At 40.3% G+C, this 144,179-nt stretch overlaps 9 protein-coding genes across 9 annotated transcripts in view; all 9 read left to right on the forward strand.

Moving 5' to 3' along the window:
- The window catches only part of LOC124290575 (organic cation transporter protein-like), a 20,215-nt gene extending 12,198 nt beyond the window's left edge, over window positions 1-8,017 (forward strand). The window contains exons 5-10 of the mRNA XM_046727323.1: window positions 4,229-4,370; window positions 5,022-5,240; window positions 5,665-5,891; window positions 6,145-6,320; window positions 6,611-6,762; window positions 7,912-8,017. Of these exons, the coding sequence (XP_046583279.1) occupies window positions 4,229-4,370; window positions 5,022-5,240; window positions 5,665-5,891; window positions 6,145-6,320; window positions 6,611-6,762; window positions 7,912-8,017 (1,022 nt within the window). The remainder of the gene's footprint in view (window positions 1-4,228; window positions 4,371-5,021; window positions 5,241-5,664; window positions 5,892-6,144; window positions 6,321-6,610; window positions 6,763-7,911) is intronic.
- Window positions 8,018-20,981: 12,964 nt separating this feature from the next.
- On the forward strand, window positions 20,982-31,935 carry LOC124290576 (organic cation transporter protein-like). The gene is made up of 7 exons (XM_046727324.1): window positions 20,982-21,181; window positions 21,965-22,181; window positions 22,930-23,152; window positions 23,863-24,044; window positions 25,754-25,905; window positions 26,407-26,477; window positions 30,529-31,935. Exons 1-7 carry the CDS (start codon window positions 20,982-20,984, stop codon window positions 30,645-30,647), a joined length of 1,164 nt encoding a protein of 387 aa, XP_046583280.1. The 3' UTR covers window positions 30,648-31,935.
- A 2,119-nt stretch (window positions 31,936-34,054) lies between these two features.
- On the forward strand, window positions 34,055-58,785 carry LOC124290609 (organic cation transporter protein-like). The gene is made up of 10 exons (XM_046727375.1): window positions 34,055-34,474; window positions 37,793-38,015; window positions 38,722-38,825; window positions 39,126-39,280; window positions 49,842-50,010; window positions 51,972-52,184; window positions 53,693-53,913; window positions 54,745-54,926; window positions 56,635-56,786; window positions 57,390-58,785. The coding sequence occupies exons 1-10, from the start codon at window positions 34,332-34,334 to the stop codon at window positions 57,484-57,486; spliced, it is 1,659 nt and encodes a 552-aa protein (XP_046583331.1). The 5' UTR covers window positions 34,055-34,331; the 3' UTR covers window positions 57,487-58,785.
- A 6,530-nt stretch (window positions 58,786-65,315) lies between these two features.
- LOC124290663 (cytochrome P450 2J6-like) lies at window positions 65,316-70,271 on the forward strand. Its single transcript, XM_046727455.1, has 4 exons — window positions 65,316-65,702; window positions 66,833-67,357; window positions 67,811-68,251; window positions 69,074-70,271. Exons 1-4 carry the CDS (start codon window positions 65,366-65,368, stop codon window positions 69,280-69,282), a joined length of 1,512 nt encoding a protein of 503 aa, XP_046583411.1. The 5' UTR covers window positions 65,316-65,365; the 3' UTR covers window positions 69,283-70,271.
- Window positions 70,272-70,899: 628 nt separating this feature from the next.
- Window positions 70,900-77,153, forward strand: LOC124290622 (cytochrome P450 2J4-like). Its single transcript, XM_046727388.1, has 4 exons — window positions 70,900-71,303; window positions 71,913-72,437; window positions 73,959-74,399; window positions 74,573-77,153. The coding sequence occupies exons 1-4, from the start codon at window positions 70,973-70,975 to the stop codon at window positions 74,749-74,751; spliced, it is 1,476 nt and encodes a 491-aa protein (XP_046583344.1). The 5' UTR covers window positions 70,900-70,972; the 3' UTR covers window positions 74,752-77,153.
- Window positions 77,154-81,970: 4,817 nt separating this feature from the next.
- On the forward strand, window positions 81,971-86,175 carry LOC124290577 (putative inactive cytochrome P450 2G1). Its single transcript, XM_046727325.1, has 3 exons — window positions 81,971-82,127; window positions 85,611-85,949; window positions 86,072-86,175. The coding sequence occupies exons 1-3, from the start codon at window positions 81,971-81,973 to the stop codon at window positions 86,173-86,175; spliced, it is 600 nt and encodes a 199-aa protein (XP_046583281.1).
- A 9,937-nt stretch (window positions 86,176-96,112) lies between these two features.
- On the forward strand, window positions 96,113-103,732 carry LOC124290578 (cytochrome P450 2G1-like). The gene is made up of 4 exons (XM_046727326.1): window positions 96,113-96,492; window positions 97,756-97,877; window positions 98,657-99,098; window positions 103,680-103,732. The coding sequence occupies exons 1-4, from the start codon at window positions 96,222-96,224 to the stop codon at window positions 103,730-103,732; spliced, it is 888 nt and encodes a 295-aa protein (XP_046583282.1). The 5' UTR covers window positions 96,113-96,221.
- On the forward strand, window positions 103,586-108,266 carry LOC124290621 (cytochrome P450 2J6-like). The gene is made up of 5 exons (XM_046727387.1): window positions 103,586-104,214; window positions 105,973-106,497; window positions 107,020-107,460; window positions 107,736-107,944; window positions 108,028-108,266. Exons 1-4 carry the CDS (start codon window positions 103,884-103,886, stop codon window positions 107,912-107,914), a joined length of 1,476 nt encoding a protein of 491 aa, XP_046583343.1. The 5' UTR covers window positions 103,586-103,883; the 3' UTR covers window positions 107,915-107,944; window positions 108,028-108,266.
- An 8,806-nt stretch (window positions 108,267-117,072) lies between these two features.
- On the forward strand, window positions 117,073-122,991 carry LOC124290619 (cytochrome P450 2U1-like). Its single transcript, XM_046727386.1, is given in 5 exon segments — window positions 117,073-117,280; window positions 117,282-117,504; window positions 120,549-121,073; window positions 121,856-122,296; window positions 122,650-122,991. Coding segments are annotated over 5 exon segments (1,476 nt in total). The 5' UTR covers window positions 117,073-117,172; the 3' UTR covers window positions 122,829-122,991.
- The last annotated feature ends 21,188 nt before the right edge of the window (window positions 122,992-144,179 follow it).

Consider the following 144,179-nt stretch of genomic DNA (forward strand, 5'->3'; position numbering starts at 1 on the left):
CTGTTGCAGGGCATATGACGCACAACTTGCAGAGGATACAGCTCCGAACAGATGGACTAGCATTCTGTACATCTTCGCCTCCTTGTTATAGTCGCGTCCGGCCACCAGTAGAATCTCAAGAAGTCGCAATCTGTAGGTGGGACCTTCACTCTGTAGTACATGGATTCGATATCTGCGATGACAGCTACCGACTCCTCTCGAAATCGAAGTAGGATACTGATGAGACTTGTGGTGAGATATTGGCCTTGCAGGAGAGCGCTGTTCAACGACACGCCTTAATATGTCACAGCACAGTCAAATACCACCCGGATTTTGTCTGGTTTCTTAGGGTGATACACCGCATGATGGGGAATGTACCACTGCTTTACAGCCTTTCCACCTTGTTCATTATAGGGTACTTCTTCTGCGTAGTCTTTAGAGATGATATCATTCATGAATGTCTTGTAATCATTATGATAATGTTCATCTTGTTTGAACGTTTTCTTTAGACTTGTGAGTCGCCTGAGGGCTTGACTTTGGTTGTTCGGCATTACATTATCATGCTTGAAGGGGAGTCTGATATGGTAATGTCCGTCTTGGAGATATATAGAGTGTGAGACTATCTGCAGGAACCTTCTGTCATCTTGAGATAGCTCTTGCTTGTCATCAATTCCCTTTTCTGGGAAGTCATACTTAATGGATTCCTTAACTAACTTGTTCAACGTCTGGATTTCTTCTACTTCACTTATAGCCTTGATCCTTGTCCGAAAGAACGGGTAGGTTGGTTCTTCTTGCATGGTACGCATTACGTTCCAGAGAATCCACCCCAGACTTGTTCTTGTGGCATGAGGACTGCCCTTGGGGCCTGTCCTCACTTCGAGCGGAGAGTACGCTTCAGGGACGTTACAACCAATCAGGGGATCAATGTCAGATACTATCTGAGGGATATGCAGGTCGGATAAGTGAGACCACTGTTACACGTCTTTGCTTGTAGGAATATGTCTTGAGGTAACGGGAAGAATATCTTTAGAGTAGAGCGTGGGAAGGGAGATTGTGTTATTACAGCTAAGGTTATGAACTTGCAGTCCGTTGACAGCTTGAACAGTTGACGTGTGAGGTTCACCCATAGTGTCGATTGTAATCTCAACTTTCTTGCCGCAGCAACCCAGCTTACTTAGTAGAGCTTGGGAACAGAAGGATACCGTGCTCCCAGGATCCAGGAATGCGTAGGCAGTACACACTTTCAGACCATCTTTTCTTGAGACGCACACTGGGATAATGGCTAAAGTACTTTCAGCTTCTCTGGCCTCCATTAGATCACCACTCTCATCAAGCTCAGTATGCGCACTGATTTCTTTCTTCGTAGTGTCACTCAGCATGTGTAGAATGGTCTGATGATTGCCTTGGCACTTGTTGCATTTCACATTTAGAGTACATACTTTACTTGAGTGACCAGGGGAAAAACATCTGAAACACAGGCTGCTGTTCCGTATGAAGATAAGCCTGTCCATGTGGGGCTTCGCCATCAGATCTTGACAATTATTCACCTCATGTCCTTGCTTGTGACAATAGATGCAAACCTTGACGTTATCTTGAAATGGCTTTCTGGATCTTGGCTGTGGAATCTTGCATGTGTTTTGAAATTGAGAGTTATGGCTTGCTTGAGTAGCACTGGTGCTGAACGAACTATTAAGATTTCTTTTAAAACCTGTGCTGTTTCTCTGTCCGGCAACTGGCTTGGTTGGGACTTGAAGAGCATCTTGACCATATATGGGATCTGTGGCTTTCTTCGCTTCTTTCCTGACAAACTTGACAAAGTGACTAAACCTGACGTGCCTACCACTTTCTTTGACTTGTGAGACGACATTTCTCCATCTTTCATGATAATGGCGAGGAAGTTTCATCACGAGCTTGCGCAGATTGTCAGGGTACTCTAGTATCTTCTCCGCTGGAATCGCCTTCACTGCATTTTCACATTCAGAGAGAAAAATTCAATACTCATCAAGCATCTTTGCATTGTCAACTTTAATATCAGGCCACTTTAACGCACGTCCCATTAGAGCAGTCGCAAGTGATTCGTCAATTCTTCCATAGCAGCCCTAAAACCTCTCCGTGCTGGTAGAAAACTGTATCCAACAACTATTCTTCGTGCTTCACCAATGGTAAATTGCTCCAGATAGCTCATGCATTCGTCGTCAGAGTCCGTATTAGCAATAACCTTTGTCTTGAATTGTCTTAAGAATTTTGGGAACTCTAAAGGGTCGCCACTAAACTTTTGAATGTCAGCTGCTGTTTTTCTCAATTGTTTAATGGCAGAGTTGAAGACATTGGAAACTTCTGTGTTTACTCGAGGGGGTTGACTAACATGATCTTCCAACTCGCTGTATTCACTAACTACAGACCCTCTTCTCACTGTCACTCTTCTTCTCGACCCTCTTTCTACTGAGTGCCTTTTTACTGACTCTCTTTCTACTGAGTGCCTTCCTTCTGATTCTCTTCCTACTGACTCTTGCTCTTCAAACTCATTCAAAACTTTCGACTTTTCCTCAGAAATATTTAATTGTGTTTGTATCTCAAACTCTTCTTCTTTCATCTTCACTTTTAACTTCTCAATTTCCAGCCTCTCTCTTTCTTTAAGTGTTTTTGCCTTAGCTTGTAATTCTATTTGCTTTTGTTTTTCTTGAATTTGAGCCGACAGAACAGATGTACAAGATTTCTGACTTGCTTTAGAACTGGCCTGTTTCTTACCCTGGGAGGAAGTTTTTTAATTACATGATTCACTTCTTTGAATTTTCCCAAACTGTATGAAGTAGTCTTCTACCAAAGTTTTGAATTCTATCAATACAGTGTCTTGACTGTCACATCCTTTCTCAAAGTTGGTAATTTCAGGCTCAGCAAGTAATTTGGCATACTCTTCCCTTGCTCTGTATAACTTGTCATACTTCACTCACCATTGGCTATACTTCACTCTCACAGCTTCTATTTGTTCTTTCGAAACAGCTCCCTGAACAAGTTCACCCTTTATGTTTTCTATTTCACTTATTAGGAACCTGAATATAGTTCGCACATTCTTAGACTTCACTTCCATACAATACATCAACCCCCTTTCAGGGAGCTTTCTTTCTCTACATTCTTTGTCTTTTTCTTCAGTCATCTTTCAGAGAAAGTAATGTTAATGCTGTAGGACCAACAAACTTCACTTAAACTTAATATTGACTTTTATTCTCTTCTTTTCTCCCTTAGTCAGAACTAGCAGATTAACTGCAATACAATAAAATGAAACTATCATAAAAAGTGACTGACAAAATACAAAATAGTAAAATAGCAAACATAATACTTATGACATAAAACCCTATTTCAGCGTAATATCAAAAGTTACTTCCAAGAAATGCAAACAGAGGAACAGTTTAATATACATACCTAAAAATACCCTAGCAAATTATTATACATAAAATGATAAATTACAAAATAAATAGAAATAGCTCACCATTACTGTATTCCCATAAAGATAACTTTAACTTCAACTTCAACTTGACAAACTTCATGGACATTGACAAAAAGTCATGTGCACCCTGCCATGTGCTCTGTCATATGTGATATGAGAAATAACCAGGGTTCCCAGAACTAAGAGCAAGGGCTAAAATAGAATCCACCCTGAATTACCTCCCTTAATAATTGAATACTTAAAATTAATGAAATGATGCGAGTGAGTGAGTATGGTTTTACGCCGCTTTAAGCAATTTTACAGCAATATCACGGCGGGGGACACCAGAAATGGGCTTCACGCATTGTGTCCATGTGGGGAATCGAACCCGGGTGTTCGGCGTGACGAGCGGACGCTTTAACCACCAGGCTACCCCACCGCCTCGAAATGATAGGAAATTATCTCCCTTTAACTGATAACTTTAAGGAACAAATGCACAAACCTATTCAAGCTTAAAATGAAATAGAAAAATATTAATATCTTAAGATGAAGAATGAATAAATATTCTTATATGAACTTATAATGTAAAAAGTTACTTTACTGGAAAAATTAACTTGCTGAAGAACCTGAAGACTTAATAAAGATACAACTAAATGAAAATAGAAGAAAAATCCCATTTTTGCCCTTACACCCTTCTTAAGTGCGGCAAGAGATGGACATAACCTCAGTCATGGAGCTAGCGAGTATATCTATCGACCACTAGATTAAATGTATTATCTGATAAAGGACATATACAGATAAACAAGGTATATTTTTCTCTTTGAGTGATGGAACTGACAGGACCTTCCAGGAGAGTGTTTGTGGGAGTCGTCGTGGAGATATTTTGGTGCTTCAGTCAGTTTACCTTGGGTCTTATTGCCTACTTTGTCCGCAATTGGCAAACTCTCCAGCTCATCACAGCTTTTCCGTTAGTTCTCAGCATTCTTTGTTATTGGTATGTATTGCATCCAAACTGACCTCATGCTATGACAGTATTTCCTCCAATCAATTCACAGTTAGTTATACGTGTTTCACGCTTAAAATATAAATGCATTCTGGGGAAAACTTACTTCAGACCTTAGGCATGCTCGGTTAAATTCATAAAAGGAGATAAACCATCACTGACACTATTTTTGTCATGAATAAATCAACACGGATCAACGAGACATCTGATTTCCCATTAACGAATCTGTCCGGAACTGTACACAATACGTTATTATTTCCAGTACAAATGCAACAGTTAGGCACCTTCAGGTATAGTGATATAGTTGAAATGATTTTGTGACTTTGTGGCGATGACATGTATTGGATACTGTGACCTACTCTGACTATAAATCCCCACAGGGTCATTTTTATGTAACTCAAGTATCATTCTATTCACTGTAAAACACTAGATCCACGTCGAATCGTTATATTTAGACAAACAATGATTAGAAAAGGAATGACTGATGTTGACGAAGTCTGCTGGAAACACGTTGCTTCTTCTAGGTATCTTAGGTTTTAACACCTTAGGTTTAATATGTAATCCCTTTTCGACATCTTCTCTGTTCGGCTTTTATAAACATGTGATACATGCCAGGTTAGTTCCGGAATCCCCTCGATGGCTGATAGCACGTGGTCGCATACCGGAGGCTCAAACAACAATACAGAAGATGGCTTCTGTGAATGGTGTCGAATTTACTGAAGAGATGGCGGAGAACATTACAGTTGTCAACGAGAAGCAGAAGACCGTGAGGGTGACGCAGATGTTCAGCACGCCGTACTTGCTGTTCATCACGCTCATCATCTTCTTCAACTGGTGATAACCCATGAATCATGGTCAAATTCAAATTAAGGCATAAGCAAAGTGGGTGTGATGATAGCGGCATTTCCTCAATTGCTATGCTTGAAACGATAACAAAGCAAGTGATGAATTGATCAGTGTAAATTAGGATGATTTCAAGTGTTTTCAAATTTGATATCAAAAGAAGGACGCTTTAGTGATAGAAAAAAGATATGTTTCTTTTGATGATTTGCAGTTTGCTCTGAAACTATTGTGTAAATAACACATCAAATCGTTGTCTTTAATCAATTGTGTAGTTATCGTAACAATATATAACGGCAGTTAAGGTAATGGGTATTGTTTGAAAAGACTGGTATTTTATTTGTTTACTGATGGGCAGGACGGTTACAATGTTTCGTAAATTGAAGATCCTTTCAGTCTGCATATTCACTTCCTAAAGGTTTGTGGCAAGTCTGGCTTACTATGGTTTGAACCTGAACGTCCAAAACCTCAGTGGCAACATCTACCTCAACTTCACCATTTCCAATACTGTTGAGTTGGTGTCGTATATTACATGTATGTTGCTGCTGGACCGACTTGGAAGGAAGTTCGTACAGAGTGGCTGTCTTCTCCTCGGCGGAATAGCTTGTGTATGTACAATGTTCCCAGTCATCTATGGAAACTCGGGTAAGAAGAAGACAGAGAGAGAAATGTTAAGTTAAGTAACACAGGAAGTGTGTGTGTGTGTGTGTGTGTGTGTGTGTGTGTGTGTGTGTGTGTGTGTGTTTCTTTCATTTTTCATATGTATATCAACACTTAGAAATCAGTCTGCTCTTTTTATGCTTTCATCTTTGGAAATTCTTGCGAGTTACAACATTGTGTTCAGGTGGTAGTTCACCCCATGTAAATTCATTGACTTGATATATTTTTCCAGCTACAGACTGGATGACAGTCGTACTAGCCATGATCGGTAAGTTGGGTGCATCGGGAATATTTGCTACTGTGTACGTTTACACAACGGAGTTGTTCCCTACTGTGATAAGAAACTCGGGTCTGGGAGTCAGCTCCTTCTTTGCCAGGATCGGTGGGATGGTCTCCCCTTATATTGCAGATCTGGTAAGAATATATATGTGTCTGTGAATATATGAACTCATGTAATGATTACTGAATATTATTATCAAGATCCTTAGGATCTGTTTTAGGGATTTATATTACTCTATAATATTCCATCTGTAAGTGTATCTAGATTAGTTTCTCATCGTCAGTGTGGAAATTTCTAAGGTCTAATTATTTGGAAATGTATTGAATACAAGAGAGATCCCTGTGCCAACAATGTTTGTCCTTGTTGCGTCATACTTGATTATTGAAACATGTTTGTGATTTTGGCTGTTCATATGATTCTTCAGGGTGTATTACTTGGCGGTGACATGAAGGTGGCGCTGCCTCTCATCGTTTTCGGAGGTCTGTCAATTGCCGCGGGTCTGTTGACACTGTTCCTACCAGAGACATTGAAAAGGAGGCTTCCTGAAACTATAGAGGACGCCAAGAATATGCGAAAGTGAGTTGAAAGTATGCATAAGATAATTTTATTAAAATATAATTCAAAACGTCAACTCCAGAGACCCAAAGAGATTCCAATAGTAGGGGAAAATTGTTAAAATGTATCACTGAAAATCAGTAAGGATACAAGGTGTTTCGAACAAGGTAAGCGTGTCCTACTCAATTAATTCTCAGAAATATGAAAGTGCATATTGCCAATCGCCGCACCCCGCAGTACTCCTGCCTAAATCTGGTTTGGTCTGTAAATAATCGAGTCTGGACCAAACAATTCAGTGATCAACATCATCAGCATCGACGTACACAACTGGGATAGGATGACATGTGTCAACCAAGTCAACCAGCCTGACCACCCGATCCCGTTAGTCGCCTCTGCTGACAAGCATGGGTTGCTCTAAAGACCACATTTTACCCGGATCTTCACGGGTGGCCTGAATCAGAACTAGACAATCCAGTAATCCGTACCCCCGAGTATTCGAACACATCGTTGTGGTACAACGCCACGCTGCCAACCAAGCCACCCATAAATGTAAGTGCCAGTGTATAAGGAAGGATGAACTCCCTGGAAAAGGTCACAGTATCGCCAAATATGCTGACAAGCAATTTCGCTTTATGTCATTCAGCTCAGCTCAATGAGTCTGTCCTTTAATTTGAATTACCAAGTAGGAACTTAGTCTGACGTCGAGTGACCAGACACGCAACTCCAAGCGGTCATGGATCTTCTGTTGTATGTAAGCAGCAAGCTGGTACGTCAAGGTTTTCGTACATAAATGTCCATGAGGATGAAAGTCCAAACAGATGATTTCAAGAACAAATCCAGACTGTAAGTCCTAAACTGCCAACCTGTCACCGTATCCCGCTGTAGGAAATGGAAACCCGGTACATGAAAGCACGTTTACATCACCTCGTGCATATCGGCCCCATGACTGTGCCCTTGGGGAATTGTGCACTGTGATATGTCAGTTCTGCATCTAATACAACTTTATCCTTAGCACACTGAGTCTGGTAGAGTGCTTGTATATTTCAACACAAATATTGGTAATTATATTAGGTGTTTATACATTGGATTATGCCATAATATGATACAACCCTGATGGCGTTTTATGTGCTAGTTGTTACTTTTCCTAATGTTACGTTTTTCTGTTCTCAGGAAATGTACTAAGACGAAGAGTGAGCGGCATGATAAAACCACGGATGTCGAAATGGAGAGCTTCCAACGTATGACATGTCGTCTGGAACCATCCGAAGAAATCTAAGATATTCCATAGATTGAAGAGAACCAAAAACACTGTGTATTGTGACCATTTGTGTATTACCTATATCAGGTTGTGCTGAAATTTCTCTATTCTGTTCCTAATATACTCACATGGAAACGAATAAGGGAACACCTGAAAGTACAAGTATTCCTTTATTTTTTTCCAGGTTTCTTCACAAGCTTTGTATTGAAATTCTGGAAAAGAATAAAGGTACTTTCACGTGCTCCTTATTTGTTTCCATGAACATACGTTCTAAAGGCTGAGAAACACTATGTTCATAACATTTTATCTGACCTCATCTTAACTCATTTCATCACTAAAGGCTGCCCAAGTTTGATAAATCAGTGGTTGTGGTGCATATGTTGATCGGCAGGAGGAGGATATCATGATTTGGGTGGAATATCTTTCCGGGATACTCCCTGGATTGTGACCTCGCACTAATTAGGTCTAATTAGCAACCATCCATTTCACTATCAACCATTGTCCAATTTTTGACAAAGTTATATACATCGGTACAAAAACATGGCATCGAAAGAATAAAGAAATTGATGTCGAGAAGTCTTCGTCATCCATGGTTTCTTCATAGACAATATAGACAACAAGATAGCTATATCGTAAAGCATGTGTAAACTGCCTTTCTCAAACTCTAAGCATAGCTGTCATAGTGTGGAGTATTTTATACTTTACTTCCAAAGTCACAACCCACAGTGATTTGCAACATACAATGTGTATGAGCACCGATAAAAAACGAAATAGGAAACAATATGCAATTTTAGTTGTTACTGGGTGTATCTTGTTTCCAGACCTTTAATCGTCAACGTTTCCTCTTTGAGGTGAAGAATAAAACTGACAAAATTATTTCCACAATGATAAGCAATCGTTGGATTTTTGTGCACTGTACGATTTCAAATATATAACTAGAATGTTCAGGGAATTGTCCATTCAAACGAAACCTACTATTTCAATGGAGGTTTTCATAATTATAGGTTAATTTGATCAATATAAATATTCAAAATAGAAACAGTCATGTATTTGTTTCTATTAAAGAATACTTAATTACAATACTGCAGTAATGAAATCTGATCTGAAACATCCTCGTAAATGATGACGTCGAAATTTGGTACAATGTAATTGTCATGATTGTATGATACCGCAAAGCGTGGCGCCAATTGTTTGGCTGTTCAAAATATGCATAGAGATGTTCCCTAGTACATATGGAGGGCACCTATCACGTGCACCCATGCCACATCAACATGCCCATCTCCCCGGGGACAGGTGCTCTCCTCCTGTGTCATGTACCAATACGCTGAAAATGACACCTACTCCAATAACCTGTCAACTCCGTGCAGCTCATGGATGTTTGATTGGTCAAATCTGACAGGGAGATCAATGCTTTGTATACTCAACAAAATTAGAACTTTGACACCTTTATTTATCGTATTAATTGCGAAATTATAATTCTGCTTAGTATTTTTCCTGTGCCATACACACGGCAATGGCATGCAGGCCGTTTGAACAGCTTGAAAAATGCGTCAAGCACAACAATCACAAGCAGCAAGTCAAGTAATCATCTTCATCTTATATTGGTATACAACCACATTACTGAACAGCTAAAGTTGCCAGTTTAATCAAAGAGCCAGGAAGTCACAAATCAGCAACGTGGGCGTGCCACGGATAGGCCCAAAGCTTGACAGCAGTTCAATGAGACGTGGGCTGTGGTCGTCAGGCAATACACGGTCTGAATACCCGTGTGCGACTGTCACCATGCAGATCACCACAGGTCTGTGACGTCACACTAAGATCACGTACAAATAAGGTTACGTCATCGCCTCAACATATTTATGACCACAAACTTCATAAGAAGACAGTTGTTCAGAGGTACAGTGTCAGCACAGACCATCAGGGTAGATTTGGGACCGCGCTTATCCTAGCTTGACGACGAAAGGCAGGACCTATCTTCACGCAGTTTCAACGTTTGCGATTGGTCCGCAGAAATGACAGAGGCAGTGGAACAGGATTGTCTTTAGTGACGAGTCACACATTGCGCTTTGCAATGACAGGGGACAGGTGTGTCATAAGACGCACACGTGTATGTGTGAGGTTCACCGATTTGTGGTAGTGTGGAGCAGGGAGGGGAGAGAACGTAATGCTTTGGGGAGCATTTTGTGCCAACGGTCGATCTCAGTTGATTGAAGTTCAGGGGAATCGTACCGCCATAAAGTATCGGTATTTTTATCCCACTCTGCCATTAATGCAGTTGCATGATTAGATAGCACAATTCACCGTCCGTGTGAATTATAACAAATGACATGTTACAGTAAATGACCGACATGATGTGTGCTAGGCAGTTTTGATAGAGGGCAGCCAGTATCCTGCCTCTTCACCAACAGGACAACATGTGCCAGGATGCATCTGGCAGAAAACAGGTAAGGGCCTGTTCAAGCCAACTTCAGGGAACGTGCTGGAAAGTATGGTGAAACGTTGGGGACCTAAAACAGATTAACAACATACGTTTTGCCTGTGGCATAGTGCACCTGCAGACAATGTAATAACGACGTGAGTGTACTGCAACCAATGTACTGTTAGCCACCAAGTACACATACTCTACCCTAGCATGGGCTGTATTGGGTATCTTGTTTCAGGATTTGTATGACTGACTAGACATATATAATTTACCATAGATGGACCATGGCTCTCCATTTCGTATATGTCCTATTTACGACTATTCGTATTTCTGTATTTTTGTTTCTTTTTATTTGTTTTTTTTATTGGAGGGATTATATATATACATATTTATATATGTATATATATATGTGTGTTTGTATATATATATATATAAAATATGAGTCCAGATATTTCTTCTTGTCAAATCTCCTTTACATCTGCACAAGATCTTTCGCCGTTCAACGGCTCTTCAGGTGTACAATGAAAGCTGAGTGTCGTCATAGGCGACACATAACGGTAATAGCTATGTCGTCATCATGCGTATGACATTAAGCAGTTAGTGACAATAGCGGGAGACGTAAAACGAAGTCATGGGTGACAGTAAGGTTACGTTTGTGACGTCATCGTGTTTTTGACGTCATAGTTAGAAACAATAGTGGTGGACGTGTATGCATTATGGTTTCAGTGCACATTTGTATACTGAGTTACATTGAGAAAGTTACAAATTTATACTTTTGTATTAAGCTTAGGTTTAAACAGCCTTATGAACATTTGTTCTTTTTTCCATCCGTAATTGTTTCTGATTGTTAAACAATTGATAAAACGGAAAGATAGTAAACAGGCCATTCCCGCACTCATCAATGTGTTTGCTTACATTTATACATCGCACATTAGGATCTCGAATTTGTTGTCTGTGTACAGTGACTCGGTCCTTTAGTTGCATTCCAGTTTCTCCAATATAATGCTCACCACATCCCGCACATGTTAAAACATATATCACATTTTTGCTGCGGCAGTTCTTAGTTTTGATAGTAAATAGTTTGTCTTCACAAAATGTAAATTCACAGTCTTCAGTTATGATTGAACAAGTTCCACATCGAGGTGTGTGACATTTTGTTACACTGACAGCGTTTGTATCTTGTGAATATTTAAATGGACAAAGGATTGGTTTTAGATTTTTAGGCTGCCTAGTGCTTCGTATACTATTTAGTCTTGGTTAAACCTTTTTTCATCGTTTCACTTTTATGCAAAATTGGAAGATTTGCTTTTATAATGGGCATACTTGTACAGTTATTAGGATTGTAGGTACAAACAAATGGAAGAATGTCCACCTCTGTATTTGTTTCTTTTGTGTTCATAAGTGTTTCTCTTGGAACTTTTACTGCTTGATGAACGGCATTTTCAACTACCCCACGTGGATATCCTTGTAGTTGAAGATACGTCTTCAATTTTTCTAATCTTGCACTTCTTGTGTCCACATCCGAAACAATAGTACATACTCTTCTTGCCATTGCATATGGAATATTTATTTTAGTGTGCCGTGGGTGACACGAAGTGAATTGCAGGTATTGATGCGTGTCTGTCGGCTTGTAGTAAATATCCGTTTTCAGTTGGTTTCCTTGCTTCATAATTTTTACATCCAAAAATGAAATCTCATTATGGTCGAATTCCATGGTGAATGAAATCAAAGGATGGATCGAATCAAGAATATTCCAAAAATAATTTAATTCTTCCACAGTTGAAATCCAAATAAGAAAGCAGTCGTCCAGATATCTTCTCCATGTTTCACGAAAAGTCAAGGTTACCAGAACAGCATTCGTAGGTATGACTTCGGGCAGGTGACTTAAAAAGTCTATGTCATCTCGAAGAAAACTTGGAACCTTCTTTGTGAGTGGTTTCAAAATGATATCTTAAACGTTGTGTAGGGCTATTCGGGCCTCCAACGATAGGTCTAAATGAAAGGTCTTTGGGGTTCCTTATTTCCACATATTCACAATTCTGTTCCATTATTGCTGAATTAATTTCTTGACTTTTGTGTATTTTGTGTATACTGTTCAAAACTAAAATGAACTGCCGCAGCAAAAATGTGATATATGTTTTAACATGTGCGGGATGTGGTGAGCATTATATTGGAGAAACTGGAATGCAACTAAAGGACCGAGTCACTGTACACAGACAACAAATTCGAGATCCTAATGTGCGATGTATAAATGTAAGCAAACACATTGATGAGTGCGGGAATGGCCAGTTTACTATCTTTCCGTTTTATCAATTATTTAACAATGATAAACAATTACGGATGGAAAAAAGAACAAATGTTCATAAGGCTGTTTAAACCTAAGCTTAATACAAAAGTATAAATTTGTAACTTTCTCAATTTAACTCAGTATACAATTGTGCACTGAAACCATAATGCATACACGTCCACCACTATTGTTTCTAACTATGACGTCAAAAACACGTAACCTTACTGTCACCGATGACTACGTTTTACGTCTCCCGCTATTGCCACTAACTGCTTAATGTCATACGCATGATGACGACATAGCTATTACCGTTATGTGTCAGCTTTCATTGTACACCTGAAGAGCCGTTGAACGGCGAAAGATCATGTGCAGATATAAAGGAGATTTGACAAGAAGAAATATCTGGACTCATATTTTATATATTTATTGCTTATACACCTGCAGAAATCACGTCTTTTTTAGTGTGTGTGTATGTGTGTGTGTTCAAAGACTGTTCTCTTCTCTCAGGCTTTCCCTTGCTAAGCGATCAGGGTATAGGACTGTGAATGATGCGCTATAGGCATTCATGAATAATTTATATATACAACCGGTTTCCTTAGTGTGTATAATGACTGAGTTTTTCGGTCATATTTCAGTCCTTACGCGGTTATTTTTGTGTTTGACAAATTTCGTGCAGCCACTGTGATGTTGCTGTGCTCACTCTAGTGTTATGGATACGGACAATGTCATATCTACAGAGGTCAATACGTGTTGCTTATTCTATACCTCGGCCCGGACATTTGAGACACAAAGGCACTGTTTAATTAATATTGTTTGGATCATCTTGAAATTTCGACAAGGAGATTGGGTTTTGAGGTACTTGGGTGTCAAATGTTCCCTGAATGCCATTAAACCCGATATATTCACTCATTTTATTATTGTTAATCAAAGTGCAGAAACAAAATGCAAGGATATTGCTAATAGTATCAAAGTGACATCTGGGACGCGTGGTTGATACATGTCTTCTGTTTACTGCTCGCATGTGTCTTTCATGTACAATGATTGTTCAAGTTCTTGAACGTTATCAGTGACCTGGACGTCGTGTGTCGAGACCCTGAGAACAAGCATTAGGTCACGTAAGATCAGATGTGTTCCCTTATGCAGATCAGCTGTGTGGATTGAGGGAAACATCTCTACACCCACAGACGGTGGATTACAATAACTATAGCTCTTATCCCACTTTGGAGACGGTTCATCTGATCAACTGAGGACGGTTATTTGATCTGTCTGATCTGAAGATGAAGTTCGATGATATCCTGACCCACGTCGGGGAGTTTGGACCGTACCAGAGGCGTATGTACGTCCTCGTGTGCGTTCCCGCCATATTTGCTGCTATTCAGGGTATGGTTCCAATTTTCCTCCTGGATATTCCAAAACACAGGTACTCTCTTTATTATGCCGCATTTCTGTTTCTATATTTTGACGAGATTACTCAACATTGCGCAAATTAATATATTTTCAGTGCACACTTTGCTTTTAATATGAAATAAGTAATGCTACAAAGTTGCATATGCTGCAGTGGAAGCAAATATAAATTATGAATTATAAATAAATAAATAAATCACAATTGTTGTTTATTGCTTTATATTATATATAGGAAATTCATTGCCATCTCATCTTCTCGACTTATATATAACTCTTAATTTTATCTTAACATAATAATTATCTTTACATAGGAGCATCACGTAAACGTACCAAAAGAATGTTTACGTAAGAAAATAATACACATGTAAGCTGAAGAAGCAGCATAGATCACACTACAACAAAGCATCAGTCATTTTAAAGAAAACGTTACAAATGCTCCGGTAGAAACAATCATAAATTATGAATTATAAATAAATAAGTGAGCCGCAATTGTAGTTTATTGCTTTATATAATATATAGGAAATCCATTGCCATCTCATGCTATAACTTTTAATTTTCTTTTCTGTACATAGGAGCATCACGTAGTCATACCAAAATAATGTACTTAAGAACCAAATACACATGGAATGCTGTAGAAGCATCATAAATCACACTGCAACAAAACATCTATCGCTTTAAAGATAAATAGTATATATACTTTGTTAAAACTGAGTAAAAGTAAGTGACACCCTGATATTCCGTTACCCAAGTTGTGAATATCCATCCTTGGCCTGCTTTGGAAGCTCGTACATTGTTGCTGCTGATTAGTCTCCGACCTTGTGGCTGTTATCATTGCCACTGCAGGGCTGTTCCAATATCAGAATTGCACTGTCCTTGGACGTAGCAGTGCCACCACATTATGCACTATTATTGTATTTACTTTGTAGTAACTTGCATTCATTTGTGAACCGAGTTATTGTATAATATAATTGTTAATTGTAAGACAACGTTTCGTGTTTGTTGGTGTCACACCGAATTAAGTTAGTGTTTCAACTTTGAACATATCTGCGGCAACAAATTTCACTGGACTTAACGGCTAAATATCAAATGTGATGTCATATGAATGGATCACTGCTTTAACGTTGATGGTCGATCAAGGAAAGTTTTTCTGACCTCACTACAGATGTGCTATCACCCCGAACGATACATTCCACAGCCAGGGAGAGAGTCACTCGAGGCTTGTGAACCAGTCAATTCCTTACGAGAAAGAAGACGGTAAATTCACTCTTTCATCATGCCTCCTATACAAGACTCCCATGAATGACAGTGGCGATAGCAACGACACTGAGACGTGCAGCAGATGGGTGTACGACACTTCAGATATCCAGGAGAATATTATAACGGAGGTACCTAGTAAATGGCATTCCTTTTATGTCGATCTTCCCGTCGCTTTCCTTCACATTAAGGGGTTATTTGCTATCCATGGGTCAAATGTACAATGTATATGCTCTTGGTACAATGTACATGCTTTGGGTAGTCACGTTGGGAAGAGGCGTGCAAGCATACCGTTGCTAACAGGAGGCAGTCCCATTACTTACAAGTGTGCAAACATACAGTTGCTAACAGGAGGCAGTCTCATTACTTACAAGTGTGCAAGCATACAATTGCTAACAGGAGGCAGTCCCATTACTTACAAGTGTGCAAGCATACAGTTGCTAACAGGAGGCAGTCCCATTACTTACAAGTGTGCAAGCATACAATTGCTAACAGGAGGCAGTCCCATTACTTACAAGTGTGCAAGCATACAGTTGCTAACAGGAGGCAGTCTCATTACTTACAAGTGTGCAAGCATGCACTAACAACTTGGGGACTTCCCATTAAGTATAAACGTGCAAACAAGCAAAATTCATTATCCTTACTCCAGATTGGCACATGCGTGCAAACTTGCAAGACTTATAGGGGGAGCTCTCGCTAGGTAAACGCGTGGAAATAGCACTATTTAGTATACATATTTCTGATAGGCAGATGCGTGTACCAATGCAATAGTTGTAATGGAACGGACATCTTATTGGGATAGTCCCTTTAATACATGTGTGCTTGCAAGCAGGTGTTATAAGCCTACAACCCATCCCCTCCCCATGTTAGTCTGTTCGATCTGTTAGGTATATATATCGATCATTTTACCTTGGCAAGGTTCTGTTGCACGTCTTATGCGAAGAAAAGTGAGACATTGTGTTGCCCAGTTAAACACCTGGATGACCGCTTTAGCCAAGTTAAAAATAGATAATTGGTGTAGACGAATACCTGTCATTCTATTTTCAGAATAGGCCCCTAGTAACAGAATATATTTAGGAATGACTCTATTAATAGTTAAATGATTCAGATAAATAGTACTTGAGTCATATCTAAAAAGAGCACTTGAGTCATATCTAAATATAGAATGTTACTCGGAGCTGTTCTAAAAATAGAATGACAGGTATTCAACTAGGTCAATTATCTGTTTTTAACTTGGCTAAAGTGTTAAAGTGGGTCAACTAATGTCTGACGTTCTTCTCAATACCTCCCCCTATTACAGTTGAGAAATTAGATGGATAACTTTGGAATTTGTATCTATATTTCAGTTCAATATCGTCTGTGACAGACGTATCCTTCGAGCGCATTCCAACATGGCAGTGTATGCTGGAAGTCTGGTTGGCGCATTTGTTATGGGTTTCGTGTCAGATCTGTGAGTTTCCATTTTCTTCTCATGTCGTCCCATGAAGATCCTGGACAGAGGAGGTCTCCAGCAACCCATGCTTGTTGTAACACACGACTAACCGCATCAAGTGTTCATTGAGTTGATGCAATTCGCCATTCACTCTTTACCACACCCATGATTATAAAGGGTTACAATTGGTCTCCAGCAAACCATGTGTGAGGCGACCAACGGATTCGGGTGGTCAGGCTTACTGACTAGGTTGACACATGTCATCGTATGCCAATAACGTAGATCATGATTTGCTCATGCAGCTCATCACTGGATTGTCTGGTCCAGTCTCGATTATTTACAAACTGCCGCCATATAGCTGTAATATTGCTGAGCGCGGCGTTAAACAGCAATCAAACAACACAAGCACGCTTCACCATTGTAAAAGATTTCTTTTCTTTCAGTATTGGACGTAAAATAACATTTTTCATCAGCGTCGGGCTGCAGGCGATCTCCGCCATTGTGACGTCGTTCAGTCCCAACATTTACGTGTTCATCGTCATCCGTTTTATCAACGCCCTCTCCTCCATGTCTCTGTTCATGATCGCATTCGTGCTCGGTAAGTGGCGAGTAGGTGAACGTTGCTCAATGCTGCAATCGGTGTAATTCTAACTATACCGACGGAAATGAAATTATGCATCTTCGAAAACATATTAGTGGAGACATCTAATCGGCTAAAGGTTATGATTCTTGCAAGGCGTTACATTTAGATACATAAGTGATTGGGAACATGATACTCACAGACGTTTTTCAATGTGGGCAACACACAATAAAAACACTTTTTTTCTCTTAAAATAACATTTACACAATGTAGAGCTTGCCTTGGCTAAGCTGTATGGACGCACATTACCGCCACAGTCTAAAAACATCATCCTCTACCATATATCAGTCCCTCAGAAGAAATCATGAGCTTGCGTTCAAAAAGACATCTTCGAGAGAACCAGCGTTTCTTAAACGAGTGGTCACGGAAGTAGTTGGAGCACTACCAATGTCAGTAGGCACTATTTGCTGTGCAATGATCAGAGAGATACGTGGAAGTAAAAATAGTTCAAATATTTCTGCCTGTACAACTGTTTAAGGCGACATCGGATACAATTTGCACGAATGAAGTCAGTGATTCAATGTATGTTCGGCAAACAGCGCAACACTGTCTATCAAGAACAACACTTTCCCCGTGGTTAGAAACCAGTAGAATTTACGTTTCGATTACCAATATTGTAGTATGTTGAACGTATTCATTATGACGTTTTTTCGTATTATTGCATGAAACGATGTAAAATCTTCAGTCCGTTATCAAACTTAACTGAAACAGTTAAATGGACTGTTCTTCATCCCAGTTTCAAGTTGTACTTCGTGTGTGATACTCATATTTACTGACTGTTTGCTTATAAATTATTCACTTTCACCGGTAGTCTAATCAAATCTTTGAAGGGCATTAGAAGTGGAATGCATGGAGAAAAATGCAAGATTTATGGATGTCAACTTTTACATCAAATAACTACGACAAATTGTGAAAGTGTTTAAATATACTGAACATCATTGAAAACGCACCACAAGTTCAGATTATTAAAAGCGTGTAAGGAATTGATATTTTTTGAGTGGATAATAACAGATGGACGACTGACAAATACAACACAGAAAAGACGCTCATTCATTGAAATGTTCCACAGTCAGAAAGGATCAAACACACGTGGGGTCAAATCGAAAGGTCAATATCGCGTGTGACCGCCATTTGCATTGACACATGCAGTTCAACGTCTCCTCATTGAGTCAATAAGCGTCCGAATAGAGTTCTTGATGATGGCATTCCACTTCTGCAGTAGTGCAGCCTCAAGTTCCCGGATGTTTCGCATCTGTTGTAGCCGCGAAAGCCTTGACCAATTTCGTCCCACAAGTGCTCCATGGGGGATACATCTGGCGACTGTGCTGGCCAATGAATAACCTGGATGTGTTGCTGGGCCAGATACTGCATGGAAAGTCTCGTTGTGTGTGCCCGTGCGTTGTCCTGTTGAAAAGTATGGACATATTGGTGGTGATTGAAGACAGATACGATGTGATTCTGAAGAATCTGCTCACGGTAATAAAGGGCATTAACTCTCCCTTGACAGACATGAAGGCAGTCCTGTGATTGTAATTTATTCCACCCCAGACCATGAAACTCCCACTACCCAAAGGTCTGTCTGAACCACACACTCATCAGCATAAAATTCACCACGTCTACGTCAAACACGTAATCGGCCGTCAGCATTACGTAGTTGAAGACGTGACTCGTCAGTGACTACCACACCATGCCATTGTTGTAACCTTTACTGAAAATGCCTGCTAGCCCATTGTATACGCTCATTACGGTATCTGTCAGTCAGAATTGGTCCAACGTAAGGACGTCGAGCATGCAGCCCTGTAGCGTTTAGACGGCATCGCATGGAGTCAGCACTGATGACCCCCACGTCAACCTTGAACTAGTGCAGCAGTCCTGGCAGTCGGCAGTGTTCAATCACTGATATGGACAAGGTCAATATGGCGATCCTGATGGAGCGTCGTAACACGTTGTTGCCAAGGTCATTGAAGGTCACGGGTGTTGGCTATCTACTGATGTCGTCTATGAAGCCTAACGATGGTGGAGTGGCCAAGTCCAAGTTGTCGAGCAATATCCCTGCTGCTGGTGCCAACCTGAATCATGCCTAGTGCACGTTCTCTTTCGTGAGGTGTTAACCTCGGCATCTCTGTCCTCGTTTCACAATCGTCAGTGAAGCAATGAGAATCGGTTCTCATACACCTGCTTTTAATGTCACAGTCAGTATGATTTCAGAATGAAATTCGCGCTTTTTTCATGTCGTGGCTGCATGTTGATGCATTTTTGAATCAAGAGTCATACTGTGGACAGGAATTTGTTTCTGAAGCATTTTTTCAACTGGACATGCCCTTCGACTTCATGTTAGTTATATTCATTAATCATTGTCATTCTGAAATCCATCTTGATGAAAATATGGACAATTTTAGACTGGTGCTTTTTCAATGATGTTCAATATATTTTCCTGACATGAATAATCTATCTGATGTTTTTTGTACAGAAAATAATTCCAAATATTGGACAGATTCATTATTTAATGTAATTATGTCAGAGGTTTTTTCATCTATATATACTGGATAGTGAATTCGAAGATAATGTGAATCATGGTCAAGGAATTACTTGATGAACATTATCTTCAAAATCACACAGACTTTTTTAACATTTCATATTCGCAGCTTGTATACTGGGATAGTAGAAAAGAGCAGTGTATTATTAGTTACACGGCCTCGGGAAATGCGGATTCAAACAGTCAGTAACATCCCATACTACCTGGCAAATGGCCGTGTAACGAATTCATGATCCTTTAGATCTTTAAGCTGGATAATTTTACTGTATGTCAGACGGTTTAATTCGTTTCCTTCTATTTCCGCCGCGGTATGGCACGGAAAATGTTTCGCCATTATTGTTGTTGCGGGCGATTTGACTCAAGTAGGCTTGAATACTATACATGTATATATATGTCTTAATGGACTTGCTATTTCAAGTAATACCACCGTTTATGATATATCTTAAGTCCAATCGTTTAGCACTTCATAGATAAAAATAAAAAATAAAAGATGTGAGCTGGATTTCAACGTCAAAGGTGGCAAACTGTCAAGGTCGTCCATACAACCCGCTGGTACAGGGTGAGATGGATTCACACTCCACGTGCCACTTTCGAGTAAGGTTTCATATGCATTGGCCAACATTTCATAATTACAGATTGTATAAAGGGGCAGTACTAAGAGCTTTTGTTGTTTATACAGTGTAACTATAACTATGATGTGACAACATTTGAAGTTTGAGTTGAAGTGTAATGACTTTCAGTGAGAACGTTCTGAATACCAATTCTTCTCAGCACGGTCGGTGTGTCCAAACGTTGTGCGTCTCCAACATTTAAAGCCAACACCAATCGGTGTCCTCTTTTTTCTTCCTACTGCTCCTGCATGTTTACGAAAATAGAACAAAAACATGCATGGGTTTATTCATATATGTACAAAATTTAGGCTGCGGACAGGTCTTGTGGAAACAGTTTGTTAACAAACTAAGACAACCAGAAGCGCATTAACACGGGGATATGTGACGTTATTCGAGATGATATGCCAGCACTCTCTCCTGCTTTCAGGCCTTGAGATGGTTGGTCCATCTAAGCGAGTGTTGGCTGGGGTAGGCGTCCAGCTGTTCTGGAGTGTGGGCATGTTCATCCTGGGGGCGGTTGCCTACGCCCTCCGCTACTGGAAGACATTACAGCTCGTCATCTCAGTGCCTTCCGCTCTCCTGTTTGGATTGTGGTGGTACGTTACCTTCTGATGAATTTTTTTCCGAAGTCAGGCCAAATCCAACTTCACATAAACGGACGGAACGACCTTCACCAAACGCTGAAGTACTTAAACATTATCTCAAATTTTGTTAATAGACACTGTCAGTAGGAATATATATGTCACATAACGTACAGTTAAAGAGGACAATACTATGTAATCTGTTATTTCAGAGCATGACATATCTACATATCTCCATTGTGCTCATTATGTTCATTTGAACAGTTATACGCAGATACTATCAACGGCACAAAACATGTGGTCAGTGTGTCAAGTTTTGTGTAGTGCATAGTTCATCAAGTCTATGAGGCGGGTTCTGACCAACACATACTCTATGTATAATAATACCTAAAATACAAGAATCACGTCCGTATTTTCGACACTTTCATTCTTGAAATAGATTAACAGTACAATCGCTGAAATGATTGTGTAAATCGAACTAAGGTCCATGCAGGAAGCAAAGGTACTGTAAGTCCCCATGGTCCTAACCATGGAGTTCTCCCTTCAGTTATTGGCGATCTATAGCCTGTTTATATATTGTATGTAGTTTGAGCTCAACATGCTAGTTTTACATATATGTCAGTGATATTCTAGTTGGTTCTATTGTCCTGAATGTGTTCCGAATGTATTACTTGTAACATACGTTACAAATGTATTACTTGTTTTAGTCAAGATATGACTGAAATAATGCCGATGTGACTAAATATCGTAACTCACACACACACTAGACATCAGCTACGCTTAATGTTACTTCTTAAGGCTGATTCCAGAGTCCTCAAGGTGGTTGTTGTCACGTGGTCGCAAAGCGGAAGCGGAAGTCATCATTCAGAAAGCGGCAAAGAAAAACGGAGTAGAACTTCCAGCCTCAATGTTGGCTGAGCTGACCGTTGATGAGGGAGACCGAGGGAAGTTTACTCAACTGTTCACCTCAAGGATCATCAGAAACAGAACCCTAATCATCTTCTTCAACTGGCATGTAGTATACGATATAGTTATTATTAGAAGCTCTTGCTGTTTGTATAATGCAGTGTGAAAAAATCAAATAACAATGTCCTTTTTGATCAAATAATCATCTAAAACCCCAATATGCTTTAATTGGTAGTAAGTTTAGAACTACCAGTTTCCACAAAACATTCGCGATATCCTTGTAAGAAATGTGAATATTGTTAGGTTTCCTCTATACCTTGCCATAAATGCTGCCCTGTGTTCCGATCCACAAACTGGTTGTAACATTACGACCTGCCGTAGGCATACGAATGTCGTAGCGCTACGAATGTTTTGTAGATCGGGGCCCTGAACTATTACTGCCCGCAAACGTGGCTTCCAAAGAACATGAAAATCATTTTGTTGAAATCATGTCATTTAAAAGTCTTAGATTAAAAAACACGTTATCGCACGAACTGCCGCGCAAAAAGAGAAATATACGCCCACTGTAGATCGTTTCATCGTGCACGATAATGAGCAAAGTGATTTGTCAATTGTAAAATGTGAATTCTTTTTGTCCGGCACATCAGTTTAAATACCTATAGCTTACTTGTCACCGCGCCTTTTTGTATTTAATCCTTACAGTTCTTAAACATCTAAAATGTATAATTATGATCCTCTTTCACAGTCTTTCAGTTTGGGTCACGCTCGTACACACGCACACACTTTCCCAAACTGCCTGTTGTCGTCTTTGAGTCTTTTCACGTAGATAATCGCTCCTTCTGGTTGTTTTCTATTTCAGGTTTGTTGTGAACATAGCGTACTACGGTCTTGGACTTAATGTACAGAACCTGAGCGGCGACATTTACCTCAACTACACCATCGCCAGCATCGCGGAGACGGCGTCATACGTGGCGTGTATACTGCTGATGGACAAAGTTGGAAGGAAGCTGCTCCACTGCAGCAGTATGTTAGTGGGAGGGTTGGCGTGTGTGGCAGTGCTGTTCCCTGTTATATATGAAGGTTCGTGACAACCCCATCCCCTGACATTGCAGCCTCAAACGTTACCGCACAGCACCAGATTGCTCATGTAACCTTTCATGCATAAGGGTTCCATCTCTCCCTCGTGTCCCTCAAGGCATCCAGATTACTACTAACTTTGTCTTGGTATCCAGTTTTAAAAAGTTCGAATCATACCCGTGTACACCCCTACTACGAGTGTATTTAATACAGAATGAATTGTCATGTGTGCTCTTAACGAGAAAGAGGATATATATATATATATATATATATATATATATATATGTCAACATTGAAATATTGCCATCAGCGAGGTCATTAAACATTCCATGGCATCCAGCGTATTGTGCTGCTGCAGCGACTGCACCGATCTTCCTCCACATCTACAAAGCATTGTGAAAACATAATGAAGTTGACTTAACGTTTTAAGCTGCTTTAATTTTTTCATGGATGTTTAAGTACTAAAGTTTTACTTTATGAAACAGTGGATAACATAAAGGAACCTGTTTTCGTCATTTGAAAACTTTCAAAATGTGTTATTATATACACTAATCGGGTTGTGTGATGAATCTCAGGTATCCAGATGGTGTGAGTCTGTATATGAAATATGGTTTACACAGTTGTAACATCAGTAATTATATCTAATAACGCTTGAAAACAATGTCAGTCAGTCAATCAATCAACACTAACGACTGCGGTCAATATTGTCCCAGCACCCTCGTGGGTCACCATCCTACTCTCAATGATCGGGAAGCTCGGAGTGTCAGCTGCCTTCGCCATCATATACGTCTTTTCTGCCGAACTCATGCCCACCGTTGTACGCAACTCTGGCGTGGGAGCCAGCTCTACTTGTGGAAAGATAGGCGGAATGACCTCGCCCTATATTGCTGATCTGGTAAGTGAAGTGAAATTATACTTGGTTTTACTTCTTACCATCTTGTGATTAAATATTTTACTAGTGCTTATGTTTCTGACACATTTAAGGAGAGTTCAATGGTCACTATATAAACGTGGAAATAAGTATCGCAACATCCCATATTTTTCATATGTTAATGTGTTACCATTAGCCATAGCAAAGGGCACCTCGATTTAACTTACTATTCGGATAAATTGACAATCGCGGAATAATGAAATGGCAAATCTAAACGCAATAAACAAAACACTGTAATGTAATCCGAGAAGCAAACATGGCAACAAATTAATCAGATTGTAGTGCTGGTTAATATGACGTTAACAATCCAGAAGAGATCATCTGAGTATCAATAACCGAGCACAATGTCAATATCTAGTGTAATCTCGGCCAAATGCATTATAATCCCTTACCCTCTTCATTTACTGCATCAGACGTTGAATTTAGACGTTGAGGTGCTGTTCCATTCTTGATGGAGGGTTATATAACACATACCGGGTCCCTGGAGTATTCTGCGACCATAATGACTCAGCTGTTCTGTGGGATTGAGTTCAGGACTCTTGGTGGGCCAAGATAGCTATAGAGTTGTTTAGAAATTACCAACGGCATGATGTGCCCAAGAATTGTCATCCATGAAGACTGACCTTCTGACCAGAGGATGGTCATGGAATTGTGGTACAACAACCTTGTCTAGGATGTCAGTTGCCCATTTAAATTTTGCCTTGTCGGCACAAGATCAAGTTTACAGTCATGTACACCATCAGTAAACCATCAATAAACGGTGCCTTCTGCAACATGTTCCGCTGTGCATATGCACCAAACACGAGACGTGGTCTCCGTCATGAGCAAAAGACATTGACTTTCGCCCGATCAGTGGACTCTTCCGCATGATCTCACATTCCAGAAACAATGTATAGTGTAAAATCAATGTATGGTGCATCCGAAGGGACAAAATAATAATTCAAACAAACATAAGTATGATAGTAATATAAATGGCTCTGTGGGGGTTACAAATCATAGGTGTTGCGATACTTTGTCCATGAGTATATTCAAATTTACAACTTCGGGATTTAATCGTTCGTAAAACTCCAGGTTAATTTATGTTCAAACATTTTAAGTATTCACTGAACATAGATGAACCATGGTCAACATCACTTTGAACGTTCGTGCAACATGTCAAGGCGGGCGGGATGACTGGATAGTGGACAGTTCGCTACAATAAATGGCGCATGGCACCACCAACTAATATCACAGTTATAGGCTGTTCGGTATCTCACATTGTTGTCGAGTTACATCGTTTTCTTTATATTCTTAATAATCTATGTATTTTACCTTTTAATTGTTCAGGTGACTGAACCTCGTAATTCTTTTTATTATATTCTTAAGGGTGAAATACTGTAAATAAATAAACATGGTATTTTCACTGAGTAAAATAACATGTTATTTCACTGAGCAGAATATCACTTTTGTCTGGAACTACTTTCTGATTAAAGAGTTATGCAGACTTACTCGAACGATGTCTCGATCATTTATAAACAATGATCAAAATATAATAAATAGAATGTTTTGATAATGTTGTCAAATTTCATCTGCGCCACTCGTGAACATATCAACTTTGACAGACCACTCGATGCAATATACATGTTATTTGACAACATTAACAAAATATTCTATACATGTATTCTGTGTTTCAGGGTCTTCTCGTTGGCGGCGACCTGAAGGTGGCGCTGCCACTCATTGTGTTCGGCGTGTTATGTATGGCGGCCGGGGGTCTCTCCCTTTTACTTCCGGAAACCCTAAACACAACGCTACCCGAAAACATTCAAGATGCCAAAACCTTCGGAAAGTAGGTGTTTTCTTAATCTACTATTGGAGTGTTACAGGAGATGCTTCATGTAGTTGTCTATATGAGTGTATACTGACGTATACTTTGACTTTGAAATGTTATTAATTATCTTGTTATTGGTAAACAAATCGGTTTCATATCACTTTATATTGATAAAACAAACAGTGCATTTTAAGCAATTTTCACAGTGGAAAGTGAATGAAGGTAGAATATGTCAAAAGCCATATTCTCCGTCTTTGTTCCAAAGTAAATTTTTGTCAATCTGTGACCAAGATATTTTGTCTTCAAAGGAAAAAAAACATTCGTGGTATGTTTTCAATATATAGCTAGTGAGCTTTATTTTAATATCTGCGTCTTGCAATATAAGCAGCATAAACACAGGACGGATAGATATAAGGAAATGCGTTTGCACCAACTTTGCGCAGGCAAACTACATTTGATTGAGCTGACAGTGAGACGTCACCACGATGAATAATAAATATAACTCTTCATTCCTTTCAGGTCAACCTCTAGCACCAAATACAACCTGACGTCAAAAAGCAAGATAGCATCTGGAGATGTAAAGTTGAATGGTATTCAGAAAAACACACGTGTGAACATTGTATGCAACATGGATGTTTAACATTGTCAACAACACACGTGTGTAACATTGTATACAACACAGTTGTTTAACATTATCAACAACACACGTGTAACATTGTCAACAACACACGTGTGTAACATTGTATACAACACAGTTGTTTAACATTATCAACAACACACGTGTAACATTGCCAACAACACACGTGTAACATTGTCAACATATTCTACCGTTTATAGTTCAAGTTCTTTATTTCTAGGCCAAAGGCCAAAACAAAACAAAGCATAATATTTCAAATCACAATTGTGGGTGGTGTGTAGGTTCACATATTTCAATAGCCTAAGCACATTAATAGTTGACTCAACAAGTTACATTTTGTTTATATACACTCATGATGTGGTACACACACTTTGATAAACTTCAAATAACATTTGAGCACGGGTTATTCATCAAATGGACATATTTCACCATACTAGGAGGTGAATAATTATAGGTTGACAACTAACGTTTACGATATTTGACAAGGATAGGGCATACTAATAACACATGGTATTCGTCTTCAACATCACTACCACTATAATGGCAAAGTCGCCTATGGGGAAGTTTCATATTACTCCATCGTCCTATTTCTATCATAGACATGTGTAAACTTAATCTAAAGCGGGACAGCGCAAGTCTATATGTAGTAATATTAACAACAGTTAGGTATTTTTCGAAATACAGAGACTCCTTAAAGGTCACATATACTCTAGGGGGTACAAATACATAAATCACTAAGTGGCATCGTTATAAATGAAACCCCGCCATTAAAACTATTCATTCCGATCTTTAATGAACTTAAATCGACCTTTTTGACAACAGTGCCCAATTCTCACCCGCGAACGAAATTTCAACCAATCAGAGCGGCGCGTCTTTGTGACGTCATATGAGGAGTGAGTGAGTGAGTTAATATTTATCGTCACATCGGCAATATTTCAGCCATATCGTGACGAGAACAGTTTATAATTATATTATAGATCAATAAAGTAGGACATTAAAAAACCTGTTAATGAAGAACAGTAAAACTACTAGTGTACCACAGATATCCATTTAAAACTGGCAATTAAATCTAAAATATTGGAACTATAAATAACAATACAATATAAAAACAGGCTATAGATTGCCAACAACTGAAGGTGGATCACCACACTAGGGACCATGGGGACTTTTGCTTCCTGCATGGGCCCTAGCTGGATTTACATCATCCCCTCAGCTGTTAGCAATTGAGATATATCTAGCCATACATTAAAATTACACATATTCTACGATTAAAAAACGGAAAGTTGAAGTTTACTTTGAATGTTTTGGGACTTACGTACCCTCTCAGGAGGACAATCATTTTACAGTACTTTAACCCCTCTCGAGGATACAGCCACTAACAATCTGTGTTACTAATTCAAACTTCCAATCCTAAAATATTTAGCTATCTACAAATCTGTTAACAAATTTAATTCTTTTTAACAAGCAATAATTAAATGAGGACTTATATTAGTAAAAAGATCCTTCATAGTTCGGGATTTGAAATAGATATCCCTTTTGAGTCATATGAGGAATAGATATGAGGGCCGATGAAGAATTCATGTACATTTCAGGGGGTAGATTATCTTGTTTACAGGTTTGTATAAACCTGAAATCGTGACAACAGTTGTGAAAAATGAAACTATATGTTCTCACAATCTACTGTCATTTAATTTTGTCACCTGCTTTGCCTAGTTTCCGAGTTAAAACTTGTTTTCATAGACGATTCTGTCAAAATCGCTTGGTGTCGCTAGGCCTTATTTGTTCAAGCCAGAAAGCGATGATAGTGAAAACGATGGTCAGTCTCGCTCATCACGGTTCGGTTAATTTCTTCAACCTAAACAGTGCGACATTAAGATGGGTGGATACCCATCAGATGTCGTTATTTGAAAATATCCCCGGTAGCTCTTGTCTGATTGTAATAAAGTATCAGGGCAGTGTGGGCTTTTTCAGATTTTCTTATGCCTGGATGGTATAATGACTGAACCAAATTGATCCCATCTCGGTTTTTTTACCTCGATATTTAATCATGTCATGTAAAAATATGACGTCTATTACGTATGATATTAAAAATTGACATTTGATGTATTTGAATCCGTAAACTAAACAACCCTACTTTGCCATTGCTAGAAGAATCTGAAAATTTGCTTAGGTAAATAGGTACATACAGCTTTAGCAGACAGCAAATGCTTATACGTATTTCTTATGCAACAATTAAGTTCTGTTTGTATTCTCAAAACAGTGTCGGCCCATAAGATCTGGTTTCACTAAGACTGGAGAGGTTTGATTTCCACATTTGTAAAATATTATGAATATCAGTTATTCTTTGGCTAAATTCGGATATAAATCTAAATATATCCGATACATACTGTGAGAGGCACACATGGCCAAATCCGTATTCAAAAAGCAATTTTTTAACTAAACGAACCCAATATTCAAATATATAGGGTGTGCATTTGAGATTTTTAATAACATTCTGTAAATAATAGGTACATATCTGTCTTCTTTGCAAGATATTACTTTCAGCCAGTATTTTACAATTCGTATCAATCTTTCAGATAACAACGGTAATACACCCAACTCGCCGTAGACCTATGTTTATATGATATGATATGATATGATATGATATTGTATGATATGTATGATATGATATATGATATGATATGATATGATATGATATGATATTATATTATATGATATTATATGATATTATATGATATTATATTATATTATATTATATTATATTATATATTATATTCATCATTAGGATGACCCTCTTTCGCCACTGTGTAATCAGAGACCATATAATAGATATTATATTATATGGTCTCTGGTGTAATATACGAAGCGGGTCCTGAAATAACATATAGATTATTCAAATCGATGGTGCCCACAAAACGTTTGAGCTGAAAACCAACGTCTTTGCGCGTATCATTGTTCCAGATGAATGCCGTATCGGCGTATTGTACGCATAAAAAGTAGTCAAATGCTGACGACTTGCAAACTGCAACCTTATTAAATATGTGGGGAAATCATTCTTTTCGCTTTCATGACTAATTGTTAACAGACGTCGTCTCATTTAAAAAACTTTCTTCAATATAGTTTGAACTAATTTCAGGGAGTGGCTCTTTGTCTCCTTTTCTCTGGTACGGGTTGTGTCAGAGAAATTGTTATGGTAAATCATTGAACAATAACGTATGGAGCACGTGAGGATAGTTACATCTCGATTTTCAACGGTTCATGGCAGTTCGATATGCAAGGAAATGTCACCCCACCCCCACAATATGTTATCTACCATGTTTACACACTGCCAGTAATAATTAACTTTCACTGAGCTAATGTGCGTTGATTAAAAAACTGTTATTATATACTGAAAGGCAAAGTTATTGTAACTGACTTGAAGTTAGATATGTGAATTAACAACTGATACTTTTATGATAAGACTACACTAGGATTGCAAATGGCACCGATGACTTCAAGAACGCGTACAGACTGTAATTCTTATACAGGATCCTGTCACCGTATCGCGTTGTAATACATGGAAATAAATGAGATTCTTCCTAGCAGTGTGGGATAAACCGAAAGAAAGGTAACTCTGCTGAGTATTGAAATGTACAGGCATACCATCAGATTCAAAGTTTGCTAAGGAGCAACATCCAGAACACCTCCAACAACAAGGAGATTGAAACATCTAAAGTTTTAAACTTCTGCAATTTGTAACTTCAAGTAGAACTTTTGAATTTTTCAAGGTTGACTTTCACATGTGCAATTGCAATTCATATTCAAATAAAAACTGGTCCTAATGTATTAAGAAGGGGAGTGCAAATACTGCCAGTAGGGATGTCTTCTTTTAGTAAACATGTCATTGTAGTACATTTATGTTATTCATATTCATGCATTGGATCATGCCGTAGAATTATACAATCCTGACTGCATAATATTTGTTAGTTGTTACTTTTCCTTATGTTACGTTTTTCTGTTCTCAGGAAATGTGCTAAAACGGAGTGCTTGGTTCCCAAGAGCGCGGCATGATAAAACCACGGATGTCGAAATGGAGAATTGCCAACGTACGGCATGCCTTCTGGAACCGACGGAAGAAACTTAAGATATTTTATAGATAGAGAACCAAAACATTGTGTATAGGGCCCGTGACAAGTGTATATTCAAGAACCAGTTATGGTTCCAAATTGAATTGCGCGACAGCCAAATATGACTTTACTAGACCGGACAAAGTGTATACCCATGCTTGGCTGTTACATCTGTTGACAGTCGTAATAGTTGGTTAATTTGGGGATGATTAGATCGGACATTTGTTATTCCTGCAAGGATTATCGGTCCTTACTGTCAACTGACAACCACCTACTGTGACCATTTGTGCATTACATGTATTAAGTTGTGCTGAAATTACTCTGTTCTGTTCCTAAGACAGCCCTTTGCCTGACCTGATCTGAACTAATTCAATCGTGGCTGTGGTGCATATGTTGATCGGCAGGAGGAGGATCTCATGATTTGGGTGGAATATCTTTCCGGGATTGTGACCTCTTACTGATTAGGCCTAAGCGATCATCCTTTTCACTATTAACCATCGTCCAATTGTTTCACAGATTTGTACACATCTGTACAGAAACATGGCATGGATAGAATATAGAAATTGTCCCACACAAAGGGGATACAATCAAACAAAAACGATTCTTGTTGTCTGTTAAAGAATGCTTGATTATAACACTGCAAGAATGAAATCTGATCCAAAACACCATTTTATATGATGACGTAATTGTCATCATATGACATATGGCAATTTGTAATTGTCATGTTGTGTGACACGGCAAACCGGGGCGCCAGTTGTTAGACTATTAAAATAATATAAATAAGAATAAGAGTATGTATTATTTCCACCCCTCCACTAAATAGTATGCCCACTTACTCCCGTTTTATACTAGTAGTACATACAAAAGGCAGCGTATAACATTGTTCTCTCTTGTTCAAATATTGCTACAAAGAACAAAGGAAGAAACATTTACATGATTTCCCGACAGATTATTGTTGCATCTCACAACTTGTGTGTGTATGCACGCTAAAATGGTCCTTGTATGAGTCACGGGTGAGAAACGCCAAGGGATAGATGTGGGCTAATTGCAATGGAGGACTACTATACACATCTTACTTGCCATGTAAAATATTAAATAGAAACAATTTGAAATATGTCCATTCTTAAAGCAGAGTACATAATACGATTTCCATTATATCATAAGCATGTGTTTATGAATCGCCATCAGTATCAGATAGTGTCATATTTGTATCATCTTTTGTCATCGGTAAGTATTTCATCGGTAGCCTGACCATATGTATCTTGAAAAGCGAAGCATCGTTCAATGCAATAAACATGAAGTCGTTATTCATAAAGTCTCGTGCTTCATTAGCGATATTTAGCCCGGATTTTATATGGAACTGTCAAAAAGTCACTACGTTTTACTGTTATATACTAGTGATAATACACCTCCTGGTGTAACTTGAATTTTCTTGACCGTGTGCTTCTTAATGGAAGAGTAGTTTCAATGGTTCCCAATAGGAACTGGCAGCCTTCTGGACTTCAGTAGAGATTTTGATGATCACCCCATGCAGCTATATATATTGTACAGGTGCTCCCTGGCTCTAAAGGAGGACACCTGTCAGGTGCACCCATGCCTCATCAATATGTCCATCTCCCCGGTAACAGGTGCTCTCCTCATGTACCATGGCCCTATACGCGCACAATGGCTGCTACTCCGATAGCCTGACAAGTTCCATTCAGCTCATCTGGGAGCGGTATAGTGATAGTTACACACTGGAGTTTGAAAAACCATGCATTGTATACTCAACAAAATTAGAACATACCCACATTATTGGTAGTAATTGTGAGAAGGGTAATTCTGCTTAGTTTCTTGTTGTGCCATACACCAGGCAAAGACATACAGGCCATTTGGTCAAAAATGTGGTCCTAAAGCTCGAAACATGCGTGAAGCACATCAATCACAAGCAGCAAGTCACGTAATTTTCATAGCGACCGCGTGTGAATTAGTTTACAAGCACATTACTAAACACAGTGTATTAAAAAAGCCCAAAACCCAGCCAGACATCAGGGCTGGTAACTTCAAAATGTTACCAGCCCAAAATGGATTTAGCCAGACCAGACACCAAGATATGGTGAATGTATGTATGGAACATCTAAACTTTTCACCCGACCATCGACCTAGCTAGCTGTAAATTATAGACCGTCCGTCAGAAATCTAGAACGTCTCTGCGGTTGGAAGCGTATTTCATACACTGCTAAACAGCTAAAAGTTGTCAGATTAATGAGGAAAAAGCTAGTAAATCACAAATCAGCAGCATGGGTGTGCCACATGTAGGCCCAACCCTGGATATCAGTTGCATGAACCGTGGACTGTAGTCGTCAGACAATACACAGTCTCATTGTCCGTGTACGACTGTCACTGTGCAGATCACCCAAGGTCTGTGACGTCACACCAAGATAACATACCTATAAGTCAGGTTACGTAATCACAGCAACATATTTGTCACCGCAAACTTCACTAGAAGACAGTTGGTCAGAGGTACAATGTCAACACAGACCATCAGGGTAGATTTGGTACCGCAGGTATCCCAGCTAGACGACCAAACGCAGGAACTTCACGCAGTTTCAACGATTGCGATTGGTATGCTGAAATGCCAGATTCAGCCAGAGGCAATGGAACAGGATTGTTTTCAGTGACGAGTCACACATTGCGCTTTGCCGGTGGTAGGGTACAGGTGTGTCACAGGACGGGGGAAAGTCACGCATGTGTATGTGTGAGGTTCGCCGATTTGTGGTAGTTTTGGAGCAGGGAGGGGAGAGACCGTAATGCTTTTGGGAGCATTTTGTGCCAACGGTCGATCTCAGTTGATTGTCATTCAGGGGAATCGTACCGCCATAAAGTATCGGTATTTTAACCCCAGTCAGCCACTGATGCAGATGCATGATTGGATAACACAATCCAGCGTTTGGTCAACATTCACCATCCGTGTGAATTATAACAAATGACATGTTACAGTAAATGTCCGACATGGTGTATGCTGGGCACCATGCAGTTTTGATAGAGGGCAGCCAGTAGCCTGCCTCTTCACCAACAGGACACAATGTGCCAGGATGCATTTAGCAGACAACAGGTAAGGTGGGCTGTTTAAGCTAACATCAGAGAAAGTGCTGGAAAGTACGGTGAAACGTTGGTGACCTAACAACAATGTAAAAATGACGTCCACAACATCAGTGTACTGCAACCAATGTACTGTAAGACACCAACTACACATATACTAGACTGGCATGGGCTGTATTGGATATTTTGTTTCAGGATTTGTATGTGACTAACTAGGCATATATATTTTGGATGTCAAATGTTTCACAACTGCCAATAAGTCCGATATATTCACTCATTTTATTCTTGTTAGTCAAAGCGCTGAATCAAGGATGTTCCTAATAATATCAAACTGACATCTGGGACGCGTGGGTGATAAATGGTTTCTCGCGTGTGACCTACATGTACAATGATTGTTCACATACTTGAACGTTATCAGTGATTTGACCTGGACATCGTGTGTGCCGACCCTGATAACAAACCTTGGGTCACGTAAGATCAAATGTGTTTCCATATCCAGAACAGGTGTGTGGATTGAGGGAATCATCTGTACACCCACTGACGGTGGATTACCCCTGCTTGGAGACTAATTAGGTCCTCTGATCAACTGAGAAAGGTTATTTGATCTGTCTGATCTGAAGATGAAATTCGATGATATCCTGACCCACGTGGGGGAGTTCGGACCGTACCAGAGGCGTATGTACGTCCTCGTGTGCGTTCCCGCCATCTTTTCTGCTATTCAGGCTATGCTTCCACTTTTTCTCCTGGATATTCCAAAACACAGGTACTCCCTTTACTTTGCCGCATTTCTGTATCTATATTTTGACAAGATTACTCAACATTGTGCGATTAATATGTGTTTTAGTGTTTTAAAATGAAATAACATGCTACAACGTTACAAATGCTCCGGTAGAAACAAGTATAAATTATAAATAAATACATGAGCCACAATTGTTGTTTTTTGCTTTATATAATATATAGGAAATTCACAGTCATCTTATGTTATCGTCTTATATATAACTCATAATTTCCTTATGGGAATTAGTTTTTACATAAGAGCATCACGTAACCAAACCAAAATAATATTTACATAAGAACTAAATACACATGGAATGCTGTAGAAACATCATAGATCACACCACAACACAACATCTATCGCTTTAAAGAAAAAATATCATAAATGCTTTGTTAAAACTGACTGAAAGTAAGTGACACCCTGATATTGCTATACCCAAGTTTTGAATATCCATCCTTGGCCTGTTTGGAAGCTCGCACAATGTTGTTGCTATATTGTCTCTGACCTTGTGGCTGTTATCATTGCCACTGCAGGGCTGTTCCAATATCGAAATTGCACTGTCCTTGGAGTGTCACTCCACACAGTGTCACGACATTCTGCACTATTATTGTATCTTTCATTCATTCATTTTTCATTCAGTTTATTCCGTATACATACCACGAGGCCAACAGTACAACATGTATAAAATATGAGTGAACATAACAAAATGTATTTGAATTTTACGTAATATAGGTTATTTCTTATTATTTAAACACCTTATCAATGAAAATACAAAGGTTAAATAGCTTATCGTTATCACCATTGGTGAACAAGTAGATCAGTTCATACATATTTGGGTGGTGATAATAATAGGCTGGAATGTATTTGATACGCAAATCGTTACAAGCTGGGCATACCAGAATGATGGCATGGAGTTCATCTTCCATCTGTGCTTTACAATAAGAACACGACGTATCTAATTTTCATGATATCTATAAGAATTCATATTGACACCATGTATATTACAACGTAGCTTTGTCAGGCTACATCTCCGTGAACCGGCATTATTGATATGTTAAAACGCGAGTGTTGGGGAATTAGCTCGCTTGGCAAGAGGTATGACTATACCAACCCACACACAACACAACACCTGAGTAAATAAACAAGGAGTTTATTACACAGCAGTCACAGGATCATTCACATAATCAACCAATAATGGTATGGTTTATAATTAATTATTAGAACATGTTAACACTGTAATCACCTATCAAAGTACATAAACATCACACTTGGATTCGTTACACATACTACATTAATCATGATATACATTCAAAAGTATACAACGTAATGTGATTGTTCAATACTCTACACACCAACCCAGTGGGCGTTCATACCGCACAAAACAGCATATTGCTCATAACGCAATGTACTAGTTAGGATACACACTCTATACACTCTAGACATCACCCCAGTGGGCGTTCATACAATGTACATTCTACAACAGTCAATAAACAACATCGTGTTTGCACGTAATGCAATAGTTAGGATACCCGACACACTCTATACATTCTGTAATAGTCACAAACAGCTTAGTGCTAATCAGTATTAAATATACAATCCTACACTGTAATACAGAAGATATGAGACACATACTAAGGGATGCCTCGTTCCACATAAACCTGAAGGGACTGCCAAGGGTGGTAACTTATAGTTAAGGTATTTACAATAGATTAAAGTTAACATAGAATAGCAATGGTAAAGATTTATCGAACTTGAAGAAAGTAAAGTTACATACCTGAGTGGATTTACTAGACAGCCACCCCCTGATTTGTGACTGTCATCCGTAATATATATCTAGTCTAGCTATCGCAAATAATCGCGTTTACAGATAAAACTTACGATAACGTTGTTATTGTGAACGTGAGATTATGTCATTTAGTTGGACCGAAGCAACGATGGCCAGTCGCGAGGATGCCACGAAGGTATATGTGGCACGCACGTGATTTGACCAACGTGGAATACAAACAGCCGTAAAGACAGATAAACGTAATGCACCTTGGTTCTGTTAGCTTTAGAGATACTGGTCCCGGATTTAGTCTGATCCTCGTTATCAATGTGACCCTTGGCAGGTTAAGATTGAGGAACGTGGTCGGTTAGTCTGTAATATTTCCAGGTTTCAATAACGCATATCGTTATAAATATTGGTAAAACTTTGTCTAGTTTTTCCGTGTTAATAGATAGATAAATATTTAGTAGTAGTCTTGTTTAATCATGGAATAAAATTTAAGACTTTGAGAGTTTACTATGAAATCGTTTCTCCACTCTTGGAAATATGCGTCTTTACATCGTTGCTGAAACATTTGTCTCGAAAGTAGCTTTTGTTACATATTTGATATATCCCAAAACTTCCACATCCCAAAACTTTCCGTATACGTACTTTCGAAACCCGTTTTCGTCGCCAGATTCGTCAAATCTTTTTAACATTTCATGACGCTTCTTGGTATATAAGTTACGATGGTTGGTGGAGAAGCCTGATCAAAATGTCAGTATTTGAACGCTGGCGTGCAAACTTAACGGATATCTGCCGCACTCAGCTAAAATTGCTTTGTTTGGTGATCTAGAGCCAACTTGTAAAACATTTTTACAAAAGCTTGTGTTGACCTTTTCAATAGGTTTTCGGGTTACCCAACCCCATAACCCTGCGGACTATAACAGAATCGGTTTAATTTTCCCTTCAAATAGCTTGAATGCCGCATTCAGAGGCAAGCTTTTGAATTTATTCATGAAACGGTTGATTGGGAATAATGCTTTTTCAGCCTGTTGGGAGGGTAACCGTTGCGATAATGTCTCACATGCTTCAGTAAACATGTTCATGCAGGAAAAGACAATGCCTGGATATTTATAATAAGACGTTAATAAAGACTTCTAATTTTTCGCCCTTAAAAAAACCATTTTACCTTTTTTAAAACTACAAATTTCGTTTACTTAGGATTTATTACTAATTCCCATTTCTCACAGTATGTTATTAGAATATCAATTTTCTTGTATAATACAATTGTTAATTGTAAGACAACGTTTCGTGTTTGTTGGTGTTGCACCGAATTTCACGTAGAGAATTCTGGTTAAGTTAGTGTTTCACCTTTGAACATATCTGCGGTAAATATATATCAAAAGGCTAAATATATAATTATCATATCACAGCACATCACATCACATCACATCAAATCAAATCATATCGCATCATATCTCATATGTGATGTCATATGAATGGATTACTGCTTCAACACCGATGGTGGTCCAATGAAGGTTTTTCTGACCTCCTTACAGATGTGCTATCTCCCCGAACGATACATTCCACAGCCAGGGAGAGAGTCACTCGAGGCTTGTGAACCAGTCAATCCCTTACGTGAAAGAAGACGGTAAATTAACTCTTTCATCATGCCTCCTATACAAGACTCCCATGAACGACAGTGGCGATAGCAACGAAACTGAGACGTGCAGCAGATGGGTGTACGACACTTCAGATATCCAGGAGAATATTATAACGGAGGTACACAGTAAATACCATTCCTTGTATGTCCCGTCGCTTTCCTTCCCATGAAGAGATTATTTGCTATCCATTGGTCAAAGGGGATGCAATATACAAAATGTATTTGCTTTGGGTTGGGGACAAGCTTGCAAACACACAATTGCTAACAGGAGGCAGTCCTGTTGCTTACAAGTGTGCAAGCGTGCAACAGCAACTAGAACTCCCGCTAGGTATAAGCGTGCAAACGAGCACCATTTGTTATTCTTACTTCTGGACCAAGATTTTCGAAGATCTCTTAGCGCTAAGATAGCCGTAAGTTAATGTTAATGAATGGAACTTACGACTATCTTAGCGATAAGAGAGCTTCGAAAATCTTGGCCCTGATTGGTACATGAGTGCGAATATGCAGTGGTCATAGGGAACTCCCGCTAGGTATAAGCATGCAAACGAACACTATTTAGCAAACTTATTTCTAATAGGCACAGGCGTGCAGGCATGCAGTAGTTTTAATGGTACGGACATGTTATTAGGGATAGTCCCTTTAATACATGTGTGCATGCAGAAGTTATAAGGGCACAGCCCACCCCAAACCCCATGTTAGTCTTTTCGACCTGTTAGGTACATCTATCAGTCATTTTACCGTGATAGATTATGTTACACGTCTTTACGACGGTGATAGGATGAAAAATTAGATCGGTAACTTTGGAATTTTTTATCTATATTTCAGTTCAATATCGTCTGTGACAAACGTATCCTTCGAGCGCATTCCAACATGGCGGTGTTTGCTGGAAGTCTGGTTGGCGCATTTGTTATGGGACTCGTGTCAGATCTGTGAGTTTCCATTTTCTCGTCATGTCGTCCCATGAACATCCTGGACAGAGAAGGTCTCCAGCGATTCATGCTTGTTGTAACACACGACTAACGGGATCTGGTGGTCAGGCTCGCCGACTAGTTCATCTTATGCCAATAATGTAGATCATGCTATGCTCATGCTGTTGATCACTGGATTCTCTGATACTCGATAATTTACAGATCGCCGCCATACAGCTGGAATATTGCTGAGTGCGGCGTAAAAAGCAAACAAACAACATAGACACTCTTCACCATTATAAAAGATTTGTTTTCTTTCAGTATTGGACGTAAAATAACATTTTTCATCAGCGTCGGGCTGCAGGCGATCTCGGCCATTGTGACGTCATTCAGTCCCAACATCTACGTGTTCATCGTCATCCGTGTCATCAACGCCCTCTCCTCCACGGCTTTGTTCATGATTGCATTCGTGCTCGGTAAGTGGCGAGTAAGTGAACGTCGCTTAAAGATCACATACTCTAGGGGGTACAAATACATAAATCACTTCTTGGCATCGTTATAAATGAAACCCCGTAATGTGAGGAATACATTTGAGGGCCGATGTAGAATTCATGTACATTTCAGGGGGTAAATTATCTTGTTTACAGGTTTGTATAAACCTGAAATCGTGAAAATTGTGTGACAAATTAAAGCTATATGTTCTCACAATCTACTGCCATTTAATTTTGTCACCTGCTTTGCCTAGCTTCCGAGTTACAACTTGTTTTCATTGACGATTCTGTCAAAATCGCTTGGTGTCGCTAGGCCTTATTTGTTCGAGGCAGAACGCGATGATCAGCCTCGCTCATCACGGTTACGGTTAATTTCTTCAACCTAAACAGTGCGACATAAGGAAGGGTGAATGCCCATCAGATGCTTTTATTTGAAAATATCCCCGGTAGTTCTTGTCTGATTGTAATAAAGTATCAAAGCAGTGTGTGCTTTTTCAGGTTTTCTAATGCCTGGATGGTATAATGACTGATCCAAAGTGATCTAATATCTGTGGGTTTTTTTACCTCGATATTTAATCATGTCATGTAAACATATGACGTCTATTACGTATGATATTAAAAATTGACATTTGATTTATTTGAATCCGTAAACTAAGCAACCCCACTTTGCTATTGCTAGAAGAATCTGAAAATTTGCATAGGTAAATAGGTACATACAGTTTTAGCAGACAGCAAATGTTTATATGTATTTCTTATGCAACAATGAAGTTCTGTTCGTATTCTCAAAACAGTGTCGTCCCATAAGCAATTAATTAATTGCCCATAATACAGCAATTAATACTCCCTTGTTGCAACCCGTGTTAGGTGGTATAAACCTAGAATCCAGGACAAAATCCACCCGGACAAAATCCACCCCAAAATTGCAACCTAGGACAAAATCCACCCCTAATAAATTCCACCCTAAGAAAAAAAATACATGTTTACACAGAAATGTTTTATTCATAGTCACATTCATAATCGATAAAAAAAACAACCAAAATATTAGACCTAGGGATTGTATCTTACGCCACGTACTTTGGGTGAGGTGATAGAAACACCCATGAACATTTACATGGGAACCTAACACAACAGATACAGCATTGATGGCAGCCAACTCAAAGTCTGTTACAATAACAGAAGGATCTGGTTCGAAACCGAGTTCGTTACATTTATCTACAACTGCTTGAAGTACTTCTTGGTAGCTAGTTTGAGTTATGAATTTTGGGAAAATATTGTTTAAACAATATATAAAGTACAACTCATCTTCAATTTTCAAGTCGGCAAGTGTTGTAGGATTACATGTAGCAGGAAACTGCTTGGCTCTGTGACGTCGGAGATCACGTTTTACGGAATCACTTTCACCTAAAGCTGCTCTAACTTCTACTGGATTGGAAGTAGCGGAGTCTAGAAGAACCTGGTTTGGTGTCTCTCGGGATGTACTGGCCTTCTGCTTCATCTCTGACCGCAACTTGAGGGCCGCGGAAGCGCTGGGATCTGGGGTGTGGCAGTGGTCGGTTGTCCGTACTTCCTTCTTCACTTCCATGTCTGTGGTCACTGAACCCTTGCAAGACACTCCCACCTAATTGTTGACTTGCTCTTTTTCTTCTTTATGTACGAATAACCTTGATATAGCAGCTTCGAACCACCCTTGTTGTTCCGTATCACTTCCATGATGTATGGTGAATTTGCATTTTTGACACAAACTATATATATACTATAGAAGCCTGGTACCTTAACTAGATGATCTCAAACCCATTTAAAATAAACAGGATGATCTCGAACTCATTAAAAAGTATGTTCTATCAAAACATGAGTATAAATGGCTCCAATCAGGCTTTCAAAAACATCTTAATTCTTTAATTATACATGAAAGGGAATTAAGTAATGATCAAAGTGTGAGACTACTTAATGATACATGAAAGGGGATTAAGTAGTGATCAAAATGTGAGAAATGGAGAAACCTTTAATGTTTGAAACAACATCTAGGAACAACAGCCAATTAGGAAAACGTAAATGCTATCAAACCAGTGCTTGCAATGCTTGAGAAAAACATCTTGATCAAAGATCAGGACACACTAAAACTTTTAACTACAGCAATTTGAAAAGGGTGGATTTTGTCCATTTTCTGTTAAGAAGAGGTGGATTTTGTCCGGGGTGGCAATTTTGGGGTGGATTTTGTCCGGTTACCATAAACCTACACGTTATTGGTCATCATTCAATTGATGGTCAGTTAATGAATTTATTACAGGTATAATTAGTGGTAAAACCACTTAGATTACCCGACAAAGGATCCCATTTGGCATTTCTTGTGTCTGGAGTACATACTCAACATTATAAATAAAGTTCTGATATGGAAAATGAATTACATGTTATGTAACATGCGCATGCGCATCAGCCGAGTCGATCAAAGGCAAACATCGATCAAAGGATTAACCAATAACACGCCGATTGATAAATTACTTTTATCTTGCACAGCGGATTTGTCAAAAGATAGTGTTTATGTATGTAGATTTACTAATCTATACTGAATACACTCTGTCTTAAAGTGTCTGTATAAAAACAACGTCCTTCTTTCAAAGGATTAACCGCCAATACATCGATTGATTGCTCATTATTGGCTAACTAAATTACTTTTTTTAAGAATGGCGGACATTATGCAATTAGTTGCCAGGTGTGCTATCTTGGGTGACCAATGAGACTATACACCAATGTGAAAATCCTGAAACGATATATCACTTTTTCGCATATTAGACTGTTAATAGACACATCATTTGCCGATGAATGGCATGTCACTCGTTTATGTGGATATTGATGGATACATTCCTCGAACAAGGCAATAGCCTGACATGGTTCCTATAACTTTAATCAGTTTTAATGTTAATATTTGCATTTTGTTTTTATTCATTTGTCGTAGCATTCAACAGAATCATTGTTTTCGCCGTGAAGTGTAATGAGACAGACAACATACACTAGGGCGTGTGTGCGAATTATGATTGACATTGAAAATGTCTAGATATTACAGTCCTGTTATAAATTCACTATAAGTATCAGCAGATGGCCTGCTTTTTATTAAGTTTATAAATGCATACACGTATGATTAGAAACTAATTAGGATTATAAGACCAAATATAAAGATGTACATTGACTAGTATCTACATACTGCTGAGTGGACGTTGGTGTTTGTAAAAGCAGTCCTTGGAAAAAAGTACCCGTCCGGTTAAAAAGTACAAAATTTGCCAAGGAAAAAAGTCCGACTTTTAATTTTTTGTAACAAATGTCAAGAAAAAACTTAAGATCTGCGGGGTTTTAAAGGTCAAATAAACCCTAGGGGGTACAAATACATAAATCACTAACTGGCATCGTTATAAATGAAACCCCGTCATTAAAACTACTCATTTCGACCTTTAATTGACTTAAATCGACCTTTTTGACAACAGTGCACAATTCTCACCCGCGAACGAAATTTCAACCAATCACAGCGGCGCGCCTCTGTGACGTCATATGAGGAATAGCTTTGAGGGCCGATGCAGAATTCATCTACATTTTAGGGGTTAAATTATCTTGTTTACAGGCTTGTATAAACCTGAAATCGTGACAATTGTTGTGGAAAATGAAAGCTATATGTTCTCACAATCTACTTTCATTTAATGTTGTCTCCTGCTTTGCCTAGTTTCCGAGTTGCAACTTGTTTTCATAGACGATTCTGTCAAAATCGATTGGTGTCGTTAGGCCCTATTTGTATAATGACTGATCCAAATTGATCCCATTTCTGTGTTTTTTTACCTCGATATTTAATCATGTCATGTAAAAATCTGTTTGTATTCTCAAAACAGTGTCGGCCCATAAGTTTTCACATGCAATACAGCAATTAATACTCCCTTGTTGTAACCCGTGTTAGGTGGTATAAACCTACACATGTTATTTGTCATCATTTACTTGATGGTCAGTTAAAGAATTTATACCTGGTATAATTAGTGGTAACACACTTAGATTACCCGACAAAGGTTCCCATTTGGCATTTCTTGTGTCTGGAGTAAATATTCAACATTATAAACATCGATCAAAGGATTAACCGATAACACGCTGATTGATTAATTACTTTTATCTTACACAGCGGAATTGTCAAAAGGTAGTGTTTATGTATGTAGATTTACTAATCTATACTGAATACACTCTGTCGTGTCAGTGTCTGCGTAAAAACAACGTCCTTCTTTCAAAGGATTAACCGGCAATACATTGATTGATTGCCCATTATTGGCTAACTAAATGACTGTTTTTAAGGAAAGGCGGACATTATGCAATTAGTTGCCAGGTGTGCTATCTTGGGTGACCAATGAGACTATACACCAATATCTGAAAAGATTTATCACTTTTTCGTATATTAAACTGTTAAAAGACACATCATTTGGAACAGTTTTGTGGATATTGATGGATACATTCCTCGAACAAGGTAATGGCCTGATATTGTTCCTATAACTTTAATCTGTTTTAATTTTATTCACATACAACAATGTCAATTGACAAAAAATTTCATCTGTACTGATACATTTACAAGAATTTGTCGTAGATTCGTAGATCAAGAAGCTTTCGGGAGCATCTCCGAAAGTCCACCTGAACTCTTCTGGGATCTCACTAAGATCTCTGATACCACCTTCGCATAGATTTGCCCTGGTTTGTCTGTTGTCTGAGCTGCTCTTCTTTTCATTGACAGACGGAGTTTGGTTAGCATACCTGACCATCATCAGGAGAGTGGTTATGAGACTTGGTCACCTCTGGGTTTTTATTTTGCAAGCTAGTCCAAACTTTGCCCTGGCAGGTACTACTTGACTAACGGCTGCACTTCCAAACAATCTTTGATTTGCGAGTTGCATGTTTAGTGTACATGTGACCATCTAGCACCAGCTTCAAGCCACCCGGGCGGTGGGGTAGCCTAATGGTTAAAGCGTTGGCTCGTCACGCCGAAGACCCGGGTTCGAATCCCCATATGGGCACAATGTGTGAAGCCCATTTCTGGTGTCCCCGCCGTGATGATGTTGGAATATTGCTAAAAGCGGCGTAAAACCAAAACTCAGTCAGTCAGTTCAAGCCACCCTTGTTGGTCAGAATGACTTCCATGATGAAATGGTTACTAAGGAATACATCTATATACCACCAGAAGCCAGTTTGTTTTTTAAAAACAATCTTGTTGTGAACACTAATTATTCTTTGATTCATTCAGCTAAAATCGCATTATAATTGTCGAGTTCTTTGATTCAATCAGCTAAACTCACATTTTATTCGACAAACAGTACTCAAGCTCAATCCTAGATTAGATCTGCACCGTTAAAATATCATTGTTCTTTGTTAACTAAATTATTTAATCCATGTCTTTTAAAGTCTTTATACACAAGCACTTTATGTTTTTCTTTACAATAACTTTGATGTCAACATCAGTTCAATCTGTTTTCACAATAATAGGACTTTTTTCTGGAGGATTTTGTTTTCGCTACTTTTTTACCAAGGACTTTTTTCCCTATAATCTCGACGTTAAGCACGTGAATTTAGCAAGAACTTTATCGCGCAGTATTATCACGTCGACCCCCACCTCGCTTCCGTGGAAGAAATCGTTATGTTACAAGTTGTGGCTTGGAAAATCCTTTTGGTCATGATTCAATTACATATTTAACTACGAGTAGAAAGTAGTTTTGATTTTCTAACTTGATGAAAACAAACCATAATCTCATTGATTCTTTAGCAGACTTTAACCCGTGACATCCCGATTTTTTAAAATGGCGGCGCCCTGTCGCGAACATCCGCCAGTCTGAGAATAAATGCTATTTAGGTTTGTTTTCACCGCACTCACAAACATAACCCATTTAGCACGAACTACGGAAATCAGTGCATGGTCACACCATCCCCCGACCCCTGGGATAAATTGACGGCAACGCAACGATTCGGCATGTCTTCGTTGACGTCAAGAAATCAGAAAAATGACGAGCTTGTTACACACTTTATATACAACGAACTGAAAATCCTTCCTCACATAACGTCACTTCCCGTTCGCTGTGCTCTGGCAACAGAGTTATGTAACCCTCTCTATGGTTTCGTTGGCGGGCGAGAGTGAAGCAGGCGACTTTTTGCAACTTTTAATCGCTCGGTATTAATTAACCACAATTTTTTTTAAGAACGAATTTGAAGTTTCGCTTAAAGGTCACATGCAACGAAAAAATCAAACATAATTAAAACACAATTATCACTTCTTCATGACATATAATATGCATTGCTGATTATGAAAAAACAAATAAACAAAATTATAAGCGTATAATCGCAAATCAAAAGTGCAATATTTTGTACTTGGGTTTACCTCCCTCGAAACGAAGCAGCCGGGATACCGAACCCAGTCAGAGCGGGTGGGTGTGCACTCAAGTGTAACGGCTGGTTCATTAGCAGATGCCGCCTTCACGGCTCATTGTGTGTGTATATATAGAGATGTTGGGTTTTGTAAATACTAGTACATGCTCATTTTTTGTGTATAACATTTTGCAATCAACAGACATCATAACATGTCATGTGTTCAAGTATCACACCTGCCTGTCTGTGTACTTACATAATGTGACAGAGACCGAACTCGGGCCATAAATCAATGCGTTTTGTTTATGGTGTATAGCCTGATTGGTGTTAAGTTCAAATTGCATGTGGTCAGTGATCGCAGTTGTGTATTGAATATTGTCATTAGCAGACAGGCAGGCAGACACACAGGTGTCAATAAAACAAGACATTGAGTTTTGTCTGTGACAGCGACATATCTATATCACAGTTAGAAATTCTGTCAACGCTAAATAATGACATTGCTTTTAAGTATCGAACTGAGAAAGTGACTCGGTAAGAAGAACGTGTGGTGAAATAGACAAATGAAATTATATTAACAGTTTATTTACTGTCATAACATATAAAAAGCTCGCGCCTGTGAGATATCAACAAAACATTACGAAAATAGCTCACACCAAAGCCTTCACCGAGTATTCACCAGACAGCCCGCTTCCAAGTTGCGCGAACCTATTTCACTGCGCACGTGCTATGAGCGCAGCCCAGCTGTTGAAACCCGTATTCCCCAGAAAAGTCTGGGGAAAATTAGTGAAACGTTTGAACTCCGATTTCGCGCGTTTTTTTTCATCGCGTTATTTTTCAACTTTATAAGTTGAATTTGCATTTTTGACGCTTTGTTTCGGTAAGTCCATACCGAAAGGTATCAGAATCTGCAAAGTTGTGTTTTACGTTGCATGTGACCTTTAAGACTAGCCACAAGTCTGTCATATGTAATGGTTAAAAGAGTACAAAAAAACAAAAGTTTATTTTTTCTTTAATGCCGCAGTTGGACACACAGACATATAGATAGATAGACTGCAGTGTACAGTACATTGCATATGACTGTACTGGAACTTGCTTTGAGCATACATGTATTTATAAGGTTTGAACTGCATTGGCGTACTTCCCAATTCGGCCCTTTCCATAATCAGTCATTCGGCGTTTCCCGGAATGACACAAGTGATCCTTATTGTCCCCAATGTACTCGATCACAGTGGTAAATGGAAATTAAAACATTTCAAATATTTCTTCAATGCACAACTGTTTAAGACGACAAGAGATACCCCGTGGGTGTCTCCTGAATAGTATTAATTTGGCTTGGTCGTCAGCAAGCGTGCATCCATATGCACGAATTAACAGCCTCTTATTCAGTGCATATCCAGCAAACAGCACAGCACGTGTCCGGTTTTTAATACCCGGTAAATCGGTCATGCTTGCATGTATTTAATATAATGGTCGATCAACCCACAAGCTTAAATTGTAAACGCAATGGAAAGAAAGTTGACGGGTTTCTATTTAAAATATGATAAAATCAGTCGCGATTTAGTGACATTAGGAAACTGTTTGGACTCATTCCAAGGCGGCATAATGACAACGTCTTTCATAGACATTACGGGTCTTTCGATTAAAAGGGTTTGTATGATACTGAAGATTGTAGTTAGACGCCTGTAAATACACGTTCATAGAACTGTTGAAACGATAGCATACACTATGACAAGAATAGTATTACTTACCTTTCTAGACTTTGATTTCTTGATATTTTTGTGATCATGCAGAATTTAAGCTTCGAATACCAATATTGTTGAAGTATTTTGAACGCATTCATTATGACTCGTTTTTCGCAATATTGCATGAAGCGAGGTAAAATCTTCATCAATTATCAATATAAGGGACCGTTCATGATTTATGGCTTGAGGGGGTTGATGAAGATGACTTTTATGGAGAAGCATGTACAATGTGAATAATACCTCCCCCACCAACGCCACCCCCACACACACCCACCCCCAAGATTTCTGTACAAAGTGAGTGGCCCTTCCCCTTGCATGTACAAAATCAATACACGTGTACAAAATTAAATTCACCACCACCACACACACACCTCCCCAGAACAAAATGGGCGCTCCCCTTTAAAATCATCACCCCTAGCCATAAATAATGAACGGTCCATAAACTTAAAAAGTTCAATGAACTGTACTTTATTCAGGTTTTATGTTTGTATTATATACCCCGTGTCTGATAATCAGGCACATGAATACTGGTATATGCTCAGTGACTGTTTACTTATTTACCATCACCGAAAGTCCAGTGTTTTTCTTGATCCCCTGTAAACGCTGTAAAATGTTTGACAATCTTGTCACACTTCAGTCAGTTAATCCACGTTTACAGTTTCATGGCAAATAATCTGTAGATGATGTTATGCTACAATGGTGAATAAGTGCCAGAGCGTTTTCATCTATTTATCTTCTATTTCCGCCGCGGTATAGGACGATAAACTATGATTGTTGTGTCAGGCAATATTCAAAGGGACATTAGTCTTGTAGGTTTAGAAACTATGTTTTGAGGGACGTGTCATTTCAAATAATGCCACCGTTTAGGATATGTTAGAATCCATTCTATTTCCACTTCGTAGATAAAAGCAAATAGGCCAGCATATTCTCTCAAAAATGGTAAAACAACTTTTGTGATGATAAGGGCTGAACTGGATCCAAATGATTTGGATTTCAATGTCAAAGGTCACAAACTGTCAAGGTCGTCCATATAACCCCGATTCATACTACACGTGACACTTTTGAGTAGTGTTTTAAAATGCATTGGCTACTATTTCCTATTTACAGATTGTATATAGACTATACACGGGCAGTACTAAGAGCTTCTGTTAATACAGTGTAACTATAACTATGATGTAACTGTACATTTCAAACATGAGTTGAAGTGTAACGCCTTTCAGTGGGAACGTTCTGAACTCAGCAGGGTCAGTGGGTCTTGTAAAAATATTCCAAACTTTGCGCGTCGCCAACATTTCATACCATTATCAGTCGGGAAATAGAGAAATTGAACTTCTTTTTCTCTTCCTACTGGTCCAATATGTTTTCGAAAATGAAACAAAAACTTGCATGAGTTTATTCACATCTGTCAATAGCATTTAGACTACTGACAGGTTTTGAGGACATAGTTTATTAACAAACTAATACAAACAGAAGCATTAAGACGGGAATACACTAAACGCCTAAAGAAACGTTACTCTCCTTCTTTATTGACGGAGGTACACCTATCTTCAGCTGGCGTTGTGATGCGTGGACTTCCACTTCTTGGTCTGTCTACGGTGACCCCAGTCTGTCTGTAGCGCTGAATAAGTCTTATAACCGTGATACGGTGGCATCTGTGGGGGTTGGCAACAGCATTGCATGTCGACCCCATCTGCACCGTCCCAATGGCTCTTTCTCTCTCTTCGACTGTTAATCGTGGCATATTTCTCGTGCTTGTGTATCATATCATACATTCTAGGCTCTCTTTATACCCTATAGAATCGTTCTACACGTGAAATTGATGCAAATACTGCTTGAATATTGCTACGTTTTGGCGATTGATATTGATATGTGTAAACCGAAAATGGAAAAAGGTTTTGCAAGCCAAAATGTTAACAAACATATTTTTAGATGTTCCTAAACACTTTTTCACAAGATCAAAGACTCGTTTTACACCAATGCAAATAAGCAGAAAATGTTTTAAAAGACTGAAATCTCATGAATTATTCTTTTACAATTTTACACACTCTACAACAGTTGTTGCTTGTTTTAATAGTTGAAAAATCGTGACTTTAAATAAATGTTTAATCTTTGTCTCAAAAGAGAACTTTCTTTTCCAACTTTTCTTTTGGACATCTAAATCACTGTTATTGGTTTATTTCGGCATGGTCGCAAATAGGACTATTTTAACTCTTCTGAAAAGGATGCATTTCACCTAAATATGAATGCATCTGAGAAATTATTTTCGTGATTTGCATAAAGCTGTGTTGTTAAGCTTTCTTGTGAACTAATACCCTCTAACATATCGTTGATAGTTTTTAAGTAATTCATAAAGTTAGGAGGGTAACGTTTCTTTTTGGCGTTTAGTGTATGCAATATTATACAAGATAATATGCTACGCTCTCTCATTCTTTAAGGTCTGGAGATGGTTGGTCCATCTAAGCGAGTGTTGGCTGGGGTAGGCGTCCAGCTGTTCTGGAGTGTGGGCATGTTCATCCTGGGGGCGGTTGCCTACGCCCTCCGCTACTGGAAGACATTACAGCTCGTCATCTCAGTGCCTTCCGCTCTCCTGTTTGGATTTTGGTGGTTCGTTTTCTTCTGATGAGTTCATTTTTTTCCGAAGCAGGGCAAATCCAAACTTACAGAAACGGACGGAACTACCTTCATTCTCGGATTTAACAATCAACAAAGGCTGAAGTACTTAAAAAGATTATCTTCAGTTCTCTGTAATGTGTATTTCACCAAGTTTATGAGACGGTTTTTATGCCAGAATCTTAAGCTTGATTGGCATAATGGGGATTTTGATATTCTAGGAATAAGGCTGAATCCTAATTTAAATAACCTTTGGGTAATTAATACAAGAAAAAGACTAGAAATTATTGATAGAACTCTAGGGAATTTGAGGAAGCACATATTTACAGATCTGGCATAGCACACAGTAAAATACCAAACATCCTAATACTATCATATATACACATACATACACAACACATACATGATTAAAGCTTCATAAACTTATAAATCAAAATACTCATTCAAATACCTGCCTATCCAGGAGATTTTGCCATTTACTAAACCTCTCTCAAATGTACAAATTACCTTATTTAGCATACATAACATAATGTTTATATAACCTTATTTATGAAAAGATATACACATATATGTTTATGTATTTAATTAAACAAACATACCTTGACAGTAGTGAAGTAACTGATATATATATAAATTGCTGCAGTCTGTTGGTGACTTCTCTGTCCAGTGACTGAGGTGCAAGTGAGGGTTAAAAGCTTGCAAGCTAAGAACAATAGGGTCAGCCACTCAACCAGAACATTTGCCCTGGTTTAAACAAAGGAAGTGATAGGTAAGTGACTGACCCAAGCATATCCAAGTTAAAATATTTAAGGTGTAGTATCACCTCTTAATTAAAATCCTTCACACCCGTAATGCTAACTAATATCAATAGCTACTAACTAATAACTAAAACTAATAACTAATGCCAATACCAATACTATATTCACTATATACTAATAACTAGTACTAATACTAACGCAAATACTAATGTCACTATTAATACTAATACTAATTACAGTGGTGTACAGTGTATGGTTTATTTGACAGTAACACAAATATATGTGACTGCCACATTAGTAGATGAAGAAATTTGCTCCTTCATTTTGTAATTTAATGTCAGAAAATTTGATACATGTTTATTGGGAATGTGAATGTGTGAAAACGTTCTGGTTGAAACTGAAAGAATATATTGAAGATAAATCATCAGAAAATTTTACCCTGACAAAATATACAGTCTTAAGGTGCGGAAATAATAACGACCTTATGAACCACATACTCCTTGCCAGTAAAACATGCATCAATGTATCAAGTATTTAAAAAAATAAGTTATCACTGGATACATTTGTAAAAATATTGAGTGATATTTTCAAGACAGAAAAGTTTATTGCCAATAAGAATCAAAACATATTTTCAATTTGACCGAAAATGGCACACATTGCCAGCTTAATGAAGATTCCAATATGTGTAATGCCAACCCATATGAATTTCTGTTTTATTGTGCACAAGTTCTGTTGCATCATGTACTTTGTATATTTGTATCTACTGATTTTGAATGAATAAAAAAAAAGTCTGTGAGACGGATTCAGACCAACACATATCATATGTATAATTTCTAAGATATAAGAATTACGTCAGTATTATCGACACTTCCATTCTTGAAATAGATTAACAGCACAATCGCTGAAATGACTGTGTAAATCTAGCTAAAGTCCATGCAGGTAGCAGTTGTCGGCGATCTATAGCCTGTTTATATATTGCATGTAGTTTGAGCTCAACGTGCTAGTTTTACATCTATATCAGTGATATTCTAGTTGTTTTTATTGTCATGAATGTATCATGAATGTATTACTTATAACTTATGTTACAAATATATTACTTGTTTTAGTCAAGATATGGCTGAAATACTGCCGATGTGATTAAATATCATAACTCACACACACACTAGACATCAGCTACGCTTAATGTTATTTCTTAAGGCTGATTCCAGAATCCCCAAGGTGGCTGTTGTCTCGTGGTCGCAAAGCGGAAGCGGAAGCTATCATTCAGAAAGCGGCAAAGATAAACAGAGTAGAACTTCCGGCCTCAATGTTGGCTGAGCTGACCGTTGATGAGGGAGACCGAGGGAAGTTTACTCAACTGTTCACCTCAAGGATCATCAGAAACAGAACCCTAATCATCTTCTTCAACTGGCATGTAGTATACGATATAATTACATTATGTGTTGTTTGTATAAGGAAAGTCAAATAACAATGCTCTTTTGATAAAATAATCATCTCAAACCCCCATATGTTTCATTTGGTAGTAAGTTGAGAAATACCCGTTCCCACAAAACATTCACGATATCCTTGTAAAAAATGTGAATATTGTTAGGTTTCCTCTATACCTTGCCATAAATGCTGCCCCATGTTCCGATCCACAAAGCGTTCTTAACATTTACGACCTGTCGTAGGCTTACGAATGTCGTAGTGCTACGAATGTTTTGTAGATCGGGGCCCTGAACTATTACTGCCCGCAAACGTAGCTGCCAAAGAACAAGAAAATCATTTTGTTGAAATCATGTCATTTGAAAGCCTTAGATTAAACCACGTTATCGCACGAACTGCCGCGCAAAAAGAGAAGTATAGACCCACTGTAGATAAATATGAAATAAACAAGAAATGTTTATTCCACTGTGATGTATTTGATGCGGTGTCAAGGCATCCCATAAAGCATTATCATGAGTATTTCACAACAGGTGACGTGGGCACGACGTCAGAAGCAACATGGGAATTTCACGGTGCATAGTAATAAGCAAACTGAAGTGTCAGTTTTAACATGTGATTTTTGTTTGTGCCGGCACATTAGTTTAAATACCTCTACCTTACTTGTCACCGCGCCTCTTTGTATTTAATGTATTTACATCCAACATGTATAATTATAATCCTCTCTCACAGTCGTTCAGTCAACAATTTTACTTGCACATTTTTTTGATAGCTTCTAACGTATAACAGTTACATCATATATAGACAAATTCTTACTTTCTCCAGAGTGGCAATTCTGAACACTGAATTTTGTATTGTATTAAACTTGTAGCGCCTCACAGGCAGCTTGGGTCATCCGGATAATAATAATGTGATTTCAGCGGTATATCATTATCATCAGTATCAATCATACAGATCAGAAATGTGTGAATACATAATCTATTTACATATGAAAATCAAATAGAAACATTGCTTGTTACTATTTGATGAAGTCGTGTCAGCGTTTGTATTGATATGATATACGCTTTGTATTTTGGACTGCTGTATTCAGTCCAAAAACGTACACAACACCCTGTCTTGTCTGAAAGCATTTACAATTTAGCGCCAGTTTCCTCAAGTCTTGCAATATGGTTTCACAAAGCAGTATAAATTTAGAAATAATATTGCGTGAGGACCTGTTTGTTTTAACATCAAATATGTCTACCCGAGTCAACTGAAGTAACGTTCATCCACAAGTGTTGATATTTGGAATTTCAAAAGACACAAAAGTGTGACTCTCCATATATCAAAAAACATATTCCCCAAATATCCACTTTATAAATAGTAATCCGCAGTGTCGTAATACACACACGCTCGCACGCATGCACACACGCACGCACACGCACACACTGTCACTCACACACTTCCCCAAAGTGTTTTTTCATGTCGATAATCCTTCTGATTGTTTTCTGTTTTAGGTTTGTTGTGAACATAGCGTACTACGGTCTTGGGCTGAATGTACAGAACCTGAGCGGCGACATTTACCTCAACTACACCATCTCCAGCATCGTGGAGACGGCGTCATACGTGGCGTGTATACTGCTGATGGACAAGGTTGGAAGGAAGCTGCTCCACTGCAGCAGTATGTTAGTGGGAGGGTTGGCGTGTGTGGTAGTGCTGTTCCCTGTTATATATGCAGGTAGGTTACACCCTTGTACAACCCCAGTATGTAGAATCAAGACAATATGTAAAAACTAGCGCAATATGTAATAACTTAACGCAAAACGTTTTGCGTTAACATATGTTATATTTGGGATTACACTTTCTTAGTATAGTACAGATTCTAGTACTTTTGGGGGTTGTGTCCCATCCGGGATTCGGATCCACACCCTCAGAGTCAGGCGCCTAATCGCCAGCACACAAAGTCTGCCACCTAACCCGCTCAGCCACCGCGACTTCCACAAAAATGGATGTCGGACAACCGGAAGTCGGATTGTGTAATCATCGTTTTGCGTTAAGTTTTTACATATTGCGTTAGTTTTTACACATTGTCTCGATTTTATACATTGGGGTTGTACACCCCTACACCCTGATACTGAAACATTGAAATGACATCCGCGAACTCATTAAACATTCCATAGCATCCAGCGTATTGTGCTGCTGCAGCTGCAACGACTTAACAAGGCTCGCCTTCAGGCATACCTATAGAGTAATGTGAAAACAAATTGAAGTTGACTTTACGTTTTATTCTTTTAATGGATGTTTAGGTACTAAAGTTTTACTTTTTGAAACAGTGGATAGCAGAAAGAAACCTGTTTTCGTCATTTAAAAACTTTCAAAAAGTGTTATTATATACACTAATCGGGTTGTGTGATGAATCTCCAGATATGAGGTATCCAGATGGTGTGAGTTCGAATATATAATATGTTTTACACAGTTGTAACATCAGTAATATATTAAATAACGCTTGAAAACAATGTCAGTCAGTCAATCAATCAACACTAACGACTGCGGTCAAATATTGTCCCAGCACCCTCGTGGGTCACCATCCTACTCTCAATGATCGGAAAGTTCGGAGTGTCAGCTGCGTTCGCCATTATCTATGTCTTTTCTGCCGAACTCTTGCCCACTGTTGTGCGCAACTCCGGCGTGGGCGCCAGCTCTACTTGTGGGAAGATAGGCGGAATGACCTCGCCCTATATTGCAGATCTGGTAAGTAAAATGAAATTATACTTGGTTTTACTTCTCAACAAATTATGGTTAAATATTTGACTAGTTCTATTGTTTATGACACAATTAATGGGAGTTCAATGATCCCTGTATTTACACGTGGATAAAAGTATCGCAACATCCCATAGTTTCATTGTGTTAATATCTTAATTTAATAAACAAATTAAATTAAACTAATAACCCATAGCAAAGGAAACCTCGATTTAACTGGATAAAAGTATCGCAACATCCCATAGTTTCATTATGTTAATATCTTAATTTAATAAACAAATTAAATTAAACTAATAACCCATAGCGAAGGAAACCTCGATTTAACTTACAAAAAGAACAAAACACTGTAATTATCCAAAGAAGCAAACGTGACAAACAACTGCTCATATAGTAGTGCCGATATCTATGGTCATGTGACGTTAACAAGTGAGGTCATGTTTAAGTGTCTGGCATACAATCCAGAAGAAATCACGTTAATATCAATATCCAATGCCAACATCTAGTGTAGTAGTGTAATCTCCGCCAACTACAATAACGTCCCTTACCCGCCGCCTCATTTACTACATCAGATTCTGGATTTTGACGTTCAGGTACTGTGTTCCATTCTTGGTGGAGGGCTTATTCCAACACATACAGCTTGTTTACTGGAGGATCTCTGGCGTATTCTGCGACCCATAAGGCCCAGCTATGTGGGATTGAGGTCTGGACTCCTGGAGGGCCAAGGTTGAGTTGCCAAGAAATTACCAGTGGCACTTGCACGATGCTGCCTAGATGTGTCGTCCATGAAGACTGGCCTTGTGTCAAGAGTATTGCCAAGGAAATGTGTAAAAACAACCTTACCTAGGATGTCAGTGCTGTACCGTTGTCCATTAATTATCGGCACAAGATCAAGCACCATGAATGAACCCAAACGGCCCAGGATGCGGCAAGATATTCATTTGTGCATATGTAGTGTTTCTGCGGCGTCAAACACGACCCCGGCCTTCATCATGAACAAAGGAAAATCGACTTTCGTCAGTGGACCTTTCCCCATGATCTCATATTCCCGAATCAATGCATGGCCTAAAACCAATGTATGGGGCTTCCGAAGGGTCATAATAATCATACAAACAAACATACTTATGATGTGAATATCAATGGTTCTATGGGGGTTTTAAATCATAGGTGTTGCGATACTTTGTCCATGAGTATATTTAGATATACAACTGCGGGATTTACATCGGGATGCAATCTTTAAACTCCAGGTTAATTTATGTTCATACATTTTAAGTATCCTTTTATCATAGATTAACCATGTTCAACATCACTTTGAACTTTCGTCCAACATGTCAAGGTGGGCGGGGTGACTTTGTAGTGGAAGGTTCGTGACGTCAAAGGTCATATGACACCACCAACAACGTGTGTCTGAAATACGGTTATAAGCTGCTCGGTATCTCACATTGTTGTTGAGTTACATAGTTTTTCTATATATTCTCAATATACTAAAAGAGTATGTATTTTATCTTTTATTGTTGAGAACACACTGGTCAGTATGTTTATCTTTATTCTCCCATAACCGTGTTATTAAGGTTTATATTAAAATACATATTGTGTTGGGAAATCAGAGGTATATAGCGTGATTATATGCCCCTGAATGACTTTAACTAATCACAATCCAGGTTTTACTGAAGTCATGGTAGCATTCTTTGTATTCTTTCAGGGTCTTCTCATTGGCGGCGACCTGCAGGTGGCGCTGCCACTCATTGTGTTCGGCGTGTTATCTGTGGCTGCCGGGGGTCTCTCTCTTTTTCTTCCTGAGACCCTGAACACAACGCTACCCGAAACTATTGAAGATGCCGAAGCTTTCGGAAAGTAGGTGTTTTCGTACTCTACTGTAGGAGTGTAACGGAGATGGTTTGATGAGGATGTCTGTATGTGTGTATACTGACATTCTCATGCGTTTGACTATAAAATGCTATTAATAACCATGTCTGAGTCGTTATTGGTAAACAAAACGGCCTCTGATGACATTTATTTGATTTTCATATCAGTTTATATTGTTTGATAAAAACAAAGTAATAATTAAATAAGAATGCATTTTAATGCATTTTCACCAGTGCTAAAGCTTATAGAATATTTCGAAAGCCATATTCACCCTCCTCCCAAAAGTTAATAATATGTTAAACTTAGACCCAGATTGAGGTTTATGGTTTATCGTTTATGGTATCAATATTTATGAAGTTGGTTTCATCATAATAAGCCTTGGAGATTTCAAGGATCCGTAGTATGTTGTCGGCATATAGTGAACTATATTTCACTATCTGCGTCCTGCAATATAAGCAGCATAAACACAGGACGGATAGATATAAGGAAATGCGAGTGTACCAACTTCCGCGAAGGCTAAGTACGTTTATTTGAACTGACAGTGAGACGACATCACGATGAATAATAAATATAACTCTTCATTCCTTTCAGGTCAACCTCGAGCACCAAATACAACCTGACGTCAAAAAGCAAGATAGCATCTGGAGATGTACGGTTGAATGGTGTTCAGAAAAACACACATGTGTAACATTGCCAACAACACACGTGTAACGTTTTCAACAACACACATATTATTTAACCTGTCAACAACACACATGTGTAACACTGTATGCAACATAGATGTTTAACATTGTCAACAACACACATGTGTAATTTTGTCAAGAACACACATGTGTAACATTGTATGCAACATAGATGTGTAACATTGTCAACAACAACACACATGTGTAACATTGTCAACAACAACACACATGTGTAATATTGTCAAGAACACACATGTGTAACATTGTATGCAACATAGATGTGTAACATTGTCAACAACAACACACATGTGTAACATTGTATGCAACATAGATGTGTAACATTGTCAACAACAACACACATGTGTAACATTGTATGCAACATAGATGTGTAACATTGTCAACAACAACACACATGTGTAACATTGTATGGAATACAGATGTTTAACATCGTCAACAGCATACAAGTGTAACATTGTATGCAACATAGATGTTTAACATTACCAACAACACCCATGTGTTACATTGTATGCAACATAGATGTGTAACATTGTCAACAACACACATGTGTAACATTGTATGCAACATAGATGTGTAACATTGTCAACAAAACACGTGTAACATTGTCAACAACACGCATGTGTAACATTGTCAACAACACTCATGTGTAACATTGTCAACAACACACGTGTAACATTGTCAACAACAACACACGTGTAACATTGTCAACATGTTCTACCGTTTAGTATTATATCTTCATTCATGTTAACATGACCCTCTTTCACTACTGTGTAATTTACGAAGTGGGTCCTGAAATAAAAAAAAAGTTGGAGCCGTGCGTATCATTGCCCCAGGTGAATGCCGTATTGTACGCATAAAAGAGTAGTCAAATACTGACGACTTGCAACCTGCAACCTAATCAAATACGTGGGGAATCATTCTTTTCGCTTTAACGGCTAATTTGTACCGGGCGTCGTCTCTTCTCAAAAGCTTTCTTCAATATAGTTTGAACTATTTCCAGGGAGTGGCTCTTTGTGTCCTTTTCTCAGGTACGGGTTGTGTCAGAGAAATTGTTAGGGTACATCTCTGAACAATAACGTATGAAGGACAGTTACTCTTTACTTTAGGATTGTTACATCTCGATTATCAACGGTTCATGGCAGTTCGATATGCAAGGAAATGTCACCCCACCCCCACAATATATTGTTATCTATCTTGTTTACACATTGCCCGTAATAAATAATGTCAGTTTCAATAAGCTAATGTGTCTTCATTAAATAATACTATTAAATAATACTATTACCAACTATAAATGGTTTTAGAATGCTATGAATTGTGCTACTTCCTCAGTAACATCTATTGATTGGTCAAATACCCGTACGCCTAGTGGGTTTGTTTATAGGGAGTCCACTGTACTTTTTTTCTCGGCAGTTATGTATGGAAACTATAACACCTGCATTTGTAGCATATCTTCATCTGGTGTGTTTCATCTGAAAGTGACTCTGATAAGGATGACTGGTTTTTATACCAGCAATATCACGGGCTGTGAATACCTATGGGCTATGAACATTGACAACATGACCAAGATGAGATCGTGCATTATAGATGCTAAATCCACAGTAGTTCTGTTCGAGAGGACACTGTGTGCTCCGAGAAATGAACGTCGTGGGTTCGATCCCCATTCGCGTCATACAAAAATAAGTGAAAAGAGGTACTTGTTGTTGCCCAGGCTGGCGCTCCGCGTTAATAAGATGAAACAAGGGGTGGTCGGCTCGGAGTCGATACACTGTGTCTGACTGGGGCATCTATAGTAAACTACGGTATGGTATCTGAGTGAGTGAGTGAGTTTAGTGTTACGCCGCAGTCAGCAATATTGCAGCTATATGGCGGCTGTCTGTAAATAATCGAGTCTGGACCAGACAATCCAGTGATCAACAGCATTTGCATCGATCTACACACCTGGGATAAGATGACATGTGTCAACTAAGTCAGCCAGCCTGACCATCCGATCGCCTCGTACGACAAGCATGGGTTACTGAAGATCAATTACTAACCCGGACTTTCACGGGGGCATGGTATCTGGCATAGCGATAGTCAAGGCTCGTACAAGAAAACGCGCGTGCGCACACGCACATATACAATTATACAATACGAGAGAGTGAGAGTGAAAGAGAGAGAGAGAGAGGGGCATAAGGTGTTTTTCACTAAATGCTGAGCGTAAGGCCGGGCAACCTGTAACAAATACCATCAGTTTGCGTCGTTCAGTGTGAGTGAGTGTAGTTTTACGCCGCTTTTAGCAGTATTCCAGCAATATCACGGCGGGGACACCAGAAATGGGCTTCACACATTGTACCCATGTGGGAAATCGAACCCGGGTTTTCGGCGTGACGAGCGAACGCTTTAACCACCAGGCTACCCCACCGCCCCTCATTCAGTGTGATGCGGCCTCAGATCAAAACCCAAACCCAGGTCCTCTAGCCATTTGACAGATCGGACTTTGACATAACCATCAACAAACCAATTTCTGCCATTCTTCTGAACAAGAACAGATGATCCCAATATATAAATGTTTGCCTTTGTTAATGAGGGTTAATTTGTCCCCTGAAACACAACACAAATAGTAAACGTGAAATCATCACTTTCTGTCCCGACTGATACTCAGACATTTGTCTCCATCAGTACAACAGTGGACATGAAACATAGGACTGAATTTCAAATACGACTTAACCACCAACCAGGACAATGTTCAGCTTGTTCAACTTGACCTGAGCTACTCTGCATCTGCATGTAAATGGCACAAACGGCAGGTCGAGTTAACTTCATTAACAAGGGGAGCAGAGAATGTTATTAATGTTGCTGCTTGCTGCCTAAAAGCTCGAATCGGAAACTTTAAACCATCTGTAGCTTCTATTTCAAGAAAGTTAGGACATTGCCCACGATTTCTCGACACTGAGATATTAAACGGCGACCTTGTCTCGGCTGTTCGGACATGCGGACAATCAATTGACAAAAAACGCACCCCTTCACAATAATAGATCCAACCGGTTGTGACTCGGTCACGCAATGCATTACTATTCACTTGATCAGGTCAAGCTGAACAAGCTGTAGTGGGTTTTGCATTACGAAACCCGCCGTAAACTTTCACAATGGTTGCTCTGCGCTCTGCCCCACACCGCTTTGTACGATAAGGGCTGGTTGTCTGTAAGTGTGTGCGACTAGTTTCATCAAGTCACCTTGACCTATTCCTGCGCCGAGTATCGCGACACACGGATAAACCGGTTCAAACAAACTAAGCCCATAGATGTTGACCGTAGCTGTACAAACTGTACTGCAAGGAAATTAAACATTGACTTGCTATGATGACAGCGTCATGTCGAATCCACGGTGTTTGAGCAACAATACATGGTAATACTGTTAATGAGATGTAGACTCCTAAACAACAGTAATTTGCACATTATACGTTGTTCCATGTTTTATAGATCACCTGATGTCTGTTGTATTTGTTTGTTTGATGTCTAACGATGCACTAGGTATATGCCGGTGTAAATAACGTCTTCTGGATCACACAATCCAGTGATTGACGCCATGAGCACTGATCTACGCCTCTGATCTGCGCAAGCCTGACCAACCGATCCCCTTTGTTGCTTCTTCCGTTTGTTTGTTTAGCACCAAATGCATCATTATTCCAGATAAATGTAACTAGTTGACTCTGGACCAGACAATCCATTGATCAGCAGCATGAGCATCGATCTACGCAAATTGGATATGATGACATGTGTCAACCACGTCAGCGCGCCTGATCAGCCGATCCCGTTAGTCGCCTCTTATGACAAGCGTGGATTGCTGAAGACATATTATAATCCCGATGTTTAAGATCCTTTGTTAATTCATGCATGGAACTACTTAGGAACTATATTAGGACACAAGTAGAAATAGAGTTGACTGGAATGGAACACTGTCTCAGTGAGCGAAAAGAGACAGACACCTATATGTCCAACTTATGGGATGTCAGGGCTGATCATAAACCCTCGAATCTGAAGTAGGCAAACCAATGCACTATGTCATATATCACCAGCAACGATCAACACGCTAGAGATCTAGGACACAAAGTGCCTCATTCACGTCAAACGGGTGCTCGATAAACTCCGAGCAATGAATATTCAAGGTCATAAAAATGTCCTCTCTCGCAATACAGGAAAGCTGTTCAAGACACTGCATGGAAAGTCTAGCTGTGGTTGCCCGTGCGTTGTCCTGTTGAAAAGTATGGACATCTTGGTGGTGATTGAAGAATGGTACGACGTGATTATGAAGAATCTGGTCACGGTAGTAAAGGGCATTAACTCTCCCTTGACAGACATGAAGGGCAGTCCTGCGATTGTAACTTATTTCACCCCAGACCATGACACCCCCACCACCCAAACAGTCTGTCTGAACCACACACTCATCAGCATTTAGTTCACCACGTCTGCGTCAAACACGTAAACGGCCGTCAACATTACGTAGGTGAAGACGTGACTCATCAGTGACTACCACACCATGAGATTGTTGTAACCTCTACCTGCTACTTGTGCCAAGCTGAATCATGGCTAGTGCGCGTTCTCTTTCCTGAGGTGTTAACCCCGGCATCTCTGTCCTCGTTTCACAATCGTTAGTGAGGTGAGGTGAGGTGAGGTGAGGTGAAGTGAGGTGAGGTGAAATTGGGTTTAACGTCGTGCTTGAGAATATTTCGCTCATATGACGACGTGCATGCGTGTGAATGTGTATGTGCGGCATCTTGTACTAGCCAAGACTGAAGCTGGTTTTATAGTGCTAGCCCACTGAGATACCATGCCGCAGTGAATCATGAATACCCCACTCAGACACATTATACTGACTCCGAGCCGACCAGTCCTTATTGTACCCATTAATTCCGAGCGCCAGGCAGGGACCAACAAGTACCATATTTTAACGTCTTTTGGTATGACGCGGTCGGGGATCGAACCCGCGACCTTCCGCTCACCGGGCTGACGCTCTAACCACTTCACCACGGAGGCGGTACAATCGTTAGTGAAGCAATGAAAATTGTTTCTCATACACCTGCTTTTAAGGTCACAGTCAGCATGATTTCAGAACGAATTTCGGTTTTTCATGGCGTGGATGCATGTTGTTGCGTGTTGGAATAAAGATTGATGCTGTGAACAGGAATTTGTTTCTAAAACACTTTTTTTCAACAAAAAAGGCCTGCGACTTCATGTTAGTCATATTCACTGATAATTGTCATGCTGAAATCCATCTCGATGAAAATATGGACAATTTTAGACTGGTGCGTTTTCAATACTAGTGAAATTATGAATACGGAGATTATATTCTTGTAGTCCACGGGACTTGCGGTACATATTACCTGGTCCGTCAACGACCCCCACAACCAGATGTTGCTGTATCGTGCATAATATAGCAGTCAGTTGAAATCCTGAACGGGAATTTTAATAAATCTATATGACCATATGAAAGTGGCGTTTGTAGCGTCTCCTCATTGAACTGATGTTGTTAGTGTCTATCAACTCAGTTGAGGGGGAAACTCCTGTCAGCCCAGACGGATGGTAAGAAGTAGCGTATCTGTGGAAAAAACACCAGCTCTCGTTCTGATTTCAACTGACAGGCCTGAACTGGCTGAGTTAAATCCTGATGACGTTGTGGTCAAATGTCAATGGATACTATTTGTTTCGATCGAGCATCTCCAGTTCACGTCACAGCATAACTCCAAATATACTCACTTACAAAAGAAAGTACACAACTGCTGCTTTGGGATCTTGTTCCTGAAACCAGCATAATTGCAACTTACAAGTCACAAACATGGTTGACATGTTGTCAAAACACAACAGATATCGTACACAGTTGCAACCTCGCCAGCGCCTCACGTTAATCGACCCACGTAGACGATTCAGTCGATGTTGGCGGGTTAATGACATGCACACGTGGTCGTTGCCCCGGATGACGACAGCGCGTGGTTGTCACATCAAGGGGTTCATGCTGATGTGGTGACCCAACGGGGTTGATGATGACGTCACTGTTAGCATCCACTTTCGCAGAGGGAGAATGCGCAACTAATGGTAAAATTCAAGTTCTGGGACTATCAGATATATCTGTCCGGTTGACGTCATTAAGCTGATGATGGTCTGCCTTGTACAGATGAAAGCTCTGGAAATATGGCTGCTTCTTGACGTTTTACATTTATTTCACTAACAATCCCAGCCGACTGTGTATTATACTGTTGGTGCATAACATGAACGCGCGATTCAACAAAATCACGATTTTCATGACATTCTGAGCATAGCACTGTAAAGGATATCTGTAGTGTTTTGATGACATGTTCTTGATGTTTGTGACTTGTGACACTGTTTGAAAATAATCCCACAACACCATCTGTGTACCTTTTTTGTAGGTCAGTTTATATTCAGGCAAAGACATGATGGTTGAACTTACTGGATTAAAAAGAGAATTCTTGATCAGTCAGTAAGTACACACGGATTTGTGGAAAGAATTTGAAATAAGAAACCAGGTCATTAATCTGTCATTAATTTGTTATACTTTTGCAATGAAATAATAAACTGAAGTATGATTTAGCATTAATGACGACAAACATTTGTGTGCCTGGACAATTTAACCTAGTGTAGTTTCCGGCATCCTCTACAACCTGATCGTGTTCTCCAAGACCATGGTACACTGTGTATGCATGGACATCAGCAGATGTTAGCACATTACTTCCGCAACTGATGCTTGTTATCCGCAATTAAAACGCCTTTCAAACACTAGCGTTCCTTTCGCAAATGTTTTGTTATTTACGTTCAACAAAGTTTAATATTCAGCGTTATTTGGCTTCCTAATCTGATACTCTACATTTGTTCATTAATATTTATTATTGATGCGTTTTCCGTTGACTAACCCATATCTTACACACGGGATGTAAGTCAAGTGACGCGAGGCTGTCTAAACTCACCTGCCCTTGACATTTCAAATGTCACCATATCCGTAAATAGGAAGAAGAACCTACTGACAGTGTAGGGCAGTCACTCATTACCGTGTTGTCCCTTGATTTGGCGTATAATACATATGTAAGTATTACTTTGTAAGAACACGTGGGTTGATTGGCCCCATGGAATGCTGGAACAACCTGTAACACTAAATATCGAATTTGGCAATTTAATACCAAATAATAGACATTGGGTATTGGTTATCAGAATTCAAATGACAACGTTGTTTAAACGGCTAGCGCAAAATAGTACATATTGGTTATAGCGAAGTCCGAGTGCATGGAGTTTAGGACGATGTACGGCTACGGACAACTTGCCGGAAATCAATGGGGTCCTGAAAACAGCATTTGTGTAAACCCCATGGAGACGTTGTGATAAAACTAATAGCTTTCCTATTGATAATAACGAAGCTTTATTGGGAATTCAACAGTGGATCCTGTCACGGTTAAAGGACATTACTCTGCACGGCAAATTGCTAGGACGGAAATCAACATCCATTCTGCAGGTTTTTAACACCGTTCTTTTATTACTGTCGCACGGGTCAAATCTTCACCAGGTCGGAGAAACAAAATGAAGTGTCCTTCAGCTGTAGACCCGAGAAACCACTGATTGGTATGATAAGCAACGCAGTCATTACGACACGCAATCGACGACAGCGAGTATCAGAGGTGTCATCCAATCCACTACCTTCTTACTATTCCCATGATAAAGCGAAACGAGCCTTTGGATTCCCATTACTAGTGATCATATTTTTAGAATCAATACGGTACTGGGAGATGCTCATACTTCCTACTGTCAGTCGAAGCAGGAGATGACAACGTCTGAGTACATCAAATGCTACGACGGAAAACGATCATATACGAACTGAAGACACACAATGTGGGATGTGTTCGAAATGAGCCCGACTACGGTCTTAGTTCTTGCCGTTGTTCTAGCTCTGTTGTGGCTGTCCACGCAGCGACCCCCGGGGCTTCCCCCCGGCCCCCCTCTTCTCCCTGTTTTGGGGAACGCCCTATGTATGGGGTCCGATCCCCGGATTACGTTCCATAACCTCCGACAAAAGTACGGCGATATCTTTAGCGTTTACGTCTTTCATAAGCCCATCATCGTCCTCAACGGCTACGATGTTCTGAAAAGCGCAGTCGTCAAGAACTCCGACGTCTTCTCCGACAGACCACGCTCACTACTGAATGACTTCATATTAAGGAGAAAAGGTACGTGTCTCTACATACAATACTGTCCAAGATAAACTCCACTGGTTCGCTTTGGGGCGGTGGGGTAGCGCTCGCTCGTCACGCCGAAGAGTGAGTGAGTTTAGTTTTACGCCGCACTCAGCAATATTCCAGCTATATGGCGGCGGTCTGTAAATAATAGAGTCTGGACCAGATTATGCAGCGATCAACAGCATGAGCACCGATCAGTGCAATTTGGGAACCGATGACATGTGTCAACCAAGTCAGCGAGCCTGACCACCCGATCCCGTTAGTCGCCTCTTACGACAAGCATGGATTACTGAAGGTTCATTCTAACCCGGACCTTCACGGGTGTCACGCTGAAGACCCAGGTTCGATTCCCCACATGGGTACAATGTGGGAAGCCCATTTCTGGTGTCCCCCGCCGCGATATTGCTGGAATATTGTAAAACCACACTCTCACTTACTGGCTCACATCACACGAAGAAAATTATGTGTGTCAATCCTTAACGAAGGTTGAAAGGCTAAAATTTCCTTTTTTATGCCATCCTAGCAACCACATTCCTAGATATCCACCTTTCACTAAATATAGACAAGGTACACCAACTGTGCCCATTCATTCATTAGCCCTACTTATCGTTCCCTTCCATTCAAAGCACCTTGACCAGACCAGCTTTTATACATGCTCTAGTGCACATGCACTCGATACAATGTTTGATTGATGCTATAAATTAAGCTCAAAATGAGCAGACACATGACCTAGCTTACATTTGTATTGTTTAATACGATTAAAGTTGAAAGTAACAAAACATGGATATTTTACCGTTAACCTTCAATAAAGATGTGCAGAAGAAGAACTGTCAAAGATGTCCCTCGGGTTCGCATATTATTGTAATTATATAGATAAATTTGGTATGTACTTAAATACCAAATTATTTTCTAAGGAAAGCAGATATTCCACGACATTGTACTGGTTATAATTTGGATAATAATATCGCTACTTTGGTTATTTTCAATTGAAAATCAAATATGTGGTAGAATCAGTTTCGTCTGCTCTTTTTGGAATAACCATATACGTTTCTGTAAAAGGAGGTATCGAATGTGAAAATGCTTGGATTTCGGTGTACATGTTGCTTTCTTCGTTCTTACAGGTGTGGTAGCCAGCTCGGGTGATCTATGGCGTGAACAGAGACGGTTTGCTCTCTGCACTCTGAGAGAATTCGGGGTCGGTAGATCAATCATGGAAGACAAAATACACAACGAAGTCTCGCAGTTTCTCGCAGCATGGGAGATGGAGAAGAGTGAGGGCTTTGACTGTATGCGACTTGTTCATAACGCGGCGGCCAATGTCATCTGCTCAACCGCATTTGGGAAGCGTTTTGAGTATTCGGATCCTCTTTTTACCAACTTTCTAAAAGCAATAGAGGAATGTTTTGCCACAACCGGAGCATCAGCTGTGTTGAACATTTTACCAATGTTGCGCTTCCTGCCTGGTGATATGTTTGGATTTAAGAGAACCATGGACAATGTCAGAATGATCGAGTCACTCTTCATACTGCCTGTTATAGAGGAACACTTAAACACACACGACGACAACAACGTGGACAACTTCATTTATGCATACATCAAGGAAATGCGACGTCGCCAAAAACAGCAAAAAGACACAACTTTGAACTGTAAGATCCTGGAAGATGTCTTTCCCACTCTCTGAGAACGAGATACATAGACAGACACATAGACAAATACATAGGGAGCCATACAGGCAGATACATAGGTAGATAGACGATTACATAGGTAGATAGATAGACAAACACATAGGTAGGTAGATAGATAGACAACTACTTGGTAGACAAACAGGCAGATACATAGGTATGTATATACACAAATACATAATAATTAAGTAGATATGAGAATACATAACGGATACATAGACAAATACAAAGGTAGATAGATAAGCAAATACACAGAATTAAAGAAATAGGTAGATAAATATACAGTTACAAAGATAGATAGATAGAGTTATGTTGCAGTGTTAATATTAGGATGTGTTTGATACAAGACGTCAGATAATCACCCCCAACAAAGCCATGAAGGACTACTTACACTAAGTGTTTATGCTTCTTTTACAGTGGACAATTTACGCACAGTTATCACTGACCTGTTTGTTGCCGGATCGGAATCGATTGCCACCACCATACGTTGGGCACTGGTCTACTTCCTGAACTACCCGGATGTACAAGAGAAGTGCTTCCAGGAGATTCTGGAAAACGTCGGTCAGAGCAGACGACCATCCATGAAGGACAAGTCGAACCTCCCCTACGTGGAGGCCACCATTATGGAAGTGTTGAGACGGGCTGACATTGCTCCCGTCAGTGCCCTTCACACCGTCCCTTACGATGTCCACTTCAGGGGATTCAACTTCCCCAAAGGCGTCCCAGTTGCACTGATGCTTGATTCGGTGCTTCAAGACCCGGATGTTTGGGTAGATCCAGATCAGTTTCGTCCGGAGCGTTTCCTTGACGACAAAGGCAAAATCCGAAAGAATGACGAGTTCATCCCCTTTTCTCTTGGTAAGTGTGACTGTGAAAGGCTACGTGTTCAGGAGCAGAAAAATCTCAATTTGAAAACCATAATATTTGTTAGGATTAAGGTTTGCAACACTCACCAATATTACAACAACGTAAGTGTGTCATGGAAATAACCGAGTTTGGACTAGAATATCAAGTTTTTAAACATACAGGATAGGATGACATACATTTGTCTACGAGCCTGATACCCGTTACTTATTATAACGACCTAATGGCGTGTTTCCAGGGTCATATATAGTTTTTATCACTGTTATTATATTGTTAAAAGCAAGTGTCAGCAGTATATGCAACAAGAATTACAGTACAGGTGATTCCGTGACAGATAACCAAGCACTTTCAATGTGTTTATGGATCTATAAACAGAACAGTATAGGCCACACCCACGATCAGGCTACTGTTTCCGGAAGGCCTCTATATAGGCGTGGCTTGTGTTTCATGGTGGCATTGATTTGTACCGTTTTCTGCAGGGTTGTTGGACTTTCTATGTTAATGATTCTTTCTAAGAATTGTTATTCTTTTAATAATGCTATATTATTCTCAGGAGCAGGTGTCCATGCAAGCCAATAGTGTAGTTCTTATGTATGCTGCCTATTTCATTTATACATATACAGAATATATGAAAGATACTGAGGTCATTATGAATATCAATGCAATCTGATAACTGTTTTGGCCTTGTACATTTAGCATGTTAACATGAGAGCGAGATGTCCGGGTTCGTTGACAAAAAGTCAGCTTAGTTACCTGTGTGTGCAGCGTGAAGCAACAGACAAACAAATCTCATTTCAAATATCTTTGTTATTGCAGGCCGACGAGTTTGCCTCGGCGAAGCGATGGCCCGAATGGAACTCTTTCTCTTCCTCACCACCATGATCCAGAGATTCCATTTCCTGCCGGTGAATGGACAGAAACCTCCTCTACAAGGAACTGTCGGCTTAACTCACTCCCCGAAATCATTCCTTATAAAATCCATTCCCAGGGTTCAGTCTTCATCCAGTCATAATAGTAACGTGTGAAAATATTAAAAATGGGAAAAGGCAAAATAGTGCTATAATCATACTGACATCAGGTGTAAGTTCAATGTAATTGTTTAAGAAGAATTGAAATAACTGACCATGTAATTAAATATTTTGGGTTGTGAGAGACGCTGAAACACGACTATTTGAACAGACTGGTCGGCTCGGAGACTCTCTATATACCGCTGACCCGGTTTACACACTACGTATGTCGCAACAATGAGGACAGTGTCGTCATTACACTGTACGAGTTCCTATAAATATATTTTGACGCAAGTATTTTCACACAGCTTAAGTTCATATTCTGACTTTGTGTGCTGGTGATTAGGTCCTTGAGAGTGTGCGTTTGAATCCCAGATGGGACTCAACCGTACAAGAATCTTACTTACTAGAATCTGTACTTTACTGAGAAAGTGTAATCCCAAATGAAATGTGATACATTTGACCACTTTCTTAATGACATTGTCTAACAGTTGTCTGCTCAAAGCATTCCGATTGTTTCAACAGCACGTGTGTATGAACCACTGTCGAGCAGTGATACCACCACGTGTTCGCGACGTGAGCATATTCTCCCCCGCAAATGGCAACATCACAAACGCGTGCAGAGACAAGTCAAATTTTCATCTAAGTTCCTGGACGTATTCGTAACAACGCAACAGTGTTATAATCAATCTTGTTGCCACTGGCTAGTACGAAGGGGAAGTGTCTCTCTTTATTTATACTTCTATAAACAGGAGACACAGTGTATTCTATCATTGTTTATAAAGTCAGTGTCTGTAACGTCACGTCTCTTTGCAATGACACCAGGCCACATCGTCGGAGACAAACTGCATTCACTTTTCATGTTGTTTTTGTTTACTCCAAAAATATTCCTTCAATATTGAAATTGATATCAGTGACTGTTACTGGAACATCCCTTGATTGTATTACAGCCTATTCATCTCATTGTTTTGTAATTCTGTGTGGAATAAAGGCAAATCTTCTTATCATTCAGTTGTTGTATAACAGATGCAAAGATTATTCAGACTGAATAGAGTGAGTGAGTGAGTGAGCGACTTGGATTTAACGCCGTTTTAGTTAGCATCGTTCCAGTCATATCTAGGAATGTCGTAGTGAGATATAAAACAGAGATTCTGACTGAATCACAGGTCGTTGAAACGTTTACAACACAGTAAAAAACATTGAGAGTAAATAACATATTTTAAAAATGTTTGATAAAAACATTCTGCGAATGAATGGAGTCTGTGAGAGCTCTATTGTTACTCCGTTACCAAGTACACTGGCGACAGAAAGTAGGGTCGGTTAAAACTTCCCTTCAACTAAACATATAGATAGCTAAACCAACTCTGAGTCCACTCTACACTGACTTTTAGGCCCAGAAATAAGGTCATCTTAATAGTACATTTCTCTAGAAAACTATTCCAAATGAAATCCAAAACTATCACTAATTTCTACATTACAGACTTGCAAAATCATTCCATACTAGACTTGGACTCAAATTCAATATATTCTATTGGGCCGGGGGACTCGAACGAATAACATGTGCACTCCGTGGTTGACTCACTGTGTAAACATTGATAAACCGGCTGTGATAGAAATCAGTGGGTAGTAGGAATGTGACACTCGACAGTTGTACTCAGTCTCGCTCACTCGTATCAAGTACATGCGGGTTGGAAACTAGTGAACGACGATGTGGGACTTCGGAGTTACAACAGTTGCCTTATTTCTGGTCGTGGTACTGGTAGTGTTATGGCTGTCAACGCGACGAGCACCTGGACTACCCCCCGGCCCCCCTCTCCTTCCGTTCGTGGGGAACGCCCTGTCCATGGACTCTGATCCCCGGGTCTTGTACAAGAACCTCCGACAGAAGTATGGCGACATTTTCAGTCTGTATGTTTTCCACAAGCCTCTCATCGTCCTCAACGGCTACAACGTCATTAAAGAAGCCATTGTCAAGAACGCCGACGTCTTCTCCGACAGACCGCACTCTTTTGTAAATGATTTTATAGCAAAGGGCAAAGGTACGTCTTCTTTATTAGTGAATAGTGATTCTACAAATTGAATAGTGAAAATATATGATCCAACTTCAAATAGGGCAGTCACGACAGAAGTATTGAAAACATTACTTGTACCAATTACTATCATTGTTGAAAGCACTATCAAATTAAGTATGTAGTACATTGAAAATAGAATAAAAGTAAAATACGCTTGGTCTTAAAAATGTCGTTTTTACCTGTCAGTTGTCATTTTACAATCGTTTATGAAGCTGAAAGTTTCTGTGTACACGAGCACACGAACCACGTGCATTCACAATGACCATATATGGTGAATTGGGAAAGCCTGAGTTCCATGCAGTAAACCTTCAAAGTACACCACTCTTCACAAGACAAATGTTAAATATCCAGCATTGTTGAGAATAGTAGGCATATAGTGATGCGAGATGATAACTGGGACAAAATATTGTCGACGTATCTCCAAGAACATACCACACCTTGTCCTGTCTCACAGACAAAAATATATAGTAAGAAGCACATCTGAACTGAATTGTAGCAGAAACAACGTGGTACAAATACATTAACAAATACATCATGTCATATCCCTGATTCTACTTAACTGTATTTTTTAAACAGGAGTAATCGGAACCTCCGGGCACTTGTGGCATGAACAGAGACGATTTGCTCTCAATGCTCTGCGAGAGTTTGGAGTGGGAAGAACCATCATGGAGGACAAAATACATGAGGAAATCGCACAGTTTGTGTTGGCCCTAGAGGAACAGAAAGGACGGGGTTTCAACATACAACTTCTTGTGCAGAATGCTGTATCAAATGTCATCTGTTCCATTATCTTTGGCAAACGTTTTGAATATACCGACCCTCTCTTTGTCAAATTTCTGAAAGCATTGGATGAAAATTTTCGAAGCAGCACAGCATCGGGATTATTGAACGTTTTCCCTCTTGTGCGACATTTACCTGGAGACCCATTCAAGTTCAGGAAAACAATGGACAATGTCAACATTGTGGATAATCTACTGATTAAACCACTAGTTCAAGATCACTTAGACGATCAGGATGAGGAGAATCGAGACGATTTCATCCATGTATACTTGAAGGAGATGCGACGTCGTCAGCAGAAACAAGAAACAACAACGTTAGACTGTAAGTTTGATGCTTTATTTTAAGGGACGTGCATGACCTCTACTGTGGTATATTTACTAGCAAAGCATATACATGTATGTATGTGTGTGTTTCGTTGGATATTTACTTGCAAAGTGTGTGTATGTGTGTGTGTGTGTGTGCGCGCGCGCGCGCATTTGCACGTAAACAATGCTCCTAAAGTCTCTCAAAATGAATTGTAAACGCTATCTCATCATTAACCAGATTTCAGAGTGATATTCCAACTATAATCGCCTTTTATGAATTTGTCAAATAGAAACGGCTAAACTCTGTCTGTAAACAGTTGACTCTGGACCTGAAAGTCGAGTGATTGACACCATGAGATACAATGACAGAGGATGTGTTTATGAATCACCATTAAACAGTGATGATACCAGGTGTTCGCGAAAGGATGTTCCCCACCGGTGGTACCCGTCATAAACAAAGCTTTACTGAGACCTCCAGAGTTGTAGCCTCAATCTTACAATTGGCGTCCATGGGGATGCCTACTTATTGTCTAGATGTTCGGCCCCAAAATAAAAATATAAAAATGTTATCAACGAGGAACTCAAATAACATTTCCTTTCATTTTTTTAAAAATTGTCCTAAATCTCTGAAGATAGTTATGAAGATAGCTATATATGTTCATGTTTATTTGCAAATGCCCCATGGATGAAGAACTGAAGTTTTTCCTGAAGCTTGTCATGTTGGATAGTGGTGTACAACATCTCATGTTTTGACTGAACTCGGTCCGTTTCTGAGATTGTAAAACTTCACGCATTCACGAGTTTTTTGAGAATCCAAATGGTATTAATTCCGCTTGTCCCTAACACTGTCTGTGAACACAGAGAAAGTCCGTCCTTGATAGTATAAGGATTATCGTCAATATTTGAGACAGGGATTTGTTGATACATTTGCTGGACCCGGAAATATATATCTCTCTGTACGGGTTTTTATGTAGCTTTTGAATCCAGTATAGGAGGGATGGGCACGTCTTTGGGTTTCAGAGTCAAGTCAAACGTTCATAGCACCCATGAATGTTGTTTTGCAGATGCTTCGACAGCATTCATAATGATTTTAAAGTTGTTATCCCAATTGGTAGGACGCTGTTCACGGTATCAAGGTCCGCATTTGAATAGTTGCAAAAACACGCCACGGCAGACTTAATTTGAAACATATGAATGGTATCCAAGTTATATTTGCTCAGGATGTAATGAATAATGGATTGAGAATATATGTAGTTATTAGTTGCATTCAACAGTCCATATTGTTTACTCATGATATTTAATTTTGGCCTTTGCGATTTGACCTTGATCTTAAATTCTATCATAACGCAATTTTGGTTGTCGACATTGAATCTACACTGACTGAACACTAGACAGTTGATTCTGTTACTGAGTTTTCACGTTTCTAAAAGTATTTCATTGGAATGTGAATGTTGTGTTTCAGATTTTAAGATGTGTAATGTTACATCTGTCACGCGAAAGCTTGAACCCAGCAATAAAATTTAATTCATTTTGACAGTGGAGAATCTGGCTCGGACTATTTCTGACCTGTTCGTTGCGGGTACCGAGACAACGGCCACTACAATACGTTGGGCACTGGTCTACTTCCTAAACTACCCGGATGTACAAGAGAAGTGCTTCCAGGAGATTCTGGAAAACGTGGGTCAGAGCAGACGACCATCCATGAAGGACAAGACGAACCTTCCTTACGTGGAGGCCACCATCCTGGAAGCACTGAGGTACGCTGATATTGCACCTACGGCAGTCCCTCATGCAGTTGCACATGATGTACAGTTCAGAGGATACACCTTCCCGAAAGGTGTCACAGTCATGTTGAACCTTGATTCAGTCCTCCAAGACACGGATGTATGGGGAGACCCACAAAACTTTCGGCCGGACCATTTCCTTGACCGTGCAGGCAAGATTCAGAAGAGAGATGAATTCATTCCGTTTTCTTTGGGTGAGTTACCTAGAAACGCGACATATAGACATGTAAGGACATGTACATGGATGCATACACTCATACATATACACGCACATAAACACACACACACACACACACACACACACACACACACACACACACACGGTAATGACACTGTACCACTGTACCTTTTAATTTCATATTTCAAGGACGAAGAGTTTGCCTGGGGGAGGCAATGGCCCGGATGGAGCTCTTCCTCTTCCTCACCACCATGATTCAGAGGTTCAAGTTCGTCCCAGTGAACGGGAAAAAGCCTCCAATGCATGGAATTATGGGCTTCACACATTCGCCAAGTGAATTCCAAGTAAAAGCTATTCCCCGAAACTAATACTGTTGCAATGTCACCACGAAAACAAAGCATAGACCCTGTTAGTGTTTCAACGTTGTCAAACAACAGGAACAGGAAGACTTCTTTACTGTAAACTCTTTGTCAAATTATGTTTTATAATAAAATAATATCCCCCAAAATTGTAATATACGGTGATTAACTGGCATTTTAGCACTGTTTCCTCCTCTTTGTTGAAAGTACTTACTTCCCGTGCTCACTGAAGTTATCAAGTCATTTGAATCCAGTTGAATAACAGTGGTGGAGTATTCTAGCCATGTGTCTAAATTTCTTTATGACAAAGATTGTGACACTAATATTTGTGAAAAAACTGACATCATGAAAGGATTGTGCGAAACACATATACAAAACTCTGTAGATAAACAAAGATATGTATGAATTTCCCTGACAATGTTCAATAAACACCCAAATCACCCAGACAGAACTATTACAACTGATAATGGGTTCTCTGAAGCGTGTGTAAATGAGTAACAGCTATTCATGTATGCCACTATATGCAATCCTCAAATCACGAAGTTGCATCCCCTGAACCTATTTACTTCAATGGTGAACACTCGAGCTCATTCGAAATCAACTCCTCTGTCGTCATTCAGATTTAATCTGAATGCGTCACTCTGTTGAAGTAAGATATTGAGCTGCGGTGGAACCAGTTGGTATGACCTGGCCAAATAGCCGCTTGCCTGTGAGAATATCCATTGCTGTGGCGTTCACACCACATCTCATAAGATATGGGTTGTTCAGGATACTACTGGAAAGGCATTTCACGCACGGGCTGTTTACACAGGGCGCAGAGCACACTGCAATGCGTATTTGTTTAATCAGGAAAATGCACTGCTGGCGGGAGATGGTGTTAAAATGATGATATTATGAACTAAGCTGCGGTGTATTGCAGGCGAGTGATGCCGTGTTCCTGGTGAGTGATAATGTAATGATGGCGAGTGATGGCGTACTGTACTGTGGCGAGGGATGACGATGCACTGCTGGAGAGTGGTGATCTTCTGTGGTGATCTTCTGCTGAACTGATGACGAGTGATAATGCATTGTGGCGAGTGATGACATGGTGATCTTCTGTGGCGAGAGCTGTTGAACTGATGACGAGTGATAATGCATTGTGGCGAGTGATGACATGGTGATCTTCTGTGGCGAGAGCTGTTGAACTGATGACGAGTGATAATGCATTGTGGCGAGTGATGACATGGTGATCTTCTGTGGCGAGAGCTGTTGAACTGATGACGAGTGATAATGCATTGTGGCGAGTGATGACGTGGTGATCTTTTGTGGCGAAAGCTGTTGAACTGATGGCGAGTGGTGACATATTGGTACAAGCGATGGCGTTCTGGTGGTGTGTGATGACTTTCGTTGACGAGTGATGTTGAACTGCTGGCGACAGACGACGTACTACTGGCGACATGTTTTCAACTACATACGACCCTGACTGTGGTGAATGACAGAAAATGCATGTGTATGATGTACTCTTCCGACATGGTTCTTGCTATACTGTCAGTCAAAATATTGCATATTATTTAATGTGTTCCGGGTATATTTTCATGTTTTGTTGAATAATAACCTAAGCTGCAGTCTGAAATATCAATATGTGCCCTTGCTTTGTCATTGAGGGGCGGTTGGGTAGCCAAGTGGATAAAACGTTCGCTCGTCACGCCAAAGAACTGGGTTCGATTCCCCACAAGGTTACAATGTGTGGGGCCAATTCCTGGTGTCCACCGTCGTGATATTGCTGGAACATTGCTGAAAACGGCGTAAAACTAAACTCACTCACTCACTCACTCATTGAATAGTTATAACAAAGCAAACGGCAGATTGAATCATATTCTGCAAATAGGAAATATATATGTTTAATGTGTCAGGTGGTTGAAACATGGTCATGAGATATCAATGTTATGAAATCGAACAAGTAATGTTCCCAAACAGCTTGCCATGGACAAGCATAGGCGCGACGTGAGCATATACTCCCCCACAGATGACAACATGACAAACCTGGGCAGAGACAAGTCACATTTTCGCCTAAGTTCCTGGAAGTATTCGTAACAACGCAACAGTGTACAATCAATCCTGTTGCCAATTGTTCGTACGAAAGGGAAGTGTTCTCTGTTTATTTATACTGCTATAAACAGGAGACTTAGTGTATTTTCTTGACCAATCATTTTCTATGAAGTCATGTGGCCATTGCATTGACATCAGGCCGCATTGTCGGAGACAAGATGAATTTACTTTACCTTTAATATTCATTTTGTTTTGTTTTGTCATCCAATATTGAAATCGATATCACTGACTGTTACTGGAACATCCCTTGATCGGATTTCAGCCTATTTATCTCATTGTTCTGTAATTCTGTGTGGAATAAAGTCAGTTTCTTAAAAGCCAAATCTTCTTGACATGTCGTTCAGTTGTTTTATAACAGGTGAAAAGATTATTCAGACTGATAACCTCATCTGAGTGAGTGAGTGGACGAGTCGGGTTTAACGCCGCACTTATGTAGGTAGCATCGTTCCAGTCGTATCTTGGCGAGTCAGGCCGGAGAGGAATGTCGTTGTGAGATATATACACATATCTTGGCGAGTCAGGCCGGAGAGGAATGTCGTTGTGAGGTATTTACTCATATCTTGGCGAGTCAGGCCGGAGAGGAATGTCGTTGTGAGATATATACTCATATCTTGGCGAGTCAGGCCTGAGAGGAATGTCGTTGTGAGATATATACACATATCTTGGCGAGTCAGGCCGGAGAGGAATGTCGTTGTGAGATATATACACATATCTTGGCGAGTCAGGCCGGAGAGGAATGTCGTTGTGACATATATACACATATCTTGGCGAGTCAGGCCGGAGAGGAATGTCGTTGTGACATATATACACATATCTTGGCGAGTCAGGCCGGAGAGGAATGTCGTTGTGACATATATACACATATCTTGGCGAGTCAGGCCTGAGAGGAATGTCGTTGTGACGTATATACACATATCTTGGCGAGTCAGGCCGGAGAGGAATGTCGTTGTGAGATATATACACATATCTTGGCGAGTCAGGCCTGAGAGGAATGTCGTTGTGAAATATATACACATATCTTGGCGAGTCAGGCCGGAGAGGAATGTCGTTGTGGGATATATACTCATATCTTGGCGAGTCAGGCCTGAGAGGAATGTCGTTGTGAGATATATACTCATATCTTGGCGAGTCAGGCCGGAGAGGAATGTCGTTGTCAGATATATACACATATCTTGGCGAGTCAGGCCGGAGAGGAATGTCGTTGTGAGATATATACACAGAGATTCTGACTACAACAAAGAAAATACGTAAGTGTAAATATCATATTTTTAAATGTTCTATAAAAAATATTTTGCTAATAATTTTGTTAAAAGGAATATCTTCTCATTCAGTTGTTTTGTAACAGGTGAAAAGATTTTTCAGACTGGAAAACCTTATCTGAGTGAGTGAGTGAGTGAGTGAGTGTGTGAACTGGGTTTAACGCCGTATATATTTAGCAACGTTCCAGTCATATCTCCGCGGGTCAGGCTTTAGCGGAATGTCGTAGTGAGATATAAAACAGAGATTCTGACTGAATCAAAGTTTGCTGAAACCTTTTTAACAAAGTGAAAATACATTAAGAGTAAATATAATATTTTTAAAATGTTTGATAAACACATTCTGCGATTGAATGGAGCCTTTGAGAGCTCTATGGGTACTACGTCACCAACAACACTGGCTACGTGACAGAAAGTAGGCTCGGTTAAGCTGCCCTTCAACTAAACGTATAAATTGTGAAATCATCTTTGGGTCAACTCTACACTGACATTTAGAACCAGAAATAAGGTTAAATCATTGATACATTTATCTACAAATAAAGTCCAGAACAATCACTAATTTCAGGATTACAATCATTCCATACTAGAGTAGGACTCGCATTGAATTTATTCAGTAGGGCCGGGGAACTCGAACGAACAACATGTACATTGGTTGACCCACTGTGTAAGCATTGAAACACGGCTGCGTTTTAAATCAGTGAGCAGTGGGAATGTGACACTCCACAGCTGTACTCAGTCTCGCTCTTTCCTGTCAGGTTTTACACAGGCTGGAAACTAGCTTACGACGATGTTGGACTTTGGAGTTACAACCGTTGCCTCATTTCTGGTCGTGGTACTGGTAGTGTTATGGCTGTCAACGCGGCGCCCACCTGTACTAACCCACCCAACCCACCCCCACCCCCACCCCTCTCCTTCCATTCGTGGGGAACGCCCTGTCCATGGACGCTGATCCCCGGATCTTGTTTAAGAAACTTCGTCAGAATTATGGCGACATTTTCAGTCTGTATGTTTTCCACAAGCCTCTCATCGTCCTCAACGGCTACAACGTTATTAAAGAAGCCATAGTCAAGAACGCAGACGTCTTCTCCTAAAGACCGCACACTTTTATAACTGACTTTATATCAAAGGGCAAAGGTACGTTTTCTTTATAGCTTAACTGAATTGAAGGAGTTTTACTAGTGACTCTAAAAATTGAATAATACTTTGCCTTTGGTGACACTGCGATCGAGTGCGGAAAGTGAGTGCTTTTAGCAATATTCCAGCAATATCACGGTGGGTGACACCAGAAATGGGCTTCACACATTGTACCCATGTGGGGAATCGAACCCGGGGCTTTGGCGTGACGACTAGGCTACCCCACCACCCCGAATGAGGAAAGAAGCAAGGACGAAGTGAAAGCGTGGCTTGTATCACATTGTCCAGGGGAAGAACCGAATTGCCTTTGCGTGTGTTAGTGACAGCTGCCACTGGTGGGGGCAGGATACCTCACCCACACAAGATGTTGTCACAATTGACAGTAATAGATAAACGCATGTTCATGATATAGTCGGAATCCTCCGTTTGGCAGAAGGTGTGGGGAGCTCGTTGGTGCCCGTAGCAATGCTTGCTTCTTGCCTAAATTTCTTACCCATTCAACCATCTTAATTAGGAGGAAGCCACGAAACTTACATAGACATACCTTAACCTAATAAGGGTCGATTTCAGATTTGCTGGTTTGAAGAAGTTTGTCGATGGACAAGAAATTTCATTTTGAACCGGTGATACTAGTGTAAAGTGTTAAACTTACTGCCGCGTCATTTAGAAAGACGTTATCAGACGGTGTTTGTATCCGTTCACACACATACACAAACACACACACACACACACACACACACACACACACACACACACACACACACACACACACTCACTCACTCACTCACTTTGATACACATGGCAAGATGTATAATATACTGAAAGCCAGTAAAAACGCAATTTGACATTACTTTACTCACACAAATGTCACCATATGTAAATGTAACTGGCAGATTTCTCTTAAATGAACATCTGTGGATAATTTCATCTGAAAATGTCGAAAATGAACAACAACGTCAGTGACGGAACAACGACATCAAACAAAGGAGGGGCCACTTGCAGTCATTATCGTGTGTGTCCACCGTGCGCTGCAAGACATGCTCGCAGTCTCCGGGGCATTGAAAGACACAAATTTCTCAGGAACAACTGTGGGATGGTCTGCCAGTGATGATGAAGGGCCTGAGACAATTCAGCAACTGTCCTTGGGGGCACAAGTTGATTTCGATATCGCCGTCCAAGTTCATCCCACAGATGCTCGATTGGGTTCATGCCTGTGGACAATGTAGGTCAGTCCATCACACTAACAGTCTCATTATTCAAAAAGCCCTTTGTTGCCCTGGCTGCATGGGGACGTGCATTATAATGCTGAAACACAACATGGTTACGACCGCCATGTCGATCCATCATTGTGAGTACAGCCGGACGAAGGATATTGTCCACATAACGTTGAGCATTCAGATTGCCGTAACCACTACCATCTGGGATCGAAAGTTGGCATTGAGAGCCCACCAGATCATCACACCACCCCCTCCAAAACGATCATGTTCTAGGACAGTTTGGCGCAAGTCTTCCTCCTCGACGTCTATAAATCCGTTGACGTCCACTTGCAAAGGATACTTTACACCTGGATTCATCTGAAAAAATGACAACTCGCCCTGACCTGTTTATTAAGGCATGAAAGCGTCTTCGCACCGTTTGGGCGCTGACATGACGTTGTCTTTTCCCAATTGTCCTCCTTGCCGTATCAGCAGCTGTTTGGAACTGATTTAGCAAGTGTGAAACTCGGATAAAGCGGTCCAGTCGCGGACGATCAGCAACACTTCCGGTGGCCCGAAAACGTTGTCTGAGTCGACTTACAGTGTATGGATGCACATTAAAGTGCCTGACAATTATCACCTTGACTGACCATAGCCTGATTCCTTTCTTCGTCTGTCAGGCGTGGCATTTTCTCAAAGTGGTTGAGTTTCACAATTCCTTGTGTTTTTCAAGGACCTTGGTGCAGGTAACGTACCTGCACAACGTGTTTCATGAATGTAGTTGTGTTTACGAGAAATGTCAATGGTTCTGTTTTAAGTTCATGTGAGAGGAATGCTCTGGGACTCGAACTCAAAATGGGTCAGAATAACAGCCTTTTATCCCTACATCCTCTGTATCGCAGGAAAAAAATCTTCAATAGAACTTTTGTAAGTTCCAGGACAACAAATACCAATTGCGTTTTTAATGGCTTTCAGTATATATTCTATAGCCGCCATAATAGGCCTTAGACCATTCCACACCTTGTCCTGCCTCTCAGTCAAAATAGAGTAACAACCATACCATTGTTCTCAAATGAATTGTAGCAGATAGAATGTGGTACAAATACAACACTGTTCTACAATGACTATAAACACTGCCACGTAACATCATAATATCTTATTCTACTTATTTGCATTTTCCCTACAGGAGTAATCGGAACCTCCGGGCACTTGTGGCATGAACAGAGACGATTTACACTCAACGCTCTGCGAGAGTTTGGAGTGGGAAGAACCATCATGGAGGACAAAATACACGAGGAAATTGCTCAGTTTATGGTGGCCCTGGAGGAAGAGAAAGGCCGGGGTTTCAACATAGAGCGTCTTGTGCAGAATGCCGTATCAAATGTCATCTGTTCCATTATCTTTGGCAAACGTTTTGAATATACCGACCCTCCTTTTGTCAGATTTATGGAATCTTTGGATGAGAATTTTCAAAGCAGCACAGCATCGGGATTACTGAACTTTTTCCCTCTTGTGCGATTTTTGCCTGGAGATCCATTCAAGTTCAGGAAAACAATGGACAATGTCAATATTGTGGATAATCTGCTGATTAAACCTTTAGTTCAAGATCACTTAGACGATCAGGATGAGGAAAGTCGGGACGATTTCATCCATGAATACTTGAAGGAGATGCGACGTCGCCATCAGAAACAAGAAACAACAACGTTAGAGTGTAAGTTTAAAGATATTCGCCGGGTGTACATTATGTATTACATATCTGAGTTCTGTTTGGTATTTACTTTCAAGGCCTTTGGCTTGCATGGGAACACACATTTCTGTTTCTGTTTACATTAGCGCTTAGTATTGGTTCTTCGGAGCTTTTGTGTTGGGTTGTAGCACAATAAAGTCATAAACTATTAAAATAGTATTTAAATATAGTATGCTGTAAAGTCTACATCATTTGAGTAAGCACATACATATTAATAAATCCAGTTTTAAACAAACTAACTGAAAGTCAAGTGTATTTATATCATAGTCAATACACCTTATGTATACGAGGGGCTATTTAAAAGTCCCATGGGGTACTTGTACAGCTGTCTGTCGCTCTTCAACGTGCTTCGCCGGCTGGCACTCGAGGACCAAACACTTTATGACTGCCCTGTACACAAGCTTATCCATTTCTGCAGTTTCAATAGCGGTACATGTGATTAGATGTCACGTGACCGAAAACTAGCGACCTGTGCGTGTCAATATTATGTTTATATGAATGATATAAACCATTCTTCATTATCATACAGTTATTTTTATCATGTATAAATCAGATGTATTTTAGGCTCAAAACGTATTGATAGCCATTCATATATATATATATATATATATATATATATATATATGTGTGTGATTTCCGCAGGTGTATAAGCAATAATTATAAAAAAGACAAGTCCAGATATTTCTTTTTGCCCTCGAGCATAAAATAATGTCTATTAAAGACTCTAATTTTTCATTTATAATATCATAAATATAGTATATACTGAGCAGCAAAAGAAACGTCAGTTTGGAATTTTCCGTTCGCAGAAACGAAAAAACTGTAAACTCATTTAATGTTTTGATTGTCTATATTTGACAACATCTCCAACTTTACCTGAGCAAAGACATTCCTTCCAAAACTCAGAATGGAACCCAGGAAATGGTCTCAAAAACGCAACCTGATTTCGGAGATGGTACGGTGTTCTTCATGTTTTTCATAGAACTCATGCTGCACGTGCTGTTCACAATGACCAGCCCTATAAAATGGACCCCTAAACCTGGTTGACAGATTCACATTACAACGTTAGCAGGATGCCGCGACTCACGACAGCTCAGAGGAACCAGGCGCTAGGAAGACTTGAAGCTGGCCACACTGTACAAGCCGTTGCCAATCACTTCCAGGTCCACGTTCGGACCATCTACACCGGGCCACCAACACCACAAATGATCGCCCCCGTACTGGCAGACCAAGGATGACCACAAGACGACAAGACCGCCATGTTGTGCGACAGCATGTACAGAATCCCCTCATGCAGGCATCCGAAACATCACGCGAAACAGTGGGAACACATGGAAGACCCATCAGTACTGATACAGTACGCCGACGTCTTAACAGCGGGAACCTACATTGCCGTAGACCTTACCGTGGACCTATCGTTATCCCTCGTCATCGGCGTGAACGTCTACAGTTTGCCCTACAACACCAAAACTGGCGATACAGGCAATGGAGAACTGTTCTGTTGACAGATGAGAGTCGGTACTGCGTATCAACTGCAGATGGCAGAACAAGAATATGGTAACGACGTGGCCAGCGGTACTCAGACCAATGTGTTATGGAAAGAGACTCATGGGGAGGTGCAAGCATCATGGTATGGGGTAGAATAGGCCTGAACCAGAGAGTGGTTCCTGTGGTGTTCCAGAACCTTGGTCCAGTGAGAGAAAGTGGCATCACAGTGGTTCGCTACACCGACCAAGCTCTCAGACCCCACCCCATACCACAAATTGCACGTCATCGGAACAACATTTTCCAGCATGATATCACCCGGGCCCATACTGCCAGAGCTACACGGGACTGCCTCCAGCAGAACGGTGACAACATTATGCAGTGGCCAGCCCTTAGTCCTGATTTAAACCCAATTGAATATCTTTGGGATGAAATTCAGAGGAGGCCGAACACAGCCGATTTATTGCGCCAGGCCTTTCTCAGAGTGCGGTTCCAGGTTTAATCGATTGGTGCACTCCATGCATAGACGCTGTTCTGCAGTTATTGCCGCCCCGTGGTGGTCACACTAGATACTGAAGTCAAGAATCTGAATGGACTGCAAATTTTCACATAATGTCTTGGAATTGAGTTATTCATTGATGTGTCAAGCTATTGTACACCAAAAATGTTTTTGATCCGCTTATTATGTCAATTTCTGTAATGGTTTGATTACAGTGCCTATCTAATTTTTAATTCGTGCTGACGGTGCTTTTTGCTGCTGAGTATATTAATGTTTATTATTATGATATTATTGAAATTCCTATATGAAATTATTATATATATAATGCTCCTAAATACTCTCAAATTGCATTGTAAACGCTATCTCATCAGTAACCATTAGACCAGTGAAGGAAATTAGGGATACTCAAACTATGATGGCTTTTTCTGAATTTGTTTAAGAAGTTTAAAGTTTCAAAGAGAAACGACGAAAGCCTTTCCACATCCAGAAGAAGTATATATCTGCTGAAAGCAGAGTCTATTCTGACTACGTGATGGTTGGACGCTGCATTCAACAGCATTAGAGCTGTTCGACATGGTCTGTAAACATTTGAGTGATTGACACCATGAGATGCGGTGTCTGAGCATATGATTATGAATCACTATCAAACAGGGATGATAAAAGTGATGTGATGTTTGCGAAAGGATGAACATATCCTGCCCCACCGGTGGTACCTGTCAAATGCAAAGGCTGGTCAATTGTTCACTTGAAGAAAAATGCGAATGTTTGGTACAAGTCAAATGAGAGAATTGCATCGGACATCATTTTTGTCACTGATGCATTACATTTTAAATGTCGTCCACAGGGTCAGAATAGATTTATTCCTTTTATTCAGTTTATGCATTCAACCAATGACATCATCGCCGACTGACATTCTACAAAGACACTCTTCCAGTTCCTCATCTCTTTTGACTCATTTTTTGGCAGGAAGAGGCTGTTCACGGTATCAAGGTCCAACACCGCAGACTTAATTTGAAACATATCAATGGTATAAAGGTATTTTTGCTCAGGATGTAATGCATAATACATTGGGTATATATGTAGTTATTAGTTCATATTCTTTACTCATGTTATTTAATTTGGCCTTTGCGATTTGACCTTGATCTTAAATTCTATCAAATTCTATTGTTGATTCTGTAAATTGACAGACTGAGGAAACTGAACTTTCTTTCAGAATCTACATTGACTGAACAATAAACAGCTGATTCTGTTACTGAGTTTTTACTTTTAAAAAAGTATTGTGTTTCAGATTTTAAAATGTGTCATGTTACATCTGTCATGTAAAGGTTTGAACCCAGCACTAAAATTTAATTCATGTTGGCAGTGGAGAATCTGGCTCGGACTATTGCTGATCTGTTTCGTTGCGGGTACAGAGACAACGTCAACCACAATACGTTGGGCACTGGTCTACTTCCTGAACTACCCAGATATACAAGAGAAGTGCTTCCAGGAGATTCTGGTAAATGTTGGTCAGAGCAGACGACCATCAATAAAGGAACAGACAAACCTCCCCTACGTAGAGGCCACCATTATGGAAGTCTTAAGATACGCTGATATTGTCCCTACTGGTGTCCCTCACGCAGTTGCACAAGATGTACAGTTCAGAGGATACACCTTCCCGAAAGGCGTCACAGTTATATTGAACCTTGATTCAGTCCTCCAAGACACGGATGTATGGGGAGACCCACAAAACTTTCGACCGGACAATTGCCTTGACCGCGCAGGCAAGATTCAGAAGAGGGATGAATTCATTCCGTTTTCTTTGGGTGAGTTACCTAGAAATGCGACATATAGACTTGTAAGGACATAGATACATACACACATGTATATACACGTACGCATATGCACACATGCGGTAATGATTACTTTTTTCATTTCTTGTTTCAAGGACGAAGGGTTAGCCTGGGGGAGGCAACGGCCCGGATGGAGCTCTTCCTCTTCCTCACCACCATGATTCAGAGGTTCAAGTTCGTCCCGGTGAACGGGAAATAGCCTCCAGTGGATGGAATTATGGGCTTCACACATTCGCCAAGTGAATTCCAAGTAAAAGCTATTCCCCGAAAATAATACTGTTTCCAATGTCAGCAAGAAAACAAAGCGTAGACCCTGTGAGTGTTTCAACGTTGTCATACAACAGGAACAAGAAGATTTACTGTAAACTCTTTAACTTCTTTGAATGGCATTTTAGAAGTTGGGAAGTACAATATAGAGCAAACTTTATGAGGTGAGGTGAGGTGAAATTGGGTTTAACGTCGTGCTTGAGAATATTTCGCTCATATGACGATCCAAACTTTATGGATAACAACTTCTTTTTATTGGTGAGTGCGACGTTTCGATACAGATTCTATTATACCGTTGTCAAGCATTGACATAGAATCTGTATCGAAACGTCGCACTCACGAATAAAAAGAAGTTGTTATCCATAAAGTTTGCTCTATATTGTAAACTCTTTGTCAAATAAGTATTTTATTATGCAAAAATATATTCCCCAAACTTTTAATAAACGGTGATAAACTGACATTTTAGTCTCCTCCTCATTATGAATCTCATATGTGGTTACTGCCTGTGCTCACTGAAGTCACCAAGTCGTTGAATTCCGTTGAATAATTGTGGTAGAGTATTCTAGCCATGTGTCTCAATTTCTTTATTTCTTTGTGACAATGTTTGTGACAATAATTTCTGTGAAAGACTGACATCATGAAAGGATTGTGAAACACATATATCTAAACGCAGACAATTATGTAGATGAACATAAACATATATGAATTTCACTTAGAATTTGCAATAAACCCCCAAGTCAACCATATGTTTAACAGAACTATTACAACTGCCAATGGATTCCCTGAAGTTTGTGTAAATGAGTAACTGCTATCCCCGCATGCCACTATATGCCATTCCCAAATCACGAAGTTGCATCCCCTGAACCTAGTTATTTACATGGTGAACAATCGAGCTCATTCGAAATCAACTCCGCTATAGCCATTCAGATTTAATCTGAATGCGTGTGTTGAAGTAAGATATTGATGGAGCTGTGACAGGGTTCTACAGGGCACCATTGGGAATTGGCGTGTGATGACTTGGTGATCTTTTGTGAAATGAGGACGAATAACAATGCATTGTGGCGAATGATGACGTTCTGTGGCGAGTTAAGGCGGTATGCTGACAAGTGATTACGTACTGTGACGAGCAATGACGTTCTGCAGGCGAATAATGACGTTCTGTGACGAGTGATGTTGAACTGATGGCGATTGATGATCTGCTGTTGGCGACTAACGATGTACCACTGGCGACATGTTTTCAACGACATACAAGTTTAACTGGTGCATGACAGAAATGCATGTGTATGATGTACTCTTCTGACATGATTCTGGCTTTTCTGTCGGTCAAAAATTTGCATATTATAAAACGTTCCAGGTATACTTTGTTTTGTTGAATGTAATAACCTAAATTGCGTAGATAACCATCAGGGTTGCCTATAAGTGGTTAAAACGTTCCCTCGTAACGCCGAAGACCTGGGTTCGATTCCCCACATTGGTACAATGTGTAAAGTCCATTTCTGGCGACCCCTATGATTTTTAACCCCTATGTAGCCACTCATTTTCATATTTTTATTATTATTATTATGGTTTATGATCGGACCCTTCAGATACACCATACATTGATATTACATGTGTGCCTGCCATGATCAAAGGTGAGCATCAGATGCAATACATGTACCATCATAAAGCAAATATTAAGTTTCAGTAAACTGTTCTTATAGCTCGGTAACTTTGAAAATCGTTCAATGACATTGATGTTGACGATGAGCAAATATGGGGTCTCCTCATTTTGCCAAGCAAAATAGTGAAAGGTGATGCCAAACGTGATATATTTTTATAAAGTTCCTTTGTCTTTTGGGGACCTGGGAAATTTCACCTTTGCTTGAACCAGCTCAAGCTGACCTTGACCTATAACATGACCTAAAACTTGTTCATGTGCCTGTGCGAATTCTCACTTACTAAATTCACTGTTAGCTTGGCTTCTGTGAGTCTTTCAAAGAAGGGACGGATCATCTTCAGGTGTTCCTCCCATTCAATGGAATGAGTGATGTTATTATCGATGCAGGCACTAGATTGCTGGCGATGTCGTTGATGCTGAAAGGTGGCGGGATTGTAAGTCAAACACTTGCTGACGTACTTGGCTTTACCGATTCTATCGATGAAATCACTGATTCGTGGTATGGAGTCACAGAAAAGGCGTCCACACGTTTCATGTTGGTTCAGCTTCTGTTACTTGATCAGGTTTCGACAGAACGTGAACTCCAGCATCTTTGACTTGGTTCAATAATGTCATTGTCCAACATATATTGAATCTCCTTCTTCGTGTACAGCACTACCTACATCTACATTTTGACACACTTCGGGGGCCGTAGGTTAACCTAGGGGTTAAAACATTCACTCGTCACACCAAAGACTCGGGTTTAATTCTCCACATGGGTATAATGCGTGAAGCCCATTTCTGATGTTCACCGTTATGACATCGCTGGAATATTGCTACAAGCGACGTAAAACTAAACTTACTCCCTCACTGTACACCCAGGTGCATTTGGAAACAAGTGAGTGATCTCATGAATTTACTCAAAAACCCAGTTTAACATCTTAGTTAGCTAAAATGTTAAATTTCATAGCTTAGTGCCAGCATAGTCAGCAATGCCCTCAACTGTGCACATTCACATCTCTCATCAGTATCACAAGCGGATTAATTATTTACAGGGACAGAAGTGGCAACACGCTGAGTAGTTACATTGTCATTCCTGAACCATACGGGTTGGTCTATCAATTTGACATGACAAAGTCTCTCTGAGTGGCATTTTAGAAACTGGGAAGTACAATATAGACCAATCTTATGGATAACAACTTATTTATTTCGTGAGTACGACGTTTCGATACAGATTCTTGTACCGTTGCCAAGCAGGAATGTATTTTTGACAACGCTATAAGAATCTGTATCGAAACACCGCACTCACGAAATAAAGAAGTTGTTATCCATAACGTTTGTCTCTACTGATCCTTTTATCAATTACATGTAGCCCATGGTACCTAGCAAGTAATGGTTGACCAGGGATTGACGAAAACACTAACTGAAACTCCATTTCAAGTAAACGCAACTTAGCGAAAACGTTCTGATCAGCACAAGATCAGTCATTTCCAAATTTTCCAAACCTAAAATAAAACCAAGGAATCGGTATCCATGGAAAGAAATTATGAAATCTGTAAAATACCACTGAAGATCAATGAATAATCAATAAATCGTGTTCAAATATACAGTTTTAGGTTTCCAAAGAAGTAATAGTCACTACACACGTAGGAAAGGTCAAGTCGACCTCTTCTTAATTCGATCCTTGTCACTTTTGTATCAAGTAGGCACAGTCATCCTTCCAGAAACTGTCCCATCATGAAACATCTCCAACGACCAAGTCTGTCATGCTTGTAAATATCCACTCACTCCCGTGAAAACCAACATTTTATGGGTATTTCAACAGGTTTGTCTCCCTTACATCATTGACACAGCTATGGTCTAGTATTAACCAGCTTACACTGATAAACGCTTCAGCCTTTGGAAAAGACAAGGAATGACAGATCGAGGCTGGTTCCCGCACCATGTGCACATTAGTATAACCTACTTAGGGCGTTCACCTGAATGGACATAATTCGTCTATTTCTAGGTTTCATTCATGAAGGATCTCGTTAGTGTATGCCCGCAAGTAGTTTGTTTGTTTTTTATAAAGAAATGAAATTAATCGATACATTTTGATAAGAATATACAGTATAAATAGTATGTAAATATTTTATTTTGGTCAAATGAATAAATAACTGTGACATAATAAATAAGACCAGTTCATTTACAGCACACTCTTAATACAACATTATCACCATTTACACCACTACGATAGGTTATGATTGTTGCTTGTTTTTGGATGGTTTTAGTAGACTTAGCATCTTCACAATTTTTAACACTTTAGGGCTGTTTTGATCACAAATGATTTTGTTAGAAAATGGAAACAGACGAAGTGAGAGAGTGAGTTTAGTTTTACGCCACCATACAGCAATATTCCAGCTATATGGTGACGGTCTGTAAATACTCGAGTCTGGACCAGACAATCCAGTGATCAACAGCATGGGCATGGATCTGCGCAATTGGGAACCCATGACATGTGTCAACTAAGTCAGCGAGCCTGACCACCCGATCACGGAAAACATACGGAAAAACCCGACAGGCTTGATCGTCTCCAAAACGACACAAAGCCGCCATCGAGGGGATTTCCCTTACTTGTTGTATACAGGTTGAAAAAGTCCCAAATGACGTCATCAACGAACAACTGGCTGACCTCATTTCACAGGGGTGTCAATGACCTTGTACTGAGCTGACCTAAGGATAAACAACTTTTCCCAGGGGGTATTTTTAGATCAGGTGCATAGCAACCGAAAGAGAATGACATCATGGCATACGGATAGATCAACTGGTTTAATCCGGTTTGGGAATGAAAATATATAAACCCCTTCATTTCGGATCATGCATCACTGACTACACAGACGACATCCAGCTATACAACTCTCTCTCTCTCTCTCTGTTGGCTGTTTATCTTGAAGATGGAAGCAGTTCACCGTGATATCCTGAGCAAGAATCGCTCCGGTCTAGTGCAAGCTATAAAGCACGTAGAAGAGGTGGTGGACAAACTGATGAGGTTTAAAGTCCTTACCATCTTCATGAAGGCAGAGATTATCGAAAAACCACAAACCTCCTTTGACCGTGTCAGAGCTTTATTAGATACCCTTCCCCGGCGAGGACCCCAAGCTTACACCCTCTTCTGCAAAGCGTTGGAGGAATGCGGAGAGATACAAGCCATGACATTGCTGGGACTAGAGACATACAGGACAGAGTATCCTCATGGTCATGATGATCTAGGTGGGTACCTATGTATGGACAGTATCCCTCTCAGACCTCGAACGCAGTTCCAAGAACGGCTGAATTCCTTTCAGTCTTGTCCTGTGCAGATGAAACAGAGTCCTAGTCAAATGGCCCAGGCAGGATTTGTGTACTTAATCAGAGGGGACGCTTGCAAGAACTGGGACGTAGAGGATGATCCTTGGGTCGAACATGAAAAATGGTCTCCAAACTGTCTGTATTTGGCCCTGGTAGGAGTACCTAAAAAAAAGGGGTGGTCCACTGGGGTAGTCATGTAGATTTACATGTGTAAGAGTGTGATGTTCATTGTACAATACTGTGTGTATTTGTGACTATTTGAGAATAAATCAATATTGGTTGTCATTGGTTGATGTGGTGTATAAAAGTCGAGAGGTGAAGGGAGAGCAGAGTGGCACAGTGGAAGCGCACTGGGTTCATAACCCAGAGGACCGTGGATCGAAACCACGCTCTGCTAACAATATGTTTGTAGGAGTTAGAATTAGGGCTAGCAGACATCTATATAAAGGACAGAAACGGAGATTTAGCTTCATTTAGCCATGGACCCGTGATAGTGACACTTCGTCTGAAACCTCTGTGTGAGAGTCCGTATTCATTCTGAACAAGAAAATGAACAGGAGACCCTATTTGGACGACCCTAAGAAATGGACGAAATATTACTATTTGCAGGCTAAAGGATATCCCTATCCCTTTACTGACGTGGATGATTATGTGATCTATTACGAGAAGCAAGGCGTCAAGATGGACCTACCCCCTTCTTCTGAAGAGACTTTTGCACTCACGTCTCCCACCCAACAAGTGGTTCAACAGGCTAAAGCCAAGTTGAAGAGAGAAAGGGAGAGTGTCGTCAAAAGGGAAAACACAATGGAAGCAGTGTCAACAAAGCGAATGAAAACATATTTTTAAATAGAGACAAAAGGCTAAATGTGTCATTTGTAGTAGGATTGTCAACGTGTGAACATCATTATGCATCCCTGTCCCGTATGCTCCAAACAATATGTTTGGGCTCATGACTTGTCCCGTCATATTCAAACAAAACATTCAGAAGATATCAAGCAGCAGCAGCAGCAGCAACAACAACAGCAGCAGCAGCAACAGCAGCAGCAGCAGCAACAGTGCAACCACATTCATCCGAAAGTACTACCCAGTCATTGGAAGAATTTAGACTGAAACACCCATTCACCATGATTGTCTCAGGGCCCACCTCCTGTGGTAAAACCTACTTAGTGAAACAGCTTTTAGAACGGATGAACATTAAACCTTATCCTGAACGTATTATTTGGCTCTACAAACGATGGCAGCCCTTGTATAACACCATTCAAACCCATGTTTATCCCTATGTGGAATTTCATCAAGGCATTCTGGACCCCCATGTGCTGAATGTGGTTATCCTCGATGACTTAATGTCGACAGCGAGCAAAGATCCACACATTACAGATCTGTTTACGGAAGGAAGTCATCATCGTAATCTCTCAGTGATAGCCTTGAACCAGAATTTGCATTTCAGTAAGGATCCCACACAACGAAGAAACTGTCATTATCTGCTTCTGTTCAACAACCCTATCGATCAACAACCCATCATGACTTTAGCGAGGCAAATGTATCCAGGTAACACAGACCATTTCATGGAGCCATTTCAAAGGGCTATCCAGAAATCATATGGCTACTTGATGGTTAATCTAAAACCCCAAACACCTCCCCATTTGCGGCTTTGTCCCAATGCACTCAGTTTAAAAGGAGACCTCCAAGCTAGAACCATTCAGTCAGAGTTACACTTTCACCGTGAGCAGACGTGTGAAGAAAACCTCCCAACCATGCCATCTTGTGATGACTGTGGACTCAAGACGTGCATGATTTGCAAAAAGAAAGAAACTGGTGTCCTGTAAAGTCTTCAGTGGGTCCACCGGGAATACCCCAAGTTAAAAGGAAGTGGGAGGAAGACGACAACTTCTCTCCTGTGAAGGCACCACGTTCACTGTCAGATTGTGACTATTGTGGTCAAGTACTTAGCAATAACCACAACTTGCAAAGACATTTACACGATAAACAATGTCCTGAAATGGAAAATGATGATGATGATGAATCATTAAACGATGTCACACAAAACAACAGGAAAAAAAAAATGGCTGATCTCGAAGAGCAAGGTATAAGACACATGTATTCACGTACACTTGAGCTGAGTAAAGACTTTTGGATGAGAAACGACAGCTGTACATGAAAAGAGATTTAAACGAAGACACGATTCAAGCCAAACTGAACAAATTCATCTGGAGCACGTTTATAGAGACGTATGCCCTATTTGTTACTTATCTGTACCATATGCAGTATGGTCCAAAGACACAAGGAATACTGAAACAAGTAGGAGACACAAATAATCTGTATCGTGACCTGTTTTCCAATCTGTACCAATATAAGCCTTGGGTCGAAGGCTTGACTGAAGATGATAATGCAGACATAACATCTGATGAAGAGAGTGAAGGACAGGACGATGAGGAGGGGCAATAAGACAATTCGCACAACAGATGTAAAGTAGACTTCTGGGAGCGCTCCTATCCCGTAGGTCTACTCGTTTGAAAAGGAGCTCATAAAAAATATGAAATCAGTTTATCTTGTTTTTTGTCATGTATACCTCGTTAGGATGGGAAAACCAAATTAACTTGGTGCGCCTAGTGGCAGCAAGATGCTCCCCGGGGAGTTGAGAATGGTAATATGACTGAGATTGACATCCAAGGGAAAATTTACCAGCGCCTTGAGCATGCATGCGGGATGGACTATAGCGTTATATAAGTACCCATATAATAATAATATACACATATGCGTTGTCATTCAAACATTACTCTTTCATGCTAACACTATACAATTACACCCCATTCGTGATGGAATTTTAGATGAATTCCATGAAAGTTGCATTCCTAAATATGATGTACAATCTCCATGACGAGAACGCACATTTCTACAGTCAAAGCTGACACGCCCTAGCTAGTGTTGATTCTAACGAGCATGTAGCATTTTATTTATGGATGTTTTTATCATGATGGATTTATTGGCTTATCATGATGCATTCATTCAATACAAAATCATACTATTAAGTTTGAGAGTAGGGAGTAATTCATGGGTTGATCATCATATTAACATAGGTTGTTTACACTCGCGAGAAATCTCCATGCCAACTGGCGACAGAAGCTTCTCTCCCCCTGTCACAGCAGTTCCCCAGTTCCACAGCAGTGGTCAAGTCAGTTCGATAGTTGTTCTACGCTGATTGGTCCAAAATAATGGCGTGATGTCATGGTGTGATGCTATGATGTCACGCTGGATGTGTCATCCGTTTCCAACGGGGTACGCGGTCATTGACCCCCCCAGTCAGCCTGAGTCACACCAGAGTGAGTTCAATGGTTGCTCTATGCTGATTGGTCCAAAATAACGGCATGATGTCATGGTGTGATGCTATGATGTCATGCCGGACCCGTTTTCCCACTGGGTGCGCGGTCATTGCCCCCTGTGAAATAAGGTCAGCCAGGTGTTCGATGATGACGTCATTTGGGACTATTTCAACCTGTCTACAACACTTACTCGGATGGGCACCCAGATTACCGAGTTGTTTATTTAGAATTCTTCCTACCCGTCTATCATCTTCTGTTACAGATGCAGATTCACCTGAGCGTGGTGACATGTAAGACAGTAGGGGATTAAGGGGGAATTGGACACAGCCAGCGTAAACTGGCTATAAGTTAGGAAGTCAAACCAACATTAACATTAAACATGACTTTGTCATCAAACACAATGATACCTCAATATGCTGAATTTAAAATTGTGACATGCATATAAATACTTCAAATGGTGCCTTACTTACTCTCTAACTCTTCGGGGGACAATTATTTACGTTACGTCAACCCCGTATAGCTGCTAACGATCATAGTTATTTATAAGCACTGCCAATTTATAACATACTAGTATATACATCAAAACTTATGAATCAATTCAATCTGGTAGAGTGGAATAATCGAATAATAACAGTCACATCGATTTATATCAACTGTAAGTGAGAAACTCGGGATTCATGCCTGTACCCAGTTACTGATTGTGTAATACAGATGTGTTATCTGCATCAAAGTAAAGACGACCGCCTCCGTGGTGTAGTGGTTAGAGCGTCCGCCCGGAGAGCGGAAGGTCCCGGGTTCGATCCCCGACCGCGTCATACCAAAATACGTTAAAATATGGTACTTGTTGGTCCCTGCCTGGCGCTCGGCATTAATGGGTACATCAAGGGCTGGTCGGCTCGGAGTCAGTATAATGTGTCTGAGTGGGGTATTCATGCTTCACTGCGGCATGGTTTCTCAGTAGGCTAGCACTATAAAACCAGTACTGGGCTAGTACAAGCAGCCGCAGATACACATACACACGCATGCACGTCGTCATATGAGCGAAATATTCTCAAGCACGACGTTAAACTCAATTTTACCTCACCTCAAACTAAAAACAGCAGTTGTTACATACGCTTTGTCTAATGACTCCTAAGCGACCTATTAAAGGACCCGTCCCGTACTATCAATATATGGGTCATCCAGTGGACAAAGCGGACAAAGTTAATCCAGGCTGTTGTCAAAGAAACAGCTATCAGTTAAGAAAGGTGTAAAGTGTCATTATTCATCTTGAGTGCACACGATACTCACCCTTAATGGGCGGGGCTTGTGTTTCATTTTGCGCTGAACGGTGTCACTGATTTCGTACCGTTGTCTGCAGCTTTTGGGGGATGTTTTATGCTGATAATTAAAAACAAAGAACTCTTTTTCTTCCTCAACACCACCACCAGAGGTTCCAGTTCGTGCCAGTGAATGGAAAATAAACTACCTCCACAAGCAAATGTATATATATACACATATATATGGGCATACCCATATCCAATCACCCTGTAATGATAGATAAACAGGCGCCGTTTTATTGAGTGTGTAGTGTGAATGTACTCAGTCTCGCTCTCTCCTGTCAGGTTTGAGACAGGCTTGAAACTAGCGTACAACGATGTGGGATTTTGGAGTTACAACAGTTGCCTTATTTCTGGTCGTGGTACTGGTAGTGTTATGGCTATTCAACGCGGCGCCCATCTGGTCTTCCCCCCGGACCCCCTCTCCTTCCGTTCGTGGGGAACGCCCTGTCCATGGACGCTGATCCCCGGGTCTTGTTCAAGAACCTCCGACAGAAGTGGCGACATTTTCAGTCTGTATGTTTTCCACAAGCCTCTCATCGTCCTCAACGGCTACAACGTTATTAAAGAAGCCATAGTGAAGAACGCCGACGTCTTCTCCGACAGACCGCACTCTTTTTTGACTGATTTCATATTAAAGGGAAAAGGTACGTTTCAAGGTGTTTTAATAGTGATTCTAAACATTGAATCACACTCCAGATTCGATTTGATACATGGCAAGCACAACAGAAGTTTGGGAAACGTTAATTGTGTTAATAACTATCATTACAGAAATGTGTAATATCTGGCATCAGTTAGTGATACAAGATTGTAGAACAGACAAGACACTCTTCCTTCAATAAATAAGCTTAACACTCGAAGTATTGTTTGCATTTGTTTACATCTACATGTATTGTTACCGTTCTGGATTTTCATATTATGCACGTGCAGAACATGCAAACTGTGGCAGCACCATTCAGCTGGCCAACGTCATACCTTGACAGCACTATACAGCTGGCCCACGTCATACCTTGACAGCATTATACAGCTGGTCCATGTCATACCTTGACAACACTATACAGCTGGTCCATGTCATACCTTGACAACACTATACAGCTGGTCCATGTCATACTTTGACAACACTATACAGCTTACCCATGGCATACCTCGGCAGCACGGTACAGCTCACCCATGGCATACCTTGGCACACTGTACAGCTGACCCATGACATAACATTTTCAGCACCACACAGCTGACCGATGTCATCCATTGGCAGCACTATACAACTGACCCATATCATACCTTGGCAGCACTGTACAGCTGACCCATATCATACCATGGCAGCACTATACAACTGACCGATGTCATCCATTGGCAGCACTATACAGCTGACCCATATCATACCATGGCAGCACTATAGAACTAACCGATGTCATACCTTGGCAGCACTATACAGCTGACCAATGTCAATTCTTGGCAGCGTTATACATATATCATGATCATGATATAGTCGGAATCCTGTAATTGATTCTACCTTTAGCAGAATAGGGTATAGTGATAGTGATGATAGTACTCACCTCCCTACACTTTTGGTAAAGTTGAGTATCCAGGGTGGAAAGAGTTCGTCACACAACTGCTGGCCTCCATGAAACGTCAGATGCCATGTGAGGTTACCAAGACAAGATTTTCGTCCTGCTTTATATGCATAAAAACTTTCACAAACACTTTGGTCACACTATTCCAGAATAGGCCTGGAACATTCCACGCGAGTCTTGTCTCACAAGCTTAATATAGTAACCAGGTCACCACCGCCCTCAGCTGAGTCTGAACAGAAATAACGTGGTACAAATACAACACAGTTCTACAATGTCTGCAAATAATGACACATAACGCCATATCCCTGATTCTACTTAATTGTATTTTTCATACAGGAGTAGTCGGAACCTCCGGGGACTTGTGGCATGAACAGAGACGATTTGCTCTCAATGCTCTGCCGAGAGTTTGGAGCGGGAAGAACCATCACGGAGGAAAAAATACACGAGGAAATTGCACAGTTTGTATTAGCCCTTGAGGAACAGAAAGGAAATGGTTTCAATATACAACGTCTTGTGCAGAATGCCGTATCAAATGTCATCTGTTCCATTGTCTTTGGCAAACGTTTTGAATATACCGACCCTCTATTCGTCAAATTTCTGGAATCTTTGGATGACACTTTTCAGAGTAGCACAACATCGGGATTATTGAAGGTTTTTCCTGTTGTGCGATTTTTGCCTGGAGACCCGTTCAAGTTCAAGAAAACAATGGGCAAGGTAGATATTGTGGATAATCTACTGATTAATCCTTTAGTTAAGGATCACTTACACCAACTCGATGAGGAAAACAGAGACGATTTCATCCATGTGTACTTGAAGGAGATGCGACGTCGCCAACAGAAACAAGAAACAACGACGTTAGACTGTATGTTTCATCTTGACAATCTATGTTTGTGGGATGTCCATAATGTATTACCATAACTGAGTTTCGTTTGATATTTACTTGCAACGCTTTTAGGTACGCTTTTGGAAAACAAAACGTTTTAATTGCGTCCATTAATATTGTAAATGCTGTTGATATTGTGTTGTGTATTAGCTCCTGGGAGCACGAAATGTCACATTTCTGGTCACATAAATACTGTGACTCGTGTAGGGTTGGGTCAATATTGTAGTAGTAGTATCATAGCATAACAAATATTATTTAAGCCAAATTCTTCCGATTTATGAGTGCGTATTTAGATATCAATAATGATATAATATAATGATATAATAACACTAAAGTTTACATTCATGTTGGCAGTGGAGAACCTGGCTGAGACTATTGCTGATCTGTTCGTTGGGGGCTTCGGAGACGACGTCCACCACAATACGCTGGGCGCTGGTCTACTTCCTGAACTACCCGGATGTACAAGACAGGTGCTTCCAGGAGATTCTGGAAAACGTGGGTCAGAGCAGACGACCCTCCATGAAGGACAGGACGAACCTTCCTTACGTGGAGGCCACCATCTTGGAAACCTTAAGATACGCTGATATTGCTCCTATTGCTGTCCCTCACTCAGTTGCACAAGATGTACAGTTCAGAGGATACACCTTCCCACAAGGCGTCACAGTTATATTGAACCTTGATTCAGTCCTCCAAGACACGGATGTATGGGGAGACCCGCAAAACTTTCGACCGGACCGTTTCCTCGATGACGCAGGCAAGATTCAGAAGAGGGAGGAATTTATCCCCTTTTCGTTGGGTGAGTTACATAAAAACGTGACATAGTTTTAAGTCCGACCGCCACCTTGGTGTTGTGGTTAGAGTGTCCGCCCGGAGAGCATAAGGTCGCGGGTTCGATCTCCGGCCGCGTCATACCAAAAGACGTTAAAATATAATGGAACTTGTTGGTCCCTGCCAGGCGCTCGGCATTAATGGGTACAACAAGGACTCGTCGGCTCGGAGTCAGTATAACTTGTCTGAGTGGGGTTTAGGTCGGCTTTGAACGTGATATTCTTCTTGGGAAAACGCCATACAAATGGACTGTTATCATTATGTCATTGATATTAAAAACGGTGAAATCGCTTGGCAGAGTTGCGTACCCTTGGAGTGCCAGAAACCAACCCTCCCTCACTCACTCACTCACTCACGCACTCCACTCCAGTCCACTTTTTATGGAATGTCGCATTGTCGCATTGTCGCGTGTCGCGCTTTGTTAAAATATTGAGTATAGTATGTGTTATAAGGTATTGACTAAAACGCGACCCGCGATAATGCGACAACGCGACATTCATAAAAAGTGGAGTGGAGTGGATGTCGCATGTCGCGTTTTGAATAATAATTTTCTATTCCTCCAAACAGCGACAATGCAACATAGCGACAATTTTTGTTGCCCTATCTAAGATGTGTAAAAAAAGGCTAAAAATTGACTAAAACGCGAGACGTGCCAATGCGTCAACGCGACATTTAATCAAAATATCGCGTTGTCGCATTGTCGCGTTTTAGTCAATACGTTATAATGCATACTATACTGAATATTTCAACAAAGCGCGACACGCGACAATGCGACAACGCGACATTTTGATGAAATGTGCGTTGTTGCATTGTTGCGTCTCGCGTTTTAGTCAATACGTTATAATACATAAGTTATACTCAATATTTTAACAAAGCGCGACTCGCGACAATGCGACTTTTCATCAAAATGTCGCGTTGTCGCATTGTCGCGTGTCGCGTTTTATTAGTTATGGCGGAATTTAAAAACTATCACATGGATCATTATGTTTCGATGTTTTAAAAGGGCTAAGATACCCAGGGATCGAACTCAGAGCAATAAGAAATGAACGTACATGTGGCCGTGAAGTCTGTGGGTTAAGAGTCCTTGGTTAATGGAATGGATGTATTCAAACTGGCCATTTTGCTGAACATTATTATGATTGAGTCGCATTGTCGCGTTTTAGTCAATGTTTAGGCGTTTTTTTACACATCTTAGATAGGGCGACAATGAGACATATTTTGCCCTTGAAAATTGTCGCTATGTCGCATTGTCGCTCTTTGGAGGAATAGAGAAATATTATTCAAAACGGGACATGCGACATCGCGACAATGCGACAAATGGCCAAAATGTCGCGTTGCCGCATTGTCGCGCTTTGGTTAATTTTGCCTCATTTTGCTTGTATTTGAGGGCGACAACGCGACAATGTCCCTTCCAGAATTCCATATATCCTCGTTTTAATGCGTTATTCATTTACCAGTTCCACTGGAACAAGTTTCGCCATTCTTTGGACTCATATGCAGTTACTTCCCGTGTTAACTGAAGTCATAAAGTCCTTTTAACCCCGTGGAATAACCGTGGTAGAGTATTCTGGCCATGAGTCCTAGTGGTAGGTAAAGGACCAACATGATCAATGATGACTCTGCTGAATGACTCTTCAAAGGTCAGAATGGGTTTCAATGGAACGGCAATTTCTTATTTGATTTGCTTACCATTTGGCACAAATTCTGCGTTTAGGAAAAAACTCGAAAGATAGACCGCACACGATCAATAACATGGCAGAGGTACTGTCTTCCAAAAAGCAATACAATTATTAGTCGCTGTTCGGACCGATATTTCACACTTTTCCATCCACAATACAGCTATGTATGTGAAACATGTGATTAAATCTTAATCAGCAACCGCGATAAATAATGGATTGCTTTACAAAAGGTGACGACAATCGCCGTCAGCTCTCACAATGGTTGTTCTGCCCCGCAACACGTACATGTAGTACGATAATCATTCAATATAGCCTTTCTGAAAACTCAATTTATTCACACATAAAATCGAAGCAAGATTTCAATAACAGGTCCCTACAATAAGGCCCCTCCTTCTGAATCTGTTATAGTTCAGAGTATTAGAGTGGAATAACCGTCGCCTCGCGTGCATGGAGTAATGCATACATGCTGCAATGGTCGCTATTGGTTGTCTGTAAGTTTGTGTGAGTAGTTTCATAATGTCACCTTGACCTATCTCTGTGCCGAGTTTTATAACACACAGGTGTCTATGCTCCCACTAGCCAAGCCCACGTATGCACAAGTTGACTGCAGCTATACACACGACCTCTTTGTTGACTTTTCAACAGTTCAAAGTCACACTGCATGTAAATAAAACATTGGCGTGAAACGTCTTATCAGTATTTACCTGAAAAAAGATAAAAGTCTCTTACAATAGTGTAATGGAGAATGCACGTTGTTTGTGCAACAATATTAAGTAGCGGTATCTGAGTGAATGAGTGAGTTTAGTTTTACGCCGCACTCAACCAAGCCAGGGAGCCTGACCAGGATCCCGTCAGTTGCCTCTTACGACAAGCAAGTAACGGTCTCTTAATGAGATTGTAAGCTTCTGAGAAATAGGACTTTGTTGTTTTTGTATGTTTGAAGTCTAGCGAGGTGCTCTGTAATATTCTAGCAATATAATAATGGTCTTTAAATAAGATAACCCAGTGATTGACATCATGAGCAATGATCTACGCATAGAGGGAACAACAATGCAGTTTACCAGCCTCTTACAAGAAGCATTTGTTGCTGGAGAGGCGTCTTTCGTGACTTCCTGCATGGAATAAATCATATTAGAAACAAGTCCAAATAGACTTGACAGTACCTCATTCACGCCAGACAGGTGCCCGATAAATTCTAAACAATAAATACTACTAAAGTAATAAAAGATATCCGCTGTGTCGCAATATGGGAGAGGTGTTTAAATTACACTTTTAGATGTTTTTGGTTCAGACCAGCATAACTATGTGCTGCGAGTGCCGAGTTCTTTGCAAGGACAATGTTTCTCAAAAACACCATGAACCTCAAAGATTTTACTATGTCATGTAAATACAATCAACATAAGGCTACTTCAGAAAAGTTAATCCATTTGAAGAATTGCTACTATATATCGCATAAATAACATTAAGACCAGTTTTACGTGGATATGTTTGATGAATTTGAATATAAATGTGGGTATTTCATTCCTGAAGTCACACCCTTACCTTGTCGCGACACATCAGAAAGTTTAAGTACGTTTGAGCGTAAGGTAAGGAACAAAGCCAGCTACCAGGCGTTGACGACAGGGTCTTGTAGAGTGTATAGCATGTGTAAAACTGCACACTGCCCTGCAGGCAAGCGTTCAGGGATAGTGAGTGAGTATGGTTTTACGCCGCTTTTATCAATATTCCCACAATATCACGGCGGGGGACACATCAAATGGGCTTCACACATTGTACCCATGTGAGGATTTGAACACGGGTCTTCGGCGTGACGAGCGGACGCTTTAACCACTAGGCTACCCAACTGCCCCGCTAAGGTTCAGGGACAAATGGAGGTATTAGCTGAGTTAAAGCTGATTTGGGCAGCATTCCACTTACATCACTTGTGTTAGATTAATGTAGAAGGAAAGTGTGAAGTCGAACACAGCTCAGACGTTTACCTTTTTTGGTGAAAGAAACAGGTGTGGTGCAGACAAACCTAGAAACGAACTTGTGGCAAACCAGGATTCCAAACAACAATCATTGGTTTCTGGTGCTCAAGGGACGCAACTCTACACAGCGAATTGCGGCAACTTTGACGACTTGGTCACATCTGATTATGATACTATAACAGAAACAATTTCAAAGCATATTGTTCACACATTGAAAACATGAACAGCACAGTAATGATATCAACTGTAAACGAGAAACTGTGGATTCATATATATTTGTACCCTATTACCGTATGCAGATAGGCAGTTGTTACACACACTTTGTCTAATGACTCCTAAACGACCAATAAAATGCCCCACCTCATACTGTTATCAGTATATGGAACATCTATTGGACAAAGTGTGTGCAGAAACACAGTTAAACAACCTGTACACAGTAACCCAGGCTGTTGTCAACAAATAGCTAGCAGAGCAAAGTGTTTTTATTTTATTTTGAATGCATGTGACACCCACCTTGAATTTACACATAAATGGACGCATGTATTTTGGCAGAATCAGAGTATAAAACCACTTAAGAAAACCTCAGATACATAATTGAGATGGCTCCAATTAAGAATTATTCACAGGATGTTTTCCAACAAACTCATTCTTATATAAAAACTACTTTAGAGAGCTGTAAAGGTTGAAATGACAACCCAGTTATTTTGGGAGTGTAAACAAGTTCAAGGCTTCTGGAAATCACTATTTGGCCTACTTTATGAAACGTGCGCAAACATCCATAATTTGAATATTGACCTTCGTTTGGTTGGAAGGCAAATACGTATACTGACGGTGTGTTGTGCCTATGCTTAATTTCTGGAGCTGGGGCAATATATTACTCTCATATACTTTATTCTCCAGGGTCTGGGAGACAGTCCTTGGCCACTCCACACATGTACAAGACATGTGCATGACATGCACCTGTTTTGGCTGACTCACTCTGAAAACATTGATAACCGGCAGTGTTATAAATCAGTCAGTTGTGTGAATGTACCACTTCGCAGCTATACTCAGTCTCGCTCTCTCGTGTCAGGTTTTAGACAGCCTGGAACCTAGCGGACGACGATGTGGGATTTCGGAGTTACAACAGTTGCCTTATTTCTGGTCGTGGTACTGGTAGTGTTATGGCTGTCAACGCGGCGCCCACCTGGACTGCCCCGAGGCCCCCCTCTCCTTCCGTTCGTGGGGAACGCCCTGTCCATGGACTCTGATCCCCGGGTCTTGTACAAGAACCTCCGACAGAAGTATGGCGACATTTTCAGTCTGTATGTTTTCCACAAGCCTCTCATCGTCCTCAACGGCTACAACGTTATTAAAGAAGCCATAGTGAAGAACGCCGACGTCTTCTCCGACAGACCGCGATCCTTTTTTACCGATTTCTTCTCAAAGGGAAAAGGTACGTTTTCTTTATATTTTAGCCAAACTGAAGGTGTTTTTATAGTGATACTAACCATTGAACCACACTCCTGATCCCATTTATAACATGGCAGCCACGATATCCACATTGAAGACGTTAAATGTGCCAATAACTACCATTGCCGGAAGTATCGTCAAATCAAGAACATTGCAAGCAGAATGTGTTTGGCTGTGTCATTTAGCTTTTTGTACGGCATTGTCCATAATCGTTGATGAAAGTGAACATTTGTGTGTACACGAACACAAATAATGTGCATTCACTTTTGACACGATGTGGGGGATTGGGAAAGCCGAAGTCCATGCAGTAAGCTTAAAGAGGGCACAAGAAAGGACAAAACAGAGTGTTTAACATCTAGCATCAGTTATCCTAGTGATACGCATGGACAGACAAGGAAGGTTCTGGACATAACTCTTTTATTTTGTAAATATACTTTAGTGCGACTGTAAATAACTCTCGAAAAAATGTTTCCATTCATGTTTACACCCGTTGTTACCTTTATGCATTTCCATACTATCGAAGATGTTTCTCACGTGTATAGAATTAACACCTGCCCCACTATACAGATAACCCATGTCATACCTTGGCTGAACTATACGGCTCACCCATGTCATTCCTTAGCAGCACTATACAGCTGACCCATGTCATACCTTGGCAGCACTATACGGCTGACCCATGTCATTCCTTAGCAGCACTATACAGCTGACCCATGTCATACCTTGGCTGCACTACACAGCTGACCCATGTCATACCTTGGCTGCACTATACAGCTGACCCATGTCATACCTTGGCTGCACTATACAGCTGACCCATGTCATACCTTGGCAGCACTATACAGCTGACCCATGTCATACCTTGGCTGCACTAAACAGCTGACCCATGTCATAACTTGGCTGCACTATACAGCTGACCCGTGGCATTCCTTGACAGCACTATACTGCTCACCCATGTCATACCTTGGTGCCACTATACAGCTGACCCATGGCATACCTTGGCGGCACTATACAGCTGACCCGTGCCATAACCTGGTGGCACTATACAACTGACCTATGGCAATGCATACATACAAAGAATATAGCGTGAAATAACAAAAATGTGATAAAATTAAGAATTGTTTTCTAAAATGAACTAATTACAATGACGGTATAAAACAGCGTGGCAATGCAAATTCAATATAACTTTAATGTATTAGCAGTGATTGTAGCAACAAAGATAGTGATGCTAAGATACACATCGCTGCAATAGTGCTGAAGCTTTCAAAATAGGCCAAGTCTGAGTATCCAGGGTGAAAAACGAACGCCACACATCTGCTGGTCTCGAACCGTGAGACGTCATATGTGACGTCATATTTGAGGTGACCAGGACCAGATTTAGACCCGCTTTGTGTACATAAAATGATTGCTCCAATTCTTCAGCCAGCACTTGCACGTCCCAGTGTAGGCCCAGAACCTTCACGCTAGTATTGTCTCCCAGTCTTAATAGATTAACCAGGGTGCCGTTGTACAAAGCAACCATAGCGCTACGCTAGCCGTAAGTCTATGTTAAGGTAATGGGAGTTACGGTCACCTTAGCGCTAAGACCGCTTTGTAGAACGGCACCCAGGTCACCACCGTCCTAAACTGAGTCTTAACAGAAACAACGTGATACAAACACAACACTGTTCTACAATGTCTACAAACACTGCAAGATTTATTCCACGAAATACAGCTGAATTCTATTGACCTGTATTTTTCCAAACAGGAGTAGTCGGAACCTCCGGGGACTTGTGGCATGAACAGAGACGATTTGCTCTCAATGCTCTGCGAGAGTTTGGAATGGGAAAAAACATCATGGAGGACAAAATACACGAGGAAATTGCTCAGTTTATGGTTGCCCTGGAGGAAGAGAAAGGCCGGGGTTTCAACATAGAGCGTCTTGTGCAGAATGCCGTATCAAATGTCATCTGTTCCGTTGTCTTTGGCAAACGTTTTGAATATACCGACCATGTCTTCGTCAAATTTCTGAAAGCATTGGATGTTTTTTTTAAAAATAGCGCATTGTCTGGAATACTAAACGTTTTTCCTGCTGTGCGATATTTGCCTGGAGACCCATTCAAGTTCACAAAAACAATGGACAGCATAGATATTGTGGATAATCTACTGATTAAACCTTTCATTAAGGATCACTTAAACGATCACGATTATGAAAATCGGGACGATTTCATCCATGTATACTTTAAGGAGATGCGACGTCGCCAACAGAAACAAGAAACAACTACGTTAGACTGTAAGTGTGTTTTGTTATTTAAAGATGTTCATGGAATGTACATTATCCTTTACACGACAAGGAGATTCGTTGGCTATTTACTTTTAAAGGTTTTTTTCTAGATTTGTCCAATAGGTTGAATGTAAAGAATTTAATACTTATAACTGGCACATCATTTCTGCTAAGGATGTAATGAATTGTGTAGATATGTAGCTATTGCATTCAATAATCCATATTGTTTTACTCATGTTAATTAGGCATGACTTTGATTTGGTTTTTCGTTTTTACTTAAGAATTATATTTGTCAAAACGTATAGTTGGTTCTGTGAACATCTCTTAAATTGACAGACTGAGGACGCTGAACTTTCCTTTAGAATCTACACTGAATCTACACTGAACTATATACATGCCTGATTCTGTTAATGCATTTCCACATTTCAACTAGTATTTCGTAGGCATGTAATTGTAATGTTTCCGGTTTTATATGGGTCATGTTACATCTGTCACGTGAACTTACACTAAAGATTACATTCGTGTTGGCAGTGGAGAATCTGGCGCAGATTATTAATGATCTGTTCACTGGAGGCACGGAGACGACGTCCACCACTATACGCTGGGCGCTGGTCTACTTCCTGAACTACCCGGATGTGCAAGAAAAGTGCTTCCAAGAGATTCTGGAAAACGTTGGTCAGAGCAGACGACCATCCATGAAGGACAAGACGAACCTTCCTTACGTGGAGGCCACCATCTTGGAAACCTTAAGATACGCTGACATTTTCCCTACTAATCTCCCTCACTCAGTTCCACATGATGTACAGTTCAGGGGATTCACCTTCCCGAAAGGCGTCACAGTCATGTTGAACCTTGATTCAGTCCTCCAAGACAAGGATGTATGGGGAGACCCGCAAAACTTTCGGCCGGACCGTTTCCTCGATGACGCAGGCAAGATTCAGAAGAGGGAGGAATTTATCCCCTTTTCTTTGGGTGAGTCACCTACAAACTCGAGATATGGTAAGCAATAGATCTGTAACCACATGCGTACATACACATACACATACACGCACGCAAACCCACACGCACGCACACAGATGTACATACATACATGCACACACGCACACACGCACATACACACACACACACACACACACACACACACACACACATACATACATACATACATACATACATACATACATACATACATACATACATACATACATACAGTAATGACACTGTACCTTTGTTTTTCATATTTCAAGGACGAAGGGTTTGCCCGGGGGAGTCAATGGCCCGGATGGAGCTCTTCCTCTTCCTCACCACCATGATTCAGAGATTCAAGTTCGTCCCAGTGAACGGGGAAAAGCCTCCAATGGAAGGAACACTGGGTTTATCATATTCGCCAAAGGAATTCAAACTAAACATTATCCCCCGAAACTAATATTGTTTGGATCATCACAATGTTAAAAAGTACACAATGCCTATGTAGCCGTGAAGATCCGTGTTAGAATTGGTCTTCAGTAACACATGCTTGTCGTAAGAGGCGACTAACAGGATCGGGTGATCATCGTCTCCCAATTGCGTGATGTTGATCACTGGATTGTCTGGTGCAGGCTCGACCATTTACTAATATCGCTGAATGCGGAGTTAAACAACCTAGATTCTATGAGTTTTCCAACATCGTGATTTTTTGTTTGTATCTAAATGTTTAAATCAAAGATATCAAATGTTTTGGGAATCTTATTTAACATTAAAAAAATTGTATCAAATGAATAAAATCAATAAGCATATAAGTATGATTTTTTTGTTACGGTAAGGACAGGGTCGAGTAACGGCTATGACAAAGAAGAACACGGCTGTGATGGGCCATTACGGTGGTGACATTATATACCATTACAATGTCACTGCCGTAACATGCCGTCTTTTACCTGTTTTTTACATGACAGGGACATATATAAGTAAATCTTTTGCCCATTACATATTCTTCAAACATTCTGAAATATCTAATTTCATTAAAAATTATATTTTAAAGTAAACATATAAAACTGGCTATTACTAAAAATATTGCTACCGTTATTGTGTCACTACAGTTACAATTAATGTCAATGACCATGCCATAGCATTATCATTTTCCTTATTTAATTCAAATTTATCTATCTGTTTATGTCTGGAATTTGTAGAGAGAGAGATTCTTTAATCCGAAGATTATTGATACATGAGTTCATCAAACATAAAACACATTAGTATTGACTCACAGGACAATGTCATTGATAGTTGACAATTGATATGTACAGAAATATAATCAAACATTCACAGAGGGGATGGCATCACTTGTACACAGAGTGTCTCCATTAAAATACAAACTCAACATGTGGTTTCAAATGATTGACATATTTTGCAAATTTAGTTATAATGACAACATGGTATGTGTCCCGCACTAGGGATCGTGTGAACTTTGTATCTGCACCTTGGAGAGTTGACAACATTTCGTCGATCTTCCAACATTTAAAAAATGACATAGGTTTCAACATCAAGTAGATCAATCAAAGATGAGATAAAGTTATTTCGGAGAGGTCATAAGTTTTCACAGTGTAGTATCACATGGTTGTCATAATCTTGTTACATAGCAAACATTCTTTTTAATCTTTATTTCGTGATGAAATTTAAAACATAATTGCAAGGCTGTTCTGTGTTCAGTCTATAAAAATGTTCTAAAGTATGTGATATGTCAGAATACTATGACCGTAGTCAACAACATTTCATGGTAAAGCAAGCAAACAAAACTTACTATTTTTACCTAAATGAAATATGCACGAAATTTGAGAATGCCTCAATGCCACCACAATACGCTGAATGCTGATCTACCCGGGTGTACAAGAGAAGTGCTGCCAAGAAATCTGGGGAAAACGTAGATCAGAGTAGACGGCCGTCCATGAAAGACTAGACGAACCTTCCCAACGAACAGGCCACCATTATGGAAGAGTTTAGATACGCCAATATTGATCGCCTGAGTGTCCCCCACACTGTCCCCATGATGCTCAGTTCCGATGATTCACCTTCCTTAAAGGTGTCTTTATCATACCCAACCTAGATTCGAACAAAAAACGAACTTGTTGGGGAGGGAGGGAGCAAGAAACTATCATGGGGGGGAGATACCTTCAGAACTGACTGTTTACATGACAAAGAGGGGAAATTACCAAAGAAACAGTTAATTATGACGCTTACTATTGCCTCCCGGTCGTACAGAGATTAGCTGGTTGATCAGATCAGTATGTACCTTGGTGAGCCATACGTCAAGTAGGAAAGGTCGAGTCGATCTCTTCTCACCTTTGTATCCTGTAGGCACAGTCAACCTTCCAGAAACTGTCCCATAATGAAACATCTCTAAGGACCAAGTCTGTTAAGCTTGTAAATAACCACACACTGCTGCTGAAAACCAATATGTTATGGGTTCTCCAACAGGCTCTTCTCCCATATAACATTTACACAGCCATGATGCAGTATAAACCAACATACACTGATAATGTTTCAGCTTTGATAAAGAAACGAATAACAGATTTAGTTTCAGCGCTATGTGCCAATGACTATGACCTACGTAAGCCCGCGCTAATGAATGAGAAATTCATCTATCAAAAGAATTATCTTATAAACCTATTCTTTAAAACAACCCCTCGTAAAGGAACTGCCACGGTCTTTATCAAAGATCAGTGATGGTAATCTATATTCTTGGTATGAATAGTTTGAATACTGATATTACGCTTGACAAGGTATGTATGAATCCGAGGTAATTTGGAGTGATTGGTTAACTACGGGCCATGTGACGACGGTTGCAAAGGACGTTTGACATAATATCAGTCGTTAATATGTCTCGTCCACGGTAGCATATTTATTGGCTGCCACACATATCAGTATGTGTGTCGAAACTGCTTCTTTCATTTTTTATCTTCCAGTCAGTTTATATTGATATGTTTGTTACGAAGTAGGAATACATTTGAAAACAATATTCCCGAGTGGTGAGTGAAAGCTTTTACAATTTTTCAGAAGCCTTATTCACCTACTTGGTTGCAAAATTTAAATATTTATTAAACTTAGGTCCAGATGGAAGTCACAAATAAGGTTACCACACACCATCATTAAATTTTATTTTCTTAGTTTATTATTTATGGCATCAATGTTTATGAATTTGGGTTGAATCATAACAAGACCTCGGAAGGTCAAGGGTCAAACAAAAATACGTAAAATGAGGATATTTGTCATTTCATTGCCTGATCTTTTAGTCTGACGCGGCCATGGATCGAACCCAACCTTCCACTCTCCGGGCAGATGATCTACCCACTGGATCATGGAGGCGGTCTGACATTGACATAAACACTCACATTCAACAATTAAACCAGTCCTGCCATTTTTACAGTGACAAAACAAGAATGCATTAGGGAAGAGGTACCTGTTCTGAATCTGTCATTGTTTAGCACGCTGGAGTGGAATAATTAGTTTGTGTGAGTAGTTACATAGGGCCACCTCTGCTCCGAGTACTGTGACACACAGGTATCCTTGCTCCCACTAGCCAAGCCCCTGAATGTACCTGTAGCTATAGACACGGCCTCTGTGTTGGCTTTACAACAGCTCAAGGTCATACGCCATGTAAACAGAACATTAACATCAAGCGTCGTATGAGTATTTACCTGGCAAAAGATAAGAGTCTCTTATAACAAAGTATTGTTGTTTGAGCAACAAAACAAAGTAATAGTCTCTTAATGAGATGCAGCCTTCTACGAAATAGTACTTTACACACCATATGTTATCTGATGTTTTTAGTATACGAGTGTCTGATTATTTGTTTTTCTGATGTCTAATGACGCCCAGGCTATATGAAGATGGTCTTTAAATAACGTCGTCTGGATCAGACAATCCAGTGATTGACCCCAGGCATTGCGTTACGATAAAGTTCACCGAACAACCCTAGCCACCCAATTGCGTTAGCAACCTCTTTCGACATGCATGTGTTGCTGGAGACAAATGCTAACCCGGATCTTTACGGGACGCAACTTTTGTGAATTCATGCATGTAACTATTTACATTAGGATAGAAGTCGAAATAAAGTTGCCTGTACCTGAGCATTGTGTTAGTGAGTAAAACGGGACAGACCTATAAACAGGTCCACAGAAGGGCGTATCATGGCTGATAATACGCCCTCGAATCTGAAGCAGGTGAACCAATGTACTAGGTCATATACCACCAGCAACGATCAAAACTCTGGGATTATATTACATGCAGTGCCCCTTCAGGTCAAACAGGTGCTCGATAAACCCCGAACAATGAATACTCGGGGTCATAACTAAACCCCTATGTCATAATACAGGAAAGCTCTTTTGGTTGGATTGTATTTAAATGCTGGACAGACAAACAGAAGTATGTACTGCTTTCTATACAGACAGTGTTTCTCAACATCACGAAAAGATTTAATAAGTCTACAATTCAGAACCATTTTTAAACCAAAATCCTTCAAGTGTTAGGTTTGCGTATGTCTACAAAGACAAATTGCCAGTGTATGACTGCTGGTTTTATACCCTCTAGAATTACACTATGCACGACATGATTGTAAACACAACCATATACAGGCTACTTCAGAGAGTTAAACCACAAATAACTACAACGCACTGCATAGATAACATAGCAAAGGCCAAAGACGGCTATCAGGTGTTGGCGACAGTATCGTGTAACGAGTGGAAAACTGCACACTGCACTGTAGGTATGGTTCAGGGACAAGTGGAGGTATTAGCTGAGTTAAAGCTGATTTGGGCAGCATTCCACTTATGTCACGTGTGTTAGAGTAATGTAGAAGGAAAGTGTGAAGTCAAGCAGAGCTCAGACGTTTACCGTTTTGATGAAAGAAACAGGTGTGGTGCAGACAAACCTAGAAACGAACTTGTGGTAAACCTGGTGTGTTCAAGAGACGCACGTCGTCTTTCCGACAGAACCGTCAGAAATCGCTTAAGAGCTGTAGGCCTGAGGTCCAGAAGAGTAATCAAACGCCCTCTACTGACAGATGACCATCAGAGGCTTCGTTTGGCATGGTGTCTGGCGCGACGTGCGTAGAATCTGAGGACATGGCGAAAAATTTACTGGTCAGATGAAAGTCGTTTTCTGCTCCCATGATTGAAAGTTGGACCTGGTTACCATACGAGGCAACCTTACAGGTGAACTGTACATCCGAAATGTCCTGGAACCAGTTGTTGTCCCCCATTTTGATAACCACCCACTGGCCACAAGACCCCAGTTCATGGATGACAATGGCAGACCCCATCGTTCAAGGGCAATGACTGCTTACCTCCAGAACAACGCTATTACAACTTTGCCTTGGCCTGCAATGAGTCCAGATCTGAATCCGTTGGAGTACATTTGGGACATTCGTCGTACACAGGCATTGGAACCTCCAGTAGCGAATCTACGTGAATTGGAAGCAGCCTTGCATAGAGAGTGGCAGCAGTTGCCCCGGGAGCTGATCCGGCGTCTGACTGGAAGCATGCGACGCAGGGTTGAGACTGTCATTCAAGCTCATGGAGGGTTCTCCCCCGCTATTGAACATTTTGACATACAGATGTCATCTACAGACCTTAAGCAATGTTTTTAGGAAGCATGTGCAGAATTCCATAATGGCATGAACTCTGCACCTCCATACGTAAAGGAGTAATGTTTTCAGGTGAAAATAGCGCCCGTGTTTGCACAACAATATCATGAATTAAATATCATATCAACTCGCTAAAGTGGCTGTTCCTTGTTGTTTGTGGGTTGTTCGTACAGATCCCAATCGTTTAGCTCATCTCATTGGGTAGATTATTTCATGTGGTTCTTACCTTCATCACTGAAAAATTATCAGGGGGTGCTTAACTTTTCTCCAGGTGTATAAGTGATCACTTGCATTACCCAATTGCTGACAACTTGCTTGACAACGACATTAGAACCTATGTCGAAACGTCGCCCTTCACAGAATAAAAGAAGTTGTATATCCAAAAAATTGTCATCATTCTTCATCAACTCAACTTCTAAAATGCCCATCAAAGAAGTCCGGATTCATGCATTACCCAATTACTGATTGTGTGCGTATATGTGTTATCTACGTCAAAGTAACGACAGCAGAACTTTGTTACACACGCTTTGTCTAATGACTCCTAAACGGCCTCTAAAATGACCCGCCCCATACTGTTATCAGTATATGGGACATCTGTGAACGAGAAAATCTTTATTCATATAATACTGACTGTGTATGCAGATACGTAATCTACATCAATGTGAAGGCAGTCTAAAGGCTCATTAACGGCCTATACAACGTTTTCAGTATATGGAACATCGATAACTTAATGTGATTATCACATACATTCAAAATAATACAAAACATTTACACCTCCCTCAACTAGTAGCTGATAATACAATCTACAATATAACCAGAGAATGCAATATTAATAAAACGAAATAAACATAAAAAGATTAATGTTATCACATGTAAGCCAAAATCCTCAACCAGAATAAAGAAGCCACCCATCATATGTTAACTAAACAAACAAAGGACAAGTCACTAATATAATTTTAATCCATTGTGATCAATGGGTGACGCTATTTGAAAAAACGGTATTGATTCCCTTACTCATTGTGGTTTTCGCGGCGATTCGCGGCACGGGGGTTGTACTTGAAATGTGACTTCGTTATTTTTCAAATGTGGGTTTCCCGGGCGGTCACCATGACTCTTAACCGGCCTATAAAATGACCTTTGTTCTAGAGGTATTATGCAATGTCACCAATACCTGATTCGGTAACCCCCCATTACCCCTACATGCCACTACCCCTACAGCTTACAACAATATAGTTTACGGTCTGTTGCACTGTTAATCCCCTGCCTGTTACCTATTCCATACAATGGACTAATCCACTTAAGAGACATAACAACACACAGCTATAAGACTGAGAGAATGATTTATCAATGTGCACACACCAAGCTAGGACGAAACGTCCTTGAGTTGTGACAGCCTACTTGCTGCGACATGCAGAGTGTGTACACAGGGGCAACTGCAGCCTGTGTTGTGAACTACCACACACACAGAGACGGGGGGCGGGGGTGTATGAGGGGGAACGGGGTGTTAACGAGGTGAAGATATGATCTGGTTACTAAATGCGCAGATACAAACCTACTGTTTCTTAATCAAGCAGATTACAACCAACTGCGGCTTAAATGCAGATCAAAATAACTGAATGTACAACGACAGAGACAATATTTAAACACGCGGAATGCAACCTACTCTGTTATATGTATATAACGTACAAATTAACACCAACTTATACAACCGAACCATTGTAACATGAAGACAGCGTACTGTTGATATAATACTCAGGGCGGATACAGCCTTTTGAGAAAGGGGGTGCTCATTTGATTTCCACGAGAGTTTTTATGGTCATTTAATAAAAATTCTGGGAAAAAAAGGGGGAGGGGGTCCGCACCCCTGCACCCCACCCCCCTCGCTGGATCCGCCTGTGATACTAGTTGACTCCATGTTGCAGCCATAGCGTATTACATTTTGCAGCCTTCATGTGGGGGTGGGGAATACGAGATTCGAACTCACGACTGACGATCATTTGCTAAGCCCCCGTCTGCGACATTCCAATGGCTCGTTCGATGCTGATAATCTTGACAGATGTGCAATCGTGACGACTACATACACTCCTCACACAAAAATAAGCAACAAGTATTTTCAGTGTTATATCTTTATCAATCTTGATAGCGATTTTTGCTGACACGTTACTGAATTGTAAATATTCAAAGAATACATAACCTTTAGTGACTGTCAAATTGATTTATCTGATAACATTGACAACATCACCCGAACACAACCACCCTCAGAAACAACATGCAAAATGTGTGGCATGAATGTCCTCCACTCTTCACATATGCACCCTGATCGGTGTAAACCTACCTGTAATCATTCCTCTGGTACAACAAGCGGGTCCTAACTTCATTATTATGGGTGATAATGCTCGTCCATGGATGATAATGCCTGAGAAAGAGTTGTTAACGATGTTGCTTAGATCAACAACAGCACACGTATGGACTGGCATGCAAGGTCACCTGATCTTAGCTTAGGACATTTACGGTCTCCATGTTCACCCCCAGACTCTGGATGTACATGAACAGGCGTTACAGAGAGAATGGCAGGACATTCCACAACAGCAACTTTAAAAGCTCATAAGGTCAATGGAAAGACGTGTAGAAGCTTGCATTCGTGCTCATGATGGTCATACGCGTTACTGACCACTGCTTCACTGTCCAAAACTGACTTCAACTGTAATGTTAACATCAATGCAGCACATTTTTCACGACTGTTTCACGGGTACATGTTTTTGATGATTTGTAAGTCTATTGTTGCTCAATACCATTTCATTTCATTTTGTTAATCGTGTGTACATATGTGTCACCTTTCTATTGCATCATTCCATGATTTGCAATTTCGATAAATGATAATGTAATGAGACTAAAAATTTGTGTTGCTTATTTTTTTGTGAGGAGTATATGTACGTATTACTTAGTAAGTACACGTGGGTTTATTTGCACCATGGAATGCTAGAACAATCTATAACACTAAGCATCATATCTGACAAGTTAATACTAAATATGAGACAATTACTGAGTATCATAAATTAAATATTAATATTGTTTATCTGGCGCTCTTATAACACGGTAGAACGACTGTCTCGGTTACAGTGCATGGAGCCTATGGTATAGTGACGGTGTGTTGGGCCTACAGTGCATGGAGCCTATTGGACGAAGTATGGCTATAGAGAGCTGCCTGGTAGCAATGGGGCTCTGACATCAGCATGTGTGTAAACCCGACGGAGGCGTTGACAAAACCTATTAGCTCTCATACCGATCAAAATAAAGCAGAATTGAGAATTCGAATACTTAACAGCGGATCCTGTTACAGTAATGCACATGACTCTGCACAGCAAACTGCAAACTTCTGTCACCAGGACGGAAATCAACATATATTCTGCATATTTTTACTCGATTTGTTTCACTGTTGTTCGGGCAAATCGTCTGCAGTTGCAACCTTTTGAAACTGACGATGGACGAGGAAACAAATGAAAGTTTCCCGTTTTGTTTGTTTAACGGAACTATCAGCATTCGAGAGAATTAAGATCGGAACAGAGAAACTAGTGAAATTAGTCAAATAATGACTGTTTTGGTCATGTAACTTTAGAATATGAACATAAGCATGATCTACAGCCTGGCTACCGTTTGTAGACAGCGTTAAGCAACAAAAATATCCCATCTTACGAAACATCAAAGGATAAATTCAAATATATTTAATGCCATGTTTTATTTCTGTATTCTGAGGCTCAGAGGTTAATCCGTCACCATGTATACCGGGAGCGTGTCAGACCGACCGGTTAAAGTGTCCTTCAGTTTAAAATATATATAGCCGAAGCCAACTCCAAAACATTTAGTATTGATCATGACTCTCGTTTAATTTATCACAGGTTAGGGCCACTCGGCATATGTGCACATGCACAGTTTTGGGCTGACTCACTCTGTACACATTGATAAACCGGCGGTGTTATCACAGTGAGTATTGGGAATGCGCCACTCGACGGTTGTACTAAGCCTCGCTCTCTCGTGTCAGGTTTTAGACAGTTTGGAAACTACCGCACGACGATGTGGGACTTCGGAGTTACAACAGTTGCCTTATTTCTGGTCGTGGTACTGGTAGTGTTATGGCTGTCAACGCGGCGAGCACCTGGACTTCCACCCGGCCCCCCCTCTCCTTCCGTTCGTGGGGAACGCCCTGTCCATGGACTCTGATCCCCGGGTCTTGTTCAAGAACCTCCGACAGAAATATGGCGATATTTTCAGTCTGTATGTTTTCCACAAGCCTCTCATCGTCCTCAACGGCTACGACGTTCTCAAAGAAGCCATGGTCAAGAACGCCGACGTCTTCTCCGACAGACCGCACTCTTCATTAATGGACTTTGTAACAAAGGGAAAAGGTACGTTTCCTTTATGCTTTAGCCAAATTGAAGGTGTTTCAATAGTGAATCTAGAAACTGATTCACACTTCTGCTCCGATATCAAACATGGCATTCACGACAGCCATATTGAAAATATTAACTGTGTTTATTATTTACTGAAAGGAGCATCAAATGAAGTATCAAGTACACTGGGTTTTGGGGGTTTTTTGCCTGTCAATTATCATTTTACCTTGTTGTACTGCATTGTCCACACAATCACTGACACAATCATATTTGAATTTGAAACTTGCATATACAAGAGAAATATAATTTCTTTCGTTTGAGGTACGAATTAGAATGAAATTTCTTTCTCCTAGCGTAGGAAGATACAACAAAGGGTGATAATGAATGTAGGGGGCGTTTAAAGGGGGTATATTAAGGGTGTAGAAGTTTGAATATGCCATTCTCGGTTACGGTGCACACGACATGAATGAGAGACCCATATCCGAGAAATTAGATGTCATTTGAAAGATTGGACGATTCAAAACTTGAGCTGGATGAACGTTTGCAAGGTTTTCGACGTGAATTTGAGCAAACGTCAAAAGAATTGCAACGGTTGAAAGCAGAGAAAGACTATTCTTGGAACAGATAGGGTAATAAGATTCGGTTTAAATTGAATGAAGAAACTCTTGAAACTTTAAATCAGATTCAGTTCGGCATAAAGTATGGGAAACTGGATTATTCAGATGAGCTTTTAACCAATGAAATCAAGCGTTTGGAGCAACGTAATAAGTTGATCAAGATTGCAGACTCCTCGGAAGGAGGGTGGGAAACTGTGAGACAGTATGTTTCCCGTGATTTGGCCACAGACTCGGAAGACAAGCGGATCACTCGGGCGGAAAACAAAGCGGTTAAGAAGCTCAGAGAAAGGAGTTCCTGTTTTGCGCGTGCTCATCCCTACAGGTAATTTGGCACGCGACCTTCAGCCACAGTCACTCAGGCGAGTCAAGGGGAGGATGTCCGTGCTGCTACTGCTTCTACTAGCAGTCAGGTTTTTCGAGGCCGGGGTCAAAGGGCAGGCGCCTGCTTTCACTCCGGGGAGTTCAACCACTGGAGACGTCATTGCCCCCCATTGTTCGGACAAGCCCAGTCTTGTAAAGCAAGTTCCGGAACAAACGTCATCTGGATCATCTGCAAAGCCTGAAGTTAAGTATATTGATACTTATGTACATGACTATAAGAGTGATGTTCGTACATCAACATCTTACTTTTATGAATATGAAAGTGGTCAGGCAGAAATCATTGTGAAAGGTAGGATTAAAGCCAATGTTTCATTTTGGAAAGATTTGTAATAGAGATAATAGAAAATGGGTACAAAATTCCATTTTACTCACTTCCAGATATTATGGAAATACGGAATAACAGATCCGCCATAAACAATCGTCTGTTTGTTGATGAAGCAATTCAAGATTTGGTTCGCAAAGGCCTAGTGACAGTTTGCTGTTGTAAACCAAGAGTGGTTAACCTTTTAAGTGTGTCAACGCAGTCTTCCGGTAAACGACGTTTGATTTTAGATTTATCTTTGGTGAAATAAGCATTTATGGAAGAAATCTGTGAAATACGAAAACTGGAGAACAGCTATGTTGTTTATAGATAAGTATGACTGGCTTTTAAAGTTTGACATTCACTCTGCCTACCACCATATTGACATTTTTTTATTATAAACATACAGAATTTCTTGATTTTGCTTGGGCCGAGGGTGTGAACAAAGTTTATCACAAATTTCTAGTGTTGCCATTTGGCCGTTCCACTGCTATGTATTCACCAAGGTTACCAGACAGTTGGTTAAATATTGGCGTTTTGAAGGACACAGAGTTGTGACGTTTTTAGATGACGGTATCATATCCGGTATGAGTAAGCAGTTAGCTTTTGAATCAGGTCAATCGCTGAAGAACGATTTGATTCGTTCAGATTTTGTACCTAAGGTAGAAAAGAGTTTATGGGAATCTGTACACGTCTTGGAATGGCTCGGTATTATCATTGACACTACTGTTATGAATTACGAATTAGAATGAAATTTCTTTCTCCTAGCGTAGGAAGATACAACAAAGGGAGATCATGAATGTAGAGGGCGATTAAAGGGGGTATATAAAGGGTGTAGAAGTTTGAATATGCCATTCTCGGTTACGGTGCACACAACATGGATGAGAGACCCATATCCGAGAAATTAGATGTCATTTTGAAAAAGATAAATACAAATGTTCAACATGTACGTCTATCATATGTATTTCTGTTTGTTGTAGTGATGGGTTCGTCTTGAGAGATCTGTCGCCCAGTGGATGGCTCGTTGCCAGGTGACGGCTTGTTGCCTTATAATGGCTTGTAGCCAGCTGAGGGCTTGTCGCCGATACGTTGTTGCGAAATGTGGAGAAGCTTGTCGCTTCATGCTGGCCTGTCGCCGATGTTGATGGCTTGTCGCCGAGTTGCAATATTGTCGCCGAGGAAGATGGCTTTTTGCCGATGTGGATGGCTTGTCGGCGAGTTGAAATATTGTCGCCGTGATTTTGTTCATATGTTAAGCAATATAAAATGTATAAATCTATGGTTGGTATTGTACATGATTCTTTAATACATGTACTGTGCGATCAGGATATGTACATAAATATTATGTAAGTCATTGGTACAAAGGCGGCATTTATGAATGTTTTTGATGTATTGACATGTGTGAAGATATGGCCATTAAACGGTTCGATTCTCGGGTGTTGCACCGTATCCAATGCCATTGTGTGTCATGTCATTGTTGTGGAGGATGTAACAACTAGGAGAACACGGGTGACATGCATTCACAATGACCATTGTCCAAACTTGATAATAGAGAGCTGTGAGATGATAACACTTGGATATATAACACATCATGTGGACTTCAATTTTTCCTTTAACAATTAAGTTCTCGAAACAACACTCCACAAGAGTGTCTTAATACAGTAACCAGGTCACCATTGACCTAAACCGAGTCTTAACAGAAACAACGTTGCCACATCATGTCATATCCCTGATTCTACTTAATTGTATTTTCCAAACAGGAGTAATCGGAACCTCCGGGGACTTGTGGCATGAACAGAGACGATTTGCTCTCAATGCTCTGCGAGAGTTTGGAGTGGGAAGAACCATCATGGAGGACAAAATACACGAGGAAATTGCACAGTTTCTGTTGGCTCTGGAGGAACAGAAAGGACAGGGTTTCAATATACAACGTCTTGTGCAGAATGCCGTATCAAATATCATCTGTTCTACTGTATTTGGCAAACGCTTTGAATATACCGACCCTCTCTTTGTCAGATTTCTGGAATCTCTGGATGAGAATTTTCAAAATACCAAAGCAACTGGAGTATTGAACGTTTTTCCTGTTGTGCGATTTCTGCCTGGAGATCCGTTTAAGTTCACGAAAACAATGGACAATATCAATTTAGTGCACAATCTGCTGATTCAACCTTCAATTAAGGGCCACTTAAACGATCACAATGAAGAAAATCGAGACGACTTCATCCATGTGTACTTGACCGAAATGCGACGTCGCCAACAGACACAAGAAACAACAACGTTAGACTGTAAGTTTATCTTGTGTTACGATATTTGTGGGATGTGCATAATGTATCACCATCACTGAAGTTTGTTGGATATTTACTTGCAAGGCCAAAAACTGTTTTTAATTGCTTACGTTAACATTCGAACTACTAAAGTATTAGTACTTAGTATTAATTCATGGGAACATGAAATTTCCCGTTCCTTTCCCGTGTAGGGTTTGGTATTTTACTAGGATATCATGTAATATTTTATTTAAACATAGTATTCTGTAAAGTCGTATTCTGTGTGTGCATTTACTTAATATTGCTCTTAAATTATGTCAAAATGCATTTCCTTGCTCATGTTATTTAAATATGAGTGAGTCAGTCAGTTTAGTTTTATGCCGCTTTTAGCAATATCTAGCAATATCAGGGCGGGGAACACCAGGAATGGGCTTCACACATTGTACCCATATGGGGAATCGAACCCGTGTCTTCGGCGTGACGAGCGAACACTTCAACCACTAGGATACCCAACCCTATTTAAACATGACTTTAATTTGGCCTTTGCACTTAGACCTTGATCTGAAATTCTATCAAAATGTATTGTTGTTCTGTAAACATCTCTTACATTGACAGACTGTGGAAGCTGAACGTTTTTTCAGAATCTACATTGATTGAAGTACAAACGTTGTTGATTCTGTTAACTGCATTTTAACCTATTAACAAGTATTTCGCTGGAATATGATTGTGGTGTTTCCGGTTTTAGATAAGTCATTTTACGTGAACGTTTGAACCCAGCACTTACATTAACTTTATGTTGGCAGTGGGGAATCTGGCTCGGGTTATTGCTGATCTGTTCACTGCGGGTACAGAGACAACGTCCACCACAATACGTTGGGCGCTAGTCTACTTCCTGAACTACCCGGATGTACAAGAGAGGTGCTTCCAGGAGATTCTGGAAAACGTGGGTCAGAGCAGACGACCATCCATGAAGGACAAGACGAACCTTCCTTACGTGGAGGCTACCATCTTGGAAGCACTGAGGTACGCTGACATTGTCCCTACGGCAGTCCCCCACGCAGTTCCACAAGATGTACAGTTCAGGGGATACACCTTCCCGAAAGGCGTTACAGTCATGTTGAACCTTGATTCAGTTCTCCAAGACCCGGATGTATGGGGAGACCCGCAAAACTTTCGGCCGGACCGTTTCCTCGATGGCGCAGGCAAGATTCAGAAGAGGGAGGAATTTATCCCCTTTTCTTTGGGTGAGTTACTACATGCGCACGTACGCACGCACGGGCGGACCTACATACATACACAAACTCTCTCTCTCTCTCTCTCTCTCTCTCTCTCTCTCTCTCTCTCTCTCTCTCTCTCTCTCTCTCTCTCTCTCTCTCTCTCTCTCTCTCTCTCTCTCTCTCTCTCCATACATACATACATACATACATACATACATGCATGCATGCATACATACATACATACATACATACATACATACATACATACATACATACATACATACATACATACATACATACATACATACATACATACATACATACATACATACATACATACATACAGTAATGACACTGTACCTTTGTTTTCATATTTCAAGGACGAAGGGTTTGCCTGGGGGAGGCAATGGCCCGGATGGAGCTCTTCCTCTTCCTCACCACCATGATTCAGAGGTTCAAGTTCGTCCCAGTGAACGGGAAAAAGCCTCCAATGGATGGAATAATGGGCTTCACGCATTCGCCAAGTGAATTCCAAGTAAAAGCTATTCCCCGAAATTAATACTGTTTAGATCAGCACCACGTCAACAAGGACACAAAGCATAGACCCTGTGAGTGTTGCAACGTTGTGAAACAAAAGGAACAAGACTTCGGATACATCAGCATGACACCAGACTCTTTGTCAAGTTATTGGTTAATAATATAAATATAGCAACAAGCAGCGATATCGGGCTCCTTTATCCATTTTGGCTTCACCCCGAAAGAACTTAATTGGCCATGTAGACCTTCCTCAATTAGGCGTTTTCCTTCTTTGCAAATTTTGCAATCAAACGCTTATCCTTCCAATAGTAAAATGTCTTGTTGGGGAAATATTTTTGTGCCGCCGTATTACAACAGAAAATCTGCAAACAAAAGCGAAAACAAAAAATTCCGACTAGGCACTCGAGTGACTGAGATCATATGACATTCAGAGCAAATAGTGATGTTTCATTAAAAAAATAGTAAATGGAACATCTTGTATGGATCATGTCACTTCCAGTAATAGGAAATGCTTCCTTCATTAAAGATCACATATACTCTAGGGAGGTACAAATGCATAAATCATTTAATGGCATCGTTATAAATGAAACCCCGTCACTTAAACTACTCATATCGACCCTTAATTAACTTAAATCGACCTTTTTGACAACACTGCGCAAATGAAATTTCAACCAATCAGAGGGGCGCGTCTCCGTGACGTAATGTGAGGTATTGATATGAGGGGCACTGTAGAATTCATGTACATTTCTGGGGGTAAATTATTTTGTTTACAGGTTTGTCTTAACCTGAAATCGTGACAATTGTTGTGAAAAATGAAAGTAATGTGTTCTCACAATCTACTCTCATTAATTTTGTCACCTGCTTTGCCTAGCTTGGAGTAGCTTCAGAGTTACAACTTGTTTTCATAGACGATTCTCGTCAAAATCGCTTGTTGTCATAATGGTAACCTGTGGGCTAGGTCTGCCTTTTGTTCCCAAATTTACTTAGGTGTTAAACCATTTATGTCAAGTGATTTCAATATGGTTAATTCAGTGGGTTGGCATTTCGGTACAAAGCAGACTCTAACATGTCCGGAAGTAATTCAGACAGCGACAATCTGTCCTTTTTCCTTCAATGAAGAAACAATCGCACAACGAGAGATTTTGTTTTAACTGCCAAAATGTAGTCGAGGATGAAACCCATGTTTTATTTTTATGTCCAGCTTTTAACTATATCAGAAAAGATCTTATGCAAAAATGTGCTCTTAATAACGTTCATTTTAAGGATTTATCTTGCCATGAAAGGGTTTCATATATTTTTACTTCCCCCGATGTAGTTTTTAGCGTTGCCAAAACCTGCCATGATATTTTAGTTAAAAGACGTGAAATTTTATAAGGCTAATTTACATGACCATTTTATATAGCTGTATTTTGTAAATATATTTTTTATGAATATTTTATTTTAATAATGCTTAAGATGTCTCTCATAAGTCGCTGAGCGACTGGTCGTAGCATATTTTATTTATAATGTATATATATATGAAGTTATATATGTTTTATATGTACTACGAGTGAGACTTTAATAAACCTGTCTGTCTGTCTGTCTGGCCTTATTTGTTCGAGCCAGAGGTTAGTATTAGTGAAAACGATGATCAGCATCGCTCATCACGATCGACTAGTATCTGCATAGTGGTGAGTGGACGTTAACCACGTGAATGTAGCAAGACATTTATCGCACAATATTGTCACTTCGACCCCCAACTCGCTAAACTAACCACAGGTTTTTCATATGTAATGGTTATAAGTGAACAAAAAAACAAAGTTTATTCGTTCTTTAACTTTAAAATGGAATTATCATCGTCCTAGCATAGATAAAAACGGTTGTGTTCTCTACTTGAGATAATGACACTTGACTCTATGTAAACAGATGCTTACTAAATATGTATATAATCACCAAACGGTGAGACTTTCAACATCCACCGTAGAATAATAAATCAGTAAACTACCAAAATACACATTGGGAACTTTCATTGTGCTCTGTTGACAACCGATGAAGACAGGAACTATGGTGAGCAAAATAGACTTTTCCCTCCGTTGTTTTTTTAGGAGCTCTGTTCCTGGAGTAGGTATAATGGGCACTGATAGCCTACATGCAGAGGCAAACAGAATTACAGGTGTTTCAAGTGTATTTGAGGACTAGAAATCGCAAAAATGAAACAGAACCAAGAACCCGTTTTTGACACAAGAATGGATCTCTGAAATGCAGCCGAGGTCGCGGAGACATGTACCTTCGAAGTAGTCCCGAAGAAATAGTTGCCTCTTTAACAGGCTGTAGCCCTGTTGTCCTTGGGTCTACAGTCAAAACTAGTGTTCTAAAATCGAGATGACCTGAGCTATCAGATGCAATCACTCAATATTTTATACAGGTTCTGAAAAAAGAAATTCATGTTTCACCTGGTAAGTTTGCTTTTGAGAAAATCGGGAAAAGGTCTGAAACTGTGAGAAGTAGCACTCAATATGGCGGCCATCGAAGGCGCATGTGGGCACTTTTGTGCTCAATGTGGAGGAGTTCCTGGACAAATGTCGAGTTCGAGCTCAGCACATTTGGGAGCAAGCTACCGAGAAAACTTTAAAAAGACGGCTAAACACTTAAAACCACTGTAGCTGCTAATCGGTGCATTTTAGCGACTTGACCCATCCAGGCAAAACTGTTGAGAATTCGACTGCGCATCTGCACAAGAAATGTGAACGTTTTTCAACCATTGGTTCTGGAGATATTTGCTGTCAAACTTAGTACTTTTGGAATAATTTTCAAGTATCTGTCCTTTACTATTGGGCGATTCTGAGCACTGCTATTGGAGCCATGGTTGGTACGGAAAAAAACGGAGGAATAATAAATAAGAATAATAATCCAAACGATTACAATAGGTCTCCCTGCCTTGAGGCATGAAGCGCACGTACGGTCCATGTTAGTGATAATACGAAAAACAGGCGCCTTTAGAACAAAAACATATATATTCGTTTGAATGCATTATTAGTTCCACTTTTATACGTTTCGACATCCTTTCGCATCGTATGCGTTTACTCCAGTGCTTGCTGAAGTCATAAATTCCTTTGAACCCCGTTGAATAATCACGGTGGAGTCTTCTGCCGATGAGTTTCGATTTCATCATGACAAGTTTGTGACACTTATGGTGAAATAACATCATATATGGGGCTGCAAATGACAACTCTTCAAAGTTATTGGTATGCGGAATGCTAGACCGTCTATGGAGGCTATTGCAAGAAATGTTGGTTAACATCCATGATGGTCGGCCAGAAAACAGCAGCAAACTAATGACTTTAAGGATCATTATCTTCAGAGTGACCCCGAGTGACACCTCCCAAGGAGGATTCAGCCCTTCTCAGAATATCAACACTTCATCGGTTTATGTCAACTGGGATGTTAAAATATCGTCGTTTATCCAGAACGGAATAGATAAAATTGATAAATATAGATCCAGATGACCTATCAGACGTCCGTTGTCATCGTCAGAGCACAAGGCAGCACTAGCTTGGTGTATATAGAGAAATATAATCAGTCATGGTTGTAATTCAACCTTCGATCTAGTTGTGAAAGGGTGTTTTACCTCAGTGCAAACAACCACAATATGTACATACTGTCCTTGAAATGGATATGTGTTTGCTGTGAGTCGGTTTTTCAAAAATAACCCAGTTAAAAACAAATACTCTGAAGTAACATTAACATGCCTCGCACTGCAACCGTTTTCTCAGACATTTTTAACGTTTACTTTGCCACACACAAAACATTTTGTGCACTAAATTACTACAGTAAGAATCCAATCTCACAAACGTTCGAACACAAAAGAACTAAGTTCTAATGTTGCGTATTGGTTTTCATGCTGACACTTACAGCTCACCGGAAATCAGTCCTTGAAAGAACCAAAGTGTGAAGCCAACAAACAACGAAGCAATGTGATACAATTTTGATTGTATTCTAAATTACTTAAGTTTATAATTTAATGCCATAGATATGACAGTGGCAAAATAGAGTAGCAATGCACAACCAAGGGCAGTATGATACAAAAGCAGTGTTTATAGCAATAAATGCCGAGAGATAATAATCACGTCACTGCAAGAATGGTCAAGTTTCTGAAATAGGGTCGCCAGGGTAATAATGATATCCATACAATTGCTGGTCTTTTTGTAACTTTATAACAGAATATAGTGGAGAAGTAATTAGGTTAGTAGTACCCTGTAGTACCTTCCAGAACTATGTCTCTATATAGCACGTCTAAATATAGCACACCACTGCTTATCACTGATTATATACAATGTATTGCCCTTGGAACATTGTCAAACAATGAATAGCACATAATGCTCTACCCTGCAAGGAAAGAAAATTTGGACGTTGTAAGAAAACATCTGCCAGAGCAGACGACCCATGAACTACAAGACGAACGCAGTCTAAGTAAACTTAGGCTCAGTATTATACGTTACACTGCTATACTTAGTCTAACAAAACCTTGTGGAAGGTCGCGTCAGCTGACCTTTTCAATGAACCAATCAGAACACAGCTTACCAAATCGCGAAAGTTGACATTCGCACATACCTTTTGAACTTTTACCTCGAAAAAGTTTTGTACCCGAACGATTCCGAATGCTATTTTCCGTACGATCGCTTCCGAGTGATGCACATGGAGCACGCCGAAAGAGTGAGTAAACAGTCGCTGACAGTCTAAGTAAACTTAGGCTCAGTATTATACGTTACACTGCTATACTTACTCTAACAAAACCTTGTGGAAGGTTGCGTCAGCTGACGCATTAAAAACCGTACATATGGGTTTTGTTTTGTTTTGGTATATCAAGGTGTAGGGGATTTTAATTTGTTCATCAGTTCTTTAAAAAAACATGGCAATCTAAGATTAGTGATCACTCGAATTTAGATTTGTGTGTATCTTTAAAGTCTACTTTATTTATTGAAAGCACATCAAAAGGATCTTAGGCGTGTGTTGATATTATTACCAATAGGTGAAATACAGACAATACAAATATTGGTAGAAGAGAAGATATTGTTAGAAATTTGAGAATTTTACATTTTGTCATATTTGTATTTCATTTTATGTTTAAATGCCCCATCTATTATGATTTGACAAACAAAATGTTGGGTTGACACAAATGGGAAACAATTGACCACTTTCACACGTTATTTTGTAAATTTGTATTGGGAGTTTGAAAGGTGCACGTGTGTTTGTGAGTGGACGTTTAGATATTGATTGTTAAATGGCTACATGTGTCAGATATCGGTGTAAACTTATATGCATGTCTGGCAATACCTCATTCCGTTTAAGGAGAGGACGTTTTTATCACAATTCTCGGAGTTCCACTACGTGGAAAGGGTTATTTTGGCTCTGTAGACAAGAGGCTTGTTCAGCATAAAGACCAAGTACATCGCACAACAAACAAACAAACAAACAAACCCTAGGTCTCAGAGCAACACAAAATGATATGCTGTATTAGAGAAAAAGCATTATAAACAGAACTGTGAAAGAAGGTGTTTTCACTATAAAATGCAATTATTTAATATAAACTAATGCTTTGCTTACGTTCCGGAGTAACGTTTGTACAGCCTTCGACCATGATCATCTAGTTGAAATATACAATGTAATTCCTAAATACCAACAATGCGTTGCAATATTCAGAGTAATGTCATTAAAACCTCCAGTTTTAGCAGTTTTAGCTTACCATCATTACGGAACACAAGGGTGTTTAGTTTTGCTGAACTCTGAAGCCCCATTTCTTACAAAAGGATGCAATCAAACTATTCTGAAATGTCCATGTTAGATAATTTCACAGTCACTGTTGTTTTTGAGTAGATATCACAAATAGTGTTTAACATTTTACAATGGATAATTTGTTTTGATAAAACATACCATAGTAGGTCTTTGTGAAAGTCGTCAAATAGACAGTAGAATCTACTCTGAATTCACAGTGACTGAAGTGTGACAATATTATCAACAGCTGAGTATCTTACGAAAACGCCTGGCAATCTGAGTATTTCATATACAATCCTACAACATCCTTCAGTCGTAACATATGCTATATTTAGGATTACACTTTCTTAGTAAAGAACATATTTGGGGTTGAGTCCATCCGGGATTCGAACCCACACCCTCAGAGTCAGGCACCTAATCGCCAGCACACAAAGTATGCCTGACTCTGAGGGTATGGGTTCGAATGCCGGATGGGACTCAACCCCAAAAAAACTACACATCTGTTCTTTACTAAGAAAGTGTAATCCCAAATATAACAACTGTTACATTTGACCACTTTCTAAAATGGCATTGTGTATTACATCCTTCAGTCGGTTTGAAGAACATGTAAAGATTTTGTCGTAAATATCCATTAATGAAATACTTCTAAAATTCATTCACGCTGCCTTTCTTATGAAGAAGAAAAACTATTCTTCAAAACCACTGTACAGGCAAATCACCTTACACCTCATCACGCCCTACAGCTATGCCACATTTATATAAGTTACAGCTATGCCACATTTATATAAGTTAAACATTATAAGCTCATATTATTTCTATATGTTATAACTATTTAGAATACCGTCGGTGTCACCATTCTCGTTTTGTTTTCATATATTAGCATGATAAAGTACGCCGAGCCACCAGGTTGTAAAGAGATTTGCTGAGTCTTCAGACTGACAGTGATTCGATATTCTGACTTCACTACAGTTTGGAGAGTTGAATCAATGGTTCGGATGGAGTTCTTCTTATTGCTTACGAGCATGGTTCAGATATTCAAGTTCGTCCCGCCAACAGATGAAATAATGAACCTAACGTATTCGCCAAATCCCTTTGAAGTGAAAGCAGTTGGGCGAAACTAAAATTGTTTGGATCAGCATAGGATCAGTCATTGTCTTCAGTGATTTTCTAAGTTTCCAATCGCAGAAATAAACCCAGAAATTGCTATGCACAGAAAGAAATTACGAAATCTGCATATGGCCTCTCAAGATCAGCAAATGATCCCATAAATTGTACTTAATTTAAACATACAGTTTTAGGTTCACAAAAAAATGACCAAATGGGGATCCATCAACAATAACAGACAAAGTCAAAAATCTTGAAAGAGGCGTGTGCCCGTTCTTAAACAGGGAATAGTGTAGGACGCTGTCTTGGAAAGGCGTGTATTCAACCCCCTTTTCACTCTTCAATCACTTTGGTAGAGTCGGTTTTCCAATCTTGAAACTTACCCAACGACCCAGTCTAACATGTTTGTAAACAGCCAAGGGCAGATAATTTTATCCACTCACTGCTGCTCATTTCGCTTAAATTTACGACATTTTCTTCTCTTATCTTTTCTTATAACAGTTACAAAAACATAATCTTGTATTATTTAGTATGATCTAGTATACACTGATAAATGTTTCAACGTCGAGTAAGAAAACGAATGACAAATCCCGACTGATTCCCCTAACTATGTGCACTGGATACCTGAGTAACCTCCTCCTACTGAATGGACACAACCCGTCTATCGAAGGAATTATATCATACGCCTATTCACCTAAGCAAACCCTGGTAAAAGGGCTTCATGGTCAATGATATAAATATATAATTCATAGTATGATTATTTTGGTGAGGGTGAGGTGAAATTGGGTTTAACGTCGTACTTGAGAATATTTCGCTCATATGACGACGTGCATGCGTGTGTATGTGTATGTGCGGCTGCTTGTACTAGCCCAGACTGAAGCTGGTTTTATAGTGCTAGCCCGCTGAGATACCATGCCGCAGTGAAGCATGAATACCCCACTCAGACACATTATTATTCTGACTCCGAGCCGACCAGTCCTAGTTGTACCCATTAATGCCGAGCGCCAGGCAGGGACCAACAAGTACCATATTTTAACGTCTTTTGGTGTGACGCAGGCGGGGATCGAACCCACGACCTTCCGCTCTCCGGGCGGACGCTCTAACCACTACACCACGGAGGCGGTTATGATTATTTTGAACACTGATATCACGACTGACAAGATAGGCATGAACCGCAAGGTAATTTTGAGTAAGAATAGATCTCTAGTGCCCTCGGTGATTGGTTAATTGGGTGTCATGTGACGACGGGGGCAAAGGACGTTTGACATAATATCAGTCGTTGATGTGTCTTGTCCACAATCGGCCAAGAACGGGAAAAAGCCTCCATTGGATGGAATAATGGGCTTCACACATTCGCCAAGTGAATTCTAAGTAAAAGCTATTCCCCGAACATAATACTGTTTGGGTCACACACATACTCACACACATCCTCCATCCCCAGAATCACAAGGCGTTATCTGTACATGGCAGGTGGCGTGTTTAAAAAGTGGCTTCCACATCGTAGGTGGTTAACAGGACGGTCCGAAATCCTAACGAATATAATCAACCGGGTATAGAGTCAGACGTTATCCTATTATCCCTAGAACACAAACCAGCACGATTTGCTTGGTGTCAAGCTCGGCGTCATTGGAATTCGACCGCCAATTTTGGGTAGGGTCATTGATTCTTTTCTTCATAACTGATGGCCGAGCAGAAACAGTATATGCACAAGGGAATATCTATGAGCAAGTACAGTTTCACGGACGTTAATTGGTGTGTGTGTGTGATGTGTGCGTCGGTGTGTGTGTGTGTGTGTGTGTGTGTGTGTGTGTGTGTGTGTGTGTGTGTGTGTGTGTGTGTGTGTGTGTGTGTGTGTGTGTGTTGTGTCACATGACTGTAGACCTGATCTTGTGAAGAGACAACACTTGAACGGACAGAGGTACATCACTGACAGCATAAACAGGTTTGTTGTACCACATTTCAATGACCATGCTCTGAACACAACACCAGTCTACGTGGACGAGAATGTTATGCCACAACGTACTGTTGATTTCTCATGTCAAGAGGCGGTAACAGCTCGACCTTGGTCCGAAAACATTTATGGGACAGTACGAGTCACAGAATACACCAGGAATTCCTCCAGTACAAAATCTTGATGTATGGGAACAAGTCCTCCGTCCAATATCTCAATTTCATTTGCAATTCATCGGTCCGTTTCTGACTCAAACGGACTTTTGTACAATAACGTCCCTTACTCGCCGCCTCATTTACTACATCAGACTCTGGATTTTGACGTTCAGGTACTGTGTTCCATTCTTGGTGCAGGGCTTATTCCAACACACACAGATTGTTTACTGGAGGATCTCTGGCCCATAAGGCCCAGCTATGCTCTGTGAGGATTGAGGTCTGGATTCCTGGAGGGCCAAGGTTGAGTTGCTAAGAAATTACCAATGGCACTTGCACGATGTTGTCTAGAATTGTCGTCCATGAAGACTGGCCTTGTGTCCAGAGTATTGCCAAAAGTATTAAAAAACAACCTTACCTAGGATGTGAGTGCTGTACCGTTGTCCATTAATTATCGGCACAAGATCAAGCACCATGAATGAACCCAAACGGCCCATGATGCGGCAAGATATTCATTTGTGCATATGTAGTGTTTCGCCGGGGTCGTGTTTGACGTGTTTGACATGAACAAAGGAAAATCGACTTTCGTCAGTGGACCTTTCCCCATGATCTCATATTCCCGAATCAATGCATGGCCTAAAACCAATGTATGGGGCTTCCGAAGGGTCATAATAATCATACAAACAAACATACTTATGATGTGAATATCAATGGTTCTATGGGGGTTTTAAATCATAGGTGTTGCGATATTTTGTCCATGAGTATATTTATATTTACAACTGCGGGATTTACATCGGGATGCAATCTTTAAACTCCAGGTTAATTTATGTTCATACATTTTAAGTATCCTTTTATCATAGATTAACCATGTTCAACATCACTTTGAACTTTCGTCCAACATGTCAAGGTGGGCGGGGTGACTTGGTAGTGAAAGGTTCGTGACGTCAAAGGTCATATGACACCACCAATAGCGTTTGTCTGAAATACGGTTATAAGCTGCTCGGTATCTCACATTGTTGTTGAGTTACATAGTTTTTCTTTATATTCTTAATATAATATATATTTTATCTTTTATTGTTGAGAACACACTGGTCAGTATGTTTATCTTTATTCTCCCATAACCGTGTTATTAAGGTTTATATTAAAATACATATTGTGTTGGGAAATCAGAGGTATATAGCTTGATTATATGCCCCTGAATGACTTTAACTAATCACAATCCAGGTTTTACTGAAGTCACGGTAGAATTCTTTGTATTCTTTCAGGGTCTTCTCATTGGCGGCGACCTGCAGGTGGCGCTGCCACTCATTGTGTTCGGCGTGTTATCTGTGGCTGCCGGGGGTCTCTCTCTTTTACTTCCGGAAACCCTGAACACAACGCTACCCGAAACTATTGAAGATGCCGAAGCTTTCGGAAAGTAGGTGTTTTCGTACTCTACTGTAGGAGTGTAACAGGAGATGGTTTCATGTGGATGTCTGTATGCGTGTATGTTTCTCATGCGTTTGGCTATACAATTCTATTAATAACCATGTTTTAGTCGTTATAGGTAAACAAAACGGCCTCTGATGACATTTATTTGATTTTCATATCAGTTTATATTGTTTGATAAAAACAAAGTAATAATTAAATAAGAATGCATTTTAATGCATTTTCACCAGTGCTAAAGCTTATAGAATATTTCGATAGCCATATTCACCCTCCTCCCAAAAATCAATAATATGTTAAACTTAGACCCAGATTGAGGTTTATGGTTTATCGTTTATGGTATCAATATTTATGAAGTTGGTTTCATCATAATAAGCCTTGGAGATTTCAAGCATCCGTAGTATGTTGTCAGCATATAGTGAACTATATTTCACTATCTGCGTCCTGCAATATAAGCAGCATAAACACAGGACGGATAGATATAAGGAAATGCGAGTGTACCAACTTCCGCGAAGGCTAAGTACGTTTATTTGAGCTGACAGTGAGACGACATCACGATGAATTATAAATATAACTCTTCATTCCTTTCAGGTCAACCTCGAGCACCAAATACAACCTGACGTCAAAAAGCAAGATAGCATCTGGAGATGTACGGTTGAATGGTGTTTTCAACAACACATAGATGTTTAACATTATCAACAACACACAACAACACACGTGTAACATTGTCAACAACACACATATTATTTAACATTGTCACAACACACATTTGTAACATTGTATGCAACACAGATGTGTAACACTGTCAACAACACACGTGTGTAACATTGTATGCAACATAGATGTGTAACATTGTCAACAACACACGTGTAACATTGTCAAAAACACGCATGTGTAACATTGTCAACAACACACCCGTGTAACATCGTCAACAACACACACGTGTAACATTGTCAACAACAACACACGTGTAACATTGTCAACAACACACATGTGTAACATTGTCAACAACAACACATACGTGTAACATTGTCATCAACACACACGTGTAACATTGTCAACAACACACACGTGTAACATTGTATGCAACATAGATGTGTAACATTGTCAACAACACACGTGTAACATTGTCAACAACACGCATGTGTAACATTGTCAACAACACACACGTGTAACATCGTCAACAACAACACGTGTAACATTGTCAACAACACACACGTGTAACATTGTCAACAACAACACACGTGTAACATTGTCAACAACACACATGTGTAACATTGTCAACAACAACACATACGTGTAACATTGTCATCAACACACACGTGTAACATTGTCAACAACACACACACGTGTAACATTGTCAACAACACACACGTGTTACATTGATAACAATACACATGTAACATTGTCAACAACAACACACATGTGTAACATTGTCATCAACACACACGTGTAACATTGTCAACAACAACACACACGTGTAACATTGTCAACAACACACACGTGTAACATTATCAACAACACACACACGTGTAACATTGTCAACAACAACACACGTGTAACATTGTCAACATGTTCTACCGTATAGTATTATATCTTCATTCATGTTAAGATGACCCTCTTTCACTACTGTGTAATTTACGAAGTGGGTCCTGAAATATAAAAAATGTTGGAGCCGTGCGTATCATTGCCCCAGGTGAATGCCGTATTGTACGCATAAAAGAGTAGTCAAATACTGACGACTTGCAACCTGCAACCTTATCAAATACGTGGGGAATCATTATTTCCGCTTTAGCGGCTAATTTGTACCGGACGTCGTCTCTTCTCAAAAGCTTTCTTCAGTATAGCTTGAACTATTTTCAGAGAGTGGCTCTTTGTCTCCTTTTCTCAGGTACGGGTTATGTCAGAGAAATTGTTAGGGTACATCACTGAACAATAACGTATGAAGCACACTTGCTGTTTACGTTAGGATTGTTACATCTCGATTATCAACGGTTCATGGCAGTTCGATATGCAAGGAAAGGTCACCCCACCCCAAAATATATTGTTATCTTTCTTGTCTACACATTGCCTGTAATAAATAATGTTTCAATAAGCTAATGTGTGTTCATTAAATAATATTATTTAGCCTTTTCACACATGTGAAAATTGCTATTACCAAATATAAATGGTTTTAGAATGCTATGAATTGTGCTACTTCCTCAGTAACATCAAGTGATTTGTCAAATACCCGTACGCCTAGTGGGTTTGTTGGACCAAATGTTGTGTAACAGTGTGTGTTATAAGCTGTCGGACAATATCAAATATACAGTCAGGTCTGAAGATAGGTCAAATGACAAACATAAAGGAGATGGTATCATAGTTAAGTGTACTGAAAATTTTTAGCTTGCAGTGTCTTGGAGACATTACCATTTTCCAGTGAATAGATTAATACATTACCCTTTGGCAGGTCACCTCTCATACAGCGTGCTGATTGCTAAATACACACCGTGTTGTGGCAGGTCACCTCTCATACAGCGTGCTGATTGCTAAATACACACCATGTTTTAGCTGATGCAATCTCTTGTGAAATTACAATGTCGGTTTAGAGAGAGTCATTTTGCACTAAAAACATGTTTTGGGGCCGGATTTGGTGTCGGAAATCGGAATAGAGGAATGTCGGATTAGAGGGAGTTTCTTGCATGATATCAATGAGGGACAACTCCTGACCAAATAAATATGTCGGTTTAGAGGGAATGTCGGATTAGAGGGATGTCGGTTTAGAGGGAATGTCGGAATAGAGGGATGTCGGTTTATAGAGAGTCCACTGTACTTTTTTTTTTCTCGGCAGTTATATATGGAAACTGTAACACCTGCATTTGTAGCATATCTTCATCTGGTGTGTTTCATCTGAAAGTGACTCTGATAAGGATGACTGGTTTTTATACCAGCAATATCACGAGCTGTGAATACCTATGGGCTATGAACATTGACAACATGACCAAGATGAGATCGTGCATTATAGCTGCTAAATCCACAGTAGTTCTGTTCGAGAGGACACTGTGTGCTCCGAGAGATGAACGTCGTGGGTTCGATCCCCATTCGCGTCATACAAAATAAGTGAAAAGAGGTACTTGTTGTTGCTCCAGGCTGGCGCTCCGCGTTAATAAGATGAAACAAGGGTGGTCGGCTCGGAGTCGATATACTGTGTCTGACTGGGGTATCTTAAGTAAACTACGGCATGGTATCTGAGTGAGTGAGTGAGTTTAGTGTTACGCCGCAGTCAGCAATATTGCAGCTATATGGCGGCTGTCTGTAAATAATCGAGTCTGGACCAGACAATCCAGTGATCAACAGCATTTGCATCGATCTACACACCTGGGATAAGATGACATGTGTCAACTAAGTCAGCGAGCCTGACCATCCGATCGCCTCCTACGACAAGCATGGGTTACTGAAAATCAATAACTAACCCGGACTTTCACGGGGGCATGGTATCTGGCATAGCGATAGTCAAGGCTCGTACAAGAAAACGCGTAACAACCTGTAACAAATACCATCAGTTTACGTCGTTCAGTGTGATGCGGCCTCAGATCAAAACCCAAACCTCCGTTCTCCGGGCAGGTCCTCTAGCCATTTGATCAGATCGGACATTGACATAACCGTCAACAAACCATTTTCTGCCATTCTCCTGAACAAGAACAGATGATCCCAATATAAAAATGTTTGCCTTTGGTAATGAGGGTTAATATGTCCACTGAAACACAACACAAATAGTACACGTGAAATCATCACTTGCTGTCCCGACTGATACTCAGACATTTGTCTCCATCAGTACAGCAGTGGACATGAAACATAGGACTGAATTTCGACTAACCAACAACCAGGATAATGTTCAGCTTGTTCAGCTTGACCTGAGCTACTCTACATCTGCATGTAAATGGCACAAACGGCAGGTCGAGTTAACCTCATTAACAAGGGGAGCAGAGAATGTTATCAATGTTGCTGCTTGTTGCCTAAAAACTCGAATCGGAAACATTAAACCATCTGTAGCTTCTATTTTAAGAAAGTTTGGACATTGCTCACAATTTCTCGACACTAAGACAATAAACGGCGACCTCGCTCGGCTGTTCGGGCATGCGGACAATCAACTGACAAAGGTGCACCCCTTCACAATAATAGATCCAACCAGTTGTGACACGGTCACGCAATGCATTAGTATTCACTTGATCAGGTCAAGCTGAACAAGCTGTAGTGACTTTTGCATTACGAAACCCGCCGTAAACTTTCACAATGGTTGCTCTGCGCTCTGCCCCACACCGCATGGTACGATAAGCACTGTCGATGTTCACTGTTAGGGCTGGTTGTCTGTAAGTGTGTGCGACTAGTTTCATCATGTCACCTTGACCTATTCCTGCGCCGAGTATTGCGACACACGGGTAAACCGGCTCAAACAAACTAAGCCCATAGATGTTGGCCGTAGCTGTACAAACCGGGTTAGTTCACAGGGCCATACTGCAAGGAAATTAAACATTGACTTGCTATGATGACAGCGTCATGTCGAATCCACGGTGTTTGAGCAACAATACATGGTAATACTGTTAATGAGATGAAGGCTCCTAAACAACAGTAATTTGCACAGTATACGTTGTTCCATGTTTTATAGATCACCTGATGTCTGTTGTATTTGTTTGTTTGATGTCTAACGATGCACTAGGTGTATGCCGGTGTAAATAACGTCTTCTGGATCACACAATCCAGTGATTGACGCCATGAGCACTGATCTACGCCTCTGATCTGCGCAAGCCTGACCAACCGATCCCCTTTGTTGCCTCTTCCGTTTGTTTGATAAGCGCCACGTGCATCATTATTCAAGGTAAATGTAACTAGTTGACTCTGGACCAGACAACCCAGTGATCAGCAGCATGAGCATCGATCTACGCAAATGGGATATGATGACATGTGTCAACCACGTCAGCCCCCCCTGATCAGCCGATCCCGTTAGTCACCTCTTATGACAAGCGTGGATTGCTGAAGACAAATTATAATTCCGATCTTTTGTTAATTCATGCATGGAACTACTTAGGAACTATATTAGGACACAAGTAGAATTAGAGTTGACTGGAATGGAACACTGACTCAGTGAGCAAAAAGAGACAGACACCTATATGTAGGTCTCGAATCTGAAGTAGGCAAACCAATGCACTATGTCATATACCACCAGCAACGATCAACCAACTAGGGATCTAGGACACGAAGTGTCTCATTCACGTCAAACGGGTGCTCGATAAATTCTGATCAATGAATATTCAAGGTCATAAAAATGTCCTCTCTCGCAATACAGGAAAGCTGTTTTGACCTGTCTTTTTATAACAGTTTTTCTTTAAATGCAGGTCAGATCAACAGAAGTATGAATTGAGAGTGCAGCTCTCTTTAGAGAGGCAATGTTTCTCAATTTCATGATGAACCTCAGAAAGTATAATACCCAAGACCTTTACACCATCAGGGTTGTGTATGTATACAAAATTACATTTGTTTACCTCTGTATAACAGTGTTGGTTCTGTACAACAATGTTCTGTTAACATTACACTATGAACAGACTTGTTAAAGATTTTACTATGTCATGTAAATACCACAAACATAAGGCAACTTCAGACAGTTAGTCCACCTAAAGAATTACTTCAACGCACCTCATAAATGACATTCAAATCAGTCTAACTGGATATTGTTGATGAACACCGGACAATTTAAATATACTCACCAGCATTGAAAACGCACCACTTACAAAAGCTGCGATTACTAAAAGTACGTGTAAGCAATTGATATTTTTTCAGGGGATAATAACAGATGGACGACTGACCAAAACAACAACATTCATTTAATTGTTTCACAGTCAGAAAGGATCAAACACATGTGGCGTCAATTCGAAAAGTCAATATCGCGTGTCACCGCCATTTGAGTTGACACATGCAGTGCAACGTCCTCATAGCGTCCGAACAGTGTTGTGGGGGTTTGCATTTCACTCCTGCAATAGTGCAGCCTCAAGCTGCCGGATGGTCTGTTGTCGCCGCGAAAGACTTTGACCAATTCGTCCAACAAGTGTTCAATAGGGGATACATCTGGCGACAGTGCTGGCCAGTGAATTACCGGGATGTGTTGCTTGGCCAGATACTGCATGGAAAGTCTAGCTGTGGTTGCCCGTGCGTTGTCCTGTTGAAAAGTATAGACATCTTGGTGATGATTAAAGAATGGTACGACGTGATTATGAAGAATCTGGTCACGGTAGTAAAGGGCATTAACTCTCCCTTGACAGACATGAAGGACAGTCCTGTGATTGTAACTTATTTCACCCCAGACCATGACACCCCTACCACCCCAACAGTCTGTCTGAACCACACACTCATCAGTATTAAGTTCACCACTTCTGCGTCAAACACGTAATCGGCCGTCAACATTACGTAGGTGAAGACGTGACTCATAAGTGACTACCACACCATGGGATTGTTGTAACCTCTACCTGCTACTTGTGCCAAGCTGAATCATGGCTAGTGCGCGTTCTTTTTCCTGAGGTGTTAACCCCGGCATCTCTGTCCTCGTTTCACAATCGTTAGTGAGGTGAGGTGAGGTGAAATTGGGTTTAACGTCTTGCGTGAGAATATTTCGCTCATATGACGACGTCCATGCGTGTGTATGTGTATGTGCGGCTGCTTGTACTAGCCCAGACTGAAGCTGGTTTTATAGTGCTAGCCCACTGAGATACCATGCCACAGTGAAGCATGAATACCCCACTCAGACACATTATACTGACTCCGAGCCGACCAGTCTTTATTGTATCCATTAATGCCGAGCGCCAGGCAGGGACCAACAAGTACCATATTTTAACGTCTTTTGGTATGACGCGGTCGGGGATCGGACCCACGACCTTCCGCTCTCCGGGGGGACGCTCTAACCACTTCACCACGGAGGCGGTACAATCGTTAGTGAAGCAATGAGAATTGTTTCTCATACACCTGCTTTTAAGGTCACAGTCAGCAGCATTTCAGAACGAAATTCGGTTTTTCATGGCGTGGATGCATGTTGTTGCGTTTTGGAATAAAGATTCATGCTGTGAACAGGAATTTGATTCTAAAACATTGTTTTCAACTGGACATGCCCTGCGACTTCATGTTAGTCATATTCACTGATAATTGTCCTGTTGAAATCCATCTCGATGAAAATATGGACAATTTTAGACTGGTGCGTTTTCAATGCTAGTGAATATATGAATACGGAGATTATATTCTTGTAGTCCACGGGACTTGCGGTACATACTACCTGGTCCGTCAACGACCCCCACAACCAGATGTTGCTGTATCATGCATATAGCAGTCAGTTGAAATCCGGAACGGGATTTTTAATAAATCTATATGACCATATGAAACTGGCGTTTGTAGCTTCTCCCCGTTGAACTGATGTTGTTAGTGTCTATCAACTCAGCTGAGGGGGAAACTCCTGTCAGCCCAGACGGATGGTAAGAAGTAGTGTATCTGTGGAAAGAACACCAGCTCTCGTTCTGATTTCAACTGACGGGCCTGAACTGGCTGAGTTAAATCCTGATGACGTTGTGGTCAAATGTCTCTTCAGGGGCACAAAGTGACTTCAGGGTGTCGAAGTGATTGGTCAACGGATACTATTTGTTTCGATCGAGCATCTCCAGTTCACGTCAGAGCGTAACTCTAAATATACTCACTTACAAAAGAAAGTACACAACTGCTGCTTTGGGATCTTGTTCCTAAAACCAGCGTAATTGCAACTTACAAGTCACAAACATGGTGGACATGTTGTCAAAACACAACAGATATCGTACACAGTTGCAACCTCGCCAACGCCTCACGTTAATCGACCCACGTAGACGATTCAGTCGATGTTGGCGGGTTAATAACATGCACATGTGGTCGTTGCCCCGGATGTCGACAGCGTGCGGTTGTCACATCAATGTGTTCATGCTGATGTGGTGACCCAACGGGGTTGATGATGACGTCACTGTTAGCATCCACTTTCGCAGAGGGAGAATGTGCAACTAATGGTAAAGTTCAAATTCTTGGATTATCAGATCTATCTTTCTGGTTGACGTCATTAGGCTGATGATGGTCTGCCTTGTACAGATGGAAATATGGCTGCTTCTTGACGTTTTACATTTATTCCACTAACAATCCCAGGCGACTGTGTATTATACTGTTGGTGCATAACATGAACGCGCGATTCAACAAAATCATGATTTTCATGACATTCTGAGCATAGCACTGTAAAGGATATCTGTAGTGTTTTGATGACATGTTCTTGATGTTTGTGACTTGTGACACTGTTTGAAAATATTCCACCAACAACACCATGTGTGTATCTTTTCTGTAGGTCAGTTTATATTCCGGCAAAGACATGATGGTTAAACCTACTGGATTATAAAGAGAATTCTTGATCAGTCAGTAAGTATACACGGATTTGTGGAAAGAATTTGAAATAAGAAACCAAGTCATTATGTCATTAATTTGTTATACTTTTGCAATGAAATAATAAACTGAGGTATGTTTTAGCAATAATGAAGACATTTGTGTGCCTGGACAGTTTAACCTTGTGTAGTGTAGTCCGGCATCCTCTACAACCTTATCGTGTTCTCCAAGACCATGGTACACTATGTATGCATTGACATCAACAAATGTTAGCACATTACTTTCGCAACTGATGCTTGTTTATCCACAATTAAAACGCCTTTCAAACACTAGCGTTCCTTTCGCAAATGTTTTGTTATTTATGTTCAACAATGTTTAATATACAGCGTAATTTGCTTTCCTAATCTGATACTTTACATTTGTTCATTAATATTTATTATTGATGAGTTTTCAATTGACTAACGAATATCTTACACACGGGATGTAGGTCAAGTGACGCGAGGCTGTCTAAACTCACCTGCCCTTGACATTTCAAATGTCACCATATCCGTAAATAGGAAGAAGAACCTACTGACAGTGTAGGGCAGTCACTCATTACCGTGTTGTTCCTTGATTAGGCGTATAATACATATGTAAGTATTACTTTGTAAGAACACGTGGGTTGATTGGCCCCATGGAATGCTGGAACAACCTGTAACACTAAATATCGAATTTGGCAATTTAATACCAAATAATAGACATTGGGTATTGGTTATCAGAATTCAAATGGCAACATTGTTTAAACAACTAGCGCAAAATCATACATATTGGTTATAGCGGAGTCCGAGTGCATGGAGTTTAGGGACGATGTACGGCTACGGACAACTTGCCGGGAATCAATGGGGTCCTGAAAACAGCATTTGTGTATAAACCCCATGGAGCCGTTGTGATAAAACTAATAGCTCTCCTATTGATAATAACGAAGCTTTATTCGGAATTCAACAGTGGATCCTGTCACGGTTAAAGGACATTACTCTGCACAGCAAATTGCTAGGACGGAAATCAACATCCATTCTGCAGGTTTTTAACACCGTTCTTTTATTACTGTCGCACGGGTCAAATCTTCACCAGGTCGGAGATACAAAATGAAGTGTCCTTCAGCTGCTACCTTCTCTTACTATTCCCATGATAAAGCGAAACGAGCCTTTGGATTCTCATTACTAGTGATCATATTTTTAGAATCAATACGGTACTAGGAGATGCTCATATTTCCTACTGTCAGTCGAAGCAGGAGATGACAACGTCTGAGTACATCAAATGCTACGACGGAAACCGATCATATACGAACTGAAGACACACAATGTGGGATGTGTTCGAATTGAGCCCGACTACGGTCTTAGTTCTTGCCGTTGTTCTAGCTCTGTTGTGGCTGTCCACGCAGCGACCCCCGGGGCTTCCCCCCGGCCCCCCTCTTCTCCCTGTTTTGGGGAACGCCCTATGTATGGGGTCCGATCCCCGGACTACGTTCCATAACCTCCGACAAAAGTACGGCGATATCTTTAGCGTTTACGTCTTTCATAAGCCCATCAGAGTTGGCCTTTCGCCGCACCGTAATATCTCCCCACGGCGGTCTGTAATATGAGTCTGACGATAATCCAATTGATCTTCAACAGTAGGAGCATCGACTAGTGACTTAGAGCCCAATTTTAAATGATCTCGTTACGCCCCTTCATGATATGGATTACTGAAGGCCCACCGAACGGACCTTCTCTACGGGCGCGCTAGTAAACACCCTGAAGAAGCCCTGACTCCCGCCAAAACAACGGGTGGTGCCCATTTCAGCGGTGTCCCCGCCGCGATATTGCTGAGTATTGAAAACCACACTCTCATTTCAGCCAGTTCATCACACAACGAAAAGTCTGCGGTAGCCAATCTAATAGGCTTAATTTCTTTTTCATCCAGGACACCAGTATTCCTAGATATCCACTTCACCGGGCTTGCAATATAGAGTGGGGAAGTACGTTATGAATTTGATAAAACACCATCTATTTTGAGCCCGGCGTATCGTTCCTCATCAAAGCACTTGATCTAGACAGTTTTCAGCGCCTCGAAAAGTATGCATTGAGGCAATGGAGGACATAGTAAATTGTCAAAGGAGGATGTCATCGACGAAATAGCATTTAGTTGTCGAAGCAGGTACGTAACAAGGAGATTTTGAAGAACCCAATGAGGTGAAGTAACCAAAGAGAATCCCTCGTAGTCGGTGAGTTAATGAGTATAGAGAATTTGCATGTGTCTAAAATAAATTTTTCTGCATGAAAGTGATATCCTGGAGACTGTAGCATGCTATAATTTGACGATACATTGCCACTGGTTATTTCAATTGAAATCAAATATGGTAGAATCAGTTTCGTCATCACTTCAGTCTTTGAATAACCATACTGCTCTAAAGGAGGTATCGAATGTAAAATGCTTGGATTTGCGTACATGCGTTGCTTCTTCTGCCCTGGTGTGGTGGCTCAAGATCTGCTGTAAGTGAAGAATAGAGACGGTTTGCTCTCTGCATCGAGAATTCGGGGTACTGAATCATGAAGACAAGATGGGT

Source organism: Haliotis rubra, unplaced genomic scaffold (genome assembly GCF_003918875.1).
Source record: "Haliotis rubra isolate DU_JTF1 unplaced genomic scaffold, ASM391887v1 Scf47, whole genome shotgun sequence".
NCBI lineage: Eukaryota > Metazoa > Mollusca > Gastropoda > Lepetellida > Haliotidae > Haliotis > Haliotis rubra.

Bases quoted from the DNA above. Each gene is read 5' to 3' on its own strand.
- LOC124290576 (XM_046727324.1), top strand. From the start codon at position 20,982: ATGATATGCCAGCACTCTCTCCTGCTTTCAGGCCTTGAGATGGTTGGT. The intron at 22,182-22,929 runs GTAGTATACGAT...GTTTTCTATTTC, and splicing joins TCATCTTCTTCAACTGGCAT to AGGTTTGTTGTGAACATAGC. The intron at 25,906-26,406 runs GTAGGTGTTTTC...CATTCCTTTCAG, and splicing joins GATGCCAAAACCTTCGGAAA to GTCAACCTCTAGCACCAAAT.
- LOC124290609 (XM_046727375.1), top strand. From the start codon at position 34,332: ATGAAATTCGATGATATCCTGACCCACGTGGGGGAGTTCGGACCGTAC. The intron at 52,185-53,692 runs GCATGTAGTATA...TTTCTGTTTTAG, and splicing joins CTAATCATCTTCTTCAACTG to GTTTGTTGTGAACATAGCGT. The intron at 53,914-54,744 runs GTAGGTTACACC...ATATTGTCCCAG, and splicing joins GTTCCCTGTTATATATGCAG to CACCCTCGTGGGTCACCATC.
- LOC124290663 (XM_046727455.1), top strand. From the start codon at position 65,366: ATGTGGGATGTGTTCGAAATGAGCCCGACTACGGTCTTAGTTCTTGCC. The intron at 67,358-67,810 runs GTAAGATCCTGG...CTTCTTTTACAG, and splicing joins AAAAGACACAACTTTGAACT to TGGACAATTTACGCACAGTT. The intron at 68,252-69,073 runs GTAAGTGTGACT...TTGTTATTGCAG, and splicing joins GTTCATCCCCTTTTCTCTTG to GCCGACGAGTTTGCCTCGGC.
- LOC124290622 (XM_046727388.1), top strand. From the start codon at position 70,973: ATGTGGGACTTCGGAGTTACAACAGTTGCCTTATTTCTGGTCGTGGTA. The intron at 71,304-71,912 runs GTACGTCTTCTT...TTTTTTAAACAG, and splicing joins TTTTATAGCAAAGGGCAAAG to GAGTAATCGGAACCTCCGGG. The intron at 74,400-74,572 runs GTGAGTTACCTA...TCATATTTCAAG, and splicing joins ATTCATTCCGTTTTCTTTGG to GACGAAGAGTTTGCCTGGGG.
- LOC124290577 (XM_046727325.1), top strand. From the start codon at position 81,971: ATGGACAATGTCAATATTGTGGATAATCTGCTGATTAAACCTTTAGTT. The intron at 82,128-85,610 runs GTAAGTTTAAAG...TGAACTACCCAG, and splicing joins AGAAACAACAACGTTAGAGT to ATATACAAGAGAAGTGCTTC. The intron at 85,950-86,071 runs GTGAGTTACCTA...TCTTGTTTCAAG, and splicing joins ATTCATTCCGTTTTCTTTGG to GACGAAGGGTTAGCCTGGGG.
- LOC124290578 (XM_046727326.1), top strand. From the start codon at position 96,222: ATGGCTATTCAACGCGGCGCCCATCTGGTCTTCCCCCCGGACCCCCTC. The intron at 97,878-98,656 runs GTTTGTATTAGC...TCATGTTGGCAG, and splicing joins ATACACGAGGAAATTGCACA to TGGAGAACCTGGCTGAGACT. The intron at 99,099-103,679 runs GTGAGTTACATA...TTTATTCTCCAG, and splicing joins ATTTATCCCCTTTTCGTTGG to GGTCTGGGAGACAGTCCTTG.
- LOC124290621 (XM_046727387.1), top strand. From the start codon at position 103,884: ATGTGGGATTTCGGAGTTACAACAGTTGCCTTATTTCTGGTCGTGGTA. The intron at 104,215-105,972 runs GTACGTTTTCTT...TTTTCCAAACAG, and splicing joins TTTCTTCTCAAAGGGAAAAG to GAGTAGTCGGAACCTCCGGG. The intron at 106,498-107,019 runs GTAAGTGTGTTT...TCGTGTTGGCAG, and splicing joins AGAAACAACTACGTTAGACT to TGGAGAATCTGGCGCAGATT.